The sequence below is a fragment of the Coregonus lavaretus genome (assembly GCF_964263955.1).
Source record: "Coregonus lavaretus genome assembly, chromosome: 24".
Lineage (NCBI taxonomy): Eukaryota > Metazoa > Chordata > Actinopteri > Salmoniformes > Salmonidae > Coregonus > Coregonus lavaretus.
The window spans coordinates 13,520,159-13,664,337 of record NC_140011.1 but is presented as its reverse complement, the minus strand read 5'-3'; the positions used below and the strand labels follow the sequence as shown (position 1 = coordinate 13,664,337).

Here is a 144,179-nt window from a genome sequence, read left to right as displayed (position 1 = left end):
AACGCCGTAGCCCGCCCGAACCAGAAGGAAGGGCAGTCTCGGCAGAATCCATGACAGTACCCCCCCCCCCCCCCCCTCCCCGTAGCTCAAGCCGTGTGTCGACACCGGCCTCGGGGACGGTCAGGAGGACGCGGCGCGGGGTGAGTCGGATGATTTCGATGAAACTCTCTCACCAAGGAGGGATTGAGGATATCCCTCCTAGGAACCCAGCATCGCTCCTCCGGACCGTACCCCTCCCACTCCACGAGATACTGAAGGCCCCCCATCCGACGCCTCGAATCGAGGATGGAACGGACCGAGTACGCCGGTGCCCCCTCGATGTCTAGTGGGGGCGGAGGAACCTCCCGTATCTAAGATTCCTGGAGTGGGCCAGCTACCACCGGCCTGAGGAGAGACATATGGAACGAGGGGTTAATGCGATAATTAATAGGAAGCTGTAACCTATAACATGCCTCGTTCAATCTCCTCAGGACTTTAAATGGGCCCACAAACCATCTACCCAACTTCCGGCAGGGCAGGCAAAGGGGCAGGTTTCGGGTCGAGAGCCAGACCCGCGGTCGGCGCTCACCTTCTGCCGCCTGATGGCCCGCTGCAGGCGTTCATAGGCAGCGTCCCAGGTCTCCTGCGAGCGCCGAACCCACTCGTCCACCGCAGGTACCTTGATCTGGCTCTGATGCCACGGTGCCAGGGCCTGCTGATAACCTAACACACACTGGAAAGGAGTGAGGTCAGTTGAGGAGTGGAGGTTGGAGTTGATTGCCATCTCTGCCCAGGGTTGGAAAACCGACCACACCCCTCGCCGGTCCTGGCAATACGACCTCAGAAACCTACCCACCTCCTGGTTGATTCTCTCCACCTGCCCGTTACTCTCGGCGTGAAAACCTGAGGTAAGGCTAACCGAGATCCCCAACCGTTCCATGAACGCCCTCCAAACCCTTGAGGTGAATTGGGGACCCCGATCAGACACTATATCCTCAGGCACCCCGTAGTGCCGGAAGACGTGTGTAAATAGGGCCTCGGCAGTTTCTAGGGCCGTAGGGAGTCCGGGCAGAGGAAGATCCACAACGACCAGGATGGTTGTGTTCCCTCTGGAGGGAGGAAGATCAGTCATAAAATCCACCGATAGGTGGGACCACGTCGTTGTGGAACTTGTAGGGGTTGTAATTTCCCTCTGAGCCTTACACTGGGTGCACCCGAGCAGGAGGAAACATAAACCCTCACGTCCTTAGCTAAGGTGGGCCACCAGTACTTCCCACTAAGACAGTTCACTGTCCGACCGATGCCAGGATGACCAAAGGAGGGTGACGTGTGAGCCCAATAGATCAAACGATCGCGGACCTCCAGCGGTACGTACAGACAACGCTCTGGACACTGGGGAGGAGTGGGGTCGTTATGCAACGCCCGCTCGATGTCCACGTCAACCTCCCATACCACCAGTGCCACCAAACACGACGCCAGAAGTATGGGCTCCACGGAACTCTCCTCCGTGTCATACAGTCGGGACAGAGCATCTGCCTTAGCATTCTGGGAGCCTGGCCTGTAAGGAAGGGTGAAAACGGGTTAGAAACATAGACCACCTTGCCTGGCGAGGGTTTAACCTCTTCGCTGCTCGGATGTACTCCAGATTGAGGTGGTCAGTCAAAATGAGAAAAGGGTGTTTAGCCCCCTCAAGCCAATGTCTCCACGCTTTTAGGGCTTTGACCACAGCCAACAGCTCCCGGTCCCCCACATCATAGTTGCGCTCCGCCAGGCTGAGCTTCTTCGAAAAGAAAGCAAAGGGGCGTAACTTGGGTGGCGTGCCTGAGTGCTGAGAAAGTACAGCGCTTATCCCAGCCTCGGATGCGTCCACCTCAACCGTGAAGGCCAAGGAGGGATCCGGATGAGCCAGCACTGGAGCCGAGGTAAACAGGTCCTTCAGGCGACTAAAAGCCCTGTCCGCCTCAGCTGACCACCGCAGACGCACCGGTCCCCCCTTCAGCAACGAGGTAATGGGAGCCGCTACCTAACCAAAGCCCCGGATAAACCTCCGGTAGTAGTTGGCAAAACCCAAGAATCGCTGCACCTCCTTCACCGTGGTTGGAGTCGACCAATTACGCACGGCCGAAATGCGGTCACTCTCCATCCTCACCCCAGACGCGGACATGTGGTACCCTAGAAAGGAGATGGACTCCTGAAAGAACAGGCATTTCTCTGCCTTAGCATACAGGTCACGCTACAACAGTCTTCTAAGCACTTTACGCACCAGGAACACATGCTCGGCCCTTGTAGTGGAGTATATAAGGATGCCATCAATATACACCACTACTCCTTGTCCGTGCAGGTCCCTGAAAATCTCATCCACAAATGATTGGAAGGCTGATGGAGAATTCATTAACCCATATGGCATGACAAGATGCTCATAATGTCCAGAGGTGGTAGTAAATGCCGTCTTCCACTCATCTCCCTCCTGGATACGCACTAGGTTGTATGCGTTCCTGAGATCTAATTTTGTGAAGAAGCGTGCCCCGTGCAATGATTCCGTCATACTAGCTATTAGGGGTAATGGATAGCTGTACTTGATGGTAATCTGATTTAGGCCACGGTAATCAATGCACGGGCGTAAACCACCATCCTTCTTCTTCACAAAAAAAGAAACTTGAGGAGACAGGTGAAGTGGATGGCCGAATGTATCCCTGTCTCAGAGATTCGGTGACATATGTCTCCATAGCTGCCCTCTCCTCCTGAGACAACGGATACATGTGACTCTGGGGAAGTGCAGCTCCTACCTGGAGATTTATCGTGCAATCCCCCGGACGATGGGGTGGTAATTTAGTCGGCCTCTTTTTACTGAAGGCGATAGCCAAATCGGCATACTCGGCAGGAATGTGCATAGGGGAAACCTGGTTTGGACTTTCCACCGTAGTTGCCCCCAAGGAAACACCTGCACACCTCCCTGAACACTGACCGGACCATCCCTTGAGAGCCCTCTGTTGCAATGAAATTGTGGGGTCATGAATGGTTAACCAGGGAAGTCCCAACACCACAGGATACGCAGGAGAATCAATCAGATAGAGGCTAATCCTCTCCTCATGACCCCCCTGCGTCCTCATCAGAAGTGGAGTGGTGACCTCCCTGATTATGCCTGACCCTAACGGGCGACTATCTAATGCATGCACAGGGAAAGGTTTATCAACAGACACAGTAGGGATCCCTAAACTACGCGCATACTGGCGATCAATAAAATTCCCAGCCGCACCTGAATCTACTAGCGCCTTATGCTGGGAATGGGGAGAAAATTCTGGAAAAACAATATCAATACACAGATTGGCAACAGGAGGCTCTGGGTGAGTCGGGTGCCTACTCACCTGAGACGGTCGACCAGTGCCCTGCCTGCTGCCTCGACCTCCTGAGGACCCTCCCCAGCACCGACCAGCAGTGTGTCCTCTGCGGCCACAGTTGGTGTAGGGGACGGTCCCTCTCCCCGTCTCCCTAACCGCATCACCTCTGATCTCCATGGGGGTAGGCTCGGAGGTGCTGGAGGATGGAATGGACGGCCCCTTATCAGAACGTCCGTGGGCTGCCAACAGGTTATCCAACCTGATGGACATGTCCACCAGTTGGTTCAGGTTGAGATCGGTGTCCCTGCAGGCCAGCTCCCGACAGACGTCCTCCCTTAAGCTGCAACGATAATGGTCGATCAGGGCCCTCTCATTCCATCCCGCGCTGGCTGCTAAAGTTCTAAACTCCAGCGCAAAATCCTGCGCGCTCCTCATCTCCTGTCGTAGGTGGAACAGACGTTCACCCGCCGCTCTCCCCTCTGGTGGAGGATCGAATACCGCCCCGAAGCGGCGGGTGAAATCCTCGTAGCGGACAGTTCTTGAGTCTATTCCTCCCCACTCGGCGTTGGCCCATTCAAGCGCCTTCCCCGATAGACAGGAGATGAGGGCGGACACGCTCTCGTATCCCGAGGGTACCGGGTGAATTGTGGCCAGGTAGAGTTCTACCTGGAGGAGAAATCCCTGGCCCCCGGCAGGTGTACCGTTATATGCCCTCGGGAGCGAGAGCCGAATCCCACTGGACCCAGGTGGTGAAGTGGTGACCAGTGTTGTAGGTGGTTGAGTGGTTGGAGATGGTGACGGGATACCACCTCTCTCCCATCGTTCCATCGTCTGGAACACTTGTTGCATGGTGACACTGAGAGTCTGAATCATCAACTGTTGACGTTGGATTCGTTCCTCCATTGTCTCGTTTAATCTGGCTGTTCCTGCTGACTCCATAGTGGTGCGTGTTTCTGTCACGAATGTCTGTGGAATGCGGTAGGCCAGAGTCAAGCGCAGGACACAGAATAAAATGAAAATCCACTTTATTAAATAGTAAAGATACAAGCAAAACCTCCAAACACAGGGAGGAGCAAACCCGCTCAAAAATGACACTCGTACAAGCAACAAACACGCACAACACACAGTGGGGGCGAACAGGTTAAATAGGGAATGACATAATACTATAATGGGAAACAGGTGCGCAACACTACACAACAATCAGTTGAACATAGAAACATAAAACATAGATCGGCAGCAGTTCCGGTGACGACGAACGCCGTAGCCCGCCCCGAACCAGAAGGAAGGGCAGTCTCGGCAGAATCCGTGACAGGGAGGACCATCCTCCTCAGTGAATTTCATAAAAATAAAAATTGTGAAATATTAAAAAGTTGTCATTTTTTGAAAAAACTATACTAAATATATTCACGTCACCAAATAATTGATGAAAACACACTGTTTTGCAATTAAGGTCTACAGTAGCCTCAACAGCACTCTGTAGAGCAGATGTGTTGTGCACGGAAGTCCACAAGCGAAGTGAAAAGGTGAGAGGAGGAGAGCGCGTAAATAGATGCAAGAAGGAATTATATACATTGAGGAAAAAAAGTATTTGATCCCCTGCTGATTTTGTGTATTTGCCCACTGACAAAGACATTATCTGTCTATAATTTTAATGGTAGGTTTATTTGAACAGTGAGAGACAGAATAACAACAAAAAAATCCAGAAAAACACATGTCAAAAATGGTATAAATTGATTTGCATTTTAATGAGGGAAATAAGTATTTGACACCTCTGCAAAACATGACTTAGTACTTGGTGGCAAAACCCTTATTGGCAATCACAGAGGTCAGACGTTTCTTGTAGTTGGCCACCAGGTTTGCACACATCTCAGGAGGGATTTTGTCCCACTCCTCTTTGCAGATCTTCTCCAAGTCATTAAGGTTTCGAGGCTGACGTTTGGCAACTCGAACCTAAAGCTCCCTCGACAGATTTCTATGGGATTAAGGTCTGGAGACTGGCTAGGCCACTCCAGGACCTTAATATGCTTCTTCTTGAGCCACTCCTTTGTTGCCTTGGCCGTGTGTTTTGGGTCATTGTCATGCTGGAATACCCATTCACGACCCATTTTCAATGCTCTGGCTGAGGGAAGGAGGTTCTCACCCAAGATTTGACGGTACATGGCCCCGTCCATCGTCCCTTTGATGCAGTGAATTTGTCCTTTCCCCTTAGCAGAAAAACACCCCCAAAGCATAATGTTTCCACCTCCATGTTTGACGGTGGGGATGGTGTTCTTGGGGTCATAGGCAGTATTCCTCCTCCTCCAAACATGGTGAGTTGAGTTGATGCCAAAGAGCTCCATTTTGGTCTCATCTGACCACAACACTTTCACCCAGTTCTCCTCTGAATCATTCAGATGTTCATTGGCAAACTTCAGACGGGCATGTATATGTGCTTTCTTGAGCAGGGGGACCTTACGGGCGCTGCAGGATTTCAGTCCTTCATGGCGTAGTGTGTTACCAATTGTTTTCTTGGTGACTATGGTCCCAGCTGCCTTGAGATCATTGACAAGATCCTCCCGTGTAGTTCTGGGCTGATTCCTCACCGTTCTCATGATCATTGCAACTCCACGAGGTGAGATCTTGCATGGAGCCCCAGGCCGAGGGAGATTGATAGTTATTTTGTGTTTCTTCCATTTACGAATAATCGCACCAACTGTTGTCACCTTCTGACCAAGCTGATTGGCGATGGTCTTGTAGCCCATTCCAGCCTTGTGTAGGTCTACAATCTTGTTCCTGACGTCCTTGGAGAGCTCTTTGGTCTTGGCCATGGTGGAGAGTTTGGAATCTGATTGATTGATTGCTTCTGTGAACAGGTGTCTTTTATACAGGTAACAAGCTGAGATTAGGAGCACTCCCTTTAAGAGTGTGCTCCTAATCTCAGCTCATTACCTGTATAAAAGACACCTGGGAGCCAGAAATCTTTCTGATTGAGAGGGGGTCAAATACTTATTTCCCTCATTAAAATGTAAAAAATTTATAACATTTTTGACATGCGTTTTTCTGGATTTTTTTGTTGTTATTCTGTGTCTCATTGTTCAAATAAACCTACCATTAAAATTATAGACTGATACTTTCTTTGTCAGTGGGCAAACATACAAAATCAGCATGGGATCAAATACTTTTTTCCCACTGTATACAACGAGCTGTTTGTTTCTGGCTGCTATGAAAGTGAACTGTGTTTGCGATACTGTTGAAAAATGTTTCTTAAACGGAAGAAATTGGAATGAAACAGGGATAAACATACCTGAATTTGTTCAATAGAAACTCTTGTTTGCAACTGTTGGACTACTGATTACTCCCTAGATCAGATAAATGCAGGCAAGAGTGTGCAACGCGGTATTGAACGTGTCACTCGCTGTCTTTCACCTTGATTACAAAAAATTCTCTCTACCTGTGCACCTGTAGTACGTTGTAAACTTTCATTCATAGGCTAGGTTGTAGAAACCTCATGATGGGTACAGAGAAAATGTGAGTATCATGTAATTGCCTAAACCTATTGATGTTACATTGAGCTGAGTGAATGGAATATGAATGACAGTCATCCAATATACTGTAATAGAAATAAGGCCATGTTCATACAAATAAATTATCATCCTGCTTCATCTTAAACGGCACCATGTGTATGTCTCAGTCACCAGATCTCAATCCAATTGAACACTTATGGGAGATTTTGGAGCTATACCTGAGACAGTGCTTTCTACCACCATCAACAAACACCAAATTATTTGATTTCTCATGGAAGAATAGTGATGTATCCCTCCAATAGAGTTCCAGACAATTAGAATCTATGCGAAGGCACATTGACGCTGTTCTGACAGCTCGTGGTGGCCCAACACCCTATTAAAGGCCCAGTGCAGTCAAAAACGTGATTTTCCTGTGTTTCATGTATGCTTACACACTCACTTCTGTCATGATGAAGTGCTTTGAGAGGCTAGTTAAGGACCATATCACCTCCGCCTTACCCGACGCCCTAGACCCACTACAATTCGCATATCGCACCAACAGATCCACAGACGATTCAATCACCATTGCACTACACACTTCCCTATCCCACCTGGACAAGAGAAATACCTATGTTCGAATGGTGTTCTTCGACTACAGCTCTGCCTTCAACACCGTAGTGCCCTCCAAGCTCATCACTAAACTCATGGCCCTGGATCTGAACCTCTCGCTGTGCAACTGGGTCCTGGACTTCCTGATGGGCTGACCCCAAGGGGTGAAGGTAGGCAACAACACCTCCGCCACGCTGATCCTCAACACGAGGGCCCCACATGGTAGCGTGCTCAGCCCCCTCCTGTACTCCTTGTTCACCAATGACTGCTTGGCCACGCACATCTCCAACTCAATCATCAAGCTTGCTTACGACACAACAGTTGTAGGCGTGATTACCAACAATGATGAGACAGCCTACAGGGAGGAGGTGAGAGCCCTGGCAGAATGGTGCCAGGAAAATAACTCTCTCCCTCAACAAAACGAAGGAGCTGATGGTGGACTAAAGGAGAAGCAGAAAGAGCATGCCCCCATCCATATCGACGGGGCTGCAGTGGAGAGGGTCAAAAGCTTCAAGTTCCTTGGCGTTTACATCACTGACAACTTGAAATGGTCCCTTCACCCAGACAGCATTGTGAAGAAGGTGCAATGGTCCCCTCACTAACTTCTACAGATGCACCATTGACAGCATCCTGTCCCCGCCTGATACGGCAATTGTACCTTCCGCAACAGCAGGGCTCTCCAGAGGGTGGTGCGGTCAGCCCAACGCATCACCGGTGGCACACTGCCTGCCCTCCAGGACATCTACAGCACCCGGTGTCACAGGAAGGCCAAGGAGATCTTCAAGGACCTCAGCCACCCGAGCCACGGCGTGTTCACCCTGCTACCACTTAGACAGTACAGGTGCATCAAAGCTGTGACCGAGAGACTGAGAAACAGCTTCTATCTCAAGGCCATCAGATTGTTAAACAGTCACCACTACCCAGCATCCGCCCAGCACCCTGCCCTGAACCTTAGTCACTCTTCTAGCCGGCTACCACCTGGTACTCTACCCTGCACCTTGGAGACTGCTGCCCTATGTACATAGAGTCATTGAACACTGGTAACTTTAATAATGTTTACATACTGTTTCGCCCACTTTATATGTACAGTATATACTGTATTCTAGTCATGGCTCATCCTATAAAACTGATTTTTTATTTTTCTGGATGATGTGTATTGTATATTATTTTTATTGCTAGGTATTACTGCACTGTTGGAGCTAGAAACACAAGCATTTCACTGCACCTGCGAGAACATCTGCAAATATGTGTACACGACCAGTAAACTTTGATTTGATTAGAATAATACTGTGAAATTGTGAAAATTGTGATAAATCAATTTTAGTGTAAGAGCTGTTTGAAAAGACCCCCGAAAATATCAGCCTGTTTTGCTGAGATGGAGTTTTGGCCTGCCTGGTGACATCACCAATAATAGACCAAGACAAAGAGGGTTCCAAACCTCTCTGCCAATAACAGCTAGTTTTCGGTTCTCCCCTTCCCACTAAAACTACTTAAAGACGGTACTAGCAAAATTAGCTAAGAAGCTATTTTTATTATTTGGTACTTAATTGCTACTCAGAAATTATTTGATATTGAGAAAAATATGGCTGCATTGGACCTTTAAGACACTTTATGTTGGTGTTCCACTATTTTGGCTGTTACATGTAGCTTGGTATTTGTATTATTTAATTGTTTTGCTCATCTTTATCAAGAGTACCAACAATTTTGAATGTGACTGTATACCAGGGATGAAAGTAGATGTATTTTCTTCCTGGTACTGTACCTTATATGTGAAAAATCCATAATATCATTATTAACATACTATAAACTTACTCAAATCAATTAGTCCGTTTTAGAAATCATTCAGTTCCCAAATCATAATCAAAACCCAATTAATGATCCTACCCAAATTTAGAATGACAATGCTTCAGTGATTCACATTAGTTCTATCACTCAAAGTTAAAACCCTCAACTTAACACATATCGACACTGGCAGAATGTACATTTATATTAATATACAATATAATTATTCATAATTCTAGTATTACTTTCTCATCAGGATTATAATTACAGATCAGTATCTTAATGCATTCTTTATCTAAATTACTATAAATGTAACAGTGTATAGACCTCCACAATCAACCTGATACCCCAAAATAAACAAGCATTCAAGAAATCCAAACAAATGATTTACTGCATGACAAATTATTACTACTTCCAATGTTCTCAATGCAAATTTCTAATACAAATGTCAAAGAAAATAACAACACATTTTGTTGAAACCATTTTTCAAATTGGCTTGTACTCCCCTATCACACTGTTGACCTCACCGCAGAGTCACAGGATCAGGAAGTTAGACTGCTAATCTCAATCATCCAGCAGACCCGATCTGGTGAGATTTGTATCAAAACACAACAGAACAAACAACACAAGCATACATTCCTTCATATATCACTCAATCACTTCTATATATCACTCAAGGTGTGTAAAACTTCAATCCAAAAAACCTTCAGAGGACTGGTAATTCCCCCATTTTGACACATTACTCACAATGTGATTAATGTGTAAATTCAACAATACTACTGGATAAATACAAATAAAATAACTCCAGAATGAAAAACTTGCACCCATACGGTCATAGGAAAATAGACTTAAGACAGCCTACCCTTAATGAGAGGGAACGCCCACTCCTTCTCCCCGTGGTCCGAATCACAAATGAACTTGTCAATAATTATCAGTATTACAAATGGCCTTCAAATCAGTATTACATATGACCTTTAAATCATCACCCAATGTCTCTTGGCTTTCCAGTGAGGGAGATCAAACCACACTGGAAAGTCAGGACAGCGGTCAGAGGTCATTCAAACCCTTCAAAGAAGTGTTTCTTTCTATATTAGATTAATTATTTAAAAACAATCAAACATTTCATACATTTCGTATCACAGGGTTACAGTAAGGTTTCTCAGTACATTTCTTATGAAAAGAATTCACATGCTGTCAATTAAAACTCAGAAAATAAAAACTTCAGAAAATGCCATGTGTGTGCCCCTTTAAGATACCAAATGAAATAGACCACTCACAATAAATCAGACATGGTATTAAAAACACTAACAAATATTCATAACAAGTGTGTTGTGTGTGGGTATTTGCAAACCATAGGGCAAAACAAACAAAAATGGCCAGAACTTATTTAATTTGGTTGCTCCCTTTACGGCCGAATCCGGATACCTTATACTTATAAAACTGCAGAATTTCACTAACTGCACTCCCCAGACCACAGTATCAGGAAACATTTCAAAGAGAGAGAGATAATGACCTCGAAGAGAAAGTGTACATTTCATTAACATTCACTATGCTACATCTTAATCAGTAACCCACAATTTTTAATTACAAACAAAACATGATAATGATAAGTCCACTGTACTCCCTCCAATCATTAATTGTTTATTTTACTCTACCCCAACGTTTATATGCACATATTTTAGCATGCGCTACCCCGAGTCTAACGATTCACTCCTGTATCTGACTGGTCTCTCTTATCCCCATGATTTCCCGTATCCAACACACCACAATGCCCTTCATGTTCATGAACAAACATTTTTAAAAGGTCATTTTAGGTTTGGTAACCCCAATGCTGTCGCGTGACAGAATTGCTTCTTCAAAACTCTACTAACAATTACTCACAATATTAACTCCAAACTAATTTCCCGTAGGGTAAAGTTAAAACACATTAGATGATACAGCGTCACGTTAAGCAGAACAAACACCTTCTAAAATAAACAAACCCAGAATCCCTTTCCAGTAATCTTATTATTGTAACCTAGTGCATTAATTAAGTAAAATAGAAACCTTTTGATTAACAAATCTAGAACCTGCTACAAGTTGGTGCTCTCTCATCAGCGTAATAGTACTAACTGCAATCCACATCAATGACTTGACACTGTCCATGTAATGGAAACAGATTATCGTTTTAGAATACATTAACTTTCTGCTCAAATGTACTGGTGTTATCCAAACTATAGAATTGAGAAGTAATAATTAGAAATTGTCAAAGAACATCTCCGCATTCAACTTAGTCATACCTCTACACCAAACTAACCCACTATGTCCCATACAGCCCACCAGTCGCTAACACCCGCAGACTAAAACATGGAAACCCTTCTATTCGTTCCAGTAGAAAAATTAATACAAATATAAACCTTTCTCAACCATAGTATTAATATTCAATGTAGTGATTGAAATTACGACCCCATTCTCAGTAGTTTTCACCAGCAAACCATTAAGCAACACAAATCATTATTACCTCGAAATTGTCCAGCTATTCATTTTGAATAAATTAGTCTTTAAATTTGAACTAAGCAAGCTGCTAAATCATTCAGTTTACATCTTAAAACAAACACTGACTGCTGTATCTAGCTAATTCCCTTGTCACGACATCCTCCGAAGCTGCCTCCCCTCCTTGTTCGGGCAGGCTTCGGCGTTCGTCATCACCGGCCTTCTAGCCACTGCCGCTCCATATCTCATCATTCCAATTGTCTTGTCTTGTCAATTACACACACCTGGTTCATATTCCCCTCATTAGTATTTGTTTAAGTGTTCCCTCTGCCCCTTTGTCCTTGTGGGTGATTGTTTCATGTGAGATGAGTGTAGCTCGGTGGCGCTACCTGTACTTTGTATTGCCGGGTATATTTTTCCCTGTGTGCCTGTATTTGTTCCAGTGCGCCTGTTTTGGGCACTGGACTGTTGACGCTATCCAGCGTAAATCTGTAGTAATCGATTATACTCACATACAGTGGGGGAAAAAAGTATTTAGTCAGCCACCAATTGTGCAAGTTCTCCCACTTAAAAAGATGAGAGAGGCCTGTAATTTTCATCATAGGTACACGTCAACTATGACAGACAAAATGAGAAAAAAAAATCCAGAAAATCACATTGTAGGATTTTTAATGAATTTATTTGCAAATTATGGTGGAAAATAAGTATTTGGTCAATAACAAAAGTTTCTCAATACTTTGTTTTATACCCTTTGTTGGCAATGACACAGGTCAAACGTTTTCTGTAAGTCTTCACAAGGTTTTCACACACTGTTGCTGATATTTTGGCCCATTCCTCCATGCAGATCTCCTCTAGAGCAGTGATGTTTTGGGGCTGTCGCTGCTCCTCGCACCAAGCCAGTGGTGCGCGTCACCAGCCCGGCCTGGCCTGTTCCTGCTCCTCGCACCAAGCCAGTGGTTCGCGTCGCCAGCCCGGCCTGTTCCTGCTCCTCGCACCAAACCAGTGGTGCGCATCACCAGTCCTGTCCGGCCCGTGCCTGCTCCTCACACCAGACCAGTGGTGCGTTTGTCCAGTCCGGCACGGCCCGTACCCGTTCCACCGGTGCCTGGTCCGGCACCGGTCAGCTGCTCCACTCTGGAGCCAGAGCAGTCCGCTCCACCGGTGCCTGATCCAGCTCCGGTCAGCTGCTCCACTCCGGAGCCAGAGCAGTCCGCTCCACCGGTGCCTGATCCAGCTCCGGTCAGCTGCTCCACTCCGGAGCCAGAGCAGTCCGCTCCACCGGTGCCTGATCCAGCTCCGGTCAGCGGATCCACTCCGGACCCAGAGCAGTCCGCTCCACCGGTGCCCAGTCCAGCTCCGGTCAGCGGCTCCAGTCCAGACCATGACGTCAGCCCCTCTCCAGTTTCGGGGTCTCCCACACCAGGGTCCAGACAGGGCCTGGAGTATAGTGGGAGGAAGGAGAGGGGAAGCAGCACGCCGAGGTCCAGACCAGACCAGGGGCGCAACAGGGAGGCGGAGAATAGGTGGTCGTCACGCCCGGAGCCGGATTCGCCTCCGAGGCGGAATACCCACCCGGCCCCTACCCTGTTAAGTAAAGGTTGTGGGAGTCCGCACCTTTGGGGGGGTGGGGGGTACTGTCACGCCCTGACTAAGGGGACTCTTATTTGTTGAGTCAGGGTGTGATTTTCTATGTGGTGTATATCTATGATTATGTTCTAGTATGTGTAGTTCTATGTTGGCTGGTGTGGTTCCCAATCAGAGGCAGCTGTCAATCGTTGTCTCTGATTGGGGATCATACTTAGGCAGCCTATTGGCACTCGTTAAGTTGTGGGATCTTGTTCCGTGTGAGGTATGTTGTTTGTGTACCTTGGACTTCACGTTTCGTTTAGTTTGTTGTTTTGTCGTTGTTTATTCGTTTCAAATAAACATGTATGCATATCACGCTGCGCCTTGGTCCGTCCCATCCTTCAACGAACGTGACACCTACTGTCATCAACCCAGTACCACAGATCTGAACTTTTGGTTGCCCGCAACTGGCTAATTTAACAATGATGTCCAAGGATACCTCACTTAAGAACACTCAACACAGTCCTGCCAGTTAACCAAGCTGTGGCCCCCTTAAGGAGGACCTCGCTCTGGGCATACAACAGGGGCTTTTCTTATTTATTTAAACAAAAAAAAATTATCCGATCTTTTCATCACTTATTGATAGATTGTTCAAGCTCACCTCTCTCAATACTATGTTCGGGATCTGGCAAGCCTAAATAAGTTCAGGAGTAAAAATGTGCTTAAGAAGTCACATAATTAGTTGCATGGACTCACTCTGTGTGCAATAATAGTGTTTAACAAGATTTTTGAATGAATATCTCATCTCTGTACGCCACACATACAATTATCTGTACGTTTCGTCAGTCGAGCAGTGAATTTCAAATACAGATTCAACCACAAAAAAGGGAGGTTTTCCTCTCAGATCTTAGGCGGGTCCAGCTGCTCTACAGGAGCGTGGTTTTCCCTGAGATCCCAATTTCTGATCTCCTGTGCACAGTTTACCCAGGTCTTCAGCAGCGGTCAACAGGTGAAGTGCAGATCCCATCCTCGTCGCCAAAATTGTAGTGGAAATTCTAATCAATAATGAGGAGAGACCAGGTCAATCACCAATCAGGATATTACTCTATTCAAAACGTATTAATAGGGCAGGAAGTGAGGCTGGTCAACCCAACACTCTTGAGTGTTGGGCCGAGAGCTCTGACATACAGACAATATAAATATATTTTACAGCAAAGATACACCCTCTCAGTCTACATGACAAACAGCAGATGTGTGGAATGAATCAAAAGGTTAGGATTTGTATGAAAGAAATGAATAATTCACTGTTCTCATTGTATGGAAACCAGGGTTTGGCCCCCAAGACAAGGTTCTTATCAACATTATCCATACCCGAGCCATCTCTCCCTGGTACCTTACATTACACAAACACCAATTCATTCTATGAAAATGCAGGCTCAGTCAGACCGGAGACATCTCCCTTTCACACACCACTAATCATAGAATGGAATGTGGCTGTTGGTTTTATCACCTAGCCATTCATAAATCAATTGTCAGCTCCAGATACCCATATCTCGAGTAAAACCCATGTCCTTGACCACACGCCTAGACTAGCTGCAGGTAGCTGGAGTAGAAACCATCGCTTTACAAAAACACAGCATTAGTAGAACAGTATATAATTGTTAACTATTAATATTAAACAAAGCAGGGAAACATGTTACATGTTGATTTTTCTCTCACAACGGTTTCCTTCCTCTCCGGCAACTGAGTTAGGAAAGACGCCTGTATCTTCGTAGTGACTGGGTGTATTGATACACCATGCAAAGTGTAATTAATAACCTCACCATGCTCAAAGGAATATTCAATGTCTGCTTGTTGTTTTTTTACCCATCTACCAAAAGGTGCCCTTCTTTGTGAGGCATTGGAAAACCTCCCTGTTTTTTGTGGTTGAATCTGTATTTGAAATTCACTGCTCGACTGAGGAACCTTACAGATAATTGTATGTGTGGCATACAGAGTTTGAGATAGTCATTCAAAAATCATGTTAAACACTATTATTGCACACAGAGTGAGTCCATGCAACTAATTATGTGACTTGTTAAGTACATTTTTACTCCTGAACTTATTTAGGCTTGCCATAACAAAGTGGTTGAATACTTATTGACTCAAGACATTTCAGGTTTTCATTTTTAATTAATTTGTAAAACATTTGAAAAAAAAAATCCACTTTGACATTATGGTGTATTGTGTGTAGGCCATTGACAAAAAAATGAAATTTAATCGATTTTAAATTCAGGCTATAACACAACAACATTTGGCAAAAGTCAAGGGGTGTGAATACTTTCTGAAGGCACTGTATCTGTAACAAAACACCAAAATTATAATGAATGACATTCGTTGACTGTCATTATTACGCCAACACTTGTAACGTCAATTGATGAGTCTACTGTCTGCATGCTTCTCAGTCTCGGCCACTCATCTCTACCTTTTCAAAATGTCACTGTTATTGTAGAACCACACGTTTTCAAATCCATTTGCATATTTTTCATGCCGGTGCTATGCGGTAGTGATAAATAATAGTGCAAAAGCTATAATCATTTTCTTAGCATCTTTGTTTTAATTATTGTGATAGGTTCTGTACCGAAAATAACCGGCATACTTTCACCCCTGCTGTATACACACACACACACACACACAGGAGACAGTAACTATCAGCCATTCAGCAGCTAAACGTAGCTCTGCTTTCACTTGAGCTCTTTAACTGTTTTAAACACCCTGCTATCTACTGAACTGACTGTCACCTTAACCACCCCAGAGCCAGACAGAAGGGGATGGGGAGAGGAAGAAGGAGTGAAGAAGAAATACAGAGAGGGGGCTGGGGGGAGGAGAGAGATACAGAGAGAGAGAGAGAGAGAGAGAGGGCTGGGGGGAGGAGAGAGATACAGAGAGAGAGAGACAGGGCTGGGGGGAGGAGAGAGAGACACAGAGAGAGAGAGGGGCAATGGAGAAGGAGAAAAGGGGAAATACAAAAAGAGAGGCGGTGGGGGAGACTGATAATGGGAAAAGTGGAGATAAAGTGAGTGAGAGAGAGAGAATCACAAAAAGAGAGGGAGAAATAAAGGATGAAAGAGAGGGAGAGAGAGAGAGAGAGAGAAGCTGTGCAGAAGTGCTGCAGGAGCAGAGCCATGTTCTAAATTTGAAGAGAAAAATATAATTAATATTATCTTACTTCCCCCTGGAAGAATGTTCAAATTAAATTAAATTAAATCTCTGTTTCTCCAAGTCTGCACTGACAAAGTCCCCAATTACAACTAGGATATATATGTTACCTAACTGCACAACTCGTCTGTGTAAGCTAACTAGACACTCATACACACACACACACACACACACACACGTGCACGTGGAAGCACACTCTTGCACACACACAGACACCCATAACTGTACCTACACACTATACCTCCCTATAACTACCTAGAGACCTCCCGCCCACCATAGTATCCATTTGTGCCGCTATCTGGTACATGTGTGTGTGTATGATTATAGTGCTGAGAGAAAGAGGTGATTTGAGAGAGTGTCAGTCTACATGACAAGTGAAGTAAGAGAGATAAGCCCTAAGAGCAGCCATTGATAGACTGTTCTGTACCCAACAATAACTGTCATTTAACACATAATGCCTCTGTGTGTGTACATCTGGAATAGCAGCGTACGTGTGTCTGGGTCTTCATACGTGCCTCTATGCTCATGTTGTGACGAGTACTGAGGATACGAAGAGGCAGGACGCAGACGCAGGAATCAACAATGTAAAGGTTTACTTAACACTGAGTAAGAGAACAACAAAGAGCGAGTACACGACATGACGCTAACAATCACACACAACGCAACACTGAACAGTCCAGGGCTATATAGGGGTGGTGATGAGATGATAAGGTGCAGGTGCGTTGGAGGTGATTAGGGTGCGTTGGGTTTCCATTCCGGTGTTGCCGAGGTGGTGCACTCAGACCGTTGGCTCAGTACACCGGTCGAATCAGAGCGCCGGAGGGGAGCAACGGGAGGAGACATGACACATGTACTGTATGTGTGTGTCGTGACGTGACTTTCATTAATCTGATGACTGTTATTTATCGAATCAACTAACTATGTTTAATTGTCACTCTATTAAATTAATCATGTAACTATTAACTCATTAGGATTTTGGGGCACCACGGAAGAAGTTGTTTAACGAGTTACCATCTCCCAAATTAAACTCTTAGAAGATATATATATATATATATGTATATATATATATATGTCTATATATATATATATATATGTATGTTATATATCGATAACAGTCACTCATTAATCATTACCTCATATCAGTCTCATTCTAAACATCGCATAATCCTTAAATCCGCAAGAACCCTAACCTTACTTATGAGTCAGCAATACACAAATTGGCTTAATTATTTATTTACTGGCTAAATAAATAATAACACAGAATACATACATACTTAATACATGAGAAAAGTCCCTAGCGGCCTAACAACAGCATGACTGCTTGGTTATCAAAAAGGGAGGGGTCAAAAGAAGGAGGGAGAGAGGGACAAAGAGAGTCAAACTTATTGTACATACTGTACATTTGGAAATACGCTCACGGTAATCAGAATACTTAGCACCCTAACCACCGCCCGTTCGGAGTAAGAAACCAATGAATGTATTTACGTGTTTGCTGCTCGTCTATCTCTGTTGACCCAAGCCCTCTTGGAAAGGAGGTTTTGGCTGGGTCTTCGCTCAGCTTACTTGTAAGGCTATGATTGTCCACCAGAGGTCACAATGTCCTTCTTCTTTGTAGAGCTCCTCTGGTAGTGAAGTGTTTGTTAGAACAAATACTTCAGATGCACCAATGGTTGTCTGAGATGGGATTCTCCTTTCTTTCCACCTCGTGTCTTTAGTCAAAGTTCTAGACTACTTTACATGTACAGCTGCAGACTGCCAATGGTTTTTGATCTAGTGAGTTTATCTTCTTCACCTCGTGTAGAGATTCAAAGTTCTAAACATTTTCAGCCGTGTAGCCACAGCTACAGGCTTTCTGGTCTTTCTGGTCTAACCATTTTGTAACGATATAGCTCACGCTTCACGTCTGCTGGTCTTTCTGGTCTAACCATTTTGTAACGATATAGCTCACGCTTCACGTCTGCTGGTCTTTCTGGTCTAACCATTTTGTAACGATATAGCTCACACTTCACGTCTGCTGGTCTTTCTGGTCTAACCATTTTAAACGTGCAGTCGCCACTCTCAAATTTTCTGGTCTGAGGTAAATTTCGTTACCAAGGCTTTTTATCCTCGGGTAAAAAGGGGGCATTCCATCACGCCGACACAATGTCTGTGCTCACTTTGGCGTGGTTACTGACTGGGAAAAAGTTTATATGAAAAACAATTATTTCATTTAGAAGACTAAAATCACATTCTTATCTTCACAAAATACTCTAATCTTTAATCATATATTTTATAAAACATTTAGATGTCAAGTTGACAAATAGTGTGTACACTTTCCGAGTTACAGTTATTTATTGATACCATCCTTAATGACATCACAAAATAATAAACAACATGACATGATTATTCTATAGGTCCCCCTGACCATTCTTAACATTCGGATGATATAAATAAATGTTCCAATGTTCACCTTTTAGGGAAAAAAGGTTTTGGCGGCAAAACTCTCTCTCTAGACAAAGGCATTATTTTCTCAATACTAGAGAGCCAGGGAGAGAGTTCTCTCCTGCTTAGATTTACGACCCAGTGTTAAGGTGTCAAGACCGGCACAGACCCCCCTCCCCTCTTCTGTGGGTGAGAGGGTATGTTTGTTGTCAACCATTTGCCCAGCTGATCTGAGTCCTTTGATCCACTGTCAGGAGAGTCATGACGTGTGTGTATAGGGTTGTAGTGCTATACTTGTGAAGTCCTCACAAGAATAGTAAACTAAGGAAAACTTTTTGCAGGTCCTCATTCATAAAAAGGCTATTATAGGCTTATGGGTTAGGTTTAGGGTTAGAATTAGGGTTAGGGTTAGAATTGGGGTTAAGGTTAGGGTTAAGGTTAGGGTTAGGGTTAGGGGAAATAGGATTTTGAATGTGAATCAATTGTTTGTCCCCTAAAAGTCCTCACAAGTATAGCAATACCCCACTCTGTGTGTGTGTGTGTGTACACTGTACCGTTAGATAATCATTAGATAAGCAGCCCTCTGCCCCTGGTGGGAGCATGATAGACTAATCAATAATTTTCCGCTGGACTGATTTCCACCGTAACACAACTCCTGGGGGGGGGGGCAATCATATCGAGTGACCCTATATGACCCCAGTGACGCCAACCCCAGAGGTTAAATGTCATCATTACCCCAGGCTTATTCTGATTGGATATGAAGATGGTTGAGAAGCCAATCATCATACACCTTTCATCCCCAAATGTTTATTTTTATTTTTATGGCCTGCTCTATGCATGGAGTAACAGGGTTAGCAGTGATTTGCCTTCGTATTGAAAGATTTGCCTTGCCTATGATCTTGAAGAAGTTGAGAAACTGAAAACGTTTTTATTGACATGTTTCATGTCAAAAGTTTTGCACTGCAAAGGAATTGGTTTATCATTTACTGTTGCTGAGATTTGCCCAGAGAGATAAAGTCATCAGAGATGACGAGATAGGATTAGATATGAGATGATTACATATCCTCCCAGCAGATGTCTACCTCCATTACATAATAATATTATTACATTAAAATATGAACAGATTCCCTAATGTCATATAAGGCCAGAGAGAGAGCGATAGGGAGGGGGAGAGGGGGAACAGAGAAAGAAATAGAGGAATAAGAAAGAGGGAGAGATTGAGAGGGAGAGAGAAAGAGAGAAAGATAGAGAAAGTGAGTGATAGAATGAGAGAGCGAGAGAGAGAGAGAGAGAGAGAGAGAGAGAGAGAGAGAGAGAGAGAGAGAGAGAGAGAGAGAGAGAGAGAGAGAGAGAGAGAGAGAGAGAGAGAGAGAGAGAGAGAGAGAGAGAGAGAGAGAGAGAGAGTTAAAGAGAGAAGACAGCTGATAATGACATATGTGGTTACAGTACTGTGTCATATCTGTCATAAATGATAAACAGGCTGTATCGCCAAACTGTATACTTTTGCTAAGCTATGTGTGTGAGTGTGTGTGTGTGTGGTTCCTGAGGGTGCGCTGGCAATAGTTTGACGTGTCACACCCCCATGGCATGTGATGATTATTACACATCAATACCAGCTAACTCATTAGCCAAAAGCCACACACACACACACACACACAATATCATACCCTGCAGACACCCAGTATGTGTATATGTGGCAGGGGGGTATTTGTGTGTGTCTGTCTGTATGTATTTGTGTGTGTGTGTGTGTGTGTGTGTGTGTGTGTGTGTGTGTGTGTGTGTGTGTGTGTGTGTGTGTGTGTGTGTGTGTGTGCGTGTGTGAGAGTGTGTGTTTAACTATACTTGTGGGGACCAGAAGTCCCCACAAGAACAGTAAGCAAACCAAAATTTCACCAAGTGGGGACAAGGTCAAATGCTATTTCTAGGGGGTTTAGGGTTTAGGATAGAATTAGTGTTAGGGTTAGAATTAGGGTTAGGAGCTAGAGTTAGTTTTAGGGTTAGGAGCTACGGTTAGTTTTTGGGTTAAGGTTATGTTTTCGGGTTAAGGTTAGGGTTAGGGTTAGGGTTAAGGTTACGGTTAGAGTAAATATGATTTTGAATGGGACTGAATTGTGTGTCCCCACAAGGTTAGTTATACAAGACTCTGTGCGTGTGTGTGTGCATGTGTGTATGTGTGTCTGTGTGTGTGTGTGTGTGTGCGTGTGTGTGTGTGTGTGGTGTTTTGTTTGGAGGCAGTTGAGACAATCCCTATTTCCAGCTGTGCAGAATAAAGACTGTCCAAGGGGTTTTCACTAAACCACAACAATCATTCTCCTGCCATGCTGCTGTACCATGAGGCTCCATGAGGCTCCACTGAGACCAATCTAGGGATTCCCACACCAGAATACACTGTGACTACATACAATAGAATATTATGTACACTGTTAGTATACATGCTATAATGTACACATACTAATGATATATTAGCATTCTGTACACATGCTACAGTAATGATATAGACACACTAACTATATTCACACTTAACAGTAAAACAACGTACCATTGGAATAACCACATTCTTCGTTGCTTACTTCTAGGTCCTTTACTGAGACTTTATGCAGTCCTGTTCAAATGTAGAATGTTCCAATGTTTCTGGCCTTAGTGGTTCAGAAATTGGATTATTGACTAAAGTTAAATCACTAGATTGATGTGGGCAAGTAAGTGCTATTCGATGTTATGAATAAAAAGCCTTTCATAACAGAGTGTGTTTGCACTGTTATAGGAGGGGGTCGCAGTTCCAGAGTGATCCACTAGATGTCCTCCTCCAACAACCTTAGGCACCTCCTCACTCACAGTCTGGACTAATCAGTATCCTATTGGTGTCACCTGTGTCTACCTGTTCACCTGTGTATTTATGCCCTGTGTTCCCTTGCTCAGTTTTCTCTGCTAGTTTCTCTATGTCCAGCAGTACTACTCAGTGTCTGATCGGAGACCTATGTACAGGTACTTGAGAAATGTTCTCCCTGTTTCGTTATTTGTTTCAGTCGTAGGTAGTATTTTGGCTGTCAGACGGTTTTTGGTGACTTATTTGCTCCGCCTTTCTTTTATGGTGATAAGTCTGTTATTTTGTATTCTGGCTTCGGGACCACCAGTAAAGATCCTTGTTTCACCATCTCTGTCTACTGCCTACTGTATATCCTGCACCGCACCTGGATCACACCTCACACCAACCCTTACAGATACGTCATTTCATCTGGTTTGGGCTTAGTGGGACTATCATTTGTTTTTCAACAGGACAATGACCCAACACACCTCCAGGCTGTGTAAGGGCTATTTTACCAAGAAGGAGAGTGATGGAGTGCTGCATCAGATAACCTGGCCTCCACAATCCCCCGACCTCAACCCAATTGAGATGATTTGGGATGAGTTGGACCGCAGAGTGAAGGAAAAGCAGCCAACAAGTGCTCAGCATATGTGGGAACTCCTTCAAGACTGTTGGAAAAGCATTCCAGGTGAAGCTGGTTGAGAGAATGCCAAGAGTGTGCAGAGCTGTCATCAAGGGAAAGGGTGGCTATTTGAATAATCTCAAATATAAAATATATTTTGATTTGTTTAACACTTTTTTGTTTACTACATGATTCCATATGTGTTATTTCATAGTTTTGATGTCTTCACTATTATTCTACAATGTAAAAAATTGTCAAAATATAGAAAGATCCTTGAATGAGTAGGTTTCTCCAAACTTTTGACGGGTAGTGTACATATAATGTATGTAAATATACTGTATATACGTATAATCCCTTACCAAAAAAACAGGCTTCTGGCAAACAGTTGTGACAAACCTTTGGCCAATTTGACGCAAATTTGCGGCAAACTCATATTTCCACATGCAAATTAGTTTTGTGGCAAACAGTTGCGGCAAATTTGTGGCAACTTGTGAACTTTTGGCAAACATCTCTCCGGAAACTACATAAACCAAATCACATATAACTTTAAATGAACTTGCTTCTCACAGAGAAGACTAAACTAAAGATAGTAAATATACTAAACATGTATTCAATGTCTTAACAGATGACAATCAATCCAATACAACTTGAAATCATCAGCATGTTAATGAAGAAAATAACAAAACGGACCTGAACATACCTGAATTTGTCCAATAGAAACTCTCGTTTGCAACTGTTGGACTAATGATTAGACCCACTATCAGCTAGATGCAGGCAAGAGTGTGCAAGGTAGTATTGAATGTCACTGTCTGTCCATGTGTCACTGTCTGTCACATCAAATTTTTCTCTTGACCTGTGTGCACCGACGTTGTAAACTTTCATTCATAGGCTAGGTTGAAGCAAACTCATGATGGGTATATGGAAAATTAGAGTATCATGTAGTAGCCTAAACCTATCGCTGTTACATTTAACTGGGTGAATGGAATATGAATGACAGTCATCCAATATGCTGTAATAGAAATAAGGCCATGCTCATGAAAAATAAATCGTCCTCCCTCATCTGAAATGGCACTGACCGCCACTGCTGTAGACAGTTGTCGCAGTGACATCATGAACATTCTACTGTCGTCCGACATCAAACTTGCCGTTATGAAAAAGTATAAACACAAAAACTACAGGCTTCATGACATCAGCAGCCTGGTGGTCCAAAATATAATAACTGGTGTATTTTAACACCAATAAACCCATCCGCTTAAAAATGAATTTAATATATGTCAATATAGCAAACCAGGCAACTAATAGTAACTTTCTAAACAATGTTTTGGTTTGTTTCTAGATTGTTAGCTATCTAGCTAAAGTTAAGTTAGCTGGCTAGCCAGTTCAAATAATGACCATATCATACAGCTGACAACGTCTTCACATTAGCTAATTTGTATTCATTATTACAGGAAAATAAACTCACAACAAGATTGATATTTACAAATAAATGGCAATCCAATTACAGAAAATAGCATATGGTTGTAAGTGTGACGAAATAAAAGCAGGGCATTCTACCCAATAATTTTAGAACTTGGACACTATCTTGTTGGCCTAACGTTATATCCTAATTTGACTTTGGTGCAGGTCATGTTGTTCTTCACATTACCGTCTCTGGTAAACACGTGCTATATCAAATAAAATCAAAGTGTATTTGTCACATGCACAGGATACAGAAGGTGTAAACGGTACATTGAAATGGTTACGTGCATAATGGAGTCTTTTGTTTAGACATGTAGCTAGCTAGCTATCTAAACAAAGAACCATAATCCCAACTCATAACATTACTACCCTGCATGAATCTGCAGGTATCTAACCAACCAGGTTCAATGTTAGCTAGCTAGCTAACATTAGGCTATAACTAACAATGCATATGACTCTGAGATATGAATAATATTACTACACAGATCATACATGTAACGTTAGCTAGCGAGCCAGCCAGCTAATGTTAGCTAGCTAGCAAACAATATGCTTTAACTTACAATGAAAACGACTTTCTGACTTAATTAGAAACATATAATATCTGAAAATGTAGCTAGCTAGACTATCTTACCCATATACATGGATGAATGCTTCTCCCTCTCTGTCACGGATGCCATGGTTGCCCTTAGTTTGAAGATATAATCCGGAGACCGAGGTTTTATACAACAGCCTTCTGTGTGTTCTCTTTTTGACTCCTTCTGCATATTTGCAATCAAACGGCAGAATTTTCTCCATCTCCTTAAGCTTCCACCAGGCATTCCACTGATTTCAAAACTCGGTCCTCCAGAAAATGGACAGCAACACTTTAGCAGTTATTCGTGGTATCTTTCAAAAAAGCCACATTAGAAAGGATTATCGACACATACTGACCAGCTCATGTTATAGACAGAAGCATGCTACATGGCAGACCAATCTGAACTCATCTCTCGGCATGTCAAGCCCATCCATTATCTCAGCCAATCATGGCTAAATCAACTAAACCAACTAGGTTGGTAATTTAACAATTTTATTCGTAGTTACAGATGGCATACAAGTTTGTTATTAAGGCACATGAAAGTTCACATTTTCCAGAAAGCATTTCTCCCCAAAAACAAGGTTTACGTTCAAATGCCTCTCCTGTGAAGTAATGACGCGCGACATATGTCTACTTTCCTGAAACTAGTCACAAATATGATAGCTAACATTAGCTAGCTAGCTAAACACTAGCCATCTTGCTAAGCTCTAGCTAGTCAGTGGTGCTGACAGGTTGAAACTGGTATCAACAAAATGTGTTTCACTCTATCCCATAAAACATGACATTGCTAACTAGGTATTAATTAGCTAACACCATTTTTTAAATGTATTACAAAGTTTAGTTAGTTAGACACTCACCGGACAACTTTGGTAGGTAGCTAGCAAGATTGGTTGGTTTCCATTTTCCAACAGAGTTTTCTAATCCCCTTGATTGGTCGTCAACAGCCATTTTAAAATCTTGCCATAGATTTCCAAGCCTATTTAAGTCAAAACTGTAACTACGCCACTCAGGAACATTCAATGTCATCTTGGTAAGCAACTCCAGCGTATATTTTCCTTGCGTTTCAGGTTATTGTCCTGCTGAAAGGTGAATTCATCTTTTAATGTCTGGTGGAAAGCAGACTGTTTCTTTTTTATCCTGAAAAACTCTTCAGATCTTAACAATTACAAGCATACCCATAACATGATGCAGCCACCACTATGCATGAACATATGGAGAGTGGTACTCAGTAATGTATTTTATTGGATTTACCCCAAACATAACACTTCATATTCAGGACAAAAAGTTAATTGCTTTGCCACATTATTTGCAGTATTACTTTAGTGCCTTGTTGCAAACAGGATGCATGTTTTAAAATCTTTTTTACTCTGTACAGGTTTCCTTCTTTTCAATCTATCAATTAGGTTAGTATTGTGGAGTAACTACAATGTTGTTGATCCCATCCTCAGTTTTCTCCTATCACAGCCATTAAACTCTGTAACTGTTTTAAAGTCACCATTGGCCTCATGGTGAAATCCCTGAGTGGTTTCCTTCCACTCCGGCAACTAAGTTAGGAAGGACGCCTTCATCTAGTGACTGGGTGTATTGATACACCATCCAAAGTGTAATAAAAAACTACAATGTTTTTACCCATCTACCAATAGGTGCCCTTTTTGTGAGGAATTGGAAAACCTCCCTGGTCTTTGTGTTTGAGTGTGTTTGAAATTCACTGCTCGAATGAGGGACCTTACAGATAATTGTATGTGTAGGGTACAGAGGTGAGGTAGTCATAAAAAAATCATGTTAAACACTATTATTGCACACGGTGAGCTCATGCAACTTATTATGTGACTTGTTAAGCACATTTTCACTCCTGAACTTATTTATGCTTGCCGTTGTAGTGTCTGAGGGATTATGACTTTGCTAATGTTTTCAAAGTGGAACCTGAGAGGATGTTTATTCAGTTTTAGGGGGAGCAGTTTTAGAGGGACACCCCATAGAACAGAGGAAGTCTGTTGTGTGGAGACAGGTGATTGGTCAGTATGGGAAACCACCCATATCCTGGTAAAGATTATAAGTACTGGTTTGAGACAAAGAAGAACAGACATATTATTTTGGGACACTGTTCTCCAGATGCTGCAGACGTCTGTAAACATGCTGAAATCTTGTGATATAAATAAAACTTATAATCAAAGTACAGTATAAGCGGACTCCTTGGTTTCACAGCATAATTAGCAACGTTTACTCGACACAACAAAATGGCGACGAGTGATTGGGGCGGTCTGCGTCTCTCCTGTGTTACATACATGAGCAGCGAAGTGACTCCCGCTCAAGACGCCGGCTCATAAGGTGAGATTTCTCACAATCTTGTGTGCGGTTTGGTTCGCTTGGTTATGGGTGTGTGCGCTGGGGAGATGTACCGTGTAAAGGACTTGTGTGTGCTGATGTTGCTGTTATTGCTGTGGGATGGGGGTCTGTTCTAAGAATTCTAAATTTGTTTGTGCTGGTAAACGACGCAAATAGGGGGGAGTGTCTATAGGGATATTTTGCATGAATAAAGTTCAAGAAGAATAGATTGAAAGGAATAAGGCCAAGGTATATGTGTATAACTTAGAACCGTTGCGAATCTATGGAAAAACCCTCTTAAATGAGGTGATCACTAGGATGGGCCAAAAATCCTAATAACACGTTAGGTGAAGTTAGGTAAGTCCATGGGGCTTGAGGCTGTGGTATATATTTTCGATTGTATGTTACCGCTCAACATAGGGTTGACGAATCATATGGGTGATGTGACCGCTCATTGAATTTCCGCGGGACCTCGTGGTAGCAAAAATTTAGAGAACAAAGGAATTATACGGCGCAGCGGAGGTAAAATGATACATGCTACATGCTAAATGATACATGCTACATGCTACATTGTTACCTTGGGGGTCCATAGGAATTTATCGAGCCTCCAAAACTGTGTTTAGAATAGTGTGGGATTTGTGTCCTATGGTTTGTGAGCTCTGTTAAGTGTTATTGTTTGTCTATGAGGGGTAAAAGAGAGGAGGTATAGCGGGACTGTTAACTTTCTGTTGTCTGGCGTGGAGAGAGCTGGGAGAGAGGTCCTTCCACTGTGAAATCGTATTGATGTTTGAACTACGCATGCGCGTGATTCTATGTCTCTAGAGTTACGTAGGGGTAAATATGCCATTCCTCTGCCTACACTCCTCTGCGGGGAGATACAGACAAACAAAGAGATAGAGATTTAGAGGCTAATAGTGTATTCTGGTTGTTACATCAGCTGTTGTTTGAAGATGAAACTGTTTTCTTGAGACCTATTGAATTGATAAACTAGAGATATGTTGACGGATTAAAAATATATAAAATAAAATGTTATTGAGTTATTTATAATATTCCTGAGTTAAGTTGTTTGCTTATTTCTTAGCGCAAATGTGAACGGAGGAGTATTGAATGATTGACATAACTCAGTGTGTGCATAAAATACTAAATTCTTGTTTGTCCTTTGTTATTCTGTCATATGAGAGACGATAAGAGGAGGAGAGAGCGGAAGTGCTGACGTATACATCACGCGACAAGAGTCTGCTGCAACGGGACCCAGTCAAACTAAGGCCAGTGCTGTCTTATTTACAAAACCTACCTTCCCATACAGGATATTTTGTGTGCCTAGCATATTTGATGTTATGACAATTTGACAGGGACTTGGCAACAGACTGATCAATTGACGTAATTGCGTATTGGAGTTTTTGTGCATGAGTGGGTTTGATTAGAGTTGTGTTGGGAATCGAGTACTGACATTATTCTGTAAAATTGAGGTCATTGGGTGCTTATTAAGCAATTGGTTTATGAGTACTGTAGTGTTGCTGGATTATAGGTATTTTCTTTTTTGGATTGCTCTGAAGTTGACTACTTTCCTTTACTTTTCCTGATTGGAGGTGGTAAGATTGCCACTAATTAATAACTTTGTAAAATAAAAAATATATAAATAATTTTAAAAAAATGATATTTTTTGATTATTCATAAATTTATTGATTAATTGTTTGATTAATAAAAGAATAAAAAAGTTAGTTTATATTAATAATTAAAGGGAGGAAACTATAAGCTATATAGTCTAAAATTATAAAATAATTCACAATAAAGGAATATAAAACAGTTGTTACAATGGGGAAAAAGGACATCAAGACTATGAAGGTAATTACACCTGTTGATATAGTACAAAATAGTAATCCTCTAGTTAATGGTATTGCAAGGTTATCTGGAAAATGGAATAAACGTTGGCCTGACATTGAACAAACATGGCCAGTGGAAGGGACTCTTAACCCTGACGTCATCAACATAATGAAAGTGCTTCTGTCAATTCATAAAGCAGTTCAAAAGAAAGGAAAAAAAAGGGAACAACGTAAAGAAAAGAGACAAAGAGAGCTGGGTGTTCTTAAGTTGTTTGAAAATGAAGGACAAAAACTCATAAAAGATACCAGCGATAAAAGAAACAAAGGTATAGAGAAAATTGAAAATGCAGTGAAGGTGACAGAAAAACTAATGACAGAAGTTAGTACATCTTTCTCACATACGGATTCAGCAAAATGACCCCCACCTTATGAGAAAGAAGTAGAGTTTAAGGACGTCTATCCTCAGCTTCCAGTGATCATTCAGGAGGGTGATTATTGCATCAGAGATGAAGATGAACGAATAATAGAGAGAGGACAAGCAGAAACGACCATAAAAATGAATCCAAACTCCAGAAGTAAGAAAAAACCGAGATGTCTGGAAACTAAGGGTAGAATGAGGTTCAGGAGGATGGAACTTGAAGATGATGATGATGATGATGATGATGATGATGATGATGATCAGAGTGATTCAGAAGAGACCATGGGTGGATATGACCCTGTGATCAGACGGAGGTTGGCCAGAGCGGAAAGAAGGGGTGATGGATGTTTGAAGAAGAAGAATACAAGAGATTCGAGTTCTGATGAAAGTAAAAATGGAGACAGCGATAAAGATTTGGAGATTAAAGGTGCTTCATATTCAAGAGGATTTTATCCTACAATGACTAGCACAGAAGAAATAGAACGAGATATAGACCGATGCGTATCATGCCTGGATAAAGCGAATGATTTAGAAGAAGTAAAGGAACTGGAAGAACAACTCAAGAAGCAGAAGATACAGAAGAAAAAACTGCTGAAAAAAGGATCCCAAGAATTGGAGAAGAGGTATACATTAAGGCCAAGACAAGGGAGCACCAGTAAGAAGATGATGCCAGTGATCAATCGAGGTTAAAACTTAGAATATAAGCCTTTGCAAAATACCGATATGTCAGATATACTTGAGAAGCTGCCTACTCTTCAAGATGGAGCCTATCCTTGGATTTCAAAATTGGAAGAAATTACGGTGGGAACACAGTCTGCTATAGGAGACATTAAGAGACTTTTGGCTAATCTCCTTGGGATTCCAGGTATGGAAGAAATTTTCCATAGAGCGGGACTCAATAGATATGTGGGGACTGCAGTCAACAACCCTGAATTGTTGGCTGCAAGTAGGAATCGTCTGTGGAGAGCACTGAAAGATACGTTTCCAACAAATGTGCATCCTGATAACATTCTGATTGACCCACTAGGACAGAAAATCCGAGAGCCTATGTGTCAAGAGTCCATCAAGTGTGGAGAAATATTACTGGAAATGATCCAGATGTGAGTCAAATTGAGCAGTCAATTTTGAGAGCTAAACTGCAGATGGGACTGCCCTCACCAGTAAGGAGCAAACTGGCAGAGGTGGTTGGACATGGAAGCATGACAAAAGGCGTCTATACAGATCATATAGCCCATCAAGTGGATCTGTACAGGAAAAAGGAACACAACCAGAAAGAACAGGACCAAGAAACTCTCAGAAAACTCAATCAAATACAACTGGTGGAGAATAAGAAGGAGAAGAAAAGCTTTGGTTATGAAGAATCAGTGTGAACCAAATCAACAATCACTGCCACAGCTTCAACTGAACGAGGTCAAATGCAATTGTACCAGCCACAACTAGAGGTACAAGTTGTTTCATATCCATAGATAGTTTCTGGACTGTGAAAGAATTGGAGAGAAAGGAGGACAATCTGTCTGAAAAATAATGTTTACAGGGTGTGACTGTTATTCTTGGTTACATTCCTACACCAAGAGGTGCATAAGATGTCAAATTAGGCTAAAAGATGCTCAGTCGTTTGCCAAGTCTGTGTGTAAAGAAGTCATAAGCAGGTGGGGACTTCCTGATCACATATTCAAAAATTTAGTGGGAAAGGATTTTGTGGATAAATCAGTGAAATGGTTTTTAAAAGTTAGGAGAAAAAGTCAGATTAAAAAGTTAAGAAAACTAGGGTTGAAGGAACTCTAGGACAGTAAGCTAAGCTTCAATGTAAGTGCACGAGAGAGAACAGTGGTGAAGGGAAATTTAGAGTTCAGTGGGAAGATAGATATGGCAGGAGTTTAGATCTGTTAGGAGCAGTTGCATTGAGAAAGTATGCATTGCTGAATGATGAGAGAAGAATGAAGATTGAGGGTGATTGCGGTATCTATATTTACAATTCCCAGCAGGAAGATCAAGGTGATTATAAGTGTATTTTTTATAATCAACAGTTTGAAAGTGAGGGATTAGAGTTAGGACTGAGAGTTAATGTAGTGACACTAGTGGCGATAGATTGAAATACAAGTCAAGAGTTCAAAGCCTTAGGGAGAATGGGTGAATTAACAACAATGACATCAACACTTCAGACTATTATAACAACAGTGAGAAGCAATTTAACTCTTTCAACATTGACAGTTATTAAAGCTATAAACATATCACATTTGATTACAAGGGAGCCAATCGCTCCAGCACCAATTTTAGAGGAAAAGACTGTTATTAGGGTAAGGATGGGTGATAAAGCTCATCTTCCTTGTAGATGTGAGAGAAGGAATGTGTAGAGGTGATGTTCCTTTCATGTGGAGAGAAGTTTTGAATGGTAATGTGACTATTGAGGGATTTTAGAGATATTTAGGGGTTTGTGGTGAGAGTATATATTATTACCCTATGGATGGACAGGATGTTGTTACATGTCGACATTGAAGCTTCCATATGAGGTTTTTACCATTGAAAGAGGGGAAGCACCGGACACAGATAAATCTGAGTCTAGGTTTGGAAATAGGGTGAAAAGGGACATGGCGGAATTTAATAGTCTGGAAGCCTACCATTGGAGGATAAGTCTAGGAGAGAAGTGGGGACTGGGACTTTTTCCATGGTATGGTGTAACATTTTTGGCAGATCATATTGATAATATTACCTATACTTTGCAGGGTTTTGCAAATGAAACGATAAGAAGGTTTAACCTTCTGTCGAATACTCAAAGAAGTCACAGACTGACGCTGTTGAAACATGACATGGCTCTTGACTATATTTTAGCAAAACAAGGTGGCTTATGTTTGGCTATGAATTTGACGGGGGATGATTGTTATACTTGGATCCCAGATAGTTCAGATAAAATCACTAGTGTTATAGATGCATTGAAGAATATAAGGGATGCGTTTGGTAGATCTGAAGGAGCTGGATGGTCAGCGAAGACTTGGTTGCAAGATCAGTTAGGCCCAGTGGGAGCAGTGATGGTTCAGATTTTAGTAGCAGCTCTGATAGTGTTGTGTGTGATGTTTTGCTTTTGTACTTTGTTACTGACCTTTGCGAAGGCTATGATATTGAGATGGGTTGGAGTTGTGATGCCTGGAGACAACACTCAGATGCCGTTGTTGACTGTTACTGATCTGGATGAAGATGGACAAGTGGGACTGGATGGAGTATTGATGGATAAATATCCATTTTGATTATCTGATCATTTTTCAAATGTTTTTCAATATTAGTCTGATTTTAGTATTTTGTTATGAATCAAAGGGGGGAAATAGAATGTGATTCATTTTATATATCATTTTTATATTCTTAGTTGATATTGATGTTCTAATTTGAATGTGTTGTTTTGCAAAAGATACTGTTTGGTATTTTCTTTTCTTCCAGAAGCATATGGGGGAATAGGTAGAGGGGATTCAAATGCTCAAACAAGGACAATATGAAAGGACAATATGAAGGGACTGGAGGAGATGGAACAAGGAAGGTGTGGAAATGTTCCGATTCCATCATCGACGATGCATTGGAAGTCGACACTGCTGAGGAGATGAAGTGTAGTGGACTACATTCCAGTGTCTGCAATGATATATAGACATATTTGCATGTGTAATACATAATTTGTGTCATATTCTTTCTGTATTAATTTTTGTAGAATGATATTTGCTGTTATTGGGTACATGTGGGGATCTCAGATGTTTTTGTTTATTTCGTGGATGCTTAGGGATATTGGGTCTAGGCAGGGATAGAGAGAATCCACAGTAGGGTCCGATGGGTAGACCAGCCTGAGTGTGGACATTTTTGATAGTATTTTGTTTGCTGAGGCTTTAATGTGTATTTAGTTGCATCATAGTTTCAAATGCATTGATAAAAATTTATGAATTGATCTGGAGTACTTAGGTGGTTGCCTGGGGCAGAGGGGCCGTGAGAGAATTTTACTGTCTTGATTGATGGATTATGGTGGAAATTATGGTGGAAAATAAGTATTTGGTCACCTACAAACAAGCAAGATTTCTGGCTCTCACAGACCTGTAACTTCTTCTTTAAGAGTCTCCTCTGTCCTCCACTCGTTACCTGTATTAATGGCACCTGTTTGAACTTGTTATCAGTATAAAAGACACCTGTCCACAACCTCAAACAGTCACACTCCAAACTCCACTTTGGCCAAGACCAAAGAGCTGTCAAAGGACACCAGAAACAAAATTGTAGACCTGCACCAGGCTGGGAAGACTGAATCTGCAATAGGTAAGCAGCTTGGTTTGAAGAAATCAACTGTGGGAGCAATTATTAGGAAATGGAAGACATACAAGACCACTGATAATCTCCCTTGATCTGTGGCTCCACGCAAGATCTCACCCCGTGGGGTCAAAATGATCACAAGAACGGTGAGCAAAAATCCCAGAACCACACGGGGGGACCTGGTGAATGACCTGCAGAGAGCTGGGACCAAAGTAACAAAGCCTACCATCAGTAACACACTACGCCGCCAGGGACTCAAATCCTGCAGTGCCAGACGTGTCCCCCTGCTTAAGCCAGTACATGTCCAGGCCCGTCTGAAGTTTGCTAGAGTGCATTTGGATGATCCAGAAGAGGATTGGGAGAATGTCATATGGTCAGATGAAACCAAAATAGAACTCTTTGGTAAAAACTCAACTCGTTGTGTTTGGAGGACAAAGAATGCTGAGTTGCATCCAAATAACACCATACCTACTGTGAAGCATGGGGGTGGAAACATCATGCTTTGGGGCTGTTTTTCTGCAAAGGGACCAGGACGACTGATCCGTGTAAAGGAAAGAATGAATGGGGCCATGTATCGTGAGATTTTGAGTGAAAACCTCCTTCCATCAGCAAGGGCATTGAAGATGAAACGTGGCTGGGTCTTTCAGCATGACAATGATCCCAAACACACTGCCCGGGCAACGAAGGATTGGCTTCGTAAGAAGCATTTCAAGGTCCTGGAGTGGCCTAGCCAGTCTCCAAATCTCAACCCCATAGAAAATCTTTGGAGGGAGTTGAAAGCCCGTGTTGCCCAGCGACAGCCCCAAAACATCACTGCTCTATAGGAGATCTGCATGGAGGAATGGGCCAAAATACCAGCAACAGTGTGTGAAAACCTTGTGAAGACTTACAGAAAACGTTTGACCTGTGTCATTGCCAACAAAGGGTATATAACAAAGTATTGAGAAACTTTTGTTATTTACCAAATACTTATTTTCCACCATAATTTGCAAATAAATTCATTAAAAATCCTACAATGTGATTTTCTGGATTTTTTTTCTCATTTTGTCTGTCATAGTTGACGTGTACCTATGATGAAAATTACAGGCCTCTCTCATCTTTTTAAGTGGGAGAACTTGCACAATTGGTGGCTGACTAAATACTTTTTTCCCCCACTACCATAATTTGCAAATAAATTCATTAAAAATCCTACAATGTGATTTTCTGGATTTGTTTTCTCATTTTGTCTGTCATAGTTGACGTGTACCTATGATGAAAATTACAGGCCTCTCTCATCTTTTTAAGTGGGAGAACTTGCACAATTGGTGGCTGACTAAATACTTTTTTCCCCCACTGTACATAGGGCTGCAATCTCTAAGGTGCAGGGTAGAGTACCGGGTGGTGGCCGGCTAGAACAGTGACTAAGGTTCAGTGCAGGGTCCTGGGTGGAGGCCATCCCAGAAGAGTGGAGGCTGTTATAGCAGCAAAGTGGGGACCAACTCCATGTTGATGCCCGTGATTTTGGAATGAGATGTTCGACGAGTAGGTGTCCACATACTTTTGGCCATGTAGTGTATGTGCTGAATGTATTTATATAAGTCCTTAAGCATCCTCTGCTGAATCGAGAGAAAATACCTTGAATACTGGAACACAGTGAGAAAGAGACAGCTATCATTTTGCTCTTATAATGGGACTGTCATCGAGAGAGAAAGTTGTATCACCCTCTCTTCTAACCAAGCCCAATATCACTCCATCATTATCACTGATGTATCCTTTAACTTCAGCTCATTAATCAGCCTTAATTATTCATTAGACTTTCTGCTTGGTTAATTACATTAAAGGTCCGGCTCATTGGGACTGACCCCACTGTCTTCCAGTGGGGGGTGGGGTGGGGAGGAGAGGAGAGGAGGAGGAGAGGAGAGGAGAGAGAGATTTCCTCCCTCCCTCTGATAGAACAGGACCTGCTTTTCTCCCGCAGGCGGACTTGAGTTTCCTGGAGTGAATTAGAACTCTCCAAGATCTATTACTGGTTAACTGTCTCCCAGGGAGGCGTGCATAGGCTACCAGCACATAGGCTACACACTCCCGGTCTCGGAAGTTTAATTATTTTAACGACATCTGTACTATACAGCCATCAGCTGCCTCTGCGAGACGGGAAGAACCACAGAGTTAGAAATAGCATACTGCTGTCTGACGTACTTCTCTCCTCCCGTCCACTCCCCCTCTCTCTCACTCTCTTTCTCTTTCGCTCACTCAAGCGCACACACCATCCTCCATCGCACACTCACAGAGGAAAGTTTGAGTGCGTGTGGCTTGTGGTCAAGGATAGAGCGTATATAACGGAATCCTCTAATCGAAGTCAGAGAGGAACGGGTACTCTCAAACCTTTTAACGGATACCGGACATCCAGCCAGTCAAGCAGTTTCTTGGCCCCGTGGCGGGTCTCTGTCTCGCAAGGAAGGGCGTTATTACCGGGGAAACTTTGGATGATTTTCAACAATCGCTCCTTCCAGAGAGGATGTTATCGTTAACGGTCCGTTTCACATGAAAACACTCCGTTAGAGTGTGTATGTGTTTGTGTAGCCTGTGTATGCGGTTTCAAATGACGACCTTCGTGTGTTTGTTTTTGGTTTCGTCTGGCGCGGCTGTGGGTTTTGGATTATTAACCGGTGAGGAGCAGTGTTAGAGATGTTTCTCCGTTTTAACGATTTACCAATTTATTTAGCCGTTAACGGCTGACCCGGAAAGTCTGCATTCCGCCTCGTGACTTTGGGATTACTGCTTTGGAACCTGCAATGATTCTGTTGAACATTCTCAGCGTACTGTTTCTGCTGGGTGAGTACACACACACACACACACACACACACATACACACACATACACACACACACACACACAAACACACACACACACACAGGTAAGAGGGCACCCACTCAGCGAACAAACATTCAGTTAAGGACATAAAAATAACTCATGCCTCCACACACTAAAGAATTAGGGTTCCTCACGGGTTCTTTGGGAAGCGTGATGGTTCTATGTGGAATCATAATGACTCAAAGAACCCTTTCTGATCTTCAGTTGTTTTTTAGAGTTCACAAAAGGTTGCTCATGAGGTTGCTCATTAGCATATTTTGGGGCGTGGTTTTCTCACAACTCTTTTTGTGCAACCGTGAGTGATAGTGTCAGTCCAGTTCATCTAATGTGTTGTGTTATGCCATACCATAATATAAGATGGTGGATGGTGAGATGACATAAGGCAGCAAGCAAGACTGACATCTGCGAAATACAAGCAGAGTACTTTCTCCTTTGAGTCAAATACAGGAGAGATAATTACATGTTACGCTCCTAAAAACCCTGAGCAGTCGACAGATAGTGAAATCTCAGAAATTTTACCTGACAGAAGTGAGGTGAAGGCTTCCGAGCCTCAGCCCAATGATGAGGAAAATGGCAGGTATGACTCTGGCCCAGTGGGAGTACGTTTCGTGGAGAAAGTGGATCCATGCCTTTTGGCCGATCTGTTTGTGGTATCAGGCTGGGTGAAGAAGGATTTGGGTTTTGTCAATTCGGTCAGAGTATCCAGAAGTGGACTTTTTGTGTGTCTGCTGCCCAGGGGGAAAGGGCGCAACGCGTTTCGTGACTCCGGACGAGAGCTGTGTCCTTTGCTCTCCGGAGTAGAGCGCCGCTGAAAGGAGTGGTAACTGGGGTGGCGTTGAGTGTTGAGGTGGATCAACTGAAGTTGAGGATCCCCGGTGTCAGTGCACTACCATGCAAATTTATTTTTATTTTTATTCTGATTTATCAGGAGGTGCTGCAGCACCCTCAGCACCTCTACTTCCCGTAGCTATAATGGTCATTCATTGTACCGCACAGATGGAAAGGAAATTCCAGAAGTTTGAATTGGTAGAAGCAGCAGCAGTGAACGTTTTCGGGTGTCAGAGATTTTAGTGCAGAAGAACTATAGGGGTTTTTGAGAGAAGGGGTTCCAGCCGATGGCCTGGTGTAGGATCTGTTAGGGCCAAAGTAGTGGAAAGGGGTGGTGGGGTGTGTTGCTGAGTGTTATATACATGGGGTTAGACGGTGTTGCAATCTTATTTTTCCCCCCATGTCCCTTTTCCCTTATTTTGAGCCCAATGTGCAATGCTCTTTCCGAACTGTGAAAGGCAGCAATGCGCAACAAAGCGTCTAGTCTGCCGGAAAACCACATGAAGAAGAAGAATATTACTTATTATATATGACTATGGCCAGTGACAATGTCTTGTGAAAGACTCATGTATGGCCCTGTGTCAATTGAGAACGATTGATTAAATCATTTAGAACCTTATGACCATGGTTCTTTATAGAACCTTCAAAAAACGTTTTTTATGAATAAGTTGTCTTAGAACTCCCTGGGTTGCAGGTGTGTCACACCCATTATTTGTTTCTTCTTATTTACATGTAGTGTTTGACATAATGCAAGCACACAACGTTTATCCAGAAATTATCAGCAGCCAAACCATAGCAGAACCATTGGTGCTAAATATAACCTTTTTTAATGGTTCTTTATAGAACCTTAACAAAAGGTTCTTTATAGCACCATACAGGTTCCATTTAGAACCTTATGAGCATGGTTCTTTATAGAACCAAAAAAGGGTTCTACATAGCACTAAAAAGGGTTCCGCTACAGTTACAAGCCAAATAACCCCTATTTGGTACTATTTAGAACCATATTTGTTTTTGTGTGCACCTGGTTCCTTGCTGCTGCTAGTGAAGGTTTGTGATCTAAAGTGATGTTGGTGAAGTAGAATGTATAGCCTATTATTTGATAATTATATGACCTGATGTAGTAAGCATCTAAAGGTGATTCAGGGTAATATATCAAACATAGTTCTTTAGATGGTAAAAGATGAAGAGACGTTCAAGCTCTCCTGTCTGGTAGGAGCTGACGGTCAAAGGGACAGCGCATGGGGCATGTTCCCTCCGTCTCAGCTGCTTGCTAAAATGTGTGTGCGTGTGTGTGCATGTGAATCTGCTTGCTGCTGTGCCTGACGACTGCATGGGCTCACGCGGCAGAACTGTCCTTGGTGCTGAAATCTGTTCACGGTAGTGGCGCGAGCCTGTTGTGTGTCACTTTTTTTCCCTCCACGTGCTACCTGCATGTCTGTCCAGTCAGGCACGGTGTGATCGCTATGAGTTTTTTATAGATTAATCTAGAACCCATTATTCACAAATCCAGAAGTTTACGCTGTTTTCCTATATTGACATTATTGCCATTTTCACCCTTTATTGTCATAGCTTTATGTTTTGAGGTGATCTAAAATAGTAGAGGAGAGAGAAAGGGGGTGAGAGATGAGAGATATGAGAGTGAAGGGGAGTGGAGGGAGAGGGGGGAGAGAGAGGGATATGAGGGAGAGGGAGTAGGGGAGGGAGAGGGAGAGGGAGGGGAGGGGAGGGGAGGGGAGGGGAGGGGGAGAGGGAGAGGGGAGGAGAGAGGGATAGGAAAGAGAGAAGGGGAGGGGGAGAGGGAGGAGAGAGAGGGAGAAGGGGAGGGGAGGGAGAGGGAGAGGAGAGAGAGAAGGGGAGAAGAGGAGAGGGAGGAGAGAGGGAGAGGAGAGAGAGAAGGGGAGGGAAAGGGAGGAGAGAAAGGGGGAGGGAGAGGATAGAGAGAAGGGGAGGGAGAGGGAGAGGGAGGAGAGAGAGGGAGAGGGAGGAGAGCGAGGGAGGAGGGGAGGGGAGGAGAGAGTGAGAGGAGAGAGAGAGAAGGGGAGCGGAGGGAGAGGGGGATATGAGAGAGAGAGAGAGGGAGGGAGAGGGAGAGGGAGGGGAGAGAGGGAGAGAGAAGGGGAGGGAGAGATGAGAGAGAGATATGAGAGAGAGAGAGAGAGAGAGAGAGAGAGAGAGAGAGAGAGAGAGAGAGAGAGAGAGAGGGGAGGGAGAAGGGGAGGGAGAGATATGAGAGAGAGGGGAGGGAGGGAGAGGGAGGAGAGGGAGAGGAGAGGAAAGGAGGGGATGGGGAGGAGAGGAGAAAGGAGAGGAGAGTAGAGGATATGAGGGTAGAGGAGAGGAGAGAAGAATGGAGGAGAGGAGGATAGAGGAGAGGTTACTGCCCCAGACAGTATTTGACACGTTCACGAACTCCCCTGTAAACAGCTACCACACGCACCAGTAGCATAGCCAGAAGTTCGTTGGTGGGTGGGTCTGCAGAAATTTGGGTGGGCGAATTTGAAGCACTCAAATCATCATTAAGTTAACGTTAAAAGCATAGGCTACCTTACTGCTGCGCTACTGTACTCGATCGCACACGAACCATTTAACATCTGATTTCGCAGACCAAACAGTAATTTACTTCCAATGTAAATTCATGGCTCTTGCATTTCACAAGCGACCCACAGCCGACACAATACACACACACAATAAACCATAGGCTATAGCCTAGACCTAGAACATAATGCCATGACATTGCAAATTGGCTCGGCAGGCCTCTCAGTTTAACTGGATCCCATCCAGGATATCGGCGGAACTAATTGGGGTGGTGAGGGAACTAATAGTCTGATTCGTGACAATATTATTAATAGCCTATATTCATTGTCAAATTATGAATGAAGATACTGATGAACAGCGTGTGTATTTAAGGCAGGGAACAGAGCCATGCTTTTTTTTTTTTTTTACCAACATGTGACTTTATATAAAGTTCCATGCAGTGTAGACCTTCTAATAGAAGAGAGTCTCAGGTTTATAATGCACATACATGTTGATTTTAGACATGTTGTGTTGACTCTGATTAAGGCACTGGATTATGAGCTGTCTTGTTTGCTAAATGAACAAATGAAATAGGCAGTGTCATGGTGCATGTAGCCATAGAAGCATAGTGACATAATTGCTTCAATGAGCAATTAATCCGTAATAAATTAATTGAATACACCATCACAAAGAAATTGATCATTTCGTTTAGGCAGGACTTACGAAACATTATGGTGCAAAAAAAAAAAGTTTTTCAAGTGAACAGAATAGCAGAATAGAGGCCAATCAGATCAGATTATTTTGCATTAGATTAGCCCTACACTTACATCAAACAAAGGTAATGTAAATAATAACAGTAGGCTACAATATACAGTACAGTAAAGCAGTTCACTAAAAGAAAAAGGAAAAAATAACATATACCTGCCATCGTTGTCAGACTCACGGTCACAGCACAAGATAACAGGGCTTGGTGTTGAACATTGAAATGACATCATCATAATCCAATGACTCAGTCAGTTCTCTTTCAAAAGAGAGCAGTGACAAATTGTTCAAGTGCCCTGTGAGCATGGATGCCCTGTTGCATATTTTGATCCGATTGACAGTGGAGAATAGACATTCTACAGTGCAGCTGGTGATTGGCAGAGTGTTTATGTCTCGAAGAAGCCTGTTCATGTTGGGAAACATTTATTTGGGACAGGTATCAAGCACCACGATGAGTGTCTTGCAAAGTCGTCTAGGGTAGGGGAGGGAATGGCTGGCAGGGGATGTAGCTCAGTTCGTAGAGCATGGCGTTTGCAACGCCAGGGTTGTGGGTTCGATTCCCACGGGGGGTATCAAAAAACAAAAAGTAATGTATGCACTAACTGTAAGTCGCTCTGGATAAGAGCGTCTGCTAAATGACTAAAATGTAAATGTAAATGTAGAAGTGATGCTGCCATTTCCAGCAGCTCGTTCTGGATATCAGGGCTCATGAGAGTTCCATTCTTGGGTTGTTGCTCCAGTCTTTTTTTTCTTTTTTTTTTTTAAATCTCGGGATCATAGCTGCAAATTTGAACATTTCAAGAAAGTGCCCCCTATTAAGAGCCTCCTGGTTTTCGCGGTGCCCACGCAATTGTATATCCTACTTGGCAGATAAAAGCACAATGTCTATTGCAACTTTGATGTGTGATCGACTCCTTTCAATGTAGGACACTGCTTGTACCTCTGTTGAGCTGGTAAAAAATATTTCCACGTCTTGACTGGTGCCATTCTCTGAAGGCTGTGTCTCTGGCCACTGCAGCAGTGTGTGCTCTGCTAGCTTCATGTTTAACACAAAACTGTCTGATATGCTTCAAATCTTTAAAACCAATCTTAATGAACTGATCCGCCATGTCCGCATCAAAGAAATGGCTGAATTTCTGGCAAAACACAGCATCCCTTGATATATTCTATATTCCATCCATTGACATTTTTCGTATCATCGAAAGGAAAAACATCTATCCTTGCCTGTAATCATTATTGTTGCAGGGAACGCTCGCAGTTTGTGCTGGGAAGCAGGCTCGTCTATTGCCAACAAGTCTGCAGGTTCTGATGAAGCCGGGGCAAGGGCTGTGGCCGCTGAGGGGAGGGTAGGACAAGGCGAGGTGGTTTCAGTTGCTTCGGCTACGGGGTCAGTCGTTGGTGGCTTCGGCTTCGGGGTCAGTCGTTGCTGGCTTCGGCTTCGGGGTCAGTCGTTGCTGGCTTCGGCTTCGGGGTCAGTCGTTGGTGGCTTCGGCTTCGGGGTCAGTCGTTGCTGGTGCAATAAGATGCTCAGGAGGAGACCGCCAATCCTTCTCTTCTATACACGGTCTCTTGAAAGAATTGAACAGTGAGCTTTGCTTGGCAATTTTACTTGTTTTTGTTAGCCAAGTTGGCTAGTGAGTCTAAGCTATAATTATGATCTTTCCCCCCAGATGCTGTGTTGGTGGGTGGGTTAGGGTTAACTATTATTAACATTGTGACTAATCATTATTCCTCTTCTCTCTCTGCTGCAGGGTGTGTTTGTGTGGTATGTGTGTGTGGACATGGATGGAGGGAGTCCCTGGAGTGCGTGCGGGCATTAGAGCTGTGTAACGGGGACAGCCAGTGCAGCTCCAGCTACAGGATCATGCGTCAGTGCCTGTCAGGTGGGGCGCAAGATCGCCAGACCATGCTGGCTAGCAGGGAGTGCAAGGGGGCCATAGAGGTCCTACAGGATTCGTCACTCTACAACTGTCGCTGTAAGAGAGGCATGAAGAAGGAACTACAGTGTCTGCAGAACTACTGGAGTATACACCAGGGCCTGACAGAGACCGGTGAGTTACCTGGACTACGCAGGAGGAGGGAGGGGGTGGGGGGTTTGCCTGGAGTGCATCTGCTGGCTCAGAACTCAATGCTCCCTTTGTGTTTGTGTGTGTGTATTGTGTGTGTGTGTGTGTTCCCCGAGGCACGGTGGCTCCACACACACACACACAAATTCTCTCTCCTTCTGGGCAGGGGTAGCTGGCCTAGTTTAGTGGTTGCGGCAGTAGGCCTCATTAAGAAGTTTCGCTCTTTGTTCTCCCTTCCTCTCTGGACGTTTGCTGCCAACACACAGACACAAACACACATACAACGATGCACACACACACACACACACACACACTCTCCCCCTCAGCATGACTGGTGGCACACAGAGCTCAAGGGCACAGACAGAGAGCAAGAGAGAGAGAGAGAGAGCTTCTAGGTGTGGGTGTGACTGTTATCAGATATAATACATTTGTCACAGTGGCTTCCAGTTTGGCCCATGAAGAAACATTTGGAAACTAAAATGCTATGTTCATATAAGCATCCCAGCCGTGTGTGTGTGTGTGTGCATGTGTTTGTGTTTCAGCCAAGCAGAAACAGAGCTGAAAGAACACCAGCGCAGTACTGGGTCTGTATTATACTCTATAGTATTTTCAGAAATATACAGGCTCACTAAACAAATAGAGGGAGGAGAGGAATGGAGAAGAGAGGTGAAGAGGAGAGGAAGGGAAAGGAAATGAGAACAGGAAAGGAAAGGAATACGTGACAACAAACAACAAATATATAAAGATAACTTTATTCCATTACTCAACAATATGAAAGCAGATCTAATTAAATGGAATAATCACCGATAAATTGTTCCACATGGAAAACTAATGGCATTTAAACCACAAATTACCTGATAACAGGAAATGCACTTATTTCCATAATCGAATTAAAAAGTAATTTTGGACTGACCAATGTAGATAGTTTCAAATACAGTGCATTCGAGAAAAGTATTCAGACCCATTGACTTTTTCCACATTTTGTTACGTTACAACCTTATTCTAAAATTGTTTAATTACTTTTTTTCCTTATAAATCTACACACAATACCCCATAATGACAAAGCGAAAACAGGTTTTTAGAAATTGTTGCAAATTTATAAAAAAAAAAAAAACTGAAATACCTTATTTACATAAGTATTCAGACACTTTGCTATGAGACTCGGAATTGAGCTCAGGTGCATCCTGTTTCCATTGATCATCCTTGAGATATTTCTACAACTTAATTAGAGTCCACCTGTGGTACATTTAATTGATTGGACATGATTTGGAAAAGCACACACCTGTCTATATAAGGTCCCACAGTTGACAGTGAATGTCAGAGCAAAAACCAAGCCATGAGGTCGAAGGAGTTGTCCGTAGAGCTCCGAGGCAGGATTGTGTTGAGATACAGATCTGGGGAAGGGTACCAAAAAATATCTGCAAAATTGAAGGTCCCCAAGAACACAGTGGCCTCCATCATTCTTAAATGGAAGAAGTTCAGAATCACCAAGACTCTTCCTAGAGCTGGCCGCCCGGCCAAACTGAGCAATCGAGGGAGAAGGGCCTTGGTGAGGGAGGTGACCAAGATCCCGATGGTCACTCTGACAGAGCTCCAGAATTCCTCTGTGGATATGGGAGAACCTTCCTGAAGAACAACCATCTTTGCAGCACTCCACTAATCAGGCCTTTATGGTAGAGTGGCCAGACGGAAGCCACTCCTCAGTAAAAGGAACATGACAGCCTGCTTGGATTTTGCCAAAAGGCACCAATAGGACTCTCAGAGTATGAGAACCAAGGTTGAACTCTTTGGCCTGAATGCCAAGCGTCTGAAGGAAAACCAGGCACCATCCCTACGGTGAAGCGTGGTGGTGGCAGCATCATGCTGTGGGGTTGTTTTTCAGCGGCAGGGACTGGGAGACTAGTCAGGATCAAGGGAAAGATGAACGGAGCAAAGTACAGAGAGATCCTTGAATCACCTGCTCCAGAGCACTCAGACTGGGGTGAAGGTTCACCTTCCAACAGGACAACGCCCCTAAGCTCACAGCCAAGACAACACAGGAGTGGCTTCAGGACAAGTCTCAATGTCCTTGAGTGGCCCAGCCAGAGCCTGGACTTGAACCCGATCTAACATCTCTGGAGAGACCTGAAAATAGCTGTGCAGCAACGCTCCCCATCCAACCTGACAGAGCTTGAGAGGATCTGCAGAGAGAATAGAATAAACTCCCCAAATACAGGTGTGTCAAGCTTATAGTGTCATACCCAAGAAGACTTGAGGCTGTAATCGCTGTCGAAGGTGCTTCAACAAAGTACTGAGTAATGGTCTGAATACTTATGTAAATATGATATTTCAGTTTTTTATTTTTTATTCATTTGCAAACATTTCTAAAAGCTGTTTTTGCTTTGTCATTATTGGGTATTGTGTGTAGATTGATGAGAAAAAACAAAATAATGTAATCTATTTTAAAATAAGGCTGTAACGTAACAAAATGTGTGCAAAAGTCAAGGGGTCTGAATGCTTTCCGAATGCACTGTCCATGCAACTTAAAAGTTACAAATCACAAAATGTCGATTGAAATTCTTTTGGATATCAGCGCAAACTTGAGGGAATCTTATTTAAATCAGAAAATTATTTTCATATGATAGGGAAGATTATACAAAACCTTGCAGAGAGAATATTCAACTGACAATCTCTTAGAAAAAATTTTTTACAATTGGAACCAAGACTTAAAAAGAACTGATGTTGGCACAAGATGGAGGGAAAGTTGCAGCATAACTAACATAATTACAGTTAACAAAAATGTATGCTTAATCCAGTATGAACTAATGTGTAGAATTTATAAAACGAGACAACATTTACAAATTCTACAGCACAACGGCAGAGTCATGTCTAAAGTGTAAAACTAATAATGACTCAATAATCCATGCTTTCTGGGAATGCTATGAAGTCTGGAAGTTGTCGGCGGAGCTATAAAGTTGGCTGTCAGAAGTATTACAATGTAAACATAATTTTAATCCGTCTGTCTGCATATTTCATGACATGGCATATGGGGGTGTAGTGAGATACCCAATGGGCTGGACGATTCTCATCAGTCATCTTGAAAAAACATATACTAAGAACTTGGAAGTCAATCAATCCGCCATCATTGGCACAATGGAAAAATCTTATGATTCATTATTGAAATATTGAAATAGCATGGGTGACCGAGATGTATAATTTAAGGCCAAGTGGCAAACAATAATGCAGGCACTAGGGATGGGGGATTTAGCATGCGTGTCTTGGCAGATTTTAATTAATTGTTTTCCTGTTTTGCATGTTATTTTGGCATTAATACGTGTCACATATCAGTTTGCAAACAATGTAAAAAAAAAAAATTTGAGTTAATTAAGCCACATACAATAATTTTCTATTTTTTGCTTTCTTGAGTAAGGCATCTCCAAAATGTAGGTGTTTCAGCCTAGCTCAGTGCTTTCTGTGGTGGTGGGGCAGCCAGCGGAAAATACAGAGCATAGGGGTTGGTAATGTTCTCTAGTTGCGCCGTGATTGGCTCAGTGTTCTGTCACTCATGGGGACACCACGTCAGCGCAAAATCTACAGGAAAAGCTAGAAAGTTCAATCCCCTTGGGTGCTGCCATAGATTTACAATAGAAGTGCCCATCCAAGAAGGCGCAAGGTCATTGGCCACAGAGAACATAACGTCAAATCACGTTGTATCTACCGTAGCTTTGATTGGACTGATCATTTCAACATTATACCTTCAAAATCTTAACTAGCAAGCTAGACAATCTTCATCATCATGAATCAAGTTGACAATCTACTGGCAAATCCTTTTCAATCCTTGTCATATGAAGATAAATTATAGATAAAACGTGCTGGTGCTCATTGGACATAAACATTACACAACAAGATGGAAATCGCAAATTCAACAATGAGTGGTTTGGAAGGAATCAGTGGCTAACTGCAAGCGTTGCAAAGCAATCACTGGCCTGCTATTCGGTGGAGAGGGTGTGTGGTCCAAGTCTGGGTTTAAGGATCTCTTTTCCAAGCTTAAAAGGATAAACATTCACATGCAACACCATGGGCCAGAAAAGGTTGAATACATTGGCAATGCTGTCAATCCAGCATGACTTCTGCCGTGTTCAAAACAACTGGAAACTTGGAACTGGGAAATCTCAGACTTCAGTGAGTTCATGACAACTGGGAACTCTGAAAAAAACGAGCTCCGACTGGGAAAATAAGTTTTGAACGGTCATCCAACTCGGAATTCCAAGTCGGGAACTCTGGCCTCTTTCTAGAGCTCCGACCTGAAGATCCCTGACGTCATGATTTGACCTTGGAAAAAAAACAAGTTCCCAGTTGTCTTGAAAGCACCATAAATCCAGAGAATGCCAGACTTTGATGACAAAGTTTGATGACAAAATTTGCCCACAAGAAGGACTGCCGTGCCATCTTCCTGTTCAAGTGAGCGCAGCACAACAAGGTGAGTCCTAAAATGTCTTGTATGCTGCTGCATAAATGATGTAATATGCCAGGGAGATATGTATACTGTAGCTAAGAAAGTAATACTAAGTGTATGTTGTGTAGTAAGCTGTTAGTAGCCCATGTGCCTCACCCTAATAATTTGGTCCCTTTCCCCCCTCATAACTTAGCCTACTGTTCTGACTTGGTGGTGCACATGTAACGTATAGCCTGTTTAGAGAAATGTCATCATTGAATATTGTAAGAGCTTTCATTGTCTGCTTATTTGCCACCTTTATTTGTCCTGCAGTTCTGACTTGGTGTACAGGGAGAATATGTTCTGAATTCTGTTGCTGTACATTTCAAAAGTGCTGAACAAATAGTTATATTGACTACGTCCGTCCTAGCTTGCTCATTAATGTCTTAATCGAAATTACTGATTGCCTCTTATCTGCTCATTGTTTCCTTTTGACATAATTTGTACATCTCAATTGTCAGTAGAAAACACATTTGTTTAAGCAAGTCAATCATATCAGCTATGATTTAAAAAAAGGCAATAAATGAGGCTGAATGAACTGTTTTGCTGCCAGACAAGACTCCGCTGATAGCCAGGTGCAGCGGTGGTAAGGATTCACTCCATGGTGAAAATAAAGCTCTGACAGTTTGTTGGCACCGTTTGTCACCGTTATAGTGCAATTAATGTATTGTTTAGTGTTGTGTTGTGAAGTAGCTTTGCTGGCATGCATTTTTTTTAAATGTTGCGTTTGCCCCACCAAGATTTACATGCTAAAACTGCCACTGGGAACCATAATGACTCAAATAACTCTTTGAGCTCGTCAATGGTTCTTTACAGTCCACAAAAGGGTTCTTTGCTCTTTTAGTGATAATTAAAATGTAGGGGAGACGGCTCATTAGAATATTTTGGGGCATGGTTGCTTAGGCAGGTTACCCGTGATACAAGTCAGTATTCAACGTCCATCCATGTCTGAGGACGTTGGGAGATGACGTGGTAGCTAGCCACTAGCGGCAACAGTGAGTGCTGTTACCTTCAAGTAGTGGTCGTGGTCGTGGTCGTGGTCGTGGTCGTGGTCGTGGTCGTGGTCGTGGTCGTGGTCGTGGTCGTGGTATTTTTTAAGCCTGTCCCAAACTTTAACCATTCAGAGTTAATGCCTAAACTTAACCTTGGAACGATACAGAGAAGTAATCAAACACAATTTGATGTTTGAGAAACATGGATGAACGTTTAATTCTGACGTGAGATTGTGAGAGCTTGTTGGGTTTGCTCACAGCAAACTGTTAGTGATAGTGTCATACCAGTTTATCTAATTTCTTGTGTTATGCCATTACGTATTATATATGACTATGGCCAGTGACGGTTTCTTGTGAAAGACTCACGCATGGCCTTGTGTCAATTGAGAACGGTTGACTAAATCAATCAGTGGTTCTCAATTATCTCCTCAGGGACCCCCAGCTGTTCCAGAGGTAGCTCACTTGATTGAGATTGTCAATTAAAACACAAAAACATAATGGTTCTAAATATTGCCAGATAGGGGTTCTTTGGTTTGTAACTGTAGTGGAACCCTTTTTCGGTGCTATATAGAACATTTTTAATGGTTCTTTATAGCACCATACAGGTTCCATTTAGAACCTTATAAGCATGGTTCTTTATAGAACCTTCAAAAAAGGTTTCTACAGTGGCTTGCGAAAGTATTCACCCCCCTTGGCATTTTTCCTATTTTGTTGCCTTACAACCTGGAATTATAATAGATTTTTTGGGGGTTTGTATAATTTGATTTACACAACATGCCTACCACTTTGAAGATGCAGCATATTTTTTATTGTGAAACAAACAAGAAGAAGACAAAAAAACTGAAAAACAGGTTTCCCTCAAGAATTTCCTTGTATTTAGCGCCATCCATCATTCCTTCAATTCTGACCAGTTTCCCAGTCCCTGCCAATGAAAAACATCCCCACAGCATGATGCTGCCACCACCATGCTTCACTGTGGGGATGGTGTTCTCGGGGTGATGAGAGGTGTTGGGTTTGCGTCAGACATAGCGTTTTCCTTGATGGCCAAAAAGCTCAATTTTAGTGTCATCTGACCAGAGTACCTTCTTCCACATGTTTGGGGAGTCTCCCACATGCCTTTTGGCATATTTCTTTCTTTAAGCAATGGCTTTTTTCTGGCCACTCTTCCGTAAAGCCCAGCTCTGTGGTGTGTATGGCTTAATGTGGTCCTATGGACAGATACTCCAATATCCGATGTGAAGCTTTGCAGCTCCTTCAGGGTTATCTTTGGTCTCTTTGTTGCCTCTCTGATTAATGCCCTCCTTGCCTGGTCCGTGAATTTTGGTGGGCGGCCCTCTCTTGGCAGGTTTGTTGTGGTGCCATATTCTTTCCATTTTTTAATAATGGATTTAATGGTGCTCAGTGGGGTGTGTCAGATTTTTTTTCATAACCCAACCCTGATCTGTACTTCTCCACAACTTTGTCCCTGACCTGTTTGGAGAGCTCCTTGGTCTTCATGGTGCCGCTTGCTTGGTGATGCCCCTTGCTTAGTGGTGTAGCAGACTCTGGGGCCTTTCAGAACAGGTGTATATATTCTGAGATCATGTGACAGATCATGTGACACTTAGATTGCACCCAGGTGGACTTTATTTAACTAATTATGTGTCTTCTGAAGGTAATTGGTTGCACCAGATCTTATTTAGGGGCATCATAGCAAAGGGGGTGAAAACATATGCACGCACCACTTTTCCGTTCTTAATTCTTTAGACTTTTTTGAAATACGTTTTTTTTTTCATTTCACTTCACCAATTTGGACTATTTTGTAATGCAACAGGTTGTAATGCAACAAAATAGGAAAAACGCCAAGGGGGATGAATACTTTTGCAAGGGACTGTATATAGCACCAAAAAGGGTTCCGCTATGGTTCCAACCCAAAGAACCCCTATCTGGTAGTATTTAGAACCATTATGTTTTTGTGTGTAGGACAGCGTTTCCCAAACTCGGTCCTCGGGACCCCAAGGGGTGCATGTTTTGCCCTAACACTACACAGCTTATTCAAATGATCAAAGCTTGATGATTAGTGCACCCATTGGGGTCCCGAGGACCGAGTTTGGAAATCCCTGGTGTAGGAAATAGGAAGGGAGGAAGGGAAAAGTGGAGGACAGAAAAAGGAGAGGAGAGGACAGGAGAGAGGACAGGAGAGAGGACAGAAGAGAGAAAAGAGGAGAGGGGAAGAGAAGATTCATACAGCTCTGATAGAGCTGTTTTTCCTTTGTTATCCTGTCAACAGCTGGAGGAAAACACAATCAGCATTCTTTACATCAAATAACAACAGAACAGATGTGTTTATATACCAGCCATATGTTCACACAAATGTTAATTACAGTTTATAATGGCCTGAGTAAACTGTAGCTAATCAGTGAGTCATGCTAGCTTGTTATGAATAAGTTGTTGTTCAGGACTCTCTGGGTTGCAGGTTTGTCGCACCAATTATTTGTTGCTTCTCATTTACAAGTAGTGTTTGACATAATGCAAGCACACAATGTTTTTCAGAAAATAACAGCAGCCAAAACTTTGCTTGGAAGATGATAGGCTCCGGTTCTGGTGGCATGCATTGAAAAGCGTGGCCTTTTCGTGGCTTTCTTTTGCAAATTGCTATGAATTAACAGATTTATTTCCTAAAACTTGTTAACACCAAACCTCATATTAAGGTGTGGGACATTCATTGTGTGACAAGAAATAACTAGCAGGTCTATTATGCTCCAGCAGGTAGAATTTTCCTTCCACAATTCAACTGTGGGAACAAGGCGTCTCTCAACACCAGACAACAGAAAGAGCTGGCTGCTACTATACAAGAGATTGTACAAGAGATTGTTTGTGAGGAGATTACCTCTGCCCTTGACTTACAATTAAAACCAGTAAATGAATCATTGGCGGTGCTCACTGCTAAAGTGGATACCTATTCAACTAAAGTGTAAAGTCTGTAGAAGACAGCCAATGCAACAGAGGTGCAACTCCCTGACTTGGAAACAGCGCAAGCTAAGTTGGAAGGGATAATCAAACGTGTGCGGGTAATGTGCGGGTCACAGGATTTGAAACTGATGTGGAAGCAGGCAACCCAACTTCCTTCATGAGCAATCTTTTCTATGAACTGTTCGGGGAGGAGAAGCTGGGTCCCATGCCGCTGATTAACATTGCGCACCGCACAGGTCAACTCCTCAACGGCTCTCGCTGAATGATTGTATGGATCCACAGCTTTGAAGTCGAGCAGCGTTTTGTTCGCCTTGCAGCGGAATATGGGGGTCTGACCTATGCAGGGAAGAGGATCAGCATCTACCGAGATCTCAGTGCCGAACTGCTAAAACAGAGAGCCCAGCTACGCAAGCTAAACCTGAGATGCTGCTTCATCCATCGGCAAAACTCATCTTGACCTTTCAGAACACAACACTCACATTTTCCACTGCCAAGGAAGCACATCAAACCCAACACACAAGGGGACAAGCCGACAGATGGAACCACATGACTAGCTCATTAGTCAGCTATGCTATCCATGCACAATCACGCAGCCTAGCCTATGGCTATGATGCTGCCCTCAGCATAAGACAATGATGAGGACACCCCCTCATGTTTGGGTACAAGGAACAATATTAATATTATTGCTGAGTATTGGACTTGTTATAATTATATTGCCTATGGTCCAGGACATTTACACAGTGATGATACCATGCCAATTAATGAACAATGGACAATGGAGGTGTCATACGTACTGGTACTGCTTTCTTGTGTGGCTACAGCACATTGAATCCATTTGGGCTAAATATGGCAATAAGTCGTTAGCTATCCCCCTACAATTTGTTGTTAAATGTTTGTCTTTAGCTTGGAGAGATGGCAAGTCCCATATGGGCTACTTAAGTGATAATGCCAGAGAAGCCGGTGTTTGGAGGATATTTTGACACGGGTGTTGCAAACCGTGCCAATATATGCTCCAAACACCAGCTTCGATGTCACGGATTCAGCCGAGGCTGCTCCTCCTCCTTGCTCGGGCAGGCTTCGGCGTTCGTCGTCCCCGGAGTACTAGCTACTGCCGATCGATGTTTCGGTGTTTGTCTTGTTTGGTCTTTATTGTTTACACCTGTTTCCCATTATGTTGTATTGTATTCCCTATATTACCCCCTGTCTCTCATTGGTTTTTGTGTGTGATTGTTCTTTGTCATTCCGGCAGTTGCTTTGGTGTACGGGTTATTGTGTTTTCCTCCCCGTTTGGAGGTTTGTTGTTTTTGTACATTATTTACTGTGTTCAGTAAAAGTACTTTGCCAGCCGCTCTGTGTCCTGCGTTTGACTTCGCTGACCGCATACACGTCGCGTGACAGAATCACACACCTAGACATGGAGTCAGCAGGAGCGGCGGTGCCAGCTGGATCAATGGAGGAGCGCGTAGCACTCCAGGCTCTCGGCACCGCCATGGAACGGGAGGTGAACACCATGGAGCGATGGGAAAGAGGAGGTTTGCCCACACCTCCTCCGACGATACCACCACCATCAGCTATACCCATCGCTTCACCTCCGGGGTCCAGTGGGATTCGGCTCTCGCTCCCGAGGGCTTATGATGGCACAGCGGCCGGGTGTCAGGGTTTCCTGCTCCAAGTGGAACTCTACCTGGCAACCATCCACCCGGTGCCCTCGGGATACGAGAGTGTGTCCGCCCTCATCTTCTGTCTGTCCAGCAAGGCGCTGGAGTGGGCCAACGCCGAGTGGGGGGGAATAGACGCCGCTACAGTCAACTATGCGGAGTTCACCCGCCGCTTCAGGGCGGTGTTCGATCATCCCCCAGAGGGGAAGGCAGCGGGTGAGCGTCTGTTCCACCTCAGACAGGGGAAGAGGAGCGCACAGGAGTTCAAACTGGACTTCCGGACTCTGGCTGCCAACGCGGGATGGAATGAGAGGGCCCTCATCGACCACTACAGGTGTAGCCTGAGGGAGGACGTGCGTCGGGAATTGGCCTGCAGGGACACCAACCTAAGCTTCGATCAGCTGGTGGACATGTCGATTCGCCTAGATACCCTGTTGGCTACCCGCGGACGTCCGGAGTCGGGGCCGTCCATTCCACCCCCCAGCACTTCCGAGCCGAGCCCTATGGAGCTTGGGGGTGCTGGTGCTAGGGAGACCAGGAGAGAGGCCGTCCCCTGCACCAACTGTGGCCGCAGAGGACACAATGCGGGTCGGTGCTGGGGAGGGTCTCCTAGGAATCGAGGCAGTAGGCAGCGCACTGATGAGTCATTCCAGGTGAGTAAGCACCCAACTCACCCAGAGCTCTCTGTTGCGCATATGTGTATTAAAGTTGTGTTTCCCGAGGTTTTTCCTCACTCCCAGCATAAGGCGCTAGTAGATTCAGGCGCAGCTGGGAATTTTATCGATCGCCGGTTCACGTATCAGTTAGGGATTCCTATTGTACAAGTTGATGTGCCCTTCCCCATCCATGCCCTAGATAGCCGCCCTTTGGGGTCGGGATTGATTAGGGAGGTCACAGCGCCACTTAAGATGAAGACGCAGGAGGGCCATGAGGAGATTATACGGTTATATTTGATTGATTCTCCTGCGTTTCCCGTGGTGTTGGGGCTTCACTGGTTAACATCTCATGACCCCAACATTTCATGGCAACAGAGGGCTCTCAAGGTATGGTCTGATCAGTGTGTCGGGCGGTGTGTAAGTGTTTCCGTAGGGGCAACGACGGTGGAAAGCCCGAACCAAGTTCCCACCATGCACATTCCTGCTGAGTATGCCGATTTGGCACTCGCCTTCTGTAAAAAGAAGGCGACTCAATTATCACCTCATCGACAGGGGGATTGTGCGATAGATCTCCAGGTAGGCGCTGCGCTTCCTCGTAGTCATGTGTATCCTCTGTCTCAGGAGGTGACGGCGGCTATGGAGACATACGTCACCGAATCTCTGAGACAGGGATACATACGATCGTCCACTTCCCCTGCGTCCTCAAGTTTCTTTTTTGTGAAGAAGAAGGATGGGGGTTTACGCCCGTGTATTGATTACCGTGGTCTCAATCAGATTACAATCAAATACAGCTATCCTCTCCCTCTGATTGCTAGTATGACGGAGTCCTTACACGGGGCGCGATTCTTCACAAAATTGGATCTCAGGAGCGCGTACAGCCTGGTGTGCATTAGGGAGGGAGATGAGTGGAAGACAGCATTCAGTACCACCTCGGGTCACTATGAGTGCCTCGTCATGCCATACGGTTTAATGAATGTGGTGTATATTGTGGTGTATATTGATGACATTCTAATATACTCCGCTACACGAGCCGAGCATGTGTCCCTGGTGCGTCGGGTGCTTGGTAGACTGTTGGAGCATGACCTGTATGCGAAGGCGGAGAAATGTCTGTTCTTCCAGGAGTCCATCTCCTTCCTGGGACATCGGTTGTCCGCGTCAGGGGTAGAGATGGAGATTGACCGCGTTTCAGCCGTGCGTAATTGGCAGACTCCCACCACGGTGAAGGAGGTGCAGCGGTTCTTGGGTTTTGCCAATTACTACCGGAGGTTTATCCGGGGCTTTGGACAGGTAGCAGCTCCCATCACCTCCCTGCTAAGGGGGGGCCCGGTGCGCCTGCAGTGGTCGGCTGAGGCGGACAGGGCGTTTAGACATCTGAAGGACCTGTTCACCTCGGCTCTGGTGCTGGCACAGCCGGATCCCTCTTTGGCGTTCCAAGTTGAGGTGGATGCGTCCGAGGCAGGGATCGGTGCTATACTGTCTGAGCGCTCGGGTACACCACCAAAACTCCGCCCCATGCCTTCTATTCTAAGAAGCTCAGTCCGGCAGAGCGCAATTATGACGTGGGGGACAGGGATCTGCTAGCGGTGGTTCAAGCCCTGAAGGAGTGGAGGCATTGGCTTGAGGGGGCTAAACACCCTTTTCTCATTCTGACTGACCATCGTAACCTGGAGTACATCTGGGCAGCGAGGAGACTGAACCCTCGCCAGGCCAGGTGGGCCATGTTTCTTACCCGATTTGTATTTAAGCTCACCTATAGACCAGGATCACATAACGCTAAGGCAGACACCCTGTCCCGACGATATGACACAGAGGAGAGGTCCATTGAGCCCACTCCCATACTTCCGGAGTCTTGTCTGGTGGTGTGGGAGTTCGATGCGGACATCGAGCGGGCGTTACGTGCTGACCCTACTCCCCCACAGTGTCCAGAGGGACGGAAGTACGTGCCGCTCGAGGTTCGTGATCGACTGATATATTGGGCTCACACGTCACCCTCCTCTGGTTCTCCTGGTATTGGTCGGACAGTGCACTGCCTTAGTGGGAAGTACTGGTGGCCCACTTTAGCTAGGGACGTGAGGGTTTACGTTTCCTCCTGCTCGGTGTGCGCCCAGTGTAAGGCGCCTAGACACCTGCCCAGAGGGAAGTTACAGCCCCGACCCGTTCCACAACGGCCGTGGTCTCACCTATCGGTGGATTTTGTCACAGACCTTCCCCCCTCCCAGGGGAACACTACGATCTTGGTCGTTGTGGATCGGTTTTCTAAGGCCTGCCGTCTCATTCCTATGCCAGGTCTCCCTACAGCCCTACAAACTGCCGACACCCTGTTTACTCACGTCTTCCGGCACTACGGGGTGCCTGAGGATATAGTGTCTGATCGGGGTCCCCAGTTCACCTCTAGAGTCTGGAGGGCGTTTATGGAACGTCTGGGGTCTCGATTAGCCTTACCTCAGGTTTTCACCCTGAGAGTAATGGGCAGGTGGAGAGAGTAAACCAAGATGTGGGTAGGTTTCTGAGGTCCTATTGACAGGAGGAGTGGTCGGGGTATATAACCTGGGCAGAGATAGCCCAAAACTCACTCCGCCACTCCTCCACTAATCTTACGCCTTTTCCGTGTGTGCTGGGTTATCAGCCGGTCCTGGCACCCTGGCATCAGAGCCAGATCGAAGCCCCTGCGGTGGATGAGTGGTTTCGGCGCTCGGAAGAAACATGGAACGCTGCGTATGTCCATCTGCAGCGGGCTATCAGGCGGCAAAAGGCGAGCGCCGATCGCCACCGCAGTGAGGCTCCGGTGTATGCAACGCGAGATCGGGTCTGGCTCTCAACCCGAAACCTGCCCCTTCGCCTGCCCTGCCGGAAGCTGGGTCGGCGGTTTGTGGGGCCATTTAAAGTCCTGAGGAGATTGAACGAGGTATGTTATAGGTTACAACTGCCCATTAATTACCGCATTAACCCCTCGTTCCATGTGTCTCTCCTCAGGCCGGCGGTAGCTGGTCCACTCCAGGAGAATGAGGTACGAGAGGCTCCTCCGCCCCCACTAGACATAGAGGGGGCTCCAGCGTACTCAGTCCGTTCCATCTTGGATTCGAGGCGTCGGATGGGGGGTCTGCAGTATCTCGTGGAGTGGGAGGGGTACGGTCCGGAGGAACGGTGCTGGGTCCCTAGGAGGGACATCCTAGATCCCTCCCTGTTGAGGGATTTCCACCGGAGTCATCCGACTCGCCCTGCTCCGCGTCCTCCTGGCCATCCCCGAGGCCGGGGTCGGCGCACGGCTGGAGCCGCGCGTCAAGGGGGGGTACTGTCACAGATTCAGCCGAGGCTTCTCCTCCTCCTTGCTCGGGCAGGCTTCGGCGTTCGTCGTCCCCGGAGTACTAGCTACTGCCGATCTATGTTTCGGTGTTTGTCTTGTTTGGTCTTTATTGTTTACACCTGTTTCCCATTATGTTGTATTGTATTCCCTATATTACCCCCTGTCTCTCATTGGTTTTTGTGTGTGATTGTTCTTTGTCATTCCGGCAGTTGCTTTGGTGTACGGGTTATTGTGTTTTCCTCCCTGTTTGGAGGTTTGTTGTTTTTGTACATTATTTACTGTGTTCAGTAAAAGTACTTTGCCAGCCGCTCTGTGTCCTGCGTTTGACTTCGCTGACCGCATACACGTCGCATGACATTCGAGGGCATTATCACTTTTCTACAACGGGTTACCAACATATTTAAATAATGATTGACATATTTTCATTTAAAATGTTATTTTGAAAAATGTATTCATACTATTTCATCCTTCCACAAGATATAGTCCCAACACAAATCTAGGGTTGCTACCCAAGCTGGCTGGTCGGTCATTCATTCTATCGGTTCGGTTGCTAGAGACGCGACCCAGACGTTCAGTCTTTTTTTGTTCTGTATCTATGGACGCGACCCAGTCATTCGTTCTGAATCTTTCATTGCCATACTGGCTGGCAACTTTCTTATCCCTTGCTTGCTAGCTAGCCAACTACGGCTAACTTACAGTCACGTGCAGACAGAATAACAGCAAAGTAGCCGTGTTTGCATTTGTTTAAGCTGTTTTCTAGTGACATTTATTTGGATACATCCATAACAATGAGCTAATGAGGCGCGATTTCACCTGACATAGAAAATGTGCTCACTCGTCACGACACTGTTGTTCAGAGGAGCTAGCCAACAACGCAGCTAACACAATCACTTCAAACTAAAGCTGGACGTCGTTTCATTTGACCTTTTTTCAATTGACATTTCTTTTTATATATCCATAAAAATGATGCCAGCTGATTCATGATTTCGACTGGCTGAGAAACGCTGCCTGCCTGTCTTTCTCATCCCGACTCCCGACACGTTCATTAATATGGGACAGCTGGAGATCGAATTTGAATATTGAAACAATGTTACAAATGTCAAAGAGACAGACAGCAAGGTTTATACAAATCTCCGCTGTTGAAAACAAAATGTTAGTCTAAAAGAAATGTGAGACAATGTCTAGATGCTTTTTATAGTGGAGATCAAGTTTATTAAGTGCCTGGCTGGGTTGATGAGACAGTGGATTGCGCAGTCAGATGGAACAGAGTAAATAGTCATTTTAACGTCATAGATATAGCCCGTGGTAACTTGTGGAATAGACACTGACTGGAATACGGTTTTAACCAATCAGCATTCAGGATTATACCCAACCATTGTATAATACTACACAATTGCTTTTTTGCATTTGCTTGTTTTTCTTCTTGTTGATTCCTGCACTGTAATACTTTTCTGTAATCTCAACAGTAAAACACTGTAGAATGCACAGTAAAATACTGTACATGTGTTTTACAGCATTAATGCTATAGATAGCGCTGCATTATAGGTAAAATGCTGAAAAATACTGTAATTAACTGTAATTGGAAGCCTGAAAAAATGACTAACATACTGTATTTCTTTACAGTAATAGCTTAAGCCTACTGTAGATTCAAAGCTTCTTTATTGCTAGCCAACGTTTTCTTAGCTAACTTAGCTAGCTAGCAGGCTAACGTTTGCTAGCTAGCTAGCTAAACTATATATACAAATGTATGTGGACACCCCTTCAAATTAGTGGATTCGGTTATTTCAGCCATACCTGTTGCTGACAGGTGTATAAAATCGAGCACACTGTCATGCAATCTCCATAGACAAACATTGGCCTTACTGAAGAGCTCAGTGACTTTCAATGTGGAACCGTCATAGGATGCCACCTTTCCAACAAGTCAGTTTGTCAAATTTATGCCCTGCTAGAATTGACCCGGTCAACTGTAAGTGCTGTTATTGTGAAGTGGAAACTTCTAGGAGCAACAACAGCTCAGCCGCGAAGTGATAGGCCACACAAGCTCACAGAACATGCTGAAGCACGTAGCTTGTAAAAACCGTCTGTCCTCGGTTGCAACACTCACTGCCAAGTTCCAAACTGCCTCTGGAAGCAACGTCACCACAATAACTTTTCGTCGGGAGCTTCATGAAATGGGTTTCCATGGCCGAGCAGCTGCACACAAGCCTAAGATCACTGATGTCAAGCGTCGGCTGGAGTGGTGTAAAGCTCGCCGCCTTTGTACTCTGCAGCAGAGGAAATGCTTTCTCTGGAGTGATGAATCATGCTTCACCATCTGGCATTCCGACGCACAAATCTGGGTTTGGCGGATGCCAGGAGAACGCTACCTGCCAACTTTAAAGTTCGGTGGAGGAGGAACAATGGTCTGTGGCTGTTTTTCATGGTTCGGGCTAGGCCCGTTATTTCCAGTGAAGGGAAATGCTAACACTACAGCATACAATGACATCCAGATGATTCTTCTGGCAACAGTTTAGGGAAGGCCCTTTCCTGTTTCAGCAGGAATGCCTCCGTGCACAAAGTGAGGTCCATAAATTTGTTATTTAACATTGTTATCAGGAAGTACTCCAAAAGCATGGAAATCTGCAAATTTGCTGCCACTCCATAAGGGTGGGTATACAAATGATCTTAACAACTATCGCCACATTTCAAGACTAGCTAAGATTTTTGAATCCTTGGTTAATGTAAAACTTTGTTCCTTTTTATCTGATAATTGTATTTTTAATATAAACCAATCAGGGTTTTGGCCTGGGCATAGTACTACCACAGCAACCACGCTAATTGTTAATGATCTTGTCAATGCCTTGGATGCTAAAAAGAGCTGTGCTGCCTTGTTTATTGACCTGTCAAAGGCGTTCAACACTATTGATTATTCTGTTTTGCTGAAGTAGTTATCAAAAATAGGCCTGGGATATACAGCCTGTTTATGGTTTCAGAATGATCTTAGCGACAGAACTCAGGCCATCTTCACAGATGGGGTTAAATCTGAATTTCTTGAGATTCAAAAAGGTGTTCCTCAGGGTTCAATTTTGGGTCCATTATCGTTCACCTTGTATATTAATGACATAGGAAATACTGTTAATACTTGAAACATTAATCTCTATGCAGATTACACCGTTTTGTATTCCTGTGCTATCGTGAACTTATGCATGACTTTGATTCAATTCAGAAATCACCAAATTAGTGTTAAATACAAGTAAAACCAAGCTCATGCTGTTCTCTAGGTCACGAAATGTTGACCTTGAGCACCTGCATATTTGCGTTACAAATGGAGGCCAAATTGAGCTTGTTTCTCAATATAAGTACCTGGATGTCTGGATTGATGACAAGTTGTCCTTTGTAGCGCATATAGAAAATCTTACTAAGAAGCTAAGATCCAAGATAGTTATTTTTTTATATCAAAATAAATCATGCATCAGTATTGAAAATAGGAGAAAGATTGTTCAAACAACGCTTCTCCCTGTATTGGATTTTGGTGATATTGTTTACATGCATGTGGCAACCTCTGTTTTGAAACCCTTGGACGCAGTCTACCATTCCGCAATAAGTTTTATCACAGGGGACAATTTTAGGACTCATCATTGTAGTCTGTATAAAAATGTGGGATGGACCTCTCTGTCTGTAAGAAGACAGCTGCATTATCTTTTATTTATTTACATAGCAATCTTACAGAAACTCCCTTCATATATAAGTTCATTAATTAAGTTAAGAATCATACGTTACCATACCCATTCTCAGGAATGGATAACACTAGATATCCCTTCAGTCTCCACAGTTTTGGGAAAATCTGGGTTTTGTTTTTTTCCCCCTAATTTGTTGAACAATCTGCAGAGTTCACTGCAGTTAGATGTGCTGGTGCCACTCAGGCAGTTAAAATTATGTGATTGCTTTTATTAAATATGTATATTTTGTTATTGTGTGCTAAATTATATTGTTTTATACACATACAGTACCTGTCAAAAGTTTGGACACACCTACTCATTCAAGGGATTTTCTTTATTTTTACTATTTTTTACATTGTAGAATAATAGTGAAGACATCAAAACTCTGAAATAACACATATGGAATCATGTAGTAACCAACAAAGTGTTAAACAAATCAAAATATATTTTATATTTGAGATTCTTCAAAGTAGCCACCCTTTGCCTTGATGACAGCTTTGCACACGCTTGGCATTCTCTCAACCAGCTTTATGAGGTATTCACCTGGAATGCATTTCAATTAACAGGTGTGCCTTGTTAAAAGTTACTTTTTGGAATTTATTTCCTTCTTAATGTGTTTGAGCCAATCAGTTGTGTTGTGACAAGGTAGGGGCGGGATACAGAAGATAGCCCTATTTGGTAAAAGACCAAGTCCATATTATGGCAAGAACAGCTCAAATAAGCAAAGAGAAACGACAGTCCATCATTACTTTAAGACATGAAGGTCAGTCAATATGGAACATTTCAATAACTTTTAAAGTGCAGTCGCAAAAACCTTCAAGCGCTATGATGAAACTGGCTTTCACGAGGACCGCCACAGGAATGGAAGATCCAGAGGATAAGTTCATTAGAGTTAAATGCACCTCAGATTGCAGCCCAAATAAATGCTTCACAGAGTTCAAGTAACAGACACATCTAAACATCAACTGCTCAGAGGAGACTGTGTGAATAATGCCTTCATGGTCGAATTGCTGCAAAGAAACCACTACTAAAGGACACTAATAAGAAGAAGGACTTGTTTGGGCCAAGAAACACGAGCAATGGACATTACAACGGTGGAAATCTGTCCTTTGGTCTGATGAGTCCAAATTTGAGATTTTTGGTTCCAGCTGCCGAGTCTTTGTGAGACGTAAAGTGGATGATCTCCGCTTTTGTGGTTCCCACCGTGAAGCATGGAGGAGGAGGTGTGATGGTGTAGGGGTGCTTTGCTGGTGACACTGTCAATGATTTATTTAGAATTCGAGGCACACTTAACCAGCATGGCTACCACATCATTCTGCAGCGATACACCATCCCATCTGGTTTGCATACCATTTGTTTTTCAACGGGACAATGACCCAAAACACACCTCCAGGCTGTGTAAGGGCTATATGATCAAGGAAAGTGATGGAGTACTGCATCAGATGACCTGGCCTCCACACTCCCCCGACTTCAACCCAATAGAGATGGTTTGGGATGAGTCGGACCGCAGAGTGAAGGAAAAGCAGCCAACAAGTGCTCAGCATATGTGGGAACTCCTTCAAGACTGTTGGAAAAGCATTCCTCATGAAGCTGGCTGAGAGAATGCCAAGAGTGTGCAAAGCTGTCATCAAGGCAAATGGTGGCTACTTTGAAGAATCTCAAATATAAAATATATTTTGATTTGTTTAAACCTTTTTTGGTTACTACATGATTCCATATGTGTTATTTCATAGTTTTGATGTCTTCACTATTATTCTACAATGTAAAAAATAGTAAAAATAAAGAAAAACCCTTGAATGAGTAGGTGTGTCCAAACTTTTGACTGGTATAATATAACTTTTGACTCTATAATATACGTTTTTGAAAGCTCATATTCTGAGCTAGGCATTAAAAAGGAATGGTCCACAGATCTAAGTGAATCTGAACAACCCTTTAACTGGAACAGAATATGGAAAAATATGACATTGGCATCCCCAAATCCGGACCATCAACTGAAAGTGGCTTGCGAAAGTATTCATCCCCCTTGGCCTTTTTCCTATTTTGTTGCCTTACAACCTGGAATTAAAATGTATTTTTTGGGGGGGGTTGTATCATTTGATTTACAAAACATGCCTACCACTTTGAATATTCAAAATATATTTTTTGTGTGAAACAAACAACAAATAAGACAAAACTTGAGCGTGCATAACTATTCACCCCCCCCCCCCCCTCTACAAAGTCAATACTTTGTAGAGCCACCTTTTGCAGCAATTACAGCTGCAAGTCTCTTGGGGTATGTCTCTATAAGCTTGGCACATCTAGCCACTGGGATTTCTGCCCATTCTTCAAGGCAAAACTGCTCCAGCTCCTTCAAGTTGGATGGGTTCAGCTGGTGTACAGCAATCTTTAAGTCATACCACAGATTCTCAATTGGATTGAGGTCTGGGCTTTGACAGGCCATTCCAAGACATTTAAGTGTTTCCCCTTAAACCACTCGAGTGTTGCTTTAGCAGTATGCTTAGGGTCATTGTCCTGCTGGAAGGTGAACCACCGTCCCAGTCTCAAATCTCTGGAAGACAAAACAGGTTTCCCTCAAGAATTTCCCTGTATTTAGTGGCATCCATCATTCCTTCAATTCTGACCAGTCTCCCAGTCCCTGCCGATGAAAAACATCCCCACAGCATGATGCTGCCACCACCATGCTTCACTGTGGGGATGATGATGAGAGGTGTTGGGTTTGCGCCAGACATAGTGTTTTCCTTGATGGCCAAAAAGCTCAATTTTAGTCTCATCTGACCAGAGTACCTTCTTCCATATGTTTGGGGAATCTCCCACATGCTTTTTGCTTATTTTTTTCTTTAAGCAATGGCTTTTTTCTGGCCTCTCATAAAGCCCAGCTCTGTGGAGTGTACGGCTTAAAGTGGTCCTATGGACAGATACTCCAATCTCCTCAGTGGAGCTTTGCAGCTCCTTCAGGGTTATCTTTGGTCTCTTTGTTGCCTCTCTGATTAATGCCCTCCTTGCCTGGTCCGTGAGTTTTGGTGGGCGGCCCTCTCTTGGCAGGTTTGTTGTGGTGCCATATTCTTTCCATTTTTAATAATGGATTTAATGTGCTCCATGGGATGTTCAAAGTTTTGGATATTTTTTTATAACCCAACCCTGATCTGTACTTTTCCTGACCTGTTTGGAGAGCCCCTTGGTCTTCATGGTGCCGCTTGCTTGGTGTTACCCCTTGCTTAGTGGTGTTGCAGACTCTGGGGCCTTTCAGAACAGGTGTATATATATATTGAGATCATGTGACAGATCATGTAACACTTAGATTGCACACAGGTAGACTTTTTTAACTAATCATGTGATTTCTGAAGGTAATTGGTTGCACCAGATCTTATTTAGGGGCTTCATAGCAAAGGGGGTGAACACATATGCACGCATCACTTTTCCGTTATTTATTTTTTATAATTTTTTGAAACCATTTTTTTTTTTCATTCCACTTCACCAATTTTGACTATTTTGTGTATGTCCGTGACATGAAATCCAAATAAAAATCATTTTAAATTACAGGTTGTAATGCAACAAAATAGGAAAAATCGCCAAGGGGGATGAATGCTTTTGCAAGGCACTGTATGCATTTTAAGTTTTTTCACAGACTGTATTTAACACCAAGGAAACGTTTCATGATGAAATTGGCCCCAACTCCCAACTGTTCACTGTGTCCCCTAAATCAGGTAGGCACATTCCTTCATATGATGTGGGAGTGCCCTGCAGTTAAATGCTTCTGGGACAAAGTTACAAAATAGATGTTGAAGTGTGTGAATGTAAATATTCAGTGCTTTGCATCTTCTACGTTATTCAACGATGATCGCTCCTTGAATCTCTCAATAAATCAGAGACGATTACTGCTGGCAGGCAGAACTGCGGCAAAAAACAATTTTGGCTCGTAGATGGAAATCATCTCACTCTCTCCCAATTCACAGGTGGATAAGGTTTCTATTAGAAGTTATAACGTTTTAATTTTAGACAGCGAGAATGAATGGTGCTAGTCAAGAAACAATTGAGGCCTGGACAAATACACTTAACTCTATAAAGAATAATCTCAACACATAAAAATAAACAACCTACCTATAAACGCAACAGGCAACAATTTCAACAATTTTACTGAGTTAGTTCATATAAGGAAATCAGTCAATTTAAGTAAATTAATTAGGCCCTTTTAATCTATGGATTTCGCTTATGCCTGCCCATACCATAAACCCACCGCCACCATGGGGCACTCTGTTCACAATGTTGACATCAGCAAACTGCTCGCCCACACAACGCCATTTCAAATCAAATCAAATCAAATCAAATTTTATTGGTCACATGCGCCGAATACAACAGGTGCAGACATTGCAGTGAAATGCTTACTTACAGCCCTTAACCAACAGTGCATTTATTTTAAACAAAAAAAGTAAGAATAAAACAACAACAACAAAAAAGTGTTGAGAAAAAAAGAGCAGAAGTAAAATAAAGTGACAGTAGGGAGGCTATATATACAGTAAAATAAAGTGACAGTAGGGAGGCTATATATACAGGGGGGTACCGTTGCAGAGTCAATGTGCGGGGGCACCGGCTAGTTGAGGTAGTTGAGGTAATATGTACATGTGGGTAGAGTTAAAGTGACTATGCATAAATACTTAACAGAGTAGCAGCAGCGTAAAAAGGATGGGGTGGGGGGGCAGTGCAAATAGTCCGGGTAGCCATGATTAGCTGTTCAGGAGTCTTATGGCTTGGGGGTAGAAGCTGTTGAGAAGTCTTTTGGACCTAGACTTGGCACTTTGTTACCGGTACCGCTTGCCGTGCGGTAGCAGAGAGAACAGTCTATGACTAGGGTGGCTGGAGTCTTTGACAATTTTGAGGGCCTTCCTCTGACACCGCCTGGTATAGAGGTCCTGGATGGCAGGGAGCTTTGCCCCAGTGATGTACTGGGCCGTACGCACTACCCTCTGTAGTGCCTTGCGGTCAGAGGCCAAGCAGTTGCCATACCAGGCGGTGATGCAACCAGTCAGGATGCTCTCGATGGTGCAGCTGTAGAATTTTTTGAGGATCTGAGGACCCATGCCAAATCTTTTTAGTCTCCTGAGGGGGAATAGGCTTTGTCGTGCCCTCTTCACGACTGTCTTGGTGTGTTTGGACCATGATAGTTCGTTGGTGATGTGGACACCAAGGAACTTGAAGCTCTCAACCTGTTCCACTACAGCCCCGTCGATGAGAATGGGGGCGTGCTCAGTCCTCTTTTTTTTCCTGTAGTCCACAATCATCTCCTTTGTCTTGGTCACGTTGAGGGAGAGGTTGTTGTCCTGGCACCACACGGCCAGATCTCTGACCTCCTCCCTATAGGCTGTCTCATCGTTGTCTGTGATCAGGCCTACCACTGTTGTGTCGTCGGCAAACTTAATGATGGTGTTGGAGTCGTGCCTGGCCATGCAGTCATGGGTGAACAGAGAGTACAGGAGGGGACTGAGCACGCACCCCTGAGGGGCCCCCGTGTTGAGGATCAGTGTGGCAGATGTGTTGTTACCTACCCTTACCATTTGTCTGCCATCTTCCCGGTACAGCTGAAACCGGGATTCATCTGTGAAGAAGGGGTGGAAAACATGGTTTCCGGTTGAGAGGGGGGGCGGGGGCAGGAGGTGGGTGGTTGGATTGACACATGTTGGATGGGTGGGATTGGGGGAATGGGGTGGGAGGTTGGGGGTGGAGGCTCACTTTGATTTATCTATTTTTTGACTAAATGTATTGTTACTTTTTGGCTCTGTGGTATGATCATGGTGATCAATGCTTTGTATTTGTGTACTTAAAAAAAGTGAGTGGCAGCCCACTGGTGGATGAGAGCTATGAAATTATATACAGTACATGTGTGTATTGTGTCTGTAGCCCCTCCCACTCTCCCCAACAAGAAAAACATTTGGTCACATTTATTTTAATTTTAATCAGCAGCCAGTCCCAAACAGATCGGTTAATCAGGGTTGACTCATTGGCTGTCACAGCCCTTGTTTGTCATTGGACGGTTCTTTGTCTTAAGCGCTTATTAGACTAACGGGACTGTGGCTGATCCATCACACACGCACACACACCGGCTGAAAGGAACACAGCAGAGCAGGATTCATTAGGTATTGTTCTCTGGAACACATTGGGGAACAAAGAGCAGCCTAGTGATGCCAACAGTTAGCATCCAAGCTAATAAATCAGCTTTCACTCTAATGACTCCGCCATGTAGCATTTAGGCACTCCGGTATTTAGCGATCAAGCTAATCTCTCAGGTTTCTAGTATTGACTCAAGTACTTAGCATGCAGGCTTACACATCAACAAGGAAAAATTCAAGCTAATAGATTACGCATTGACTCAGGTATTTAGCCTACAAGCTAATCACTGGGGTACGTAGCATTCGGGCTAATAAAAACTAATTTGCTATTCAGACTAATGAAGGAGCTTAGTGCTGTTCCACTGAGGAATGGCATTATTGCTCTCTGTTTACTCACTTCATTTTCTGGCAGGAAACACACACAAACACACACACACGTACAGTAGAGTAAAAAGAAACAGCTTGTGTGACTCATGAGATAAATGATTAAGCGAGTTCAAACTCTGTGTAGGCATCAAAAGATGGTGTTAGAACATGCATGTGTGTATGTGTGTGTGTCGCTGGTGATTTAGAGTCTGTGTAGGGCTAGAACAAAACTGTACTGTGTGGTGGTGCCTCAGGAGAGAGTTGAGAAACAGTGATTTAGTGCTAAGTATGCAACTGAACTAGAGCAGAAAAATGAATGAGAAGAACTCACTGCTCCACACACAAACACACACGCACGCGCACATTTACGCACACACATACACATATACACACGCATACACAGGCACACACACACAGAGTAGGGTAATTATAAGTAATTATTCTCTAATTTTGCTAGGTCTGCGTGGTTCAGTGTTCAGGCTGTTGAGGCAGTTCACTGCTTCACTCATTACAGGATAAACAAAACACATCTACATACCTCCCTCCTCTCTCTCAGTAATAATTAAAAAGGGGAGGAGGAGGAGGAGTGAAAGATGAGAGGAGGGCTTGAGAGAGGAATGCAGCTAAAGCAGTTTCTCACTCCTCAAATTCAGCTTACTCCACAACACGCATGCAATCACGCCACACATTCACGCACGCACGCACGCACACACACACACACACACACACACACACACACACACACACACACACTACACCAGGTTCCCAATCAGGGGTACTAGGATTTGAGAAGACTAATGAGACCATAGGCCTACTGGTAAAATGCACATGAGGGGGTACTTCAGGGGTTCTCCAGGCAGAGCAAAATTCAGTTGGTGGTACAGTAGCTTCAAGTTTCAAGTTTTACTAGTCGTATGCATGGAATACACATGGTATACACTGTCCAATGAAATGCTTACTCTAGGTTCCTTCTCGACAATGCAACAACAATAAAAAATTATAAAAGATAAGAATACAAACATGAAGTAAATGGCTCAGTAGAATATAATAATTTTTTTTGCATAAGTATAATACAGGAAGGCACAATTTATAGTCCAAAGTTTACATGTGTTTTGGGGAAGAAGGGATTGGGGGACAAGTGTTTAAATTATGCAGTATTTAGCAATCATAATAAGAGTCTGGTAGCAGTTGTGATGTGTGTGTAGCATGAGTTTATATGTGTCTGTGTGTGTACAGTGCCTTCAGAAAGTATTCACACCCCTTGACTTTTTCCACATTTTGTTGTGTTACAGCCTGAAAGGCAACTATTGGTAGATGGGTAAAAAAAAAAAATATATATATTTTTTGAATATTCATTTGAGCATGGTGAAGTTATTAAGTACACTTTGGATGGTGTACAGTGCATTTGGAAAGTATTCAGACCCCTTGACCTTTCCCAAATTTGGTTAGGTTACAGCCTTATTCTAAAATTGATTAAATAGTTTTTTCCCCTCATCAATCTACACACCATACCCCATAATGACAAAGCAAAAACCGTTTTTTAGAAATTTTTGCAAATGTATTAAAAATACAAAACTGAAATATCACATTTACATAAGTATTCAGACCGTTTACTCAGTACTTTGTTGAAGCACCTTTGGCAGCGATTACAGCCTCAAGTCTTCTTGGGTATGACTCTACATGCTTGGCACACCTGTATTTGGGGAGTTTCTCCCATTCTTCTCTGTAGATCCTTTCATGCTCTGTCAGGTTAGATGTGGAGCAATGCTGCACAGCTATTTTCAGGTCTCTCCAGAGATGTTTGATCGGGTTGAAGTCCAGGCTCTGGCTGGGCCACTCAAGGACATTAAGAGACTTGTCCCGAAGCCACTCCTTCGTTGTGTTGGCTGTGTGCTTAGAGTCATTGTCATGTTGGAAGGTAAACCTTCACCCCAGTCTGAGGTCCTGAGCGCTCTGGAGCAGGTTTTCATCAAGGATCTCTCTGTATTTTGCTCTATTCATCTTTGCCTCGATCCTGACTAGTCTCCCAGTTCCTGCCACTGAAAAACATCACCACAGCATGATGCTGCCATCACCATGCTTCACCGTAGGGATGGTGCCAGGTTTCCTCCAGACGTGACGCTTGGCTTTCAGGCCAAAGAGTGAAATCTTGGTTAAATCAGACCAGAGAATCTTGTTTCTCATGGTCTGAGAGTCTTTAGGTGCCTTTTACTGAGGAGTGGTTTCCGTCTGGCCACTCTACCATAAAGGCCTGATTGGTGACGAGTGCTGCAGAGATGGTTGTCCTTCTGGAAGGTTCTCCCATCTCCACCAAGGAACTCTAGAGCGCTATCAGAGTGACCATCGGGTTCTTGATCACCTCCCTGACCAAGGCCCTTCTCCCCCGATTGCTGTTTGGCGGGCGCACAGCTCTTGGAAGGGTCTTGGTGGTTCAAAACTTCTTCCATTTAAGAATGATGGAGGCCACTGTGTTTCTGGGGACCTTCAATGCTGCAGAAATGTTTCGGTATCCTTCCCCAGATCTGTGCCTTGACACAATCCTGTCTCGGAGCTCTATGGACAATTCCTTCGACCTCATGGCTTGGTTTTTGTTCTTAAATAGGCAGGTGTGTGCCTTTCCAAATCATGTCCATGTTGTAGAAACATCTCAAGAATGATAAATGGAAACAGGATGCAACTGAGCTCAATTTCGAGTCTCATAGCAAAGGGTCTGAATACCTATGTAAATAAGGTATTTTTGTTTTTAAATTCTTTATACATTTGCAAACATTTCTAAAAACCTGTTTTTGTTTTGTGATTATGGGGTATTGTGTGTAGTTTGCTGAGGATTATTATTTTTAAATACATTTTAGAATAAGGCTGTAACATAACACAATGTGGAAAAAGTCAAGGGGTCTGAATACTTTCTGAAGGCACTGTATCAATACACTCAGTCACTACAAAGATGCAGCCGTCCTTCCTAACTCATTTGACGGAAAGTAAGGAAACCACTCCGGTATTTCACCATGAGGCCAATGGTGACTTTAAAAGAGTTACAGAGTTTAATGGCTGTGATAGGAGAAAACAGGATGGATCAACAAAATTGTTGTTACTCCACAATACTAACTTAATTGACAGAGTGAAAAAAAGGAAGCCTGTACTGAATACCAATATATTACAAAACATGCATCCTGTTTGCAACAAGGCACTAAAGTAATACTGCAAAAAATGTGGCAAAGCAATTAACTTTTTGTCCTGAATACAAATTGTTATGTTTGGGGCAAATCCAATACAACACATTACTGAGTATCACACTCCATATTGTCAAGCATAGTGGCGGCTGCATTATGTTATGGGTATGCTTGTAATCATTAAGGACTGGAGAGTTTTCCAGGATAAAAAAATTAACAGAATGGAGCTAAGCACAGGCAAAATCCTAGAGGAAACCTGGTTCAGTCTGCCTTCCAACAGACACTGGGAGATGAACTAACCTTTCAGCAGGACAATAACCTAAAACACAATACCAAATCTACACCGGAGTTACTTACCAAGAAGACATTGAATGTTCTTCAGTGGCCGAGTTACAGTTTTGACTTAAATCTGCTGGGCAATATTTGAAAATGGTTATCTAGCAATGAGCTTGAAGAACTTTAAAATTAATAATGGACATATTGTACAATCCAGCTGTGCAAAGCTCTTAGAGACTTATCCAGAAAGACTCACAGCTGTAATCGCTGCCAAAGGTGATTCTAACGTATTGACGGTGTGAATACTTATGTAAATGAGATTTTTCTGTATTTCATTTTCAATAGATTTGTTAAAATGTGTAAAAACATGTTTTTACTTTGTCATTATGGGGTACTGTGTGTAGATGTGTGAGAAAAAAAACGATTTAAGCAATTTTTTATTCAGGCTGTAACAACAAAATGTTGAATAAGTCAAGGGGTATGAATACTTTCTGAAGGCACTGTATGTATGTGAGTGGGTGTGTGTGTGTATATCTGTGTGGGTGTGTGCGTGAGTGAGTGCATGTGTGCAATGGTGCAGTCAGTGCTGGTGGTCAGTCCAGTTAAAGTGTTCAGCAGTCTGATGGCTTGTAGACCGAAAAAGGTTGGGAACCACTGCTCTACACAAACACCAACATTCACCCTCTGCACACACACAAAGACACACGCAAGCACGCACATGCAGATTGTGTATTTCTTCCTCTAGCAAACTGAGCCACTGTAATTTAAAGTATTTTAACTTTGAACTAACATTGAGCTAATTTGAACTAGAATTGAACTTACAGTACATTCAGCTAATGTAGACCTGAACTGAAGTTGAAATAACATTGACTTGGAGACGTATAAATGTGTAGACCAGGAATGTAAAACCCAGGGATGTGGTGGAGGCTAAACTCATAACAATTTTCATGTCCATGTTTATAGTCTTTCCATAGCTATAAGGCCAAATTAGCATTGTGAGAATTGGTGTTTTCGTTACCTACTTCCTGTCATCATGACTGGGGTGTTGACTGAGCGTTCTGATGTTAGCCAGGCTGGTGGTCAGCTAATAATATCAGTTCTCTCCTGAGCAATATTTGTGAGCCCACAGAAAGAGAGAGAAAGAGAGAGAGAGAGAGAGAGAGAGAGAGAGACTCGCACATTTAATCAGAGGTAGTGTTGGAAGCGAAACAGTGACTTTACATAAATTACCCACCTGTAAGCTGAACGCCCCCGCAATGAAGACTCCTCAATAGTGTGTGTGTGTGTGTGTGTTTTGGAATGGAGTGTAGCAATGAGGAGGCCAGAGGTTGGTGGATTAGCTCTCTGATGAGCAATGGGATTGGTGAGCTGAGACTTACAGGAACTGGCAAGGTGAGGTTGGAGGATTGCAATACAGCTGACCACACACATACCGGTCAGGTGAGGTTGGAGGATTGCAATACAGCTGACCACACACATACCGGTCAGTTGAGAGGGGAGGATTGCAATACAGCTGACCACACACATACCAGTCAGGTGAGTGGGGAGGATTGTAGGAGAGGAGAAAGGGGGGAGGAGGAGGAGAAAGGTGAGGAGAGGGGATGATAGAGAAGCCAGGATAGGAGAGGATATGGGTTTGATGGAGTAGAAAAGAGATGGGAGGAGAGGAGAGGGGAGGGGGAGGTTGAATCAGTAACTGTAAGTATGACTGCAGGTGGAATCAGTCTTACATACAGAAACCTTGTTTCAGAGCCTCATACATAAACATGGAGCCTTGTCACCTGCTTCACTAAACCTCTAAGGTACCATACCCCTCTACACACACACACACACACACACACACACACACACACACACACACATCAAAGTAGCGAGTCACCAGCAGAATATAATGTGTTTTGTCAGGTCTAGTGTGAATGCTTGATAATGTGTAGTCACCTGTTAAAAGTAAGGCAACATTGTTGCTGGAATTGAAAATGAAATGGTATATGTCTTTGCTTTTGATTTGATGTTCTAAGAATGGTTTAATGGCTGCTGTCTTGGGTTCCATCCCAAAGCTAAACAGCTCCTAATACCTCTGTTTCTCTCTAACACACACACATGCACACGCTCGCTCTCTCACTCACTAATGGTTTCTTGTGTTCCAGGGGAGGACTTCTATGAGCTGTCGCCCTATGAGCTCCACGAATTCTCAGAAGACTTTAGACATGCCTCCATCATCTCAGGTACCACTGGATGTGTGTGTGTGTAGTCTATGTCCAGGCAGGTCACACCAGATCGACTTCAGTATTCCACATTTGTCCAGTCCCCAGGACGTCGGGAGATGAATACCGTCCACTAGGGGCAACGTGAGCACCTATTACCATCTAGTAGGCTCCTGGCTTGCTAGGTCATTGTGGTTGTAGAGGAAGGGCTTTAACTGCACACTCTGGCTCCAAGGATTGTGGGTTCAATCCCAAACCTTAACCCTTACATTAATCAGTCAGAATTAATGCCTAAACTTAACTGTCGAAATTTGACGTTTAGCCCCGCCCTGGACAAATGTTGAATACTGAAGTCAGACCATTATACCTTGTTGCTATGTCTGTTACAGTAACAGGGTTGGTGTGTGTGAGTCTGTTTCTGATACGGAGGGTCTACTTAGAATACAAATCTCCCCTGTTGATTGAGATGAACGAACAGAAGCTATTCTCTGAATGTGTGTGTGTGTCTATAACTGAAGCTATCCTCCATCCTGGCACGAAAAGCTATTTTCTTTCCAATTTCATTTTGCGCCAGTTCACATTTCTCATTATTTAAAGCACTGAGAAGTAATCTGCAGCTTCTCTAGGAGACATACGAGCTTCACTGTAGAATAAATATCCACCACACACACACACACACACACTCCACCATTGCTTGGTATATGTGGAAGAGAGAGAGTGTTTATATTTTATATAATTTGTGTATTCCCTCTCAGTTCATCAAAGACAAACACGCTATCTGACGATTGATCATACTTCATTTGAACTCTCTCTCTCTGTTTCTGTATTTCACACAGACTCCTGAGCCTTTAGGGCTGAGGGATGGGGCTGAAGAAATGTAACCACTTTCAAATTCATGGTCAGAGCTATGGATACAAGGACTGACCATTCATCATATCACAATTATAGTTTTCACCATGTTTTGAGGTTATACAGTGTGTTTACATTCACATTGTTTACAAACAATGGAGTAAAACAAACATATTTTGGGTTCTTGACGGGGTATGACAGTCCAACTAAGCTCATGAGACATATTTTTCAAGAATCAATGGATAGATATTATTAATTAATTTAAAGGGGAATTTCACCCTAGGGGACCCAGTTTTTTTTTTCAAATCATGTCCGAGGGATTTCTAAGTCAGTGAGATGTGTTTCACACATAATTGGCCACGAAGAGGGCTGGACTGGGCTTCACGTGCCGAACAATACACCATATGATGACTTCCGGCGTATTGAGGGGGGGTGAGATCTGAAAACAAATGTAGTCCTGCTTTGTGGCATTTCGCGAAGCCTCTATGTTATACCGATCGCACTATTTAAAAAAAATGTGTGTGTAGATATGGTTGTCCTTGTTCTATAGAGCCATTGTACGTCTTTCAGTGATGTTCCTATCAGCAGAGTCATTGCTAAATATACAAGGTGACATATTTTTTCCAGTCTCTGAAAGTCTATAACCCAAAATGGGCTTTTTTTAAAGGGATGCGGACACTTTACAGCCCGAAACCTACGCTACCTACTTAAGTTAGCTGGTGCTCTATCTATATCGACTGAATGGGTGCCACTAGTGTATTATTTGTTCAATATTTTAAAACGTTTAGTGGTGATACATACAAACAATTACAACTGTTCTTTAGTTCCAAAAGCCTGTGGCATTTTCTTTTTAAAATTCGCAATCGCCATTCTGCTTGCTCCTAGCCGAGAATGGTAACTTCCGGTTGAAGTTGCTGTACCGCAATAGTGGATACTCAGACTGCTCTCAGGGCAGATCTGCCAGTTTTGACTAGCAGAAGTGACTTTTCGTAGCAGGATAGGTGAACTTAAGCAGCAGTTTAGGATAATTAATGTGGCAGGTTAGGAGAATTAGGTTAAGGTTATGAAAAGGGTTAGGGTTAGCTAAAATTGTCTCTGATGCAACCAAAAAATATCTAGCTACAACCAGGCTTGCTCTAATAACAGTCTTTGTTTCCACTAATGCGATTCTGCGTTGGAATTGGGCACTTCAACTTCTTATGTGGGGTTTAAGAGGTGCCACCACCTACTGTACATAGTGTGGATTTCTCTATTGGCAGGATTGAGAGTATGAGTCATAGATTGTAGCCTACAGTATATCAAAAACCTTAATGCAAATTACATTACTTTGGCAAAGGAGGGTAAAAAGTGGGTATATTAAGTTTAGTCTCCATTGTTATCGGTCACAGTTCAAAAGTCTAACATCCTCCAAATGAAATGGCCAAGGATTTCAACATTTTAGCAATGCAGACTTCATTGAAAGACTTGCAAGCAGCAATATTGGATTGGACAAGATCATCTATGACAGTGCAACATCCAAACATGTCCATCATTTGACAAAGAAGCAAACAACAACGAGATATAACAATTCAAGTTCTGTCAATGACGTTTGGCTTTTGATTTGATGTGATTGGTGTGAAGCCAAAATCGGCTTTTGTTGACACTTTTTGGTGAGCCAGGACCATTCACAGTTGAGCTCACTCAGTTTAGCTCAACGCTGATTGGCTATTATTGTATTTTAAAAAATATCAAGGGAGGCCAAATTATTGCTGGCTTCCCTTGCATTCAATGCTATGGGTAGCACCAATGTCATACTCTGTTTGGTCAGACAGCATCAGATAGATGACAGAGGGGCACTGTTTTGCTTGCTCGGATGCTTTCTCCAGTGAGATACATTCAGCCTCTTGCAAATTGAAGGAATGGGATCCATGAATACACGCCACTGGTCATGCTTACTGTAAATTGAGCTCTCTTAGCCATCAGCTTGTAAATATTTTTGCGAACTTACCTTCACCTCTGGTGGAATCAGATTCCGTACCACCTACAACAAAATACACAATTTAACCACCCCATTAATTGTATTGATCTCTCTTAGACTTAGCGTAGCACACCTAACATGGACATTTCAATATTGTCCATTTTTTTGCCCATCACCTCATTCATGGGGTACCATGGTCCTGCCGTTAACATGCCATTTTCCCTCACACAGCCCACCCGCCTTTGACAGTAATTAACAGTCATCAACTCTTTTCTTCAAGTGGGTTAGGCAGTTTAGGGAGTGACATCTTTTAACAAAGCAAAACCCTTTATTGATAGAAAGGAACAGTTTGTATTGCCTTGAAAATATAGTATATTAAATCAAATGGCAAAATGGAGGCTATATTGGGGCATAATCTATATATCATTAATTAACTTCAACTGAAAATTATTAGGGGTATCCTCGATGATTTTAAATGCATTATGTCAAGATGTGTGGTTGTATTGTGTTTTTAAAATTGGCAAATAAATCAAATCAAATTAAAATTACAACAAATGTAAGGTATTTATAGAAACAACAAAAACAGCTTGCAGCCTCTGGCTGGCTGTGGTTAGCTGGAAGGTGATTGGCCCATTTGAGATTAGAGAAATTCCTTGCTATTGTCTTTCAAATTAACTCATGGCTAGATGGCTGGCCGAGGGCTTATAGCTGTCCTCTGAGTGGAGGCTAAATGGCAGAGATTCAAAAGCGGCCTGCCAAGGGCTTATAGCGGTCCTATGAGTGGGGGCTACCCGCCAGAGATGCAAATCACATCTTGAACGGCAAATTCCGCTCGCCCGCTGGTGGTAGGAATTTATAGCCTTGGGAAGGTGGAAAATAGCAAGCGGGAGGAAATATTTTGCTGTCTGGGTAGGCAAAATTGATTGACAGTGTGTATCCAAAAGATAGCTATGTGATTTAGCTGATGGCTTTCGGAATTCAACCCAGCACTGTAGCTAGCTAGCTAACATTAGGTTACCTCTAATCGAGAACATTCTGTCTTGTTGTGATGGAAAAAAACGATGGTATCGCATTACTTCTCAGCTGGCATCAAAGTGTATTCCCAGTCAGTTCAGCCTACAAACCCCTCTGATAATTTTTGGTCACAGTAAGCATCATTCTTGATAGCCGCAAGCCATTGGCAGCATCGGGGTAAATCTCCGGTAGGTAGAACGGTGAAAGATAACTCCTTTTTGTGCTTGTTTGTAATTAGCACAGCCAGGCACAGAACACCACACGGGCATGATGACAAACATTAGTGAAAAACAAGCCAAAAAATAATTATTTTTGCCTAGAGAAGTTCAAAGGTTACTGTGTGTTGTTCATTCAAAGTAAACAATGCCATCTAAATTCACGTTTGTGGCCACGCCCCCTCTACCTAGCGGGGCGGTATCTGCATTCGCTATTTTTGGTTCACTATAAGCAAGCGAATTTACAGGAAGTCTAAAGTTCCTGATTCTACCAGTGACAATAAAAAGTGCTCGTTCTAACTTATGGTGTGGATAATTTTGATGTTTATGACAAAAACGTAATGTTGTTAATATAGTATGCAGTGGCAGAGCCAGGGTGAAATGTCCCTTTAAGTGTCAAAAAATGTATATAGCGCGTGCATATTGCCCCTTTAAATGTTAGAAGACTCCAACAGCGCAATGTGTGCGTTTGTATATGTGTACGTGCAAGCCGGTGTGTGTGTGCGCGTGTGCGTGTACTTGTGTGTTGTTTAGAGTGAGGTGATGAGCTTATAGACAGAGATAAAAGGATCCTATCAGTCTGATTAGTCATTTAGCAGACGCTCTTATCCAGAGCGACTTACAGTTAGTGAGTGCATACATTCCCCCGTGGGAAACGAACCCACAACCCTGGCGTTACAAGCGCCATGCTCTCCAACTGAGCTACATGGGACATCATGTGAAGGTGCCCACTCAACCCTAGATAGTACACTATCCACTTTCCACTCACCATGCAGATATCGGCAACTGACAAAGAGACAGAGAAAGAGAGGAAAGACTGATGGACGGACCGGAAAACAGACAGACAGACAGACAGGAGGGAGAAAGAGCTGAAAGACAAAGAGAGAGAGAGAGACAGAGATAGAGAGAGGGATGGAGGCAACAAGAGAGTGAGAAAGATGCAGAGCTAGAGAGAGACAGATCGGGAGGGGAGAGAGGGAGGGAGCGTTAGATAAGAGTATGATATAGAGGAGTGTTAAATAGTGTGTGCAGAAGAAAGAGGAAGAAAGATGAGTGGAACATTAAAGGATGTCTTAGACAAGACTGTTACCAATCGATTGGCGGGAAAGGCTGAGCGTGACAGAGCGAGAGTGAGAGAGAGAGAGAGAGAGAGAGGGGGGGGGGGGGGGGGGGTGCGTGATGAAGGACATTTGAGGAGACAGCGGAGAGACAATCACCAACGAACACACGTCTTTGTCCAAAACACTGAGACGCATCAATATAGACAGCTCTGACGCAAGTATGTGTGTGAAAGAGAGGGAGAGAAAGTGTGTGTGTGTATGTGTGTGCGGTTGTGTTTGTGTGTGTGTTTATGCATAAACATTTCTCAGAAGAGAGCTGATGTGATGATTTTTGAGAGTGAGTTCAACTGGGATGCTTTGACTGTTTTTTCTGTTGGACAGAATTGGGACGAGCTGCAAGACAACCCTATGTAATAAGGCTACTCATTTTATTTTTTATTTAACATTTATTTTAACAGGGAAGACAATTATTGCGACCTAGGTGTCTTTTTCAAATGCGCCCTGTATATACGACATAAATATACTCTATCTATACACACACACATATATATATATATATATATATATATACACACTGCTCAAAAAAATAAAGTGAACACTTAAACAAGACAATGTAACTCCAAGTCAATCACACTTCTGTGAAATCAAACTGTCCACTTAGGAAGCAACACTGATTAACAATACATTTCACATGCTGTTGTGCAAATGGAATAGACAACAGGTGGAAATTATAGGCAATTAGCAAGACAACACCAATAAAGGAGTGGTTCTGCAGGTGGTGACCACAGACCACTTCTCAGTTCCTATGCTTCCTGGCTGATGTTTTGGTCACTTTTGAATGCTGGTGGTGCTTTCACTCTAGTGGTAGCATGAGACGGAGTCTACAACCCACACAAGTGGCTCAGGTAGTGCAGCTCATCCAGGATGGCACATCAATGCGAGCTGTGGCAAGAAGGTTTGCTGTGTCTGTCAGCGTAGTGTCCAGAGCATGGAGGCGCTACCAGGAGACAAACCAGTACATCAGGAGACATGGAGGAGGCCGTAGGAGGGCAACAACCCAGCAGCAGGACCGCTACCTCCGCCTTTGTGCAAGGAGGAGCAGGAGGAGCACTGCCAGAGCCCTGCAAAATGACCTCCAGCAGGCCACAAATGTGCATGTGTCTGCTCAAACGGTCAGAAACAGACTCCATGAGGGTGGTATGAGGGCCCGACGTCCACAGGTGGGGGTTGTGCTTACAGCCCAACACCGTGCAGGACGTTTGGCATTTGCCAGAAAACACCAAGATTGGCAAATTCGCCACTGGCGCCCTGTGCTCTTCACAGATGAAAGCAGGTTCAAACTAAGCACATGTGACAGACGTGACAGAGTCTGGAGACGCCGTGGAGAACGTTCTGCTGCCTGCAACATCCTCCAGCATGACCGGTTTGGCGGTGGGTCAGTCATGGTGTGGGGTGGCATTTCTTTGGGGGGCCGCACAGCCCTCCATGTGCTCGCCAGAGGTAGCCTGACTGCCATTAGGTACCGAGATGAGATCCTCAGACCCCTTGTGAGACCATATGCTGGTGCGGTTGGCCCTGGGTTCCTCCTAATGCAAGACAATGCTAGACCTCATGTGGCTGGAGTGTGTCAGCAGTTCCTGCAAGAGGAAGGCATTGATGCTATGGACTGGCCCTCCCGTTCCCCAGACCTGAATCCAATTGAGCACATCTGGGACATCATGTCTCGCTCCATCCACCAACGCCACGTTGCACCACAGACTGTCCAGGAGTTGGCGGATGCTTTAGTCCAGGTCTGGGAGGAGATCCCTCAGGAGACCATCCGCCACCTCATCAGGAGCATGCCCAGGCATTGTAGGGAGGTCATACAGGCACGTGGAGGCCACACACACTACTGAGCCTCATTTTGACTTGTTTTAAGGACATTACATCAAAGTAGGATCAGCCTGTAGTGTGGTTTTCCACTTTAATTTTGAGTGTGACAAATCCAGACCTCTACGTGTTGATACATTTGATTTCCATTGATAATTTTTGTATGATTTTGTTGTCAGCACATTCAACTATGTAAAGAAAAAAGTATTTAATAAGATTATTTCATTCATTCAGATCTAGGATGTGTTATTTTAGTGTTCCCTTTATTTTTTTGAGCAGTGTATATACACACACACACACTTTATATACGAAAGTATGTGGACACCTCTTCAAATTACTGGATTTAGCTATTTCAGTCACACCCGTTGCTGACAGGTGTATATAATCGAGCACACAGTCATGCAATCTTCATAGACAAACATTAGCAGTAGAATGGCCTTACTGAAGAGCTCAATGACTGTCAACGTGGCACCGTCATAGGATGCCACCTTTCCAACAAGTCAGTTCATCAAATTTCTGCCCTGCTAGAGCTTCCCGGTCAACTGTAAGTGCTGTTATTGTGAAGTGAAAACGTCTAGGAGCAACAAGTGGTAGGCCACACAAGCTCACAGAACGGGGCAGCCGAGTGCTGAAGCGTGTAGCGCGTTAAAATCGTCTGTCATCGGTTGCAACACTCACTACCAAGTTCCAAACTGCCTCTGGAAGCAACGTCACCACAAGAACTGTTTATCGGGAGCTTCATGAAATGATTTTCCATGGCCGAGCAGCCGCACATAAGCCTAAGATCACCATGCGCAATGCCAAGCATTGGCTGGAGTGGTGTAAAGCTCACCGCCATTGGACTCTGGAGCAGTGGAAACGCGTTCTCTGGAGTGATGAATCACGCTTCACCATCTAGCAGTCCAGTGAAGGGAAATGCTACCGCTACAGCATCCGATGACATTCTAGACAATTCTGTGCTTCCAACTTTGTGGCAACAGTTTGGGGAAGGCCCTTTCCTGTTTCAGCATGACAATGCCCCCATGCACAAAGTGAGGTTCATACAGAAATGGTTTGTTGAGATCGGTGTGGAAGAACTTGACTGGCCTGCACAGAGCCCTGACCTCAAACCCATCGGACACCTTTGGGATGAATTGGAACGCCGACAGCGAGCCAGGCCTAATCGCCCAACATCAGTGCCCAACCTCACTAATGCTCTTGTATATATATAAATATACATACACACACAGTGCATTCAGAAAGTATTCAGACCCATTGACTTTTTCCACTTTGTTACGTTACAGCCTTCTTGTAAAATTGATTTATTTTCAATCTGCACACAATACCCCATAATGACAAAGCAAAAACAGGTTTTTAGAATTTATATATATTTTTTAAATTACAAACAAATCACATTTACATAAGGACTTTGTTGAAATACACCAAGGCTCTTTTCCCCCGATTGCTCAGTTTGGCCGGGCGGCCGGAGTCTTGGTGTTTCCAAACTTCTTCCATTTAAGAATGATGGAGGCCACTGTGTTCTTGGGGACCATCAATGCTGTGGAAATGTTTTGTTACCATTCCCCATATCTGTGCCTCGACACAATCCTTTCTCTGAGCTCTACGGACAATTCCATCGATCTCATGGCTTGGTTTTTGCTCTGACATGCACTGTCAACTGTGGGACCTTATATAGACAGGTGTGTGCCTTTCCAAATCAAGTCCAATCAATTGAATTGACCACAGGTGGACTCCAATCAAGTTGTATAAACATCTCAAGGATGATCAATTTAAACAGGATGCACCTGAGCTCAATTTCGAGTCTCATAGCAAAGGGTCTGAATACTTATGTAAATGTAATATTTCCGTTGTAATTTCATTATAAATTTGCAAAAATTTCTAAAACCTGTTTTGGCTTTGTGATTATGGGGTATTGTGTGTAGATTGATGAGGGGGGAAAAACTCATCCATTTTAGAATAAGGCTATAACATAACAAAATATAGAAAAAGTCAAGGGGTCTGAATACTTTCCGAATGCGCTGTATGTCTGTGACCGACCGCATCAATAAAAGTAGAACAATGGGAAAGTAATTCTGCTTTGAAAGTTGATAAACTTGTAACCCCACTTTTGAGAAAATGGACCTTGAATGTTTTGGTACACCTACTGGAGAACTCTTCTTTGTCTACACACATTCAGCATCGTTCACACCCTCTTAAGCCTTAGCCCCACCCATCTCTTTAAGGATTCACATGTGAGCGATGAGTAGTTTATTAAACAACCAAAGATGTCAAGACAAAGTGGTAAAAGTAGTAGCCTACAATAAGGAAAAACTCCAGGTTCAAATATCAAAAACAGAAAGTGTTCAGATAAACATATTTTTTAAATATTGTATAATTATTAGATGATGCTTACCCGACACACTGGTCTAAATTGATGGGTCATGTGAAGGAAATGCTATAAACACCCCCCAACCACATCTAGCTAAGTGGATGGGTCACTATTGTCAAGACATGTACACATGTTCATGAAATGCAATAGATGGCCGTAATCACCCCCAGACAAACCTGGCTAACTTGATGGGTCATATAATCATCTGGCGAATTGAAGTCTTTTGTTTAGACATGTAAACAATGACCCTGCATAATCCCAACTCATACTACTACCAATGCAAACATTGTCATAGCTGTAGTATTAGGCTATAACTAGCAATGCAAATGGTTCTCTGATTCTAATAATATTACTGCACAGATCATACACGTAACGTTAGCTAGCTGGCTAGCCAACAGTACTCTTTAACTTGCAATGAAAATGACTTCAACAAAATTAGAAACTTAGAATATCTGAAAATGTAGCTAGACTCTTAACCGTATACATGGATGAATGTTTCACGGCATACCGGACCCACTTAACTCCGTTTTGTTTGTAGCTACATCTTGTTTGGCCAGCGTTGTGTCAAGTCACTCCGGTTCACACTGACCGTGGCGTGTGCAGAAAGTAGCCATCACTTTTTCCAACTGATCTGTCGATAGTGCCTGCTAAATTCAGGATATCAATGTTGTTGAGAAAAGTAGCTAAACTTTAGTAGTTCTCGATGGCTAACGTTATATCTTCCAAAAACGGCACGGTAGAAAGGACTATCAACACATACTGAGCACCTCACGTCATAGACAGAAGCAAGCTGCATGGCAGACCAATCCAAACTCATCTCCCGGCATGTCCTGCCCATCCATTATCTCAGCCAATCATGGCTAGCAGGAAGGTTCCTACCTTTTTCCGTGGCTAAACCAACTAGGCTCGTAACTTAACCATTTTATTAAGGCACATGAAAGTTCACACATTTTGATAAATATTTTTTTTTTTACATTCAAATGCCTCTCCTATGAATATGTGACGTGTTACATACGCCTAGTTACCTGAAACGAGTCACATATACAAAAACAGTCATGCGAAGGAAACACAAATAAAACATCACAAATCACCCAGAAGAACTGTTACATTCCTCCACAAATACGTTCCCAATAAATACATTAAATTGCCCGAACGGCACTAGAACATCAAGATGAAATGTATTTTGAATTTTGTCCCAGCAATATGGTGCATTAAAACTAAAATCAGATTTACCTAGCTCGGTGGAGACCCTAGGAACCTCAAGAGTTAACCAATCCTGTGAACGGGTTAGGCAACTCAGGTGTCTATACTTCAACAGCAAATTTAGATGACATAAGTTTATGAAGCAGGGCCTTGTAAACAAAAAGGGAGTAATGTAGAGATGTTAAAGAAGTCCAGCCAACCTTTTGATACAGGATGCAGTGATTAGTATCAAAACTGTCACCTGTAACAAAACGAAGGCATGGTAGATGGCATCCAAAGGTTTAGAAGCAGTAGCAGCTGCACTTTGATCAATAATATCACCATAATCAAGAACCGATAAAAAGGTTGACTGAATAATCTGCTTCCTACAGCTTACAGAATGGCATGATCTGTTTCTGTAGAAAAAGCCAACTTTAAATCTTAGCTCCTTAACCAGCTCATCTACTGTAGATTAAGTTTTCAATTTTTAACAGATTGACCAATGGTGTTTATATAAATAGTGAAGAGAACAGGTCCCAATATCGACCCGTGGTACACCTTTATGTACTTCAAGAAATTCAGACTTAACCCCATCAATCACGATGGCCTGAGTTCTGTCACTAAGATAATCATGAAACCATGAACAGGTGTCAGAGCTCAGGCCTATCGAGGACAACTTATTCAATAGAATTGCATGACCAACAGTTTCAAAAGCTTTTGACAGGTCCACAAACAAAGCAGCACATTTCACTTTAGTGTGCAAAGCATTGACAAGATCAATAACAACTAAAGTGATTGCTGTAAGTGCTATGCCCAGGCCTAAACCCTGATTGGTTTACATTCAAAAAACATTTCTCAGATAACAAAGAGCAAAGTTGTACATTTACCAAGGATTCAAGAATCTTAGCTAGACAAGGAAGCCTTGAAATGGGGCGATAATTATTAAGATCACTATTATCCCCCCCTTATGGAGTGGCAGCACAAGAGCTGATTTCCATACTTTTGGAATATTTCCTGATAAAAATGTTGAATAAAGAATGTGGGTTATTGAGCCAACAATGATGGGCAATGCACACATAAGCAGACCAGGATAAAAATTGGTCGGCCCCTGTGGATCTCTAGTTGTCTATTGCTAGCAAATCATCCATTACTTATTTTTCTTTTTCTAAGCTAAAAGAAAAGTGTTGACTATCATTTCTCTGATCATCCAGCAGGTTTCCCTATCAGCATCCAGCCCAATATCATTGTGAAATGGCTTAGAAGTTATTTCAAAGAGAAAGCCAGCTGAAATAAAATTGTGATTAAATGCATCAATGGTGGCATTTTTTTCTCCATAATGAGGCCAGTGTTTAAATTCATTTGTTGTGGCAGAGAGGAAGTAGAACCCTTCAGGGATTTTACAGTTTTCCAGAATTTAGCCGGGTTCCCATTACAATCCGAAAGATAATAAGCATCATCTCTCTTCTGAATGACTTCTGATAATTCAGTGTCCCAGGCATTCAATCTACCTTCAACCCTTAATGTTTTGATGGATACATGATTATCCACAATATTATTGGAGACATCTGTAAAAAGGCTCAAAGCTAAATCAGGTTCAGCGATAGCTGAAATACAATCAAGGTCACTAAAATAAAGATTGTGTAAAAAAGCCTGTTCACTGAAGTTTTTGAAGTTCCTCTTTGTGATGACACAAGCCTTAGATTTTTTTATTCTCACATCTCTAAAACAAACAACTTGACAATGGTCACTAATATCTTGGGCGAAGACACCAGTAGAAACATATATCTCTGGTGTATTCGATAAGATAAGATCAATCAGAGTTGACTTTGAAGGATCTTTAGGTTTGGGCTGTGTAGGCTTAGTCACCAGCTGGGTTAGGTTTAGATAATTTCACTTCTTTTAGATTGGGAAATGCAGGCTTCAGACAGATAATCATAATGTAGGTCACCCAGGATAATACCTTCTGATTTAGTAAAGACAAAACTACTTAACTCCTTGAGTACACAAAGGTTAGACGAGGGAGGACGGTAGACCTCTATAACAGTTATGGATACATTTTTCCCCAGACAAAGGCTTAAAGATAGTATCAACAAAAAAAATGGCAAGGGAAGTGGATTTCAGTAAAGAGACAGAAATTATTTTTAATTAGAATGGCCACTCCACCATCTCTACCCTGTCTGTCAGCTCTGAACACATTAAAACCCTCAATATTAATATCAGAGTCCCGAATGTCCCCAGAGATCCAAGTTTCAGTCAATACCAGAATGTCCAGATTCATCTGCATAGCCTAGATCTTGATGTAATCCAGTTTAGGAAGTAAGCTCCTAATGTTCAGATGCATCAACCCAAGTCCTTTACGATTGTTGAAGTCACATGAAGTCTCAAACTCAAACAAGCTATGTTCAATAGGCGGTTGCAGGCCCTGTCTGATGGTTAATATTGATATAGCTGATATTGGTATGGCTATAAGATTGCATAGAACTGCACCATTTGGTCTAACCCTATTAGTAAGAGGAAGGAGTAGAAATTGGAATTACATTTCACAGGTTTGCACCACAGGGCCTGAGGCCACACCCAATGTCAATATGAGGAACTCTCAGAGTAACCAATGATGGAATGTTATAAAATGAGTTACATGGGCTTTGGTTGCTATTGTGCAACAGGCCAAGCCCTCTACATGATTTGAAAACCGAGGGAGTATTCAAGTTTATGGAATTCACATATGAACCAAAAGCACTGGGTGAGCAGACCACAGTGGGCTTCACTTTTGAGCTAACAATAGCAGAGCTAAGAGTGGAGTTCAAACAAATGGGTACAAGATTACAACTCCCCTGGCAGTATAGACAACAGTACGACGATAACGCTTAGAAAGGATGGGAGGTATTACCTGAGCGGGGTTTGGTCTGTCTTTGAGTTAATATCTTAACGCGGCCTTGAAATGTGGGGGGTCCAGGCTCCTAGATGGTTTGGGTGGAGTCCATCATCTCCATAGAGCATAATTTGTTTCCAAAAAGTGTTGAAATTGTCAATAAAAGTTATGCCAACTGAGTGGCAGTAGTCTTTAAGCCAGATATGAAGCGCTAAGAGCCTGCTGAACCTTTCACAACCGCTACCCAGCGACGGCACGGGACCAGAGATAATCGGCTGCTTTTCAGAGCCTTTCAGGGTGTCGATCAGCTCAATAAAATCCTGTTTCATTAGCGCCACTCCTGCGTGGTCTTGGCTGTGTGCTTAGGGTCGTTGTCCTGTTGGAAGGGGAACCTTCGCCCAAGTCTGAGGTCCTGAGTGCTCTGGAGCAGGTTTTCATCAAGGATCTCTCTGTACTTTGCTCAGTTCATCTTTCCCTCAATCCTAACTAGTCTCCCCGTCCCTGCCGCTGAAAAACATCCCCACAGCATGATGCTGCAACCACCATGCTTCACCGTAGGGATGGTGCCAGGTTTCCTCCAGACGTGACGCTTGGCTTTCAGGCCAAAGAGTTTAATCTTGGTTTCATCAGACCAGAGAATCTTGTTTCTCATGGTCTGAGAGTCCATTAGATGCCTTTTGGCAAACTCTAAGTGGGCTGTCGTGCTTTTAACTGAGGAGTGGCTTCCGTCTGGCCACTCTACCATAAAAGCCTGATTGGTGGAGTGCTGCAGAGATGGTTTTCCTTCTGGAAGGTTCTCCCATCTCCACAGAGGAATTCTGGAGCTCTGTCAGAGTGACCATCGGGTTCTTGGTCACCTCTCTGACCAAGGCCCTTCTCCCCCGATTGCTCAGTTTGGCCGGGGCGGCCAGCTCTAGGAAGAGTCTTGGTGGTTCCAAGAATGAGGCCATTGTGTTTTTGGGGACCTTCAATGCTGCAGACATTTTTTGGTACCAAAATATAGAGACCCGTTCCGAAAGAACCCGAAGACAACTAGGCCCGTTCCGTATAGACCTGGTCTGATCCAGAATATGTCTGATCTGAGTTAGGGAAGCAACAGAAAAGTCATTTTTTAAGCAATTTTATTAACCGGAGCAGATAAAGCATGAGAGGAGGGAGAGAGGTGCCACTCTAGCAGGCGGGGGAGGAGCCGTGCTGTGATTAAATAACATGGTGAGGAGGGAGGGAGAGACGAGACTGCAACCAATCAAGCCGACTCGTGCCATAGTAGACTAATAGCTGCAATAGCTTGGTATTTTATCATGAAATATGATTACGTAGTACTTGTCTTGACTGCATCAAACCGGGAGAAGCTCCACTCTCATGAAAAGCAAAGAGCAGCAGCATAAACTATAAAAAATGTCTCTCTCTACTGCAGCAGTAGCGTTCGTATCTGTACGGGCCCTTCCGTACAAAGTGAAAATTACACATACCCGAGACCAATGACAATCATATCAGATCCGACCCTGACCCGTGACATTATTTAGAATTCTGGATCCGGATCCCCCAAAGCCATTTTATCCCCATTCACCAAAGACCGCTGCCTTGTGCTGGGCGGGTGAGATGGGCGGGGACTTCACTACGGAGGGGTCTCTGTGGGTGTTACGTTCACCGCAGTGTCTGAAGGTGGCAGCCGCCAATCTGGAAAAAGTCAGTTTCCCCATATGGCGGAAAGTGGTAGATGCAATTTTGGAAAAGTCAGTTAAAATTCACACAAATAAAATAGGTTGGTGAGGAATCAGCTAAAAGTCAATCAATCCACACAGGTTGATAGTTAGTTAGATTGAATCACACAGTTTGTAGGATCACCACAGTTATAGGCAGCAAGCCAGAACCCAACCACAGACTAGAAACCAGCCAGTACTAGGACCCACAATAAATACAACCAATTCACAAAACTCGCCAGCATAACAACAGCAAGGAGAGAGCAGTGACTTACTCAATACAATTAAATGCTGGGGCCCATTTTACATGTACATTTATGTCATTTAGCAGACGCTCTTATGCAGAGCGACATACAAATTGGTGCATTCAACTTATGATAGCCAATGGGATAACCACTTTTTTTATGGGGGGGTGGGGGAGGGGGGGGGGGGGGTAGAAGGATTAATTTTATACTATTCCAGGTATTCCTTAAAGAGGTAGGGTTTCAAGTGTCTCCGGAAGGTGGTCAATGACTCCGCTGTCCTGGCGTCGTGGGGGAGCTTGTTCCACCATTGGGGTGCCAGAGCAGCGAATAGCTTTGACTGGGCTGAGCGGGAACTGTGCTTCTGTAGAGGTAGGGGGCTAGCAGGCCAGAGGTGGATGAACGTAGTGCCCTCGTTTGGGTCTAGGGTCTGATCAGAGCCTGAAGGTAAGGAGGTGCCGTTCCCCTCACAGCTCCGTAGGCAAGCACCATGGTCTTGTAGTAGATGCAAGCCTCAACTGGAAGCCAGTGGAGTGTGCAGAGGAGCGTGGTGACATGAGAGAACTTGGGAAGGTTGAACACCAGACGGGCTGCAGCGTTCTGGATAAGTTGTAGGGGTTTAATGGCACAGGCAGGGAGCCCAGCCAACAGTGAGTTGCAGTAATCCAGACGGGAGATGACAAGTGCCTGGATTAGGACCTGTGCTGCTTTCTGTGTAAGGTAGGGTCGTACTCTGCGAATGTTGTAGAGCATGAACCTGCAGGATCGGGTCACCGCTTTGATGTTAGCGGAGAACGACAGGGTGTTGTCCAGGGTCACGCCAAGGTTCTTTGCACTCTGGGAGTGCAAAACAGCAACGCAACGAGGCCATGTTACCAGTATGATAGCCAGGAGAGAAGCACCTTGGAAGGTATGTAGTTTCCAGTACAGGCTGGTGGAAGCCGGGAGGGAGGCAAGCACTATACCGGGCCGTGGGAGAGTCAAAAGTAGTCAAGCCAAGTAGGCTAAACCAATTGGAGTGTAAGTTTGGCAGTAATCCAAATACATCCAAGGCACAATGTCAAGTGGAAGGATGAAAAAAGCAGTAGGCAGGTGTCTGCTCAGATAATGCCCCAGTGCAGAGTAGGGTGCCCAGGTAAATCAAAGTAGGTAAATCAAAGTAGGCCTCAAAGATTTCAGCATACCTGTTTTGTATGTCTCCTTAAAAACTCTGTATGCACTATTGTCCAATGTGTTCACAGTTATATGAGACAAAATCCACAAAAAGCTTTTCAGGTAAAAACACTGATCAGAGACAAAAGACATGATTGCCACCATCTTGAAATGTGGGTGTGACTGAATCACATGGTGACATAATTTAGACCTCTCATATCATTATTATGGAAGAGGATAAGCAGAGGACAAAGGAGGAGAAAAGACAAGAGAAGAAGGCGAAGAGAGAAGAAGAGAGGAAAGGAGGAGAGGAGAGGAGGGTGAGAGGGAACAAGAAAAGAAGGAAGGAAGAGGGGATATACACTGAACAAAAATATAAATGCAACATGTAAAGTGTTGGTCCCATGTTTCACGAGCTGAAATAAAAGATCCCAGAAAGCTTATTTCTCTCAAATCTTGTGCAGAAATGTGTTTACATCCCTGTTAGTGAGCATTTGAAACTGTGGGTTTGCACAACCAAAGAATTTCTGCACAAACTATCAGAAACCGCCTCAGGAAAGCTCATCTGCGTGCTCGTCATCCTCACCAGGGTCTTGACCTGACTGCAGTTCGGCATCGTAACCGACTTCAGTGGGCAAATGCTCACCTTTGATGGCGACTGGCACGCTGGAGAAGTGTGCTCTTCATGGATGAATCCTGGTTTCAACTGTACCGGGCAGATAGCAGATAGTATGGCGTCATGTAGGCGAGCAGTTTGCTGATGTCATGCTTGCTTGCATGCATACGCAACAAGATATCACGGTTTTGTCCACGTTTCTCAAAACTTCAAAGTTCGACCCTTAAGTTTGGAATAGAGTTACGGTTACAACAGAAACAACTTGGTAAAGCGGAACTGACAGTGATTTAATTACCTTATAGATATGAAACAAACCGACAATCATAATATCAAATTCCCAGTTTATGCTACAAAACCAACTTTATAAGAGGTTTTATAGTAGTTTCTATTTGCTTCAACATTCCATGACGTACACTAAGGCATTTTTGGCAGAATAGACGGATGCAGTTCAATGCATGATTAATATAATTCACCAATACATTTCTTGGTACTCCAAAAAATATTGTTATCAGGTTGCAAATAACAATTGGCCTGGTACATTGTTTGCTGCGTTCGGGATGCACTGTTTCAGTTTCAATGGCTCAATATTTTGGACAAAAACGGACTAATGTAACTATGGCTGGAAATGTCGATACAATCAAACTAGCAAGGGCAATGATCACAAGTCAGTCATAACGTGGCTAATAGGCTAGCGTATCTATGTATGTAGCAAGCTAAAAACACAGAGCCTAACAGCTAGCTTGAATAATGGCGCCGGAGAAGATGGCTGCCACTGTAAGTCGCTCTGGATAAGAGCGTCTGCTAAATGACCAAAAATAAAAAATAAATAAAAATAAAATAAAATAATTTTACAGCCCTCTAACCAATTCTACTATTATGTGTGTTTTTTGGCGTTATTTGTAATTTATTCTGTACATAATGTTTCTGCCACTGTCTCTTGTGACCAAAAATAGCTTCTGGATATCAGGACAGTGATTACTCACCTCGTATTGGACGAAGATATTTTCTTCAACGATTCGGACGCGAAGGATATCCTACAGACACCCGACAAGGCCCAAATCCCCGTCATTCGCATGAGAAAGAGACGGAGATATCGTGGACGTGGGTCGGGGTGCCTTGTAAGGATCCGACGGCGAGCGAGTAAACTGCCACTCCCATCAATCCTATTAGCCAATCTTCAATCATTTGAGAATAAATTGGATGACCTAAGATTACGGATATCCTACCAACGAGACATTAAAAACTGTAATATCTTATGTTTCACCGAGTCGTGGCTGAACGACGACATTGATAACATACAGCTGGCGGGATATATGCTACATTGTCAGGATAGAACGGCTGACTCCGGTAAGACAAGGGGTGGCAGTCTGTGTATATTTGTAAACAACAGCTGGTGCAAAAAATCTAATACTAAGGAAGTCTCAAGGTTTTGCTCGCCTGAGGTAGAGTATCTCATGATAAGCCGTAGACCACACTATTTACCAAGAGAGTTTTCTTCTATATTTTTCGTAGCTGTCTATATACCACCACAAACCAATGCTGGCACTAAGACTGCACTCAATGAGCTGTATAAGGCCATAAGTAAACAGGAAAACGCTCATCCAGAGGCAGCGCTCCTAGTGGCTGGGGACATTAATGCAGGGAAACTTAAATCCGTTCTACCTCATTTCTACCAGCATGTTAAATGTGCAACCAGAGGGAAAAAAACTCTTGACCACCTTTACTCCACACACAGAGAGGCGTACAAAGCTCTCCCTCGTCCTCCATTTGGCAAATCTTACCTTAACTCTAACCGCCTGATTCCTGCTTATAAGCAAAAACTAAAGCAGGAAGCACCAGTGACTCGGTTAATAAAAAAGTGGTCAGATGACGCAGATGCTAAGCTACAGGACTGTTTTGCTAGCACAGACTGGAATATGTTCCGAAATTCTTCCGATAGCATTGAGGAGTACGTCACATGAGTCACTGGCTTCATCAATAAGTGCATCGATGACGTCGTCCCCACAGTGACTGTACGTACATACCCCAACCAGAAGCCATGGATTACAGGCAACATCCGCACTGAGCTAAAGGCTAGAGCTGCCGCTTTCAAGGAGCGGGACTCTAACCCGGACGCTTATAAGAAATCCCGCTATGCCCTCCGACGAACCATCAAACAGACAAAGAGTCAATACAGGACTAAGATTTAATCGTACTACACCGGCTCTGAAGCTCGTCGGATGTTGCAGGGCTTGAAAACTATTACAGACTACAAAGGGAAGCACAGCCGCGAGCTGCCCAGTGACACAAGCCTACCAGATGAGCTAAATCACTTCTATGCTCGCTTCGAGGCAAGCAACACTGAAGCATGCATGAGAGCACCAGCTGTTCCGGATGACTATGTGATCATGCTCTCCGTAGCCGATGTGAGTAAGACTTTTAAGCAGATCAACATTCACAAGGCCGCAGGGCCAGACGGATTACCAGGATGTGTACTCTGAGAATGTACTGACCAACTGGCATGCGTCTTCACTGACATTTTCAACATATCCCTGACTGAGTCTGTAACACCAACACGTTTCAAGCAGACTGCCATAGTCGCTGTGCCCAAGGACACTAAGGTAACCTGCCTAAATGACTTCCGACCTGTAGCACTCACGTCTGTAGCCATGAAGTGCTTTGAAAGGCTGGTCATGGCTCACATCAACACCATTATCCCAGAAACCCTAGACCCACTCCAATTTGCATACCGCCCCAACAGATCCAGAGATGATGCAATCTCTATTGCACTCCACACTGCCCTTTCCCACCTTGACAAGAGGAACACCTACATGAGAATGCTATTCATTGACTACAGCTCAGCATTCAACACCTTTAGTGCCCTCAAAGCTCATCACTAAGTTAAGGATCCTGGGACTAAACACCTCCCTCTGCAACTGGATCCTGGACTTCCTGACGGGCCGCCCCCAGGTGGTAAGGGTAGGTAACAACACATCTGCCACACTGATCATCAACACGGGGGCCCCTCAGGGGTGCGTGCTCAGTCCCCTCCTGTACTCCCTGTTCACCCATGACTGCATGGCCAGGCACGACTCCAACACCATCATTAAGTTTGCCGGCGACACAACAGTGGTAGGCCTGATCAAGACAAAGGAGATGATTGTGGAATACAGGAAAAAAAAGAGGACTGAGCACGCCCCCATTCTCATCGACGGGCCTGTAGTGGAACAGGTTGAGAGCTTCAAGTTCCTTTGTGTCCACATCAGCAACGAACTATCATGGTCCAAACACACCAAGACAGTCGTGAAGAGGGCACGACAAAGCCGATTCCCCCTCAGGAGACTGAAAACATTTGGCATGGGTCCTCAGATCCTCAAAAAGTTCTACAGCTGCACCATCGAGAGCATCCTGACTGGTTGCATCACCACCTGGTATGGAAACTGCTCGGCCTCCGACCGCAAGGCACTACAGAGGGTAGTGCGTACGGCCCAGTACATCACTGGGGCCAAGCTTCCTGCCATCCAGGACCTCTATACCAGGCGGTGTCAGAGGAAGGCCCTCAAAATTGTCAAAGACTCCAGCCACCCTAGTCATAGACTGTTCTCTCTGCTACCGCACGGCAAGCGGTACCAGAGCGCCAAGTCTAGGTCCAAAAGGCTTCTCAACAGCTTCTACCCCCAAGCCATAAGACTCCTGAACAGCTAATCATGGCTACCCGGACAGTCTGCACTGCACACCCACCCCCACCCCGTCCCCCTTTTTTACTCTGCTGCTACTCTGTTTATTATTTATGCATAGTCACTTTAACTCTACCCACATGTACATATAACCTCAATTCCCTCGACTAGCTGGTGCCCCCGCACATTGACTCTGCACCGGTACCCCCCTGTATATAGCCTCCCTAGTATTATTTTATTTTACTGCTGCTCTTTAGTTATTTGCTTTTATTTTTTTTACTTAACACTTTTTAAATATTTTTTTTACTTAGCATTGTTGGTTAAGGGCTTGTAAATAAGCATTTCACTGTAATGTCTACACCTGTTGTATTCGGCGCATGTGGCAAATAAAATTTAATTTGATTTGATTTGAGCTTGCTATCTAGCTAACGCTAGGATCTCATGTCATGTCAATGGAGGAGTGGGTGAGTGACTGACATTTTCCCTTCATATCATTTTTCAGTGGCTATACTGTACACAGCTAGAGATGCAGGTGACAGTTGGTTAGCTAGCAAGAACTTGAATAACTGCTATCCAGTTAGCATATCACTAGTGTTCGCAAATTCACTCTGGCTATCTACTCCGATTTCAGAGCACTCTCGTCTGAGTGTGACAGAGCGCAGAATAATTGATGAATTTACGAACGCGCAACACCCACTGACCCCGCACATTGACTCGGTACCGGTACCCCCTGTATATAGCCTCATTATTGTTATTTTATTGTGTTACTATTTTTATTATTTTTTATTTTTTTGACTTTATTTTCTTAACTCTATTTTCTTAAAACTGCATTGTTGGTTAAGGGCTTGTAAGTAAGCATTTCACGGTAAGGTCTACACCTGTTGTATTCGCCGCATGTGACAAATACAATTTCATTTGATTTGAAATGGCCGACCGGTGTCAGTAAATGTAGGCAAAGAAAGTAATAGTTAGTCTCGAACGCCCTAGATAAAATGTAAACAGCCTAACCAGCTCTGCTAGGGTGAGTAAAATGGTCAGAGTAAGGTGTTCTCTCATTTGTGTCTGGAAGTAACTAACTAGCAAGCTAGCCAACTTTAGCTAGTTAGCTTTGGGTGCTTGGTTGGGACAATTAGGCTACAATTCCCCATCGTTTATCAGTGCAATTTTGACAGCCAGCTAACTAAAAAAGTTTGAGGTTTACCTAATGTTCCTTCGTTAGATGTTAGCTATCTTTCTCTGGCTAACATTAGTTGTTGATATTTTTGTTGTTGTTGTGCCTAACTGATGGAGAGATAGCCTACCTTTTCATGGTTGTTTGATTAATAGAACTGTAAAGTTCCCAAATGTAAGAGGACTCCCAAGTGGTATTGACATATTTGCAGAAATCCATTTATGTGTATTTTGTGGCTTTTGGCGAATGCGTTCTAATGATCTAAAGTCGCGCTGTTGCAAAAGATGGTGAACACACAGTCCAGTTCAAAGTGAATGATGGCAGGCCTGTGTAGCAAATAAAGGCCTACTGTAGCTCTGATTGGCTATGGCGCCCCGGTCTGCGTAGACTCTGTTCCTGGACGAGACAGATGTTTTTATTCGGTTTTATTTACTGCAGTTAATTGTCCAATCACGCGGCCGCTTTCCCACTCTATATTTCTGTAGAATTTTCACAAATGCCTTTGTCACGGATTCAGCCGAGGCTGCCCCTCCTCCTTGCTCGGGAAGGCTTCGGCGTTCGTCGTCCCCGGAATACTAGCTGCTACCGATCTATGTTTCTGTGTTTGACTTGTTCGGTCTTTATTGTGTACACCTGTTTCCCATTCTGTTGTATTGTCTTCCCTATATAACCCTCTGTCTTTCATTGTGTGTTGTGTGTGATTGTATTCGTCATCGGCAGTAGTTCGTGTGCGGGTTGTTTTCCTCCCTGTGTGGAGGTTGTTTATACTCTGGTTACTTTCGAGTAAAGTACGTTTCCAGTAAGCTCTGTGTCCTGCGTTTGACTTCGCCCACTGCATTCACTGACGCTCTGACAGCCTTAGTATACACTACCGGTCAAAAGTTTTAGAACACCTACTCATTCAAGGGTTTTTCTTTATTTTTACTATTTTCTACAATGTAGAATAATAGTGAAGACATCAAAACTACGAAATAACACATGTGGAATCAAAAAAGTGTTAAACAAATCAAAATATATTTTATATTTGAGATTCTTCAAATAGCCACCCTTTGCTTGATGACGGCTTTGTGCACTCTTGGCATTCTCTCAACCAGCTTCACCTGGGATGCTTCTCCAACAGTCTTGAAGGAGTTCCCACATATGCTGAGCACTTGTTGGCTGCTCTTCCTTCACTCTGCTGTCCAACTCATTCCAAACCATCTCAATTAGGTTGAGGTCGAGTGATTGTGGAGGCCAGGTCATCTGATTCAGCACTCCATCACTCTCCTTCTTGGTAAAATAGCACAGACTGGAGGTGTGTTGGGTCATTGTCCTGTTGAAAAACAAATGATAATCCCACTAAGCCCAAACCAGATGGGATGGCGTATCGCTGCAGAATGCTGTGGTAGCCATGCTGGTTAAGTGTGCCTTGATTTCTAAATAAATCACAGACAGTGTCACCAGCAAAGCACCCCCACACCATGCGGTGAGAAATACACATGCGGAGATCATCCGTTCACCCACATCGCATCTCACAAAGACACGGCGGTTGGAACAAATTTCCACCAGTCTAATGTCCATTGCTCGTGTTTCTTGGCCCAAATAAGTCTCTTCTTCTTATTGGTGTCCTTTAGTAGTGATTTCTTTGCAGCAATTCGACCACGAAGGCCTGATTCACACAGTCTCCTCTGAACAGTTGATGTTGAGATATGTCTGTAACTTGAACTCTCTGAAGCATTTATTTGGGCTGCAATTTCAGAGGCTGGTAACTCTAACTTTCAACAAGGCACACCTGTTCATTGAAATGCATTCCAGGTGACTACCTCATGAAGCTGGTTGAGAGAATACCAAGCGTGTACAAAGCTGTCATCAAGGCAAAGGGTGGCTATTTGAAGAATCTCAAATATAAAATATATTTTGATTTGTTTAACACTTTTTTGGTTACTACATGATTCCATGTGTGTTATTTCCTAGTTTTGATATCTTCACTATTATTCTACAATGTAGAAAATAGTAAAAATAAAGAAAAACCCTTGAATGAGTAGGTGTTCTAAAACTTGCGACCGGTAGTGTACGTAATTCCTAAACAGTCTAAGAATTTTTGAAAACGGGAAAATGACCATATCTAAGTGCTCGTTTGTCAGATTTTTTTAAAGCGTCATATTCTTCCTGGGGGTGTATATGAACAGATTTTAATAAGATTTCATGTTGCTAAAATGCTGTCAGTTCCAGTTTAAGTTTAGGCATTCATTCCGAATGGTTAAGTTAAGGGTTAAGGTTTTGGATAGGTTTAAAACGGAAAACGTGTGCCTAATACTTGGATTGAATACTCGACCCTCTGAGCCAGAGCTGGAGCTTGCGGCTTTCTCCCATCCACCATCCCTGTCCACAACTACCTAGCAAACTGCAAGCCTAGTTGATGGTAAACCATTACCCCAAGTGGCCGGCTTTTAAGCAATCTCCCGACATCCTTGGTACATGGATGGACATAGAATTTCGCGACCTGGCTGTGCAAACGTGCAGTGTGTGTATGCTTGAGTGTGAAATTGCATGTGTGTGTGTTTGTGCATGCCTGCTATTGTGCTAGCCTGCTACATGCACATTTGCTCTTTTGTGTGTGTTCTTTGCAGTACGTCTGAGTACAGGGGACTCTAGACATTGATCATTATCTAAGTGAGGGGGTTTGAGTACATTCCATGTTTGGTTCTGTTTTATCAGTCTCTGGTTCTAACAAGGTTCCTCTTCTTTCATCTGACACATCATAGCTCTGTCTGTACAGCAGTGGAGGCTGCTGAGGGGAGGACGGCTCATAATAATGTCTGGAATGGAGTAAATGGAATGGCATTAACCACATGGAAACCACATGTTTGATGTATTTGATACCATTCCATTGACTCCATTCCAGCCATTATTATGAGCCGTCCTCCCCTCAGCATCCTCCTCTGCTGTACAGTTCGCTCTGCTCAGTTCTGTGTAGCTTCATCTATACATCTCCATATCTTTTTCTACCATATTCTTTCCATCTATCTAACTCTACAGATATCTGTGTGCATGTGCTTGTGCACATATGCGTTTGTGTTTTATGTCTGTGTATGTGTGTGTGTGTGTGGCTTTGGTCAGGCTAGCCAGCTGTGTCTATGCTGCTCTCAGGCGTCTCTCTTGATCTCTCCTCTTTTCCCCTCCTTGTCAAATCCCTTTCCTTTTCCTCTCCTCACTTCGCCAGTTTCCCATCTTCCTCTCTCCTCTTCCCTCACTCCCCCCTCTCTCTGACCTTGTTAGATCATGTCTCGATGCAGTGTGGTTGTGTGTGTGTGTGGGGGGGGGGGGGGGGGGCAGCAGTTGAGAAGCTGCCTGACTGCAGCACTTTAATAAAACATATGTGTAAGACACTGTGTATGTGTTAAAATGTGTGTGTGTGTGTGTGCGTGCATGCATGTGTACGCATCTGAATGCATGTGTGTGTGTGTGTCTGGGGGCAAGGCTTTGTGTGTAGATGCCGTAAAGGCTGAATGAGAGAGATAACAGCTGACCCAGGGCAACACTCTAATTGGCCCATGCACTCACTCTGGATGTTGCTCTCTCTCTCTCTCTATCTCGCTCTCTCTGTCTCTCTCTCTCTCCATCTCTATCGCTTCCTCTCATGGGATCCCTCACTTTTCCCCCTGAATACTTTAGTACAGGAAGGAGAGGAGAGGAGGATTGAGATGAGATTAAGAGATAGACAGGGCCTTGGGCTATGGGGTTGAGACTCTTTAACAAAAGCCCTCGCACCTATGCGCCAGCACGCGCATGAACACACACACACACACACACACACAAACACAAACCAACCATGTCACCCGTGATACAAGTCAGTATTTGATGCCAATCTTTGTCTGGATAGGAGGCCTACGTGGAGAGGGGGGGAAGTGGAGGAGAGGGGAGGAGGGAGAGACGAGTGAAACGGAGAGAGCGAGAGAGAGAGACAGAAAGAGAGAGGGGATAGAGAGAGTCAGAGGTGGGGAAAGGAGAGGAATTAGGTAGGCCAGAGAGAGAGAAGGAGAGAGCACCATCATTTGGTGACGATAAGGAAGGAACCAATGATTTATACTCTAGGTGCTGTTTTGAAGCCACCGCGCCTCCATCTTGGCATTCGTCCACCATTGTAAAAATATGTTTTAAAGCTATAGAAAAGCATTTATTAATTTGTTTTTGCAACATTTATTCTATTGCAGACACCTTAATGTACAGTACCAGTCAAAGGTTTGGACACACCTACTCATTCAAGGGTTTTTCTTTATTTTTACTATTTTCTACATTGTAGAATAATAGTGGAGACATAAAAAACGATGAAATAACACATATGGAATAATGTAGTAACCAAAAAAGTGTTAAACAAATGAAAATATATTTTATATCTGAGATTCTTCAAATTGCCACCCTTTGCCTTGATGACAGCTTTGCACACTCTTGGCATTCTCTCAACCAGCTTCACCTGGAATGCTTTTCCAACAGTCTTGAAGGAGTTCCCACATATGCTGAGCACTTGTTGGCTGTTTTTTCTTCACTCTGCGGTCCGACTCATCCCAAACCATCTTAATTGGGTTGAGGTCAGGGGATTGTGGAGGCCAGGTCATCTGATGCAGCACTCCATCACTCTCCTTCTTGGTAAAATAGCCCTTACATAGCCTAGAGGTGTTCTGTTGAAAAACAAATGATAGTCCCACAAAGCCCAAACCAGATGTGATGGCGTATCACTGCAGAATGCTGTGGTAGCCATGCTGGTTAAGTGTGCCTTGAATTCTAAATAAATGACAGACAGTGTCACCAGCAAAGCACCCCCACACCATAACACCTCCTCCTCCATGCTTTACGGTGGGAAATACAAATGCTGAGATCATCCGTTCACCCATACCGCGTCTCACAAAGCCACGGCGGTTGGAACCAAAAATCTCAAATTTGGACTCCAGACCAAAGGACAGATTTCCAATGGTCTAATGTCCATTGCTCGTGTTTCTTGGCCCAAGCAAGTCTCTTCTTCTTATTGGTGTCCTTTAGTAGTGGTTTCTTTGCAGAAATTCGATCATGAAGGCCTGACTCACACAGTCTCCTCTGAACAGTTTATGTTGAGATGTGTCTGGGACTTGAACTCTGTGAAGCATTTATTTGGGCTGCAGTTTCAGAGGCTGGTAACTCTAATGAACTTATCCTCTGCAGCAGAGGTAACTCTGGGTCTTCCATTCCAGTGGCAGTCCTCATGAGAGCCAGTTTCATCATAGTGTTTGATGGTTTTTGCGACTGCACTTGAAGAAACATTCAAAGTTCTTGAAATGTTTCATATTGACTGACCTTCATGTCTTAAAGTAATGATGGACTGTTGCTTCTCTTTGCTTATTTGAGCTGTTCTTGCCATAATATGGACTTAGTTTTTTTTCCCAAATAGGGCAATCTTCTGTATACCCCCCTACCTTGTCACAACACAACTGATTGGCTCAAACACATTAAGAACTAATAAATTCCACAAATTAATCTTTAAGAAGGCACACCTGTTAATTGAAATAAATTCCAGGTGACTACCTCATGAAGCTGTTTGAGAGAACGCCAAGAGTGTGCAAAGATGTCATCAAGGCAAAGGGTGGCTATTTGATATGTTTAAAACTTTTTTGGTTACTACATGATTCCATATGTCTTATTTCATGGTTTTGATATCTTCACTATTATTCTACAATATAAAAAATAGTAAAAATAAAGACAAACCCTTGAATGAGTAGTTGTGTCCAAACTTTTGACTGGTAGTGTATACAGTGGGGGAAAAAAGTATTTAGTCAGCCACCAATTGTGCAAGTTCTCCCACTTAAAAAGATGAGAGAGGCCTGTAATTTTCATCATAGGTACACGTCAACTATGACAGACAAAATGAGAAAAAAATTTCCAGAAAATCACATTGTAGGATTTTTAATGAATTTATTTGCAAATTATGGTGGAAAATAAGTATTTGGTCAATAACAAAAGTTTCTCAATACTTTGTTATATACCCTTTGTTGGCAATGACACAGTTCAAACGTTTTCTGTGAGTTTTCACAAGGTTTTCACACACTGTTGCTGGTATTTTGGCCCATTCCTCCATGCAGATCTCCTCTAGAGCAGTGATGTTTTGGGGCTGTCGCTGGGCAACACGGACTTTCAACTCCCTCCAAAGATTTTCTATGGGGTTGAGATTTGGAGACTGGCTAGGCCACTCCAGGACCTTGAAATGCTTCTTACGAAGCCACTCCTTCGTTGCCCGGGCGGTGTGTTTGGGATCATTGTCATGCTGAAAGACCCAGCCACGTTTCATCTTCAATGCCCTTGCTGATGGAAGGAGGTTTTCACTCAAAATCTCACGATACATGGCCCCATTCATTCTTTCCTTTACACGGATCAGTCGTCCTTGTCCCTTTGCAGAAAAACAGCCCCAAAGCATGATGTTTCCACCCCCATGCTTCACAGTAGGTATGGTGTTCTTTGGATGCAACTCAGCATTCTTTGTCCTTCAAACACGACGAGTTGAGTTTTTACCAAAAAGTTATATTTTGGTTTCATCTGACCATATGACATTCTCCCAATCCTCTTCTGGATCATCCAAATGCACTCTAGCAAACTTCAGACGGGCCTGGACATGTACTGGCTTAAGCAGGGGGACACGTCTGGCACTGCAGGATTTGAGTCCCTGGCGGCGTAGTGTGTTACTGATGGTAGGCTTTGTTACTTTGGTCCCAGCTCTCTGCAGGTCATTCACTAGGTCCCCCCGTGTGGTTCTGGGATTTTTGCTCACCGTTCTTGTGATCATTTTGACCCCACGGGGTGAGATCTTGCGTGGAGCCCCAGATCAAGGGAGATTATCAGTGGTCTTGTATGTCTTCCATTTCCTAATAATTGCTCCCACGGCAGGTAGCTTAGTGGTTAAGAGCATTGTGCCAGTAACCGAAAGGTTGCTGGTTCTAATCCCCGAGCCGACTAGGTGAAAAATCTGTCGATGTGCCCTTGAGCAAGGCACTTAACCCTAATTGCTCCTGTAAGTCGCTCTGGATAGAAGCGTCTGCTAAATGGCAAATTTATTTATTTTATTTATTTATTTCTTCAAACCAAGCTGCTTACCTATTGCAGATTCAGTCTTCCCAACCTGGTGCAGGTCTACAATGTTGTTTCTGGTGTCCTTTGACAGCTCTTTGGTCTTGGCCATAGTGGAGTTTGGAGTGTGACTGTTTGAGGTTGTTGACAGGTGTCTTTTATACTGATAACAAGTTCAAACAGGTGCCATTAATACAGGTAACGAGTGGAGGACAGAGGAGCCTCTTAAAGAAGAAGTTACAGGTCTGTGAGAGCCAGAAATCTTGCTTGTTTGTAGGTGACCAAATACTTATTTTCCACCATAATTTGCAAATAAATTCATAAAAAATCCTACAATGTGATTTTCTGGAATTTTTTTCCTCAATTTGTCTGTCATAGTTGACGTGTACCTAAGATGAACATTACAGGCCTCTCTCATCTTTTTTAGTGGGAGAACTTGCACAATTGGTGGCTGACTAAATACTTTTTTTATTATATTATGATCTAAACATTTAATTAACAGAGAAAATATGTAAAAATGTTCCTTAAAGTATAATTTTTGGAAAGTTATAGTGTTACTGTCTTCACTACAACAACAAAATAAATTTAATTTTGTCCTTGAAACATTTAATTGAAATACTGTAGAATTCCATTAATTCCTATGGAGGACAGCTCCTTCTGGGGAGTGCCAATATGGCTGACCGGTGGCTTCAAAGCCTCTCACTGGCCAATACATAGCATCAGCAATCCAGGGTTTATTAAATACATAATTGGAAGGAACACACAGCCAGGTAGCTAGAGACATACGCACAGCGTTCCCCAACATTCCCCAAGGCCATCCTCGCTGTAATTCAGTTTAATAGGAAAAACTGTTGATGCCTAAACCTTAAACACTTCGAAATTTGACAATTGTGAAACATGGAAGAACTTCTAATTCTGACATGAGACTTTGAGAGCTAGTTGCACACACAACCAAACCCTGATGTGAAATTTCCTACATGGCATTAGGCAATTTGAGCAACACACACACACACACACACACACACACACACACACACACACACACACACACACACACACACACACACACACACTCACCACACATACCGGAAATGAATACAGACATCAGTACACACATCAGTAATTCTGTGCAGCTGGAAGGTGAAGCTGTAATGAAGTCGTTATTCTCCAGTCATTAAGGCTTGTCTACTTCAATCACCCTGAGCTCAGCTCATTTGACACGATCAATACACTACGAGGAGGAGGAGGAGGTGTGTGTGTGTCAGTGTGTGTGTCAGAGTTGCCCTACGGGGACCAATCGTGCTCTGTAAGGCTTGACAGACAGAACACACAGTGTTAGTCTACTATGGAAGCTAATACGCAGTGAGCTGACTTCACTATCGGAAACACTTATATCCAATGCCATCCGGCACTATTAGAAGTCTAATATAAGATGTGGAGTCTGAAATAAAAATGCTGATTTAGAATGTGTTCCCACTACAACAAACCGTGTCACCTATAATGAGAATAAGTGCTTGAACTTTACTAAACAGTTTATCCTACCCACTGACAGTATTGTTTCTTTAGATTGTGTGTGTGTGTGTGTGTGTGTGTGTGTGTGTGTGTGTGTGTGTGTGTGTGTGTGTGTGTGTTTCTAGCTTAATTAAGTTTATATTTGGCCACAGTCACATTAGACCATGGTTCCCCAACTGGCGGTGGTTTTATTTGGCCCCCCAAGTGTTCTGAGCAACAAAGAAAACTATATTTTTTTGTGTGGAATTTCATTGTTGAACATAAAAGACTGTAAAAACACCAGGAAATCAGCCCCAAGTGATTTTAATTTAAGAAATCTGTTCCCATGTATTCCTAAAACGCTCTGTACTTCACATGTTTTAGTCAAACATTATATCTGTTTTGTTCTTCTTGCGGTCAATTTGCAGTCAACAAATTATTTGTAATTATGTTCCAGCCCCCCGACCATCCACTCCAGAAAAAATTGGCCCGCAGCTGAATGTAGTTGATGATCCTTGCGTTAGACTCTAGGGATGTGTAACAAGACAAGCACTGGGGTTATACACAGATTGTGTCTGTGTCTGTTAACTTTCAGTACTCATATTAGCCTTTTCTCTCCCTCTCTCAATTCAATTCAGTTCAAAGGGCTTTATTGGCATGGGAAACATATGTTTACATTGCCAAAGCAAGTGAAATAGATAATTAACTAAAGTGAAATAAACTATAAAAAATGTACAGTAAACATTACACTCACAAAAGTTCCAAAGGAATAGAGACATTTCAAATGTCATAGTATGGCTATATACAGTGTTGTAACGATGTGCAAATAATTAAAGTGCAAAAGGGAAAATAAATAAACATCAATATGGGTTGTATTTACAATGGTGTTTGTTCTTCACTGGTTGCCCGTTTCTTGTGGCAACAGGTCACAAATCTTGCTGCTGTGATGTCTTTCACCTAATAGATATGGGAGTTTATCAAAATTGTGGGTCTGTGTAATCTGAGGGAAATAAGTGTCTCTAATATGGTCATTCATTTGGCAGGAGGTAAGGAAGTGCAGCTCAGTTTCCACCTCATTTTGGGGGCAGTGTGCACATAGCCTGTCTTCTCCTTGAGAGCCAGGTCTGCCTACGGCGGCCTCTCTCAATAGCAAGGCTATGCTCACTGAGTCTGTACATAGTCAAAGCTTTCCTTAATTTTGGGTCAGTCACAGTGGTCAGGTATTCTGCCACTGTGTACTCACTGTGTTCTCTCTCTCTCTCTCTCTCTCTCTCTCTCTCTCTGTCTCTCTCTCTCTCTCTCTCTCTCTCTCTCTCTCGCTCTCTCAACCCCACCCCTCTCACAGACTCCTCTCTGTTTAAGGCCAACCCCTGCTCAGAGCCAGGGAAACCGTGTAACCCATGTCTTAACGCAGCCAAGGCCTGTAACCTCAACGAAACCTGCAAGAGACAACGCTCCAATTACATCGCTATCTGCAACAAGCCTCCTCAGCCCTCACAGGCCAACCAGGAGCCTTGCAGCCGCAAACGATGTCACAAGGTGGGTGGGGGTTGGACCTAAGTCTCAAATGACCCTATTCCCTAGTAATACACTACTTCTGACGAGAGTCCCATCACATGATGGATGATGATGATGATGGTGATGATGATGGGAGTTTTTCCTATCCACCGTGCTTCTACATCTGCATTGCTTGCTGTTTGGGGTTTTAGGCTGGGTTTCTGTATAGCACATTGTGACATCTGCTGATGTAAAAAGGGCTTTATAAATACATTTTATTGATTGATTGATTGATGATGAAGATGACAATAATGATTGCAATTATTCCTGTGTGTCCCCAGGCGCTGCGTCAGTTTTTTGAGCGTGTGTCGTGGGAGCTGAGTTACCCCCTTTTGTTCTGCCCATGTCCTGACCAGGCCTGTGCAGAGAGACGTAGACAGACCATCGTACCTGCCTGCTCCCACCAGGAGAAACACAGACCCTCCTGTCTAGAGCTACGGCGCACCTGCCGCTCCGACACACTCTGCAGGTAGGCTACACACACACACTCAAGTGTACACACGCATTTGCACACGCATGCACAAACACACTTCCAAACACACACTCAAGTGTGTACACTCATCCACACACACATGCATGAACACACACTCATACACGAACACACACACACAACCATACACGCAGCGAGCGCTGGGAACAGAATCTTTTGGCTGCCTCATGAATTTGATTTCCTCACTGCCTCCTACATAATGTCCCAAATAACCCAGCGGTTTGTTTGGGTGGTTTGGTGTGTGTGTGTACTGAAATGCTTTCAGGGTGATTTAGAGAGTGATAGAAAGAAAGACAGAGAGCAGAGATGGAGAGAGAAAGAAAAAGAATGAAGGTGAAGGTGTGATTAGGTGATTTTGAAGGAGTCAGGCGCAAGAGGGTAAATCACAGAATAACAGGATTTATTCTGAACCACAGAGTTACGCAGTAATGCGTAAAAACACTCCAGTGCGCCTGTTTTTGCAAGGCACATGAGGAATATTCCCAGCGATACAAAATACACGGTGCTCCACCGAACTTCTCTCTCCTCCACAATAAACAATCACACACAAAGACAAGGGGGCAGAGGGAACACTTATACAGGTACTGATGAGGGGATATGAACCAGGTATGTGTAATAAACTAGACAAAACAAATGGAATGATGAGATGAGGAGCAGCAGTGGCTAGAAGGCCGCTGACAACGAACGCTGAAGCCTGCCCGAACAAGGAGAGTAGGCAGCCTCGGAGGAAGTCGTGACAGAAGGGTAAAAAGAAAGAGAGAGCGAGCAGAGGAGAGAGTAAGAAAAAGAGTGAGCGGGGAAGAGAAAAAGAGAGAGAGAGAGAGAGAGAGAGGTAGATATATTAAGAGAGAGGTAGAGGATGGTAACTGCGGGTATACAGTTGAAGTCGGAAGTCTACATACACTTAGGTTGGAGTCATTAAAACTCGTTTTTCAACCACTCCACAAAATGTCTTGTTAACAAACTATAGTTTTGGGAAGTCGGTTAGGACATCTACTTTGTGCATGACACAAGTAATTTTTCCAACAATTGTTTACAGACAGATTATTTCACTTATAATTCACTGTATCACAATTCCAGTGAGTCAGAAGTTTACATACACTAAGTTGACGGTGCCTTTAAACAGCTTGGAAAATTCCAGAAAATGATGTCATGGCTTAGAAGCTTCTGATAGGCTAATTGACATCATTTGAGTCAATTGGAGGTGTACCTGTGGATGTATTTCAAGGCCTACCTTCAAACTCAGTGCCTGTTTGCTTGACATCATGGGAAAATCAAAAGAATCAGCCAAGACCTCAGAAAAGAAAAGTTAGACCTCCACAAGTCTGGTTCATCATTGGGAGCAATTTCCAAATGCCTGAAGGTACCACATTCATCTGTACAAACAATAGTACGCAAGTATAAACACCATGGGACCACGCAGCCGTCATACCACTCAGGAAGGAGACGCGTTCTGTCTCCTAGAAATTAACGTACTTTGGTGCCAAAAGTGCAAATCAATCCCAGAACAACAGCAAAGGACCTTGTGAAGATGCTAGAGGAAACAGGTACAAAAGTATCTATTTCCACAGTAAAACAAGTCCTATATCGACATAACCTGAAAGGCCACTCAACAAGGAAGAAGCCACTGCTCCAAAAAAAGACAGACTACGGTTTGCAACTGCACATGGGGACAAAGATCGTACTTTTTGGAGAAATGTCGTCTGGTCTGATGAAACAAAAATAGAACTGTTTGCCCGTAATGACCAACGTTATGTTTGGAGGAAAAAGGGGGTTGCTTGCAAGCCGAAGAACACCATACCAACCGTGAAGCACAGGGGTGGCAGCATCATGCTGTGGGGGTGCTATGCTGCAGGAGGGACTGGTGCACTTCACAAAATAGATGGCATCATGAGGAAGGAAAATGATGTGGATATATTGAAGCAACATCTCAAGACATCAGTCAGGAAGTTAAAGCTTGGTCGCAAATGGGTCTTCCAAATGTACAATGACCCCAAGCATACTTCCAAAGTTGTTGCAAAATGGATTAAGGACAACAAAGTCAAGGTATTGGAGTGGCCATCACAAGCCCTGACCTCAATCCTATAGAAAATGTGTGGGCAGAACTGAAAATGTGTGTGCGAGCAAGGAGGCCTACAAACCTGACTCAGTTACACCAGCTCTGTCAGGAGGAATGGGCCAAAATTCACCCAACTTATTGTGGGAAGCTTGTGGAAGGCTACCCGAAACGTTTGACCCAAGTTAAACAATTTAAAGGCAATGCTGCCAAATACTAATTGAGTGTATGTAAACTTCTGACCCACTGGGAATGTGATGAAAGAAATAAAAGTTGAAATAATCATTCTCTCTACTATTATTCTGACATTTCACATTCTTAAAATAAAGTGGTGATCCTAACTGACCTAAGACAGGGAATTTTTACTAGGATTAAATGTCAGGAATTGTTAAAAACTGAGTTTAGATATATTTGGCCAAGGTGTATGTAAACTTCCGACTTCAACTGTAACTTGGGGCAACCTCTGAGTTGGACGCTGATTGGAGCAGGCAGCCACGAACTCATTAGCTATGCAAATATGGTAAATATGTAAATGAGCGGTCCCAGTGAGGGACAAATAATTAAAGAGAAGATTTAGGCAGAACAAAACGCCTAATTATAACCAAATACACACTCACAGATGCTACAGGGGCTAATAAAACAAGGTAGATTGGTCCTATTACTTTTCAAATGTACAAAAATGTATCTGAAATATAGCCAACAACTGTTGTTTTATATAATAACAAAAGAAAGATATGATCCCCATTATGACATACAAGTGTATCCGAAATGCAGCTGTAGCTGCCGTAGGCCTACACATCATTTTTCTGTAGGGAGAGTTTCAGAAAAGCAAACTAAATCAAACTAAGTGCATATTCTATATTCATAGCTGATGTGAAATTACCTAAATGGCATTAGCCAATTTAAATCTGCCGTGAATAAGAGTAAATGGCCACTCCGAGAGAAACACACACTATAGCAAAATAACAGGGAGGGGTGAAAAAGTAGGCTGTGTCATTTTCATAGTATTGACATCACTTTTACAGTAGCCTATAACTCAACGACTGTGTGTAATGCAAGTGAATGATAAGAGTGAATGTTTGCCTATACTACTGCGACATACAAAACGTAAAAAATGTAGGCCTTTCTGAAATGCAGCCATAAGAAAGCATGTAATGTTGAAGCGAAGCCCTACACACACTGTAACCACACCGTAACCATTGATTAAGATCACTTTATTGGTCAATTGCACACAAGGTCCAACCAAAATTTGACTTCAACTTTAAACCCAACTCTTCCGAAAGACACACATACATTTATTTTGGAGAGGTATTGGGAGCTGCACACTGGGCGCCCGAGAGCTGTTGTTGTGGGGGGTTAAGTGCCTTGCTCAAGGGCGGAACGGCAGGCAATGGCATCTAGGATTTGATACCAGCACAGCTCACTTGCAGACAGATTTCTCCTGTCGGAACTGGGATATGAACTAGTAACCCTCTGGTTGCTGGCTTGCCTCTCTAACCGCCAGGCTACCTGCCACCCCAGGACCATGGACAGAAGGCTACCACCCGTCAGTGTTATGAAAGGATAATGTTAGATGCACTGCCAATTTCAGCACCACCCAACAGGAGCACCGCGCCAGGGCTCACCTCAGAGCACAACCAATAGGCTACATTGGCCGTTTTCTCATCAAATAATGCAAAGCGGTATATCTATCAATAGCAATTAGACCCGCAAAAGCAAGCAATGACATTAAGAATAAAAAAAATCTAAAATATGCATTGAAGTAAAAAGCAAACGCCTAAACTATACATGACATTATAAAATCTGCCAAACAACCAGTAGGCTTACATGAGGGAAAACAAATGGTTGTAGCTTACCATTTAGAAGAGTTGCAGCCACCTCGATACTGTGTTGAACCACATGATACGTTTCTGATTCCATTCTCCTTCCTGGAGAAAGTTACTTGTCAGGTCCCTCTCAAATGCCAGCTGTACAACTGGGTTTTTCGTTGATGTAACATGCTGTGTCTCTGTTCACTGAATATGTACTTCAGGGTGGAGTAGGAATATTCACCCATTGCTGTAAATGACCCAAATGTTAATCCATATTTCAGTGCGAACAGCACAGTCGGCATTGCTGACAAAGGCCCGCCGTATCTTGGAAGAACACTGATTTGTGTTGCTGGCTGTGGTTGCGATTTCACTTTGCAAGCCACAATAAACTCCGCTTCTTCTAGTTCAGTTTTGTTAGATCCAACAATGGCTTGACTTTGTTCACATTAAAAAAAATGTGGCCTCAGGATCCATGGCACACAGAGCCTACACCGCTTGACTATTTGGTTCGCTAAATGGTGAAGACATTTAACCCAGCACGGCATCCAAAGTGCTGAAAACAGTTGTTTACCTCTCATTTCCATCATAATAATCCACTGTGCTTTCAGTACTCTTGCAGAGTTTTACTGATGAGTCTCCGTAGTTTGCTTGGAGCCGGTGTGCTCATGTCCTCCTGGCATTCACCCTAAAGCTTTTAGAATTCAGCATCATATTGCAGTTTTTCAACGCACTCATAAGTACTGAGGACAAATTTGACACCAGTGTGCAGATCAGTAGCTTCAGACTGCAGCAATTTATTAGGAGGGTCGAGGAGCCCCAGGATTTCGTGAATGATTGTTAGCAATGAACTTAAAGCTCTGCTCTGTCACTGCTTTCAATAAGCCTGTGGCCTCAAGTCTCACATCTGTGCCATACGTGCAAGGAGATTCGAGTTCACTGAGCATCTCTGTGATGTTGTCACTTGATTTCAACTGACACACACCACAACCAAATGCGATTCAATTTATCATGCAATATTTTCTGCACACCTGCATGTTTTTCCCAGACAACACTCTAGCTGAGGCCAACATTTGTTAGCGCTGCCTCTGAGATAGATGGATGCCCCCCCTCCTCCTCTCCTCTCCTTTCCTTTAGTAAATATAGGTGTTAGTTGTTAAAATGGGAGTTTAGGTTATTTCTGACCAATTATATTCTCAAGGTCAGCATTGTCAGTTATACATTTCCATATTATTATAATTTCACTGTGTTTGGTTTGTGTGTGTTTTCCCTCTGCTAATGTAGATTATAATAAGGTGTCTCCCATGGGATAATGTGAATCTACTTCATTGTAACTGACAAGTCAGGGTCAGAGAGAGAGGGAGAGCGTGAGAGTGAGAAGAGCGCTGGGAAGGGAGAAAAAAAGAGAGGGATCGAGTGAGAGTGGAGAGAGAGTTGAGAGAGCGGTGGGGAGAGAGAGGAGTACAGAGTCTATGTCCTCATTGGATATGCATGTACACTACTTTGGCTAGCCAAGGCTGTTAGCTTGGACACTAGAATACAGCCTAGCAGTTAGCTGTCAGACAGTGAGTCTGTCTTGTCTTTCAACACAGTTCTCTTATCGAATATTAACTCACACACACACACACATACAAATACAAACACAAATGCACACAAGCACGCACACACTCTGCCCTTTGAGCGTTGTCTATGAGTCAGACACCACATCCACCATCACAGCTCCCCCAAACCAAGGGCACAGAGGTCAGTGTGTGTGTCCACTTCAAAGGTTCTTGTAAAGCATTGCTCATCCATCCTCGAACACCTAAACTCATACCGACATACACACCAAAACACACACACACGCACACAGGCATGCACACACACACTCCCATGGAGTGACTGACCTCTATGAGAATGTCAACAGCACAGCATTCAGACCTGTCAGACACATCAGTCTTTACGGCAGTCATACACACACAGACGAATGCAATTTGGTAACCATTTGGAAAGCGTTTTAATCACTTAATAAATCATAAACCAAATTGTTATTAGTAAAAACACTATAAGTAATTGGTAGGTCTACCTTTACTTGTTACTTCTGTGAACTTTCATTATCCTCCCACCTCATGAGGGAGAGAATCTAGAAAATATCTTAAAGATATGTGCAGGTTTTTGTAACAGCATGACAAGACACTGAGCAATATTTCTTAAACTTACAGAAGGCCAATCATTTCTGCAAAACGAAATATGCATGTTTATACTATAAAGCAGGGGTATTTAGTTCAAGATGATTATGTTTTGATGTATTTCTTATATCTTTTAAGACTTTTTCTAGTAGATATTTTCTAATATCACATTTCCATCTGTTTGACCACAAATCAAAGCCTTTGCTTATTCCACATTTTTAGGATGGAAAATAGTTGAAGAATATACAGTACCAGTCAACAAAAGTTTGGACACAACTACTCATTCAAGGGTTTTTCTTTATTTTTACTATTTTCTACATTGTAGAATAATAGTGAAGACATCAAAACTATTAAATAACACATATGGAATCATATGGTAACCAAAAAAGTGTTAAACACATCAAAATATATTTTAGATTTTAGATTCTTCAAAGAAGACACCCTTTGCCTTGATGACAGCTTTGCACACTCTTGGCATTCTCTCAACCAGCATCACCTGGAATGCTTTTCCAACAGTCTTGAAAGAGGTCCCACATATGCTGAGCACTTGTTGGCTGCTTTTCCTTCACTCTGCGGTCCAACTCATTACAAACCATCTCAATTAGGTTGAGGTCGGGTGATTGTGGAGGCCAGGTCATCTGATGCAGCACTCCATCACTCTCCTTCTTGGTCAAATAGCCCTTACACAGCCTGGAGGTGTGTTGGGTCATTGTCCTGTTGAAAAACAAATGATAATCCCACTAAGGCCCACCAGATGGGATGGTGTATCGCTGCAGAATGCTGTGATAATCATGCTGGTTAAGTGTGCCTTGAATTCTAAATAAATCACAGACAGTGTCACCAGCAAAGCACCCCCACACCATCACACCTCCTCCTCCATGCTTCACGGTGGGAACCACACATAAAGAGATCATCCGTTCACCTACTCTGCGTCTCATAAAGACACGACAGTTGGAACCAAAAATATCAAATTTGGACTTATTAGACCAAAGGACAGATTTCCACCGGTCTAATGTCCATTGCTCGTGTTTCTTGGCCCAAGCAAGTCTCTTCTTATTATTGGTGTCCTTTAGTAGTGGTTTCTTTGCAGCAATTCAACCATGAAGGCCTGATTCACACAGTTTCCTCTGAACAGATGTTGAGATGTTTCTGTTACTTGAACTCTGAAGCATTTATTTGGGCTGCAATTTCTGAGGCTGGTAACTCTAATGAACTTATCCTCTGCAGCAGAGGTAACTCTGGGTCTTCCATTCCTGTGGCGGTCCTCATGAGAGCCAGTTTCATCATAACGCTTGATGGTTTTTGCAACTGCACTTGAAGAAACGTTCAAAGTTATTGAAATGTTCTGTATTGACTGACCTTCATGTCTTAAAGTAATGATGGACTGTTGTTTCTCTTTGCTTATTTGTTCTTGCCATAATATGGACTTGGTCTTTTACCAAATAGGGCTATCTGGGCTATCTGTATGCCTTAATTTCAACAACAACAGCTTTCATTTGACACCAAATGTGATGTGCACGTCACATGTTCGTGCTTATGGAGCTTTTTTCATGGAAATGCCCATACCAAACACACAGACACACACACACACACACACAGACACACGCACACACACACGTGCAATTACTCCCTAAGTGGTACAGACCCTCGCTGCATGTACACTCAACAGGACAGAGAAAGAGAGAGCAAAAGAGTGGGATAGTATAGGTTGAGAAAGAGAGTATAGGCTAGATTATGTGAGTCAAGTTCTGTAGCAGTCATAGTGAGTGTATAGGTGGTGACAGCTCTTTATTTTTATTTATTTAACTAGGCAAGTAAGTTAAGAACAAATTCTTATTTACCATGACGGCCTACACCGGCCAAACCCGGACAACGCTGGGCCAATTGTGCACCGCCCTATGGGACTCCCAATCACGGCCGGATGTGATACAGCCTGGAATCGAACCAGGGGGTCTGTAGTGACACCTCAAGCACTGAGATGCAGTTCCTTAGACCGCTGCACCACTCTGGAGCTCTACTGTGATGTATATGTTATTATTCACATATCACAGGTTGACCGGGACCCTGGTGTCTGGTTGTTTGATCAGTGGTATTACACACATGTGATCAGCACTGTAACACAGGTGGAAACACCCATTGAATTATTATTTAATTATGCCATCTGCCCTGGTTCGCCCATGATATGGAACAGTACTTGTGTATTAGGTATTGTGACAAGGTAGTGTAAGATGCATGGAATCTGTTACCAGGTAGTCTGTCCACCCATTCTGCCCAGAGTGGGTGAAAATGCACTTTGGTGATGACATTTCATTTCCTTATGTTTTAAAATACATTTTACCAAGACAAATATGATTCTTCATGTTCTGAATCATTCAGTGGGGTCTTTCTCTAACATACAGTATATTAACATTACATCCAAAAAGGATTTCGTAACTTATACATCTGATAATATGCACCGATCTCTGTTGACAGAGCGGTGCAGCTTTATCGCCAAAACTTTTGAGGATTTTACATTTTGTGGTGGTCGTCTTCCAAGTTGTTTCCGTAGGTCGCAAATAGCAAAATTATCATGACATGAGCTGAATTAAATGTAAAAGTATTTCAAAATAAAAAGCTTGGGGTACGCTCAGTGCTCTGTTGACATTTCAAAGAGTTATATGATTTATTTTGTGAGAAGTCTTCGAAGAACAAAGGAACTTTGCATTAATATGAACAGCGTATACTAAAATAACTACATGACCAAAAGTATATGGACACCAGCTTGTTGAACATCTCATTCCAAAATCATGGGCATTAATATGGAGTTGGTCCCCCCTTTTCTGCAATAACAGCTTCTGCTCTTCTGTGAAAGCTTTCCACTAGATGTTGGAACATTGCTGCAGGGACTTGCTTCCATTCAACCACAAGAGCATTAGTGAGGTCGGGCACTGATATTGGGTGATTAGGCCTGGCTTGCAGTCGCCGTTCAAATTCATCCCAAAGTTGTTCGATGGGGTTGAGGTCAGGGCTCTGTACAGGCCAGTCAAGTTCTTCCACACCAATCTCATCAAACCATTTCTGTATGGACCTCGCTTTGTGCACGGGGGCATTGTCATGCTGAAACAGGAAAGGGCCTTCCCCAAACTGTTGCCACAAAGCCCAAACCATGAAAATCAGCCCCAGACCATTGTTCCTCCTCCACCAAACTTTACAGCTGGCATTATGCATTCGGGCAGGCAGCAGTCTCCTGGCATCTGCCAAACCCAGATTCGTCTGTCGGACTGCCAGATGGTGAAGTGTGATTCATCACTCCAGAGAACGTGTTTCCACTGCTCTAGAGTCCAATGGCAGCGAGCTTTACACCACTCCAGCCAACGCTTTGCATTGCACATGGTGATCTTATGCTTCTGTGCGGTTGCTCGGCCATGGAAACCCTTTTCATGAAGCTCCCGACGAACAGTTATTGTGCTGACGTTGTTTCCAGAGGCAATTTGGAACTTGGTAGTGAGTGTTTCAACCGAAGACAGACGATATTTACGCACTACACGCTTCAGCACTCAGCGGTCCCGTTCTGTGAGGTTGTGTGGCCTACCACCTGGCGGCTGAGCCATTGTTGCTCCTAGACATTTCCACTTCACAATAACAGCACTTACAGTTGACCGGGGCAGCTCTAGCAGGGAAGAAATTTGACATACTGACTTGTTGAAAAGGTGGCATCCTTGACGGTGCCACGTTGAAAGTCACTAAGCTCTTCAGTAAGGCCATTCTACAACCAATGTTTGTCTATGGAGATTGTATGGCTGTGTGCTCGATTTTATACACCTGTCAGAAACGAGTGTGGCTGAAATAGCTGAATCCAGTCATTTGAAGGGGTGTCCACATACTTTTGTATATACATATAGTGTATGAAAATATTGCATGTCATGTCTCAAAATCGATATCTATCTTACCTCTATATTGTTTTATGTCCTCCGGATTTGAGACGACGAGTTCAATGGTAAGCCTATCAGGTAGCCTTCATTCTCGCACAGCATCTAGCCTAGCTGACTCAATGCTATTTTCCTTATTTATGACCACTTTTTTTCTCTGTTCTCCATTGATTTAGTCACCCTAATTTTAACCATCCTACAAGGGGAAATATTTTGAACGGATTATGATAGAGTCATGATGTTTGGGCCATTGGTTTTCTTAGAGGATTATCTACACAATTAACATATTATTTTACCCATTGGTCATAATATGTGTTTTTGATAGGACACCCTATACCAAGCTAGGAAGCTGATGTCATATAGAAATATGTGTTAATGGTGCGATGTTAGGGCAGAAAGAAATAGTGCACTGCTTTTGACCAGGGTCCATAGGGAATAAGGTGCCATTTAGGACATAACATTGAAAATGCCTCTGATTAGAATCGTGGAAGGCCGGATGAGGGAAATATTCACAACTGACAAAGGCCCTTTATGTTTCTCTTTGAGTTTCTCTTTGAGTGCACAGCGGTGACTTTGAACGTTCTTGGTGGTTTTTTAATGGGCGTTGAGACAAAACTGGAAGATATCAACAGGACGTTCCTGCTCTGCTCATTTACCCTTCCCCTACCCGTGAGAGACTGAAAATATAATAATGATCTCTGCTCTCTGTGCATCGCTTGTTTCACTGGCTACCTATGCCTTCGGAGGTGTCTGGCACTCTTCTAAGCAGATAGCCAAGGCCAAACAGTAGCTAAAACAGTCTCTCTTACATAGCTTCATTCACAATGCAATGAAAGACAGCTTACTGTGTCTTGAGGAACATGTGGATTTTTTTTTACCCAACCTTCCATTATCACTGGCTTGTATAGAAGTCGATTATTTTCCCTCTCAAATCATTTGAAGTGGACTGTGAGAATGGATGGTAGAATTGGAGGTTGGGATTGAGACCCTTCAACATCAAAAACTAGTTGCGAGGTTGAAAACCAATAACCATTACAATTCAAAACAACTGATTCACCTTATTTTAGAACTACAGAAAACAATAATATCTCCCATAAAATAACCTTACAGTATGATCATAATGCTTACTGTAAGTACTATCGTGGGTGGTTACAATGGCTCAGTGAGTTAGAGCATGATGCTGGCAACATCAGGGTTGTGGGTTTGATTCCTGTATGGTCTGCATATACTGAGTGTACGAAACATTATGGACACCTGCTCTTTCCGTGACATAGACTGACCAGGTGAAAGCTATGATCCCTTATTGATGTCACTTGTTAAGTCCACTTCAATCAGTGTAGATAAAGGGGAGGAGACAGGTTAAAGAAGGATTTTTAAGCCTTGAAACAATTGAGACATGAATTGTGTATGTGTGCCATTCAGAGGGTGAATGGGCAAGACAAAATATTGAAGTGTCTTTGAACAGGGTATGGTAGTAGGTGCCACGCGTACTGGTTTGTGTCAAGAACTGCAACGCTGCTGGGTTTTTCATACTCACACTGCTGGGTTTTTCATGCTCAACAGTTTTCTGTCTTTAAGTTCCTTCGGTTGAAATGCTAAAATGACGATATTATGATGAACATTTATGATTTGCTTGTGTATGTGCATTTAGGTCAAGACTGGCTGATTTCCATACCACCTGTCAGATGACTGGTCACTCCATCAACAGCTGTCCCAATGCTAACTACCACGGCTGCCTAATGGCCTACGTAGGCCTCATTGGTGAGTACACACACACTCTCTCGCAACTCAATCTCCAAAGAAAACGCCATACCTTCCCATAACTGCAGACACAGAGATATGACATGGCTTGCCATTTTAATTATGGCGTGTGGGGCCGTCTGCAGATTATGGAGTGTGCGGCATATTTTCTGTATGTTAGTAAAACTGCGCAAAAGTGAAACCGAAACCAACCTTGATTTTTGTTAAATTTAGGCATTAGATTTATTCTTAGGCATTAATTCCGAGTGGTTAGGGTTAAGGTTTGGGATAGGTTTAAAACAGAAAAAAAAAAAATTCTAAACGATTGCCTAGCACTGGGATTGAAAACGCGATGTTCGGTTGAAGACCATTCTCAACCCTATCCCCAAAGACCTGGCTCGTCGCAAGTCTACTAGATGGTATTAGGGGCTCGCGTTGCCCCTAGTGGATGGTAGGAAATTTATATGGAAATTAAATGTCACCCCTTGCCATAATTTCACCATTTCAAATATACCTAAACACGCCGTAATCCACTAGAGTTTGGCCTGCTCTCTCCATTTAACAGCAATTTGCTGGAGGGTTTTCTATCCCAGCAGAAGTGTTCTTCAAACGTACTCTTGGTTCTGAATATTGTCTACTCCCTCCCACCCTCCCTCCCTCCCTCTCTCCAGGGTCTGATGTGACTCCTAACTACATGGACAGCAGTCCCAGTAACAGCACCATCTCTCCCTGGTGCTCCTGCAGAGGGACTGGCAACCAGGAACAGGAGTGTGACGCCTTCCTCAGAGACTTCACACACAACACCTGCCTCAGTGAGTGGAGTGCAAGTGTGTGTGGTGTGTGTGTCCCTAGGTGTTTTTTTTAATAACCGTGACCTAGCTGCATTACCTGCACTCCATCTTGCCTCTCTCTTCTCTCTTCTTCTCTCTCTCTCTCCTGCCTGTTTCTGTAGAGAATTCCATCCAGGCGTTTGCCTATGGATCAGAGGGGAGTGTTCTTCCCGTCACAGAGTCTTTGGCCACGCCCTTTCCTCCCATACAGCCGCCACTCAACTCTAATCCCGCCCCCTCTCCCCAAGCCAATGACATCAAGCCTCTGGATAGCGCTTGTGTTTTCTCAACCTGTGCCAACCTTAAGGTGTGTGTGTGCCTGTGTGTGCATGTCAATGGTTATCAATAGTGACGTTAGTTCATGTGACGTATCTACTTTCATAGTGTATAGGGAGCGTAATGTATTAATTATTTAATCATCCGACACCTGACCGGCTGAGGAAATATCTAGTCCTGACGTTCTATATATACCTTAACTGGGATGGAGGCTGGAGGGGGAAATACACACACAGACCGAATACCTCAGGGTAACAGAGAGATGGATGGAAATATTCATGCTGTGTGTACATGGATGAGTGTATGTGTGTGTTTGTGTGTATACTGGACTGTATGTTTAAACTGTCAAAGCCCTGCAGCTGGCGGTCTAATCCCAGGACTTCTGTCTCCTGCACGGAACCCCTGACATTCAGACTGATCACGAAGAGGTCAGGGGGAGGGTATGTGTGTGTGAGTGTGTTTGTTATACTAGTTATTTCTCGCTCAGTTCTCTGCTCTCTATTATTCTCCTCATTTCCTGGCCATGAAAAGAGCTCTTCCTGTTCTGAGAGGAGATAAGATCTGATTGGCTCGCCCACCCAGGCGACGGGCGGGGACATGCTAATGAGACCCAGAGAAGGGCTGATGGGAGAGGGAGATAACTGCAGACGTTGGAGCGAGAGAGAGAGAGAGTGTGTGTGTGTGTGTGTGTGTTGTTGCTCATGCCGTGTGTAAGTAGATGCTGATGGTATGTGGTTTTTTTACAGGATGGAGGACAAAAGTGCATTCCTTCCAATGAATTTGAGTGTGAAGAGGTGAGCATGAGTGTTTGCGCATTGGTGTGTGTGTGTGTGTGTGTGTCTCTTTGACTGTGACAGAACTCATAACAGGTTTTTTGGAAGCAGCAGCCTTCCATCTCTCCTCCTCCTCTGTAACACTGTCCATTTCTCTCTCCTCCTCCACGTTCTGTCCATCTGTCATATCTGCTTTACTCTTCTCTGCGTCTCCATCTACTCTCTCCATCCATCTATAAACATCTTCATCACTCTGTTCATCCATCCATCTATTCACTCATAACTCAATCCTGTCATGTCACTCTTTCTCTCATCTTCTCTCTCTTTTCCAAGCACATTTACATCAGATGACTAATTCTCTTTTTCCCTCTTTTTCTCTCTCTCTCTCCTATTACCTTTACATTACACCCCCCCCCCCCCCCCCCCCCCCACACACACACACACACCCACCCACCCACACCCCACCCTCTCGCTCTCCCTCTCAGGCGTTATTGGCCCAGGGTTCTGTGGACTCTGAGGGAGAGGAGGGTAGAGCCCAGCGCTCTGCAGCAGCCTCTGGACCCCTGGGTGTGAGAGGGTGTGTGAGTGTGTGTGTGACCATGCTGGGGCTTCTGCTCCAGGCTCTGTAGCACACATACTCACCTGACCCCTGACCTCTAAACGCCGTCCTCGGGGTCAGACAGGAAGCTAGAACGCCACCCACAGGAACTTCTGTGACATCACATCCTCCACTACCATGTCAAGGGCAACCAAAACAACAACAACAACATCAACAGAAGAAGAACTGAGAGAAGAGGAGAGCAGAGGATAAGAGAGGAGCAAAGGAATGGAGAGAAGAAGTGAGGAGATGAAGAGGATAAGAGAGGAGGGGTGTGAGAAGAGACTGGCACTGATCCTACAGCACAGAGAGAGAGACAAAGAGAACATTAGAGAGAACATGAGACAGACGCTGGATCGACTGAAGGATGTTTTGATGGATCACCAGAGAGACTTGAGCCTCTGATTCTGTCCTATTCTCCTACCCTAAACACTGAGGACGGAGTTTACGTTACCATACTTTGTCTTGATGCGTTTCTGAGTGCATAGACACTTTGGCTAAGCTGGCAGTTCTGTTGTCTAACTGGTAGAGCGTACAATGAGCTTGTGAAGTGTGCTGCCAGCAGACGCACTTGTTAAAATAATCTAATGGGAGACTGCACCTCCAGAAATTCATGCTCATACGCATTTAAAAAAAGACTGTAAACCTCAAGTGCGGAGAATGGGACAGAGGAACAATCAAGGAGAGGACTAATGTGCTAGAGCCATTGACTATATACTTTGATTGAATGGACTATACTGACATTGGACCGGACTGTACTAACGCTATTGTGATTGGAGCAGAAAGTCCAGAGAGGCGGGACTGTTCCTCTGTCTCTCACCTCAGTAACACACACACACATACACACATACACGCACACACATACACACATACACGCACACACACACACATACACGCACACGCACGCACTCACGCACACACAGACACACACACACACAAATCACACCCCTGCATCTCTCTCTCTCTCTCCCTTTAGTCTTCCCTGCCTGGTAGACAGGGTTAACATACACATATATTCCACACACATGTGCAAACACACGTGCAAATACACACACACACACACACACATACGTACATAAACAACACCTCAATGACACCTTGCAGACTTCTGCAGACACTATTGTAGGTTGAATGTTTTTCTATCTCAGTTGTGTTGTTGAGAACTTTACAAGGAAAATAGACTCAATGTAAAAACATGATGAATAAAGCCTCACTGCACAACTGTGTGCGGCATTTTGAGTGTATACATTTGTATTATATATTTGTGTATGTGTGTGTGTGTCCCTGCGTGCATCCGTCTGTGTGAGCGTGAGTGCATTATAATTGTGTGTAATATACCTCTGAGACTCTGTGGAGTATCTTTCTATGTTGGAGGTGAGTGGAGATGTGGAACACGGACAGAGACGTGACACAAACGTGTTGTGTGTAACACAACTGTTGCTATGGAGACTGGTGGTGCCAACACTCATTTGTGTCAGGTCTTATTGTACTTGTCATCTTTTCTTTTCCTGCCGGGAGAGAGAAAAAAAAGAGAAGGGGAGAAAGAAGATGAGAGGAGGCTTATAACGTGCAGGTTTCTATGTAATCTTTAACGGAGTTACAGCAGTGTATATGAAATATGTGTCTAAAGACCTCAATAAAAACATCTGTAACATTACCTGAGTTCTCTGTGTGTTTGTCTGAAGACATCATGAGATCTGACTGATGTATGTCTGTGTTTTTCCTAATTCATTCAGCAATGGTTTTATTTAGTACAAAGCCCTCCTATATGAAAAAATACTAATGTATACTTAAGCAATAAGGCCCGAGGGGGTGTGGTATATGGCCAATATACCACGCTAAGGGCTGTTCTTAGGGACGATATACCACGGCTGTCAGCCAATCAGCATTCAGGGCTCGAATCAGCCAGTTTATAATATGTTATAAATATGTAGTATTACTATATTTATATACTATAGTATTCACTGTAGTGATTTTCGGACATTACTGTAGTATACTCTAGTATTTACTGTAGTGTTTTTGCAGACAGTACTGTAGTATACTGTAGTATTTACTGTAGTGTTTTTGCAGAAATTATTGTAGTATTTACTATAGTGTTTTTGTTTTATTATCTTTGACATAGAAGTGGGGGTTTTCTCCTTGAGGAATCCTGCTGGACAAATACTAAAAGAGCACATTTTCCATAACCTGTAAGTAAGTAGGTGGGGGTATGAATGGCTAGGTTCAGAGCTTCTGCTCTTTTCTATAACCTGTAGGTAGGTCGGACTGGAGCCTGGGATCGTTCAGAGCTTCTGCTCTTTTCTATTTTTATTTATTTATTTATTTTTATTTCACCTTTATTTAACCAGGTAAGCCAGTTGAGAACAAGTTCTCATTTACAACTGCGACCTGGCCAAGATAAAGCAAAGCAGTGCGATAAAAACAACAACACAGAGTTACATATGGTAAACAAAACATAAAGTCAAAAATACAAACAGAAAATATATATACAGTGTGTGCGAATGTAGTAAGTTATGGAGGTAAGGCAATAAATAGGCCATAGTGCAAAATAGTTACAATTTCGTATTAACACTGGAATGATAGATGTGCAAAAGATGATGTGCAAATAGAGATACTGGGGTGCAAATTAGCAAAATAAATAACAATATGGGGATGAGGTAGTTGGGTGGGCTAATTTCAGAATGGCTGTGTACAGGTGCAGTGATCGGTAAGCTGCTCTGACAACTGACGCTTAAAGTTAATGAGGGAGATAAGAGTCTCCAGCTTCAGAGATTTTTGCAGTTCGTTCCAGTCATTGGCAGCAGAGAACTGGAAGGAATGGCGGCCAAAGGAGGTGTTGGCTTTGGGGATGACCAGTGAGATATACCTGCTGGAGCGTAGACTACGGGTGGGTGTTGCTATGGTGACCAGTGAGCTAAGGTAAGACAGGGATTTGTAGGTAGGTACTCTGGAGCCTGGTATCGTTCAGAGCTTCTGCTCTTTTCTATAACCTGTAGGTAGGTAGGACTGGAACCTGGGATAGTTCAGAGCTTCTGCTCTTTTCTATAACCTGTAGGTAGGTAGGACTGGAACCTGGGATAGTTCAGAGCTTCTGCTCTTTTCTATAACCTGTAGGTAGGTAGGACTGGTGCCTGGGATCGTTCAGAGCTTCTGCTCTTTTCTATCCATGTCAACTCATGGGAGGAGAGGTGGAGGCAAGGCAGGGGCAATGAGCAAGGGAGTAGTTAACTCAAGGCTTGGTGTGAATGCTGCATTCTTCTGCGAATTTACCAGTTGTGCAGTCATAAATACGAGTTGGATGCATTCACATGCTTTGAACTCATTGAGAAACGCTGATTGGCTAATGGCAAACAAGCTGCGTCAGACATAAACTAAAAGTTCAGCTATCATGCTTGTAAACAAATGATAGTGTTAAAAAACCATAATAGATAGCTTTTTATGAATAATGTTTTGTTGTTGCATTTAACTGCCGAAAATGCTGTTATCGAGGTCATTTCCTTGGTAGGTGACGTCAGAGTTCAGTATGTGGGAGAAGTCAGAGCAGGGATGACAGACGAGTTCCCCACTAGTAATTACAAGTTGGAGGGCCGTTGAAGGGTGCATTCGGTGGTGCTCATGGATCAAGGTTCATAACGCAATTGGCTAACTTATTTCCCAACTTGATTGTAATTCAAACAAACTTTAATAAGGCAAAACATAGAGATGATAAGAAGTAAAGGTATTTTAAAACAGGGGTATTCAACCGGGGGTCCGCAGCCCACTAGGGGTCATAACGCACTGCAGGGGTTTGCAAAAATATAAAACAAACAAAAATAAATAAAGGGGATTTAAAAAATAAATGTTTTTAGGAATATTGCCAGCAACAACAGAATAAATACATTTTGAAGAACATAACTACAGATGTAGTATCTAAATTTGAGCCAGTTTGCCACAACAGGAAAAGTGAATTATTACGTGGATTATAATTAATGGACATTTTTGTAGGGGTTGATACATTTTTCATAAGGGAAAATCAAGTCTGAAATTTCAAAGTGGAAATTCAAAACTTCAGAAGCCTTTTTAAACCTAAAATACACTGCAAGTTTTAAATTTCCTTCATTGCAGGAAAGTTCTCCTGCAACAGGGTGACCAAATTAAGATCCTACATCTGTAGAAAAGAGGAGAATATCTTTAGTAAACAACAGTGTTCTATAGTAAACAATACTATTTTTTCAGGAGGGTATGAGGGTGTTAACCATTATTTATTTTCCATAAATGAAATTATCTTATTCATGGCATGATTTCCAGCTTTCCACCATGATACATCCGTTTTTTTCAATGGCTACATACTGTAATATGGATAAATAAATGCCATCACATTTACATTTACATTTACGTCATTTAGCAGACGCTCTTATCCAGAGCGACTTACAAATAGGTGCATTCACCTTATAGCCAGTGGGATAACCACTTTACAATGTTTTTTTTATTGTTTTTTTTAATGTTTTTTTTTGGGGGGGGGGGGGGGGGGGGGGGGGGGGGGTTGGAGTAAAGGGGGGGGGGGGGGGCTAGAAGGATTACTTTATCCTATCCCAGGTATTCCTTAAAGAGGTGGGGTTTCAAATGTCTCCGGAAGGTGGTGAGTGACTCCGCTGTCCTGGCGTCGTGAGGGAGCTTGTTCCACCATTGGGGTGCCAGAGCAGCGAACAGTTTTGACTGGGCTGAGCGGGAACTATGCTTCCGCAGAGGTAGGGGAGCCAGCAGGCCAGAGGTGGATGAACGCAGTGCCCTCGTTTGGTTGTAGGGACTGATCAGAGCCTGAAGGTACGGAGGTGCCGTTCCCCTCACAGCTCCGTAGGCAAGCACCATGGTCTTGTAGCAGATGCGAGCTTCAACTGGAAGCCAGTGGAGTGTGCGGAGGAGCGGGGTGACGTGAGAGAACTTGGGAAGGCTGAACACCAGACGGGCTGCGGCATTCTGGATGAGTTGTAGGGGTTTAATGGCACAGGCAGGGAGCCCAGCCAACAGCGAGTTGCAGTAATCCAGACGGGAGATGACAAGTGCCTGGATTAGGACCTGTGCCGCTTCCTGTGTAAGGCAGGGTCGTACTCTCCGAATTTTGTAGAGCATGAACCTACAGGATCGGGTCACTGCCTTGATGTTAGCGGAGAACGACAGGGTGTTGTCCAGGGTCACGCCAAGGCTCTTCGCACTCTGGGAGGAGGACACAACAGAGTTGTCAACCGTGATGGCGAGATCATGGAACGGGTAGTCCTTCCCCGGGAGGAAGAGCAGCTCCGTCTTGCCGAGATTCAGCTTGAGGTGGTGATCCGTCATCCATACTGATATGTCTGCCAGACATGCAGAGATGCGATTCGCCACCTGGTTATCAGAAGGGGGAAAGGAGAAGATTAGTTGTGTGTCGTCAGCGTAGCAATGATAGGAGAGGCCATGTGAGGATATGACAGAGCCAAGTGACTTGGTGTATAGCGAGAATAGGAGAGGGCCTAGAACTGAGCCCTGGGGGACACCAGTGGTGAGAGCACGTGGTGCGGAGACAGCTTCTCGCCACGCCACTTGGTAGGAGCGACCGGTCAGGTAGGACGCAATCCAAGAGTGAGCCGCGCCGGAGATGCCCAGCTCGGAGAGGGTGGAGAGGAGGATCTGATGGTTCACAGTATCAAAGGCAGCAGACAGGTCTAGAAGGACAAGAGCAGAGGAGAGAGAGTTAGCTTTAGCAGTGCGGAGAGCCTCTGTGACACAGAGAAGAGCAGTCTCAGTTGAATGACCAGTCTTGAAACGTGACTGGTTTGGATCAAGAAGGTCATTCTGAGAGAGATAGCAAGAGAGTTGGCTAAAGACGGCACGCTCAATAGTTTTGGAGAGAAAAGAAAGAAGGGATACTGGTCTGTAGTTGTTGACATCAGAGGGATCGAGTGTTGGTCACAAAGTTAGTGTTATCGAGTGGATCGAGTGTTAGTCACAAAGTTATCATAGTACATATACATGTATTTGTAGGCCTACCATAGTACGTACCATGGTATACTATGTTAAACTATAGTACGTACTATAGCACACTATGTGTAATTTCTTATGGGACTGTCTATTACAATGTAGTAAAATATTCTATAGTAAGTGCTTTTACAGTTTTTTAAATCGCGTACAAGCATGTTTTGGAACTGTGGCCTTTTGCAAAACAGTAAATACATTAATCAAAACTATATTATACCATCAAAATTGCAAATACTGTCACGACTTCCTCCGAAGCTGCCTCCTCTCCTTGTTCGGGCAGGCTTTGGCGTTCGTCGTCACCGGCCTTCTAGCCACTGCCGCATCACATCTCATCATTCCATTTGTTTTGTCTTGTCTATTACACACACCTGGTTCATATCCCCTCATTAGTATTTGTATAAGTGTCCTTGAGGACATCCGAAGGGAGCTAGCCTGCCGGGACACCATGTTGTCCTTCACTCAACTGGTGGACATGGCCATCCACTTGGACAACCTGCTGGCAGCCAGAGGACGTCCTGGAGGGGGTCTGCCCGTTCCAACCCCGCCCGACTCGGATCAAGAGCTGATGGAGCTGGGTGGAGCGGCGATCCGAGAGAGCAGAGGATGACAGTGCCAGTGTCACTCTGGTGGCACGAGAGGACATTTCACTGCCCAATGTCGTCAGCGTTCTTTTGGGTCTGGAGAGGGCAGGCAGGGCACTCTCGTGTCACCCCAGGTATCGAACACCCACACTCGTTCAGAGCCCTCTGCTGCGCACTGTACCCTACCTATCCACTTTCCTGATTACATTGTAGTTCCCCAGTGTAAGGCGCTAGTCGATTCAGCGGCTGCTGGGAACTTTATGGACAGGTCATTTTCACACAGTCTAGGCATTTCATTGGTTCTCCTATCCATTCCACTCCCCATCAGAGCACTTAACAGTCAACCATTAGGGTCCGGGATTGTTAGGGAAGTTACAGCACCAGTCACCATGGTTACCCACGAGACTCATCGCGAGCAAGTCACTTTTATTATTGAGTCTCCTGCCTTCCCTGTTGTCTTAGGTATTCCTTGGTTAGCACTGCACAACCCAACCTTTTCATGGCCGCAGATGGTTCTCACGGGGTGGTCGCGAGAGTGTCAGGGTAGGTGTCTCGGTGGAAAGTCCAGACAGTACCTCCACCGTGCGCATTCCCCCCGAACACCTCGATTTGGCGCACGCGTTTTCAAAATGCAGGCGACCAAGTTACCACCTCATCGGGCGGGGGATTGCGTGATAAACCTCCGGGTAGACGCTGTGCCTCCCAGGAGTCATGTGTATCCCCTGTCACAGGCTGAAACGGAGGCTATGGAGACATACGTCACCGAGTAACTGCGCAAGGGGTTTATACGTCCCTCCACTTCGCCCGCCTCCTCAAGTTTATTTTTTGTGAACAAGAAAGACGGCGGTCTGCGCCCTTGCATTGATTATCGATCACTGAACAAGGAGACGATACGATTTAGTTATCCTCTCTCCCTCATTCCTTCAGTGATCGAGTCAATGCATGGGGCATGCTTCTTCACCAAATTAGATCTCCGGAGTGCGTACAACCTGGTGCGTGTCCGAGAGGGGGACGTGTGGAAGACAGCATTCAGCACAACCACCGAGCATTATGAATACCTGGTTATGCCTTACGGTTTGATGAATGCTCCATCAGTCTTCCAGTCCTTTGTGAACGAGGTGTTTCAGGACATGCTTGGTCACGGTGCAGTGGTCTACATCGATGACATTCTGGTGTATTCCACTACGCGCGCTGAGCATGTGTCCCTGGTTTGCAAAGTGCTGGCCCGACTGTTGGAAAATGACCTTTATGCCAAGGCAGACAAGTGTCTGTTTTACCAACAGTCCGTCTCCTTCCTCGGATACAGCATTACCACCTCAGGTGTGGAGATGGAGGGAGATCGCATTTCAGCCATGCGTAATTGGCCGACTCCAACCACGGTAAAGGAGGTGCAGTGCTTTATTGGCTTTGCCAACTACTAACGGAGGTTTATCCGGTGGCTTTGGCAAGGTCGCAGCTCCCATCACATCTCTGTTGAAGGGTGGGCCGTCCCGGCTCCGCAGGTCTGCTGAGGCTGACAGGGCCTTCAGTAACCTGAGGGGTCTGTTCACCTCAGCCCCGGTACTGGCCCACCCCGATCCATCACTACCATTTGTAGTGGAGGTGGATGCATCCGAGGTAGGGATAGGCGCTGTCCTATCTCAATGCTCAGGCACGCCACCAAAGCTCCATCCCTATGCCTTCTTCTCCAAGAAGATCAGCCCGGCGGAGCAGAACTACGACGTTGGTGATCGGGAGCTGTTGGCTGTTGTCCGAGCCCTGACCGTGTGGAGGCACTGGCTCGAAGGGGCGAAACACCCTTTCCTCGTCTGGACGGACCACCATAACCTGGAGTACATCCGGGCAGCGAGGAGGCTGAACCCTCACCAGGCCAGGTGGGCCCTGTTCTTCACCCAGTTTGATTTCACTCTATCATACATCCTGGGTACGAAGAATGTGAAGGTAGATGCACTGTCACGGCTGTACGACACAGAGGAGAGGCACAGAGACAACACCCCCATACTCCCAGCCTCCTGCATTGTGGCGGCGGTAGTATTGGCGATGGACGTGGATATAGAGCAGGCTTTACGCACAGAGCCATCTCCACAGCTGGGCTGCAGTACGTGCCTGCTCTTGTCCGTGACCGTCTGATCTTCTGGGCACACACATCACCCTCCTCTGGTCACCCAGGTATCGGTCGTAGAGTACGCTGCCAAACTGGAAAGTACTGGTGGCCTACCTTGGCTAAGGATGTGAGGGTGTATGTCTCCTCCTGCTCTCTTTGCGTCCAGAGTAAGGCACCTAGGCACCTCCCAGCGGGTAAGTTACAGCCCTTACCAGTTCCACAACGGCCATGGTCTCACCTAAGTATTGATTTCTTGACTGATCTTCCCCTCTCTTAAGGTAACACCACCATCCTGGTCATTGTGGACCGCTTTTTAAAGGCCTGCCGCCTCCTTCCTCTGCCCTGTCTCCCATGGCCCTTCAGACTGCGGAGGCTCTGTTTACACATGTCTTCCGGCACTACGGGGTACCAGAGGACATAGTGTCTGACCGGGGTCCCCAGTTCACATCCAAGGTCTGGAAGGCGTTCATGGAACGTCTGGGGGTCTCGGTCAGCCTGACCTCTGGTTTCCACCCCGAGTCTAATGGGCAGGTGGAACGGGTAAATCAGGATGTGGGTAGGTTCCTGCGGTCCTACTACCAGGACCAGCCGGGGGAGTGGTCGGTGTTCTTGCCATGGGCCGAATATGCCCAGAACTCTCTCTGTCACTCCTCCTCTAACCTAACACCATTCTAATGTGTTTTAGGTTACCAATCGGTTCTGGCACCGTGGCACCAGAGCCAGACCGAGGCTCCTGCGGTGGATGACTGGTTTCGGCGCGCGGAGGAGACGTGGAACGCTGCTCACGTCCACCTTCAACGTGCCGTGCGTCGTCAGAAGGCCAATGCTGACCGCCACCGCAGTGAGGCCCCGGTCTTCGTACCTGGTTTTCGGGTCTGGCTCTCGACCCGGAATCTGCCCCTCCGCCTGCGCTGCCGGAAGCTGAGCCCGCGGTTTGTGGGGCCATTCAAAGTCCTGAGGAGGATCAACGAGGTTACATATGGGTTTTTACTCCCCCATGATTGTCGTATTAACCCCTCGTTTCATGTGTCTCTCCTCAGGCTGGTGGTGGCTGGTCCGCTCCAGGAATCTGAGCTGCGGGAGGTCCCTCTGCCTCCTCTGGACATCGAGGGGGCCCCGGTGTACTCCGTCCGTTCCATCCTGGATTTGAGGTGTCGGGTGGGGGGCTTTCAGTACCTCATGTTATGGGAAGGGTATGGTCCGGAGGAATGGTGCTGGGTCCCGATGAGGGATATCCTCGATCCCTCCCTGTTGCGGGATTTCCACCGTCGCCATCCGGCTCGCCCTGCTCCGTGTCCTCCTGGCTGCCGGTGTCGGCGCACTGCTGGAGCTGCGCGTCAAGGGGGGGTACTGTCACAACTTCCTCCGAAGCTGCCTCCTCTCCTTGTTCGGGCAGGCTTCAGCGTTCGTCGTCACCGGCCTTCTAGCCACTGCTGCATCACATCTCATCATTCCATTAGTTTTGTCTTGTCTATTACACACACCTGGTTCATATCCCCTCATTAGTATTTGTATAAGTGTTCCCTCTGCCCCCTTGTCCTTGTGGGTGATTGTTTTATTTGAGGAGAGTGTAGCTCGGTTGAGCTCCATGTATTTTGTATTGCCGGGGTATATTTTCCCCGTGTGCCTGTTTTGTTCCAGTGTGCCTGTTTTGCACACTGGACTGTTTGATGCTATTCTGCATAACTCTGTATTCCGGAATAAACTCTTTATTCTGTGATTTACCCTCCTGCGCCTGACTCCTTCAAATCACCCATCACAAATACATTCAGCAAAACAACACGACTGCCTGCCAAAAGATTAACGCCACCATACTTATCTCTTGAGTCCAAGCAGACAAACCAGAAAGTTAGTCTGTGTTTATAAAATCCCAGTAGATAAACACATTTTCTTTACAGTCACTAAATCAGGTCAAAATTGGAAGTATAACCATCCAAAGGTGCAGAATTATGGGCAATTACTCTCCTTTTATTCATATTTCACTAAACAATTTCATACACATCAAATCAAATATTATTCCCAGTGTTGGGGAAGCTACAGTAACCTTAGTTAAGTAAACTATGTCTTTCTTAAGGGTAGCATATAGTGTAGCTTACACACAAAAAACGATGTTTCAAGTGAGAATTAGGCAGGTCTGATGCCGAAAAAGAAAGACAATTCTTGCTTACTTCACCCATATTTTATTATATTTTTTCAAAAAAAAGTAGTGTGTAGTTCCAGTAGTTAGCTACACCGCTACATTGAAAAAATTGAATTAACTACTGAAAACACCACCAAGATTTGAATTTAGTTCATCTACCACCAAGCTACTGCAAAATGTAGTTATATTACTAGTTGAACTACATGTAGTTCACTACTCCCCAACACTGATTATTCCTGATAAAAAATTAATAAATAAAATGAGCACATTGTGTGCAGGATTCATTAATTGGTATCATCACAATTCAATTCCATGTATTCAATACAAAGGTTGGTTTACTCAAAGTTTTGTCAACTTTCTATTGGCGCACAGAAACACAATCCACAATAGAAATAAGGAAAGGAGACTACAATGGAGGAACACAACTGATATGAATGTAGCTGAAGGCTTCAATCCACACCAAAGCAAAGCGCAATAATGGAAGGTCACAATGTTGGAGATGATGACTTAGGAGTAACCCAAAGTTGCGTAAAAGTAACCCAACTTAATTCTCTGCATCTCTGCATGGCCGCAATATTGTACAAAATTATACACAGTCCCCATTGCCTCGATCTTTCCATATATTGTACATGGTATGTCACAGATGGGGTGCAGTGGTCTAAGGCACTGCATCGCAGTGCTAGCTGTGCCACTAGAGATCCTGGTTCGAATCCAGGCTCTGCTGTAGCCGGCCGCAACCGGGAGACCAATGGGGCGGCGCACAATTGGCCCAGCGAGGTAGCGAGGGAATGGTCGGCAGGGAGGTAGCTCAGTTGGTAGAGCATGGCGTTTGCAACGCCAGGGTTGTGGGTTCGATTCCCACGGGGGGCCAGTATAAAAAATTAATAATAATAATAATAATAATGTATGCACTAACTGTAAGTCGCTCTGGATAAGAGCGTCTGCAAAATGACGTAAATGTAATATAGAATTTAGTGTGTAGTGCATTCTACAGTATACTACAAAATTCTATAGTAAGCACTACACGATCAAGGGGTACTACAGTGTGTAGTATAGTATTCTACAGCAGGGTTTCCCAAACTTGGTTTTGCCCTAGCACTATACTGCCCTACCAAGCAAAAGAGCAGTAACTGCACATTTGGTTGAAAATGAGTCATTGACATTTTTCATACATTAAATACATGCTTTATCCATTGTGTTGTGTTATTGAGAAAATTGAGAAAATTGAGAAAATGGGGGGTCATGCTTACAGCAACTGCAGAAAGTTACAGTGAAACCAAGGAAAAAGGCAGTAACTGCTATCACTCACGTCAGTTACTGCCTTTTACCTTGGTTTCACAGAGCTTTGGGCTGCAGTGTCTACAGTTTACCTTTGTATTATTTATTGTTCTTCGCTGATACAAGTATGAAACTATATGACACTGACAGTCACATACAAATAAATATAATCAACACAAGTTTGTTGTTTAAAAATCGTCATGGAAACATATTCCAGTGTGTGTACCAAGCAAGAAGGCAGTAACTGCCGTCTAGGGTCAAAGGTCATTACATTAACATTCTAGTCATTTAGCAGACACTCTTATCCAGAGAGACTTACAGTTAGTGCATACTGGCCCCCCGTGGGAAATGAACCCACAACCCTGGCGTTGCAAACACCATGCTCTACTGAGCTACATCCCTGCCGGCCATTCCCTCCCCTACCCTGGACGACGCTGGGCCAATTGTGCGCCGCCCCATGGGTCTCCCGGTCGCGGCCGGCTACGACAGAGCCTGGATTCGAACCAGGATCTCTAGTGCCTTAGACCACTGCGCCACTCGGGAGTCATGTCAGAGGTCAGGGTCAATATGAATAAAAATAACCTCATAACAAGACAACAGATAACCACATCTACAATGATCTGCCTACAATTATTTTGGCTGGACAATAAACAAAACTTTGAAGTCATTTTTCTCAGTTTCGCTCTTTGATCAGTTATTGCTCTTTTGCTTGGTAGGGCAGTATACAGCTGATTCAAATAACCAACTCATCATCAAGCTTTGATTATTTGAATAAGCTGTGTAGTGCTAGGGCAAAAAACTATACGTCCACCCAGGGAGAACCCAGGACAGAGTTTGGAAAAACCTGTTCTACAGTATACTACTCAATTCTATAGTAAGTACTACAAATGATCAACGGTAAATACAGTGTGGAGTATAGTATTATACAGTATAATACAACATTTTATAGTAAGCATTACACGATCGATGGATACTACAGTGTGGCCATTATAATAATGGCGCCGGAGAAGATGGCTGCCGTTTTACAGCCCTCTAACCAATTGTACTATTATGTGTGTTTTTCCGCGTTATTTGTAATTTATTTTGTACATAATGTTTCTGCCATCGTCTCTTATAACCAAAAAGAGCTTCTGGATATCAGGACAGTGATTACTCACCTCGTATTGGACGAAGATTTTTTGTTCAATGAGGCGGCCGCAAAGGATATCCTACAGACACCCGACAAGGCCCAAATCCCCGTCATTCGCATGAGAAAGAGACAGAGATATCGTGGACGTAGGTCGGGGTGCCTTGTAAGGATCCGACGGTGAGCGAGTAAACTGCCACTCCCATCAATCCTATTAGCCAATCTTCAATCATTTGAGAATAAATTGGATGACCTAAGATTACGGTTATCCTACCAACGGGACATTAAAAACTGTAATATCTTATGTTTCACCGAGTCGTGGCTGAACGACGACATGGACAACATACAGCTAGCGAGCTATACGCTACATCGGCAGGATAGAACGGCTGACTCCGGTAAGACAAGGGGTGGCGGTCTGTGTATATTTGTAAACAACAGCAGGTGCACAAAATCAAATACTAAGGAAGTCTCGAGGTTTTGCTCGCCTGAGGTAGAGTATCTTATGATAAGCTGTAGACCACACTATTTACCAAGAGAGTTTTCATCTATATTTTTCATAGCTGTCTATTTACCACCACAAACCAATGCTGGCATTAAGATTGCACTGAATGAGCTGTATAAGGCCATAAGTCAACAGGAAAACGCTCATCCAGAGGCAGCGCTCCTAGTGGCCGGGGACGTTAATGCAGGGAAACTTAAATCCGTTCTACCTAATTTCTACCAGCATGTTAAATGTGGAACCAGAGGAAAAAAAAACTCTAGACCACCTTTACTCCAAACACAGCGACGCATACAAAGCTCTCCCTCGCCCTCCATTTGGCAAATCTGACCATAACTCTATCCTCCTGATTCCTGCTTATAAGCAAAAACTAAAGCAGGAAGCACCAGTGACTCGGTTAATAAAAAAGTGGTCAGATGACGCAGATGCTAAGCTACAGGACTGTTTTGCTAGCACAGACTGGAAAATGTTCCGGGATTCTTCAGATAGCATTGAGGAGTACACCACATCAGTCACTGGCTTCATCAATAAGTGCATCGATGATGTCGTCCCCACAGTGACCGTACGTACATACCCCAACCAGAAGCCATGGATTACAGGAAACATCCGCACTGAGCTAAAGGGTAGAGCTGCCTCTTTCAAGGAGCGGGACTCTAACCTAGACACTTATAAGAAATCCCGCTATGCCCTCCGACGAACCATCAAACAGGCAAAGAGTCAATACAGGACTAAGATTGAATCGTACTACACCGGCTCTGACGCTCGTCAGATGTGGCAGGGCTTGAAAACTATTACAGACTACAAAGGGAAGCCCAGCCGCGAGCTACCCAGTGACACAAGACTTCCAGACGAGCTTCTATGCTCGCTTCGAGGCAAGCAACACTGAAGCATGCATGAGAGCACCAGCTATTCCGGATGACTATGTGATCATGCTCTCCGTAGCCGATGTGAGTAAAACTTTTAAGCAGGTCAACATTCACAAGGCCGCAGGGCCAGACGGATTACCAGGACGTGTACTCCGAGCATGTGCTGACTAACTGGCAAGTGTCTTCACTGACATTTTCAACATGTCCCTGACTGAGTCTGTAATACCAACACGTTTCAAGCAGACCACGATAGTCCCCGTGCCCAAGGACTCTAAGATAACCTGCCTAAATGACTACCGACCCGTAGCACTGACGTCTGTAGCCATGAAGTGCTTTGAAAGGCTGGTCATGGCTCACATCAACACCATTATCCCAGAAACCCTAGACCCACTCCAATTTGCATACCGCCCCAACAGATCCACAGATGATGCAATCTCTATTGCACTCCACACTGCCCTTTCCCACCTGGACAAGAGGAACACCTACATGAGAATGCTATTCATTGACTACAGCTCAGCGTTCAACACCTTTAGTGCCCTCAAAGCTCATCACTAAGTTAAGGATCCTGGGACTAAACACCTCCCTCTGCAACTGGATCCTGGACTTCCTGACGGGCCGCCCCCAGGTGGTAAGGGTAGGTAACAACACATCTGCCACACTGATCCTCAACACGGGGGCCCCTCAGGGGTGCGTGCTCAGTCCCCTCTTGTGTTCCCTGTTCACCCATGACTGCATGGCCAGGCACGACTCCAACACCATCATTAAGTTTGCCGGCGACACAAGAGTGGTAGGCCTGATCAAGACAAAGGAGATGATTGTGGACTACAGGAAAAAAAAGAGGACTGAGCACGCCCCCATTCTCATTGACGGGGCTGTAGTGGAACAGGTTGAGAGCTTCAAGTTCCTTGGTGTCCACATCACCAACAAACTATCATGGTCCAAACACACCAAGACTGTCGTGAAAAGGGCACGACAAAGCCTATTCCCCCTCAGGAGACTGAAAAGATTTGGCATGGGTCCTTAGATCCTCAAAAAATTATACAGCTGCACCATCGAGAGCATCCTGACTGGTTGCATCACCGCCTGGTATGGCAACTGCTTGGCCTCCGACCACAAGGCACTACAGAGGATAGTGCGTACGGCCCAGTACATCACTGGGGCCAAGCTTCCTGCCATCCAGGACCTCTATACCAGGCGGTGTCAGAGGAAGGCCCTCAAAATTGTCAAAGACTCCAGCCACCCTAGTCATAGACTGTTCTCTCTGCTACCGCACGGCAAGCGGTACCGGAGTGCCAAGTCTAGGTCCAAAACACTTCTCAACAGCTTCTACCCCCAAGCCAGAAGACTCCTGAACAGCTAATCATGGCTATCCGGACTATTTGCACTGCCCCCCCACCCCATCTTTTTACGCTGCTGCTACTCTGTTAATTATTTATGTCACTTTAACTCTACCCACATGTACATATTACTTCAACTACCTCAACTAGCCGGTGCCCCCGCACATTGACTCTGTACCGGTACCCCCCTGTATATATAGCCTCCCTACTGTTATTTTATTTTACTTCTGCTCTTTTTTTTCCAACACTTTTTAGTTGTTTTATTCTACTTTCTTATTAAAAATAAATGCACTGTTGGTTAAGGGCTGTAAGTAAGCATTTCACTGTAATGTCTGCACCTGTTGTATTCGGCGCATGTGGCCAATACAATTTGATTTGATTTGATTTAATGAGTATAGTATTCTACAGTATACTACAACATTCTATAGTAAGCACTACTCGATCGATGGATACTACAGTGTGGAGTATAGTATTCTACAGTATACTACAAAATTCTATAGTAAGGACCACACATGATCAAGGGAAAATACATTGTGGAGTATAGTATTCTACAGTATACTACAGTTTACTACATAATACTATATAATTCTATAGTACTATAGTATTATATAGTAAACTGTAGTATTTGTTATGTGTGCTGAGCCACTACTATAAAGTTACGTTTAAGGTTCTCATACATTTTATGAAACCTGGATCTCATGTGTCAGTGCTGATTTTCATTCTTCTCCTCTAATCAAGGACAGCTTGAGACCTGGGACACCAAGTACATTATATTTGGCTCTCCATTACAGAGAAAGCTTGGTCACAGAATATCTTCAATCTATTTTTCTTCCACAATCCCCCTCTTTCACTTTTTCGATAACCCTATTTTTTTTTCTCTCTCTCTCTCTCTCTCTCTCTCTCTCTCTCTCTCTCTCTCTCTCTCTCTCTCTCTCTCTCTCTCGCTTCTGTCTTCCCATCCCACCCCATGCTGTTATTGTTTATCTTAGACTCAGAACTAATACAGGTTGTATGAAAGCAGCAGCTGTCCATCTGTTCTCCTCCTCTGTCACACTCTGTCCATTTCTCTCGCTTCCTCGTGCTCCTCCTCCTCTACAGACTGTCCGTCCATATGTCATATCTTCTTTACTGTTCTCTACATCTCCATCTACTCTGTCCACTCATCCATCCATCTATCATGTTGAATTAAAACTATATTTTACCTGTCTAGACAGACCCACTGACATATTTAACCCTCACAGTGGTGTCTGCATTGCGTCTGTAAGAAAGGTGTTTGTCAGTGTGTTCATCATCATTATTACATTATCACACGCACACAAGCACGTGCAAGCACAGACAGGCAGACAGACACACACACACACACACACACACACACACACACACACACACACACACTGTGCCTCTGGCAGCGAGAGGAGTTAATCACAGTCTTCATTCTCTCCTGCTGTAACTGTTTTTAAAACATTAGCTGATAATGTGAGGATTTATCTGCAGTGTGTGTGTGCTTGTGTGTGTGTGTGTGTGTGTGTGTGTGTGTGTGGTTATGCAGCAGCAGAGACAAAGGGGCATTTAGCCCTCCTGCCCTATCGCTATAGCAACATGTGTGAAGTGCGTAGGGAAAAAGCTAATTACGAGGGATGAAGAGGAGGGGGGGGGGAGAGACAGAGGTGAGAACGGGAGGAAGAGGGGAGAGAGGGGTGTTTAAAGGAATGCCGGAAAAGGACGAGAGAAAATAAAGAGCAGTCTCTGCCTCACTCTATTTCTCTTTCACTCTTCCATCTCTTTTTTCTCTCTCCCCCTCCCCATACCTCACCCTCTTTTGATATTTTCTTTCTCTCCCTCCTAGTCTCTATCACTGCCACCTACTTTTTCCCCTACTATGTCTCTCTGGCACGACGTGATTTCACCAAGTAGGACACGTTCCTGGATCGTCTTTATTATGTTGCCCCTGACAACAAGTCCATCAACCAATCAGAACATCATCTGCCTTGTGACATCATCAACATGTGCAAGATGTGCAATGCCCCCCTTGTACCCACCAACATTCAAAATGTCTAGTGCATTTGACTAACCTATGGTGCGCTGCTGCAAAATCTGCACTGCTCTTCAACATAAGAGGTAAGCTGTTATTAAAATGTTCCTTTACCATGACCCTCAAGTCCAAACATGCTACTGAACATTTTTATTTCATTTGGCCTTCTTATAGACTGCAGCCTTGTTATAGACCACCGCTTAGCATTGAGCTAGCCTGCTAAGAGTAATGAATTGTAAAAAGTGAGCACGCTAACATTTAGCTAGCTGGCACTGAAGTGTCATCCCATGCTGCTTAATAGCTGATAATACGTGTGGATGATTATTTTTGAAGTTGTTGAAGTCTTGCAAGTACTGTAGCTTAAATGGATGTAAAATAGTTAGCTAGCTAGTAACAACTTCAACAATATCATTATGAGCCAATAATCATTATGAGCTAATACTAAACAAATGTGACATCTAACATTAGGCAAACTCTCTTGCACAAAATGAATATTAAAAGTATGATTAATATCATCAACATCAACACCAGACCTAGCTAAATCTTAGCAATGGATCGTGGTGCTGGATCATCATTGATGTCTGTTCTGGATCGTCATATCCCTGTGTCTGTCCTGGATCATCATATCACTGTGTCTGTCCTGGATCGTCATATCCATGTGTCTGTCCTGGATTGTCATATCAATGTGGTGGTCCTGGATCATCATATCACTGTGTCTGTCCTGATTCTTCATATGTTTCTGGTCATCCTGGATTGTCACATCATTATGGTCATCCTGGATCGTCATAATACTGTGTCTGTCCTGGAGTTTCATATGACTCTCTGTTCGTCCTGGATCGTCATATTACTGAGGAGGTTCTGGATCGTCACATGACAGGCCTGGATTATCAACTATTATTTTTATTCAGATGATAAATAGCTTTAGTTGTAACTGACCTCAAACTGTATTGCTTATTGAGTTTTACATGTCAGATGTTATTTTTCAGGTAGGAAGGCTTCATAAAAAAAACTGTCATTGAGGAAGAAAGAAATAATAATAATAATAATATGCCATTTAGCAGACGCTTTTATCCAAAGCGACTTACAAAGCGTGCATACATTTTTTTTTGTGTATGGGTGGTCCCGGGGATCGAATAAAAACATCACATTGAAGTCCACATCATAAAACCAGACGATGATGAAGATATTTCTGATTTGGTCAAATGGCAAGTTTCACCTGCATCATTTAAAACATACAATTCTGCATGTCCCAAGGACAAAGTTGGGGGATACTAATTGTTCCGTTGCGTGCGGTCTCGCCAGACTTTCAAATGCAGTCAAAGAGCTACAGGCTGCAAGGCATACATGTCCTTTAAGTTAAGAAAATACTGGTTGGGTTACAAAGTAATTGTACAGAGGACATTTAGTCAACACAATGGCCATGATCCACAGTCCTAAGAGGACGGTCAATTTAGTTCTGAACAAGATCTGGTTATTGTTCTTCAGACTTTGTCCATGAGAAATAACTTGGAAGAGCATGGAAAAAACATTGTGTTTTTAGATGCCACCCCCTGTCAACCAGTACTCCTTTCCACTTTTTACTTTGGCAGTAAGAAATTATCATGGACATGGAATTCCTGTGGCATACATTATAACACAAACTATGCCCATTGTTTCCTAACCCACCAAGGTATTACATCCATAGAATAACATTGTTTTCAAAATCTTAATGTTATGTTAATTCCAAAACCATGTAAACCTGTGATCACCTGAAATATAAGTCCATTATTTAATTTATACTGTAGCAGTTGTTTCAAGTCATTTTAGAGTAATATATATTTGACAGCAGTATAGTTGACAAAGGGGAGTGTGGGGTTTTCCTCATAGGCTATACGTTCATTTAACCCTGCACTCAAAGACTTCAGAATAATTGAGTTGAGTATGCCATTCCGAAACTCCAAAGCAATAGCCAGCTGAGTGTACATTTAGGGTATTTCACTGGATTGTACTATATGCAATGTACCCCTTATTTTTGTTTTATCATTGTGCTGTATTTTCAGATGTTTCATGGTTAACAAAAAATATGTGCGAAATAATTGCATTGAGACCAGTCTTCCCTAAATCAGATGTTCTCCTATGCTGGTATCACATCCTTCCAGTAGTTGTAAATAATGTGGATGGTCATATGACTGGCGGTCCTGGATCGTCACGTGCTTCTGGCCATGTAAAAAATGCCTATATTAGACAAATACTAGTATGGCAATTTTATTCAAAATGGTATGTTTGTTGTAGTGAACTCCAACAACATGTTTTTGTTTATAGGCTGTCGTCCGATCGTTGATGAAGTGCAACGGTACGTAGTGTTTTACTAGTATAATAGCTTTATACTGCAAGTAGCATGTACTTTATGCTAGTGAATGTACCCCTGTATAGTTACAACCTAAGGAAAAAAACGATATTCTGTTTTTCAATGCAGAGGATTGACTTTGAGGAAACCGCCAAGGATTTCTTGACAGACTTTGAAGATTTTCCTGCTGTCTCTCAGTACTTCAAGCGGTACTGGGAGAGGATTGGCCGAACATGGGCAGATTTTGGACGTTGCTACAACCATGGTGATTCTGACACCAACAATTTGGTTGAACGGTAAGTAAATCCAAATTCACAAAGACCCTTTGTAACTTATTGTTGTAGCATGCAAACTAATCCTTGTTTTTTTTTTTACTAGTGACACCCCTTCCTTATGAATAATCATTCATTATTCGATCAAATTCAATAGAGATTCCAACACACTTCATTTTATTACAACATTTTCTTTCTATAGCAACTTTAAAGCTTGAATCCTTAGTTGCTACATCCATTTTTGGACGTATAAATTAATTATATACAGTGGGGGAAAAAAGTATTTAGTCAGCCACCAATTGTGCATGTTCTCCCACTTAAAAAGATGAGAGAGGCCTGTAATTTTCATCATAGGTACACGTCAACTATGACAGACAAAATGAGAATAAAAAAATCCAGAAAATCACATTGTAGGATTTTTAATGAATTTATTTGCAAATTATGGTGGAAAATAAGTATTTGGTCAATAACAAAAGTTTCTCAATACTTTGTTATATACCCTTTGTTGGCAATGACACAGGTCAAACGTTTTCTGTAAGTCTTCACAAGGTTTTCACACACTGTTGCTGGTATTTTGGCCCATTCCTCCATGCAGATCTCCTCTAGAGCAGTGATGTTTTGGGGCCGTCGCTGGGCAACACGGACTTTCAACTCCCTCCAAATATTTTCTATGGGGTTGAGATCTGGAGACTGGCTAGGCCACTACAGGACCTTGAAATGCTTCTTACGAAGCCACTCCTTCGTTGCCCGGGCGGTGTGTTTGTGATCATTGTCATGCTGAAAGACCCAGCCACGTTTCATTTGCAATGCCCTTGCTGATGGAAGGAGGTTTTCACACAAAATCTCACGATACATGGCCCCATTCATTCTTTCCTTTACACGGATCAGTCGTCCTGGTCCCTTTGCAGAAAAACAGCCCAAAAGCATGATGTTTCCACCCCCATTCTTCACAGTAGGTATGGTGTTCTTTGGATGCAACTCAGCATTCTTTTTCCTCCAAACACGACGAGTTGAGTTTTTACCAAAAAGTTATATTTTGGTTTCATCTGACCATATGACATTCTCCCAATCCTCTTCTGGATCATCCAAATGCACTCTAGCAAACTTCAGATGGGCCTGGACATTTACTGGCTTAAGCAGGGGGACATGTCTGGCACTGCAGGATTTGAGTCCCTGGCGGCGTAGTGTGTTACTGATGGTAGGCTTTGTTACTTTGGTCCCAGCGCTCTGCAGGTCATTCACTACGTCCCCCCGTGTAATTCTGGGATTTTTGCTCACCGTTCTTGTGATCATTTTGACCCCACGGGGTGAGATCTTGCGTGGAGCCCCAGATCGAGGGAGATTATCAGTGGTCTTGTATGTCTTCCATTTCCTAATAATTGCTCCCACAGTTGATTTCTTCAAACCAAGCAGCCTACCTATTGCAGATTCAGTCATCCCAGCCTGGTGCAGGTCTACAATTTTGTTTTTGGTGTCCTTTGACAGCTCTTTGGTCTTGGCCATAGTGGAGTTTGGAGTGTGACTGTTTGAGGTTGTGGACAGGTGTCTTTTATACTGATAACAAGTTCAAACAGGTGCCATTAATACAGGTAGCGAGTGGAGGACAGAGGAGCCTCTTAAAGAAGAAGTTACAGGTCTGTGAGAGCAAGAAATCTTGATTGTTTGTAGGTGACCAAATACTTATTTTCCACCATAATTTGCAAATAAATTCATTAAAAATCCTACAATCCTAAAAAAAAATTCCCTCAATTTGTCTGTCATAGTTGACGTGTCCCTATGATGAAAATTACAGGCCTCTCTCATCTTTTTAAGTGGGAAAACTTGCACAATTGGTGGTTGACTAAATTCTTGAAGTATAAAGTGAGGGAATGCCCATTGTTTCCTAACCCACCAAGGTATTACATCCATAGAATAACATTGTTTTCAAATTCTTAATGTTATGTTAATTCCAAAACCATGTAAACCTGTGATCACCTGAAATATAAGTCCATTATTTAATTTATACTGTAGCAGTTGTTTCAAGTCATTTTAGAGTAATATATATTTGACAGCAGTATAGTTGACAAAGGGGAGTGTGGGGTTTTCCTCATAGGCTATACGTTCATTTAACCCTGCACTCAAAGACTTCAGAATAATTGAGTTGAGTATGCCATTCCGAAACTCCAAAGCAATAGCCAGCTGAGTGTACATTTAGGGTATTTCACTGGATTGTACTATATGCAATGTACCCCTTATTTTTGTTTTATCATTGTGCTGTATTTTCAGATGTTTCATGGTTAACAAAAAATATGTGCGAAATAATTGCATTGAGACCAGTCTTCCCTAAATCAGATGTTCTCCTATGCTGGTATCACATCCTTCCAGTAGTTGTAAATAATGTGGATGGTCATATGACTGGCGGTCCTGGATCGTCACGTGCTTCTGGCCATGTAAAAAATGCCTATATTAGACAAATACTAGTATGGCAATTTTATTCAAAATGGTATGTTTGTTGTAGTGAACTCCAACAACATGTTTTTGTTTATAGGCTGTCGTCCGATCGTTGATGAAGTGCAACGGTACGTAGTGTTTTACTAGTATAATAGCTTTATACTGCAAGTAGCATGTACTTTATGCTAGTGAATGTACCCCTGTATAGTTCCAAGCTAAGGAAAAAAACGATATTCTGTTTTTCAATGCAGAGGATTGACTTTGAGGAAACCGCCAAGGATTTCCTGACAGACTTTGAAGATTTTCCTGCTGTCTCTCAGTACTTCAAGCGGTACTGGGAGAGGATTGGTCGAACATGGGCAGATTTTGGACGTTGCTACAACCATGGTGATTCTGACACCAACAATTTGGTTGAACGGTAAGTAAATCCAAATTCACAAAGACCCTTTGTAACTTATTGTTGTAGCATGCAAACTAATCCTTGTTTTTTTTTTTACTAGTGACACCCCTTCCTTATGAATAATCATTCATTATTCGATCAAATTCAATAGAGATTCCAACACACTTCATTTTATTACAACATTTTCTTTCTATAGCAACTTTAAAGCTTGAATCCTTAGTTGCTACATCCATTTTTGGACGTATAAATTAATTATATACAGTGGGGGAAAAAAGTATTTAGTCAGCCACCAATTGTGCATGTTCTCCCACTTAAAAAGATGAGAGAGGCCTGTAATTTTCATCATAGGTACACGTCAACTATGACAGACAAAATGAGAATAAAAAAATCCAGAAAATCACATTGTAGGATTTTTAATGAATTTATTTGCAAATTATGGTGGAAAATAAGTATTTGGTCAATAACAAAAGTTTCTCAATACTTTGTTATATACCCTTTGTTGGCAATGACACAGGTCAAACGTTTTCTGTAAGTCTTCACAAGGTTTTCACACACTGTTGCTGGTATTTTGGCCCATTCCTCCATGCAGATCTCCTCTAGAGCAGTGATGTTTTGGGGCCGTCGCTGGGCAACACGGACTTTCAACTCCCTCCAAATATTTTCTATGGGGTTGAGATCTGGAGACTGGCTAGGCCACTACAGGACCTTGAAATGCTTCTTACGAAGCCACTCCTTCGTTGCCCGGGCGGTGTGTTTGTGATCATTGTCATGCTGAAAGACCCAGCCACGTTTCATTTGCAATGCCCTTGCTGATGGAAGGAGGTTTTCACACAAAATCTCACGATACATGGCCCCATTCATTCTTTCCTTTACACGGATCAGTCGTCCTGGTCCCTTTGCAGAAAAACAGCCCAAAAGCATGATGTTTCCACCCCCATTCTTCACAGTAGGTATGGTGTTCTTTGGATGCAACTCAGCATTCTTTTTCCTCCAAACACGACGAGTTGAGTTTTTACCAAAAAGTTATATTTTGGTTTCATCTGACCATATGACATTCTCCCAATCCTCTTCTGGATCATCCAAATGCACTCTAGCAAACTTCAGATGGGCCTGGACATTTACTGGCTTAAGCAGGGGGACATGTCTGGCACTGCAGGATTTGAGTCCCTGGCGGCGTAGTGTGTTACTGATGGTAGGCTTTGTTACTTTGGTCCCAGCGCTCTGCAGGTCATTCACTACGTCCCCCCGTGTAATTCTGGGATTTTTGCTCACCGTTCTTGTGATCATTTTGACCCCACGGGGTGAGATCTTGCGTGGAGCCCCAGATCGAGGGAGATTATCAGTGGTCTTGTATGTCTTCCATTTCCTAATAATTGCTCCCACAGTTGATTTCTTCAAACCAAGCAGCCTACCTATTGCAGATTCAGTCATCCCAGCCTGGTGCAGGTCTACAATTTTGTTTTTGGTGTCCTTTGACAGCTCTTTGGTCTTGGCCATAGTGGAGTTTGGAGTGTGACTGTTTGAGGTTGTGGACAGGTGTCTTTTATACTGATAACAAGTTCAAACAGGTGCCATTAATACAGGTAGCGAGTGGAGGACAGAGGAGCCTCTTAAAGAAGAAGTTACAGGTCTGTGAGAGCAAGAAATCTTGATTGTTTGTAGGTGACCAAATACTTATTTTCCACCATAATTTGCAAATAAATTCATTAAAAATCCTACAATCCTAAAAAAAAATTCCCTCAATTTGTCTGTCATAGTTGACGTGTCCCTATGATGAAAATTACAGGCCTCTCTCATCTTTTTAAGTGGGAAAACTTGCACAATTGGTGGTTGACTAAATTCTTGAAGTATAAAGTGAGGGAAAAAAGTATTTGATCCCCTGCTGATTTTGTACGTTTTCCCACTGACAAAGAAATGATCAGTCTATTATTTTAATGGTAGGTTTATTTGAACAGTGAGAGACAGAATAACAACTACAAAATCCAGAAAAACGCATGTCAAAAATGTTATAAATTGATTTGCATTTTAATGAGGGAAATAAGTATTAGATTTCTGGCTCCCAGGTGTCTTTTATACAGGTAATGAGCTGAG

At 43.6% G+C, this 144,179-nt stretch overlaps 1 protein-coding gene across 1 annotated transcript; it reads left to right on the top strand.

Moving 5' to 3' along the window:
* Positions 1-35,919: 35,919 nt before the first annotated feature.
* Positions 35,920-119,034, top strand: LOC311099513 (GDNF family receptor alpha-2-like; the record flags this gene model as incomplete). Its single annotated transcript, XM_084140213.1, has 10 exons — positions 35,920-35,959; positions 41,854-42,153; positions 71,963-72,040; positions 103,848-104,041; positions 104,341-104,528; positions 116,141-116,250; positions 116,901-117,041; positions 117,182-117,366; positions 118,082-118,129; positions 118,594-119,034. 10 exons carry the CDS (start codon positions 35,920-35,922, stop codon positions 118,735-118,737), a joined length of 1,428 nt encoding a protein of 475 aa, XP_083996339.1. The 3' UTR covers positions 118,738-119,034.
* Positions 119,035-144,179: the final 25,145 nt, after the last annotated feature.